At 36.0% G+C, this 144,179-nt stretch overlaps 1 pseudogene; it reads left to right on the plus strand.

The window, feature by feature from the left end:
* The first annotated feature begins 136,612 nt into the window (after positions 1 to 136,612).
* Positions 136,613 to 137,901, plus strand: LOC149235510 (putative inositol transporter 2 pseudogene; annotated as a pseudogene).
* Positions 137,902 to 144,179: the final 6,278 nt, after the last annotated feature.

Below are 144,179 nucleotides of genomic sequence, written 5' to 3' on the forward strand. Positions count from 1 at the left end.
AAAGGAGAAAGACTGAAATGTAAAGCAAACCTAGTAAACCCTAATTAACCAACTAATTCTACTTTTCCAGAAATCACTATGAAAACCATGAAAGGAATTCCATTACCTACTCAAGGAATTAAACACCATCTAAATATACTACTTTTGCAAGTAAATAGGAAAAAAATATATTTTTGGATTTTCATGTATTTTTATGTGAATTTGACATGCATGTAATTTATTGTGTGGGGGTGTTGCAGTCAATAGGTGGTGTTGAAGGGTGATTTTGGGACTTGAGAGGATAAGATGGTGTGGATGGGTCCCAAGAGGTCTCAAGTGGCCTTTTGGAGGCTTTTCCCACACTTGGCCTTCAAAAGAAAGCCTACAGGAAAGTCTACAGGAGGACATAAGAAATCTACAAGAGGAAAGTAGGGAACTACAGGAGGCCTATAGGAGGAGGCCGAGAGAGGTTTTTACTATTTTGAGGGTGTGAGAGTGGATAGAATAGGTGGATTAAGGTTGTAATAAGATGTCAGGGCAACTAAGGTCTACCATGAACCACCAAGAGAGAGAAAGATGATTGGATTTGCTCAAGGAGAGAGGAAGAAGTTCTAGGAAAAATGCATGAAACTAAGGCAGAATTGAGGTGAGGTTTGGGAGACCTATAGGCCATGGATCAGATGGAGGGTGTGGTTGTTGATAAGTTGTCCTTTGGAAGAGATTTGCTGCATAGAAACTGTCAGTCAACCAAGAAAATCAAGCAACAAGTGAAATTAATGCATTTAGGAAAAACAGAGTTTTGCATAAAAATGGTCTAAACTATGATCTATGAAAGCAAATTTTGAGAAATGATGTAGGAAAGGAAATCATGAAAGAAGACTATTTCAAATCAGGAAGTTAGCATGATGAAGAAGATCTAAAGAAAAGCAAAGCTTGAAATTAACCTACTAAAATGCTGCAAACACTAGAAGTCTTATGAAGGAGGAAAATATATCTTTTTGGGGTAGCAAGAGGATCTTTTCCTCAAATCATGGTTCCAAAGGGAGGAAGAGAGGCCAAGGCATTGTTGCTAGCCTTTTGAATCTTTGTTCATCACTATTTAACCTACTACAGAAAGCACAAATTGAAGCAAACTACTAGATCCTCGAAAGAAACTTATTCTTAACCATAAAAGAAATACATCTAACAGCAAACTAATCTACAAACTAAAACAAGGAATACAAATACAAGTAAAGAGGAGCTTGGCTACTTGGATTGGGCCCTAACCCAAGAGCTTCAGCCCTCTGAGGTAACCCAGTGCTAGCTCAAAAGGGATTCAATCTTTATTTTCAAAACAATAACAAGATTACATGAAACTATCACAAAATATAAGCTCGAAGTTTGAGGAGAGTTTACGTAAGAAAAAATCGAAAAAAAATATGACCCTAGTGAGGCCCTAGGCCCCTATACTTATAAAAATGAAGCTACCAATAGCTTCCTTAAAATCAGGGAGGCTTGGATCCCAAAACTCGAGATAATCATCAGTCATCCTCCACTTGCTCGGTTGCCTTCTAGTGCATGATTGGACTGCTTGTACTCCGAGCTGAATGAAGGGGAATTCGAAGTGAGGAATAATAAATGATGGGGATTCCCTCCTATAAGTCCTCCCTTTATCAACTTCGAGTTATTGCTGTCATTTGTCCAATGGATCCTTGAATTTGACGTCAAAATCCATCAATAATCTGCATTAAATACATGTTAGACCACATGGCACAATAACTAACTCAACTCACTTTATAAGCATAAGTATAATCATAAAATCATACAACAAGTTAAGAGAATGGTTGATTTGACTAGGCTAGGAGGTAAAATAACCCCATATAATTACCCATTTATGAGGCTTATCATCTAGAAATCTCTGCACGCTCTCACAGACATGAAAGCCAACATCAAGAGACCATTTCTCAGTTTTATGCCATCGTCCCTAGGATTTAAGCCACATTTTTAGGCCTAGAGCCCAGGTCACTGCCCAAAATTGAGTGACACCTTCAAAATGGTAAAATATCATGTAAATAATAGTATTAATGCAATTAATTGAATACAACCTTGACTGGACCCCTACTCTCCATGACAACCATTTTTTCAAACATATAACAAATATGTAATCTACAAGTGTAAATAAAATATCTGAGCATAGGGACCTCATACTTATCTAAGATTGCCATGAAGCATTGTTTCCTTATCACCTTAGATACAATTCCATCCATTGGGCCTTAGATACATTTCTCATTAATTTACCAATCAAAACCTGAGGAAATACATATATCATTACCGCCATAAGACATGCTTATAACTAGCATAATACCAATCAAAATAGCAAGGATACATTAGCCCTATAATCCACATATAAACCATAATATTACTCATGATATAACACGAATAAATAACCTCATATTAATGATGCAAAAACCAACCCCGAATGGGACTGCCACGTGGTGGGCTCCAGTATTGTAGCAATAATGCTACCACTCCTGGAGCTTCCTTCTCTAATTTTATCAACCCGGTAGTTCGTAACAAACTTGGAAGCGACGGTGCTGTATGCACAAGTACTAGCTCTTGTCACAGCTGTCACTTGGTCAGCTGGCACAAGTCCGCTAGGGCTCAAGCCAACTTCTATATGTTCGCAGAAGAAGCTTTTTAAGTGATGAACGAAAGATATCTCAAAGGGAATTAACCTACTTTGCAAGAATGAACTGAAAGCCGACAAAACATGGAAACCCTAGTAAACCCTAATTTGACCAGCTTAATCCTTACGATGCAATGGTGGGAATGCAACTTCTCAAAATGATGCCATTACTTCTAGTGAGATGAGATGCATGGGTCTAAACTACTTTCATTTGAAGAGAACATGTTTTTGTATTTATTTATTTTTTTTGCTCAAGCGGTTGGAGTTATTATGACTGTGCTTCTTACTGGGTCTTGACTGTGCAGGGGTAGTTCAAGGGGAGGAAGGCTTGGAAAAGGTCAGGAGGACTCTGAGAGGGTCCAGGGGATCCCTAACATCATTCCACAGAAGTTCACAACCTTCAGATGCCTGGCAACCGTGTTTGCAAGCTTCTACAGGATGTCTGCAGGGGATCCTACAGGAAGCTCGGGATTTCTACAAGAAGTCTGCTAACTTCTACAGGATGTTCTGCAATCAGAGTTTTGGGTGATGGATGGGTGAATGAGTTGTATGGGTGGATGGGTAGGATGAGAGGGGAGCTTGTGATGGCTTATGGACAGAGAGATGAGATGGAGAGGGGGTGTGTAAAGCTGGTTGGTCGATAGGAGGGTAGAGGCAATGGAAGGCCGAAAAGATAAAACAACGTGGATAATAGAAGAGTTGGTGGGAAAATGATCTAGCTGGGAGGTAAGGAGATGGCTTAGGCACGACTAAGAAGGATAAGGAAATGATAGAGTGGTGCTGCGTGGTGTAAATGAAACAAATCACCTCTGTCTTGCACAAAAGCAAGAATTCATCAACCTATTCTAACTGTTTTATTGAAAACCAAAGAACAACAATGTAAGTTAAGGGAGAATTGTGCATGGTGCTGGAGAAAAGAGCTACTCCACAAGATCTAAATGCATGGACACTTCTGTAACTGAAATTATTGTGTTAAAGCTTGCATGAACATATAAAACAATGTTTTTGGTAGTTGGCACGGTCTGCACTTCCGATCCCCAAACAGAGGTGAAAGTGAGTGTGCATTCAACCTTTTTTCGAACTCTGATTAACTCCAATCCTTACTCTAATCTAAACTACTGAAAGCAACTTTTGTTCATAACACTATCCTATGTAACCACAACAAGAAATCCGAATCAACAAACTGAGTTTCCAAGTGCAAGTAAAGGACAAGAAATATAATGCTGAAATAAAGACAAGTACAATACAAAGAAAGGAGGCCTATTGCTCTCACGTTGGGCCCAAACCTGAAAGCTATAGCTCCTCTAAGAACTCAGAATTGAACTCAAATCTGCCTACCTTTTATTAAAAGATCATAGTCAAAAGTCTAACAACATGCCAAAAATGGCTTATAAAGAGCAAAACAGAGTTGTAGCTCGTACTTCAGAATTTGCAACAAAGGTTCAAAAGTTCCCATTGAAGGCTACAACCTCAATATTTATACATTATGAGGGCCAAGCTGGCCTCCTCAATTAGTGGGGCTTGGCTGTCCAACTAAAAGTAAACTGTTGTTCCTTTAGAATCCGTTGGCTGCCTTCTAGCTCGGTGGTTTTAGCTGTTGGAGCTCGGAATTGGGGTGGAGATCACGAGGAAGGTCATTCAAGGCTGTGGAAAACCTTCCTACAAAACCGCAATGCCACCTTGGCTATCTCCTTGCCTTCATCTGCGTGGTTTTGCTCCATTTAATGTCAAAAAAACCTGAAATAAACATGTATTAGCCACATAGGCATAATGACTGCCCTCCTTCTTACAAATAACATGAATATACTAAGAAATGATGCATAAGTGATAAAAAATGAAGGGTTGAGCAAGGTAAGTAGGCCAAATGAGCCCAAAATGTTACCAAATTTAGGGCTCATCACCACGTTCCACCCAACTGTATAATGGTTGAGTCAAGTATCTCTTCAACTATTCACACACATGCCTTTTTCCAAGAATGAATGTGGGATCTCATAGAACACATCAGTAAAAGACCATACAAGGCTTCTCGAGGCCATCCACCTTAATCGATCAAATAGTGATTCCACCTCACGGTTGAACATCATAAAAAATCATCATCAGATTGGTGTCTACCCAAGCCTTCCAAGGCTCTAGAGCATTTGTTCCAACCAAGGCTTTCAGGACTAGTAATTCAACCCATAGTTGTCACTGGGCTTCCAGAGTGTTTGTCCAAATAGAGCTTCCAAGGTTAGTAACTCAACCCACCAAGGTATTCTAGAGATTTTTTATAACCAAGGGTTCCAAAATTAGTAACTCAACCCAAGTTGTTATAGGGATTTTAGAGTATTTGTTCAACCAGGGCTTCTAGAAACTAGTAAGTCAACCCAAGCTAAGGAAACATTAGAACCAACCAAAAAACAAAGAGAATAAACCCAAAACACCATGGATATCTAAGAAATGGAAAGGCTATGAAAATCCACACTCAATCTAGGAAGTCCTCGATGCCAGCGACATATCATGACCAAGAAACCACATGCATGTGCCATTAATGCCAAAACTAGTGAGGAAAATGTACATGCAAATCAGTACCTGCAAGAAAAAATCGTTGTAGCCACTAATCCGGATGTCCTCTGGCACTTTCCTACTCTTCCTTTGCCTTCATGCTCCAAAACTCCAAGTATGCCCCACTCTCCAAGAAAACTATATGTATCTAAGAGTACGATAGAGAGAGAATAGAAGAGAGCTCCAAAATTGAACTGACCAATCTTACACTAACCAAGCCTACCAACTGATCCTCAAAAGGATTTTTATTAGCAAGGCCTCTATTTTATTCAATTTCAATTATTTTCCTTTATTTTCCTCCTCACAAGAAACCTATGAATTTCCACCTTCCTTTTCTGCTAATTTCCATTATTTTCATAAATAAAATGCCAATTAATGCCTCATGCCTTCCAAAGCATTTTCCATTGCCTTTGTCAATTTCCTTAACCATAATAAACCAAATGAACACCCATTAAGATGTATTTCCCACCACTTAGCTTGGACTATGTGTCCCATGACCACAGTATTATATTTTTTACATGCATTTTAAACGAGGGATGTTACAACAAACAAGGAAAATAAACCCACAATCTCCATGGTTCCCAATGCTTCCAGAGCACCATAGGATTTGATACCAAATGGCACAAAAAACTTTAAAATTTGATAAATTCATACTTATTCTTATTAGAAAAGATAGAAGATGGTTACAAGTTGTGGGATGCCCCTAGCTTTAAACTGCCTTGGGTGTCTTTTGGTGAATGGGCATGATCTTTGATCATGCCCTTTTCCTAATAACTATTAAATAATTTATTTTTTATATAACATTGCCTTCCTTCCAAAAACATTCTTTTTCCTCAAAGCATGTGTAATGAAGGATGTTGTTGACTAAATGCTTCAGTCTCCCATGAAGCTTCTTCTTCTGGTAAATCCTTCCACTTGATCAAGTATTCATTGATTAAACAAGAACGAAGCTTCTCTTCTCTGGTGGATATAATACCTTTGAGTTCTAAAATTACCCTTCCTTCATCATATAAGGATGGAAGCATTGTTTGGGTTGATTGGGGGTCTCCTAGTTCCCTTTTAAGGCAGGATACATGAAAAACATTGTGAAAATGACTATTATTTGGAAGGCTTAAACTATATCCAACTTGGTTGATCTCTTTGTTGATCTTCTATGGCCCATAGAACTTTGGTTCCAATTTATTGTTTCCTTTTTGTTTCAAGGACAATTGTTTGTATGGCTAGAGATTGACAAATAGCCATTATCCAACTTCAAATTCTCTCTCAATTTTGTTTCGGTTAACCTATTGCTTCATACGGTTTCTTGCATTATTTAAATTTTCTTTTAGGGTTTGGAAGATCTTTTGGACTTCTTTTAGTTGGTTTTTAACAACAAGTATATTTTTTTGGATGGTAGCTAGATCCTTCCTTTTTCTAGTTTCGTACCCATACAAAGCTTGGAAAGGAGTCACTTTTGCTGACGTATGATAAGTAGAATTATATCACCATTTAGCAAGATGAAACCACTGAGCTGACTTATTTTGTTTTTCTGTAGTGTAACAATGTAGGTAGGCTTCCAAACATTTATTGACAACCTTGATTTGTCCATATGTTTGAGGGTGGTAAGAGGAACTTATATTTAGTTAGGTTCCTATATGGTTGAACAATTCATTCCAAAAATTACCCTTAAATTTGGCATCTCTATCACTCACAATAACTTTTCGAAAAGCGTGTAATTTATAAATATTTTTGCAAAATATTTAAGTGATTTGTTTAGGTGAGTTTGATTTAGTCACTACAATAAAGTGAGCATATTTGGTGAGTATATCAACTACTACAAAAATCTTATCCTTTCCTTCAGATACATGTAATCCCTCAATAAAGTCCATCGATATTTCTTCCCATTTCTGATTTGCAATGTTTAAGGGGTGAAGTAATCCCTGTGTCATGATATTTTCACTTTTATTTCTTTGACATTTGTATCATTCTACTATATATTTCTAAATATCATGACTCATCCCCTTCCAGAAGAATGATTTCCCTACATTGTAGTAAGTTTTAAATAATCTTACATGTTCGGCTCACAATGAATCATGTGACTCCTTGAGTACCTTGGATTTAAACTTGGAGTTTGAATTCAGATAAATGCTTCCTTTGTACCATGTAGTTCATCCAACATTTCATCGATAAAAGGAATTGGGAATTTGTTTTTAATCATCATTTTTTTTAATCCTAAATAATCAATGCATAGCTTGAATGGTCCATCCTTCTTCCTTACCAGTACAACTGGAGCAGTGGACAGGCTCTTGTGCTTCGATATAATCCCAAATTTTAAAAGGTCTTGTATTAATCTCTCAAATTTATTCTTTTGGTGATGTGGATATCTATACAGCTTGATGTTGATGGGGTCTGATGCTAATTTGACTTCTATTGTATGCTCGATTTCCCTATTAGGAGGAATTTCCATGGGCGGGTCTTGGAATAATTTTTCATGCTTTTGAATTATCTCTTGTACTTCTGGTGACTCTTCATTGATCATGTTTGTAGATAAAATTTCTAATTGGTGACATTGTATGAGATAAGCTGGTGCTCATTTTCAAATCATCTTCATCATCTAGGATGATGAAATGATTTGATTCTCTCGTGCTTGGAATCCATATAACTTGTACCTCCACCTTTCCCAATTAAAGCTATGAACTACTCTTGATGGTTGGTAGAGTAAGTGCCTAGGGTTCGTAGCCATTGGATACCTAAGACCACATCTACTCCTCCAAATGGTATAATGAAGAACAACAATTCTAAATTAAAGCCTTGAATATACAATTTGACTTTATGGCATTTCCCTAACTTTTCAATCTTCTTACCATCGGCTACCATCACCTTCATGTTGGGCAAGAGGAATGAGAAAATTTTGAGTCTCTTTTCCATGGTTGCATATAAAAAGTTGTGGGTGCTACCAGAGTCAATGAGAACCACTAGGTTGTTCTTCTTTATATGTCCTTTTAATTTCAAAGACTGGGGTTATTATATACCTATCACAACTGATAGTGACACTTGTAGAATAATTCCGTCATCTAATTCTAGAGAAAATTCTAGGGGACATTCTATTCCTTCTATGTCTGATTCATCACTCTTTGAATCATTAGTTTCCTCATAGTTATATAGGTTCTTTGACTATTTTCCTTTACCACACCTATGTTTAGGGCCCCATTTCTCACCTCAGCGTTTGCACTTGCCCTCTTTTATCCTTTTCATTTCCACATTATATTTTTCTCCTTCATGAAGATGTGGTGGAACATATATTGCATTATCCGTATGCACAGAATGGGGAATTATTTGTCTCGAATATACTTTATCCAGTTTTTACCATAGTACTTTTTCAAATTTCCTTTCAACATCTTTTTCTTTTTTTCTTGCAACTTCTATCGACGTAATGTCATGAAGCTCAAGTTATACTTGTAGATGAGTTTTAAGTCTGGAAATGTATGATTGAATTAGACAAGATTTTGATAACCCAGGTACTCGTGTTGCTAAGGTTTCCCAATCTTGAGTGTATTCATCCCCATATCCTTTGTATCACAATCTGATGAGTGTTGAAAATAACTGTTCTTCCTTGACACCTTGGAATCTTTTAAAGAACGCATCCTTAAATTTTCTCCAACTAATAGCGAGTTTCATCATCTTCCAACACATATACCAATTATATGATTCGTCTTCCATTTTCTTGGAAGTGTGCCTAATCTTTTTGTCATCATTGTTGATGAGCAACAGTATTATAGCAAGAATAATGCAACTCCTGGGGCTACCAACTTTACATTATCAACCTGGGGTTCGTACAAACTTGGATGTGATAGTGATGTATAAACATGAAGATGTGATGGGTCCACTCTTTATCACTATTAAGCTGGCGATAGACCACTATGTTTTTGAAAACTAGCCTTCCATTGATTCAAAAGAAGCTTGATTACTAATGAGGAAAGGATAACTTTGCACTACTTAGGAGTATTGAAATAGTGTCTACTGCAATAAGGAAAGACTAAATCAAATTCTTTAAACACACCACTCATCTGATTAATTTCTAAGATATTTTGCTTCAAAATAATTCTAAGTTAACATGTGTATAATGCTAATTGTCTTAGGCATGCACTCTGAAATAACCGAACATTCTATTGCTGTGCATATGAATGAACACAATAACCCTTTTTCTTTTTGTCCCTTTTTTGTGCAATTGTGAATGTTACAAATTCTTGGTGATGTGGCAGGTGCGTTAGAGATGGCAGTGCAATGTCGGATGGCTTGGGAGGCAAGTAGGGTTCTTCTCCTATCCTTTAGGATGTTTTTTCACAAATCGGCCTCAAAATAGGCCACTACAGGTCATCCTATAGGATTTCCTAACGCTTCCTAAAGGATGTCCTAATGCTCCTACAGGATCCCCTATACTCCTACAGGATCCAGACAAGAGAAAGAGGAGTGATTTGGAAGGTGGTATAGAGCTTAGGGAAGGTGAATGGTGGAATAAATAGGGTGGGGAGTGGCTAGGTATTTTTCAAAGCTCAAAAGAGAGTTTGTGAGATGGTTGGATTTTCTCAACAAACCTGGAAAGTTGTTCCTATGGAAAGATGAATTGGTTGAGGCACTTAGTGGCTTTTGTTGATCATGCATGGCTGAGGTTAGGTTGGGATTTCTGGTCACGATATCTTCATGCACTATTGAAACTCCTGCACCACATCAACCATTGGCATTTATCCATGGATCATGTCAAACAAGAAATATTTTCAATCAACTTAAGAAAACAAAATTTCACTAGCTAGTTGCCTAGTTCATGCATGGAAATACTTGCAAAATAATGTGAAACACTATGAGATCTAATACAAAGCTGAAGATATCAGAAATGACAATTGAATCTTATTCTTTAAAACTAAAAAGATGTTGGACTAAGTAACAAAAAACTCTAAATTCCATAAGAAAACGAAATTCTATCTTTTTGGGGCTGCATAGGAGTTCTTTCCTCAAACCATGGTGCCTGAAGGGGGGAGTGAGGCCAAATCCACCTACTATCAACCTTTTTGGTATTCCTTTATCTTCCTAAGCTACCATTAAAGAAATGCACAAATGGAATCAAACAAATCAAATTCACAACTACTTGCAATGAAACAATGCTAAAACGAGTTCAACCATTAATCTATGAAATTACCTAATCATAAAAGTAGAAGAAGAGGAGCCTTTACTAATAGGGTTGGGCCCTGACCCAAGAGCTTCAACCCTCTGAGTTAACTCAGTTCTGGATCAATGAAATTCTCATTCCCATTATTGTATCAAAAAAATTACATAACAATGTTTTTCCGCAAAATGTGAACTTGAAAATGCTTAGTGCTCTTATATAAAAAATATGCATCGTAATGAGGTTCTAGTTCTCCTTATTTATACAATTGATGTTTGAAATGGCTTCCCTAAATATAGGGCAGCTTGGCTCCCAAACTCAAGACGAACAATCTCTTAACTGTCACTGGCTTGGCTACCAATGATCTCCATGACTTGGCTACATGCAACTCTGAGCTAGTATGATTTTATTGAGGAATATTCGAATGAGTGAGGATTAAATGAGGAGGGTATATCTCCTATAATCTCTCCTCATTGTATCATTTAATTTTTTCCCCTTAATTAACCAAATTTTCCATGACTTTCTCTCAAAAACCTTCAATCAATGAACATTAGATCACTAGACATAACATCTTAATTTTACTCATCTCATTAAGAAAAATATAATTAAAATATGTAAGAAATTATGAGAAGAGTTGATTTTAATAGTCTTGGAAGTGTATTAACATCCATAAATTTACCCAATGATGAGGCTCATCAATTGTCAATATCGTAAATCTCGAAATATTCTTATGTCTTATTCATCCATGCAACGCTGCATTTTTTGTTACCATCGAATTTGGGTAGCTCGATTTTTTCTCTTCATTGATATGTCGATAATGGTGGAGCGCAAAGAGGGTATTGATTGGTGAATGAATTCCAAAGCTTCTTATTTGAAAAAATTGCATTACTATTTCCTTGATGGTGCGTGGATGATTTTTCTGGAGACTTATTTTTTCATGAGAATCTTCTGAATTTGTTGAATCTGATGAATTTTGATGTTGATTCCTCCATCATCTTGGAATAGTTGTTCGGGTGTAATATTCATCCTGACACTAAAAATTCTCAGCATTGATATTCTCTGATTATGATTAATTTGGGATTTGATATGGTTATGCCTGAGATGTTGTTCTATCTGATCTGTCGTATCCTGAGGCTTCTTGATATAGTCGGAATGTTCGATAACATTACTCTCGAGATCGACTAATTTTTAGTTGAAATCATCATAGTGGCTAGTAATCCTATTCTCAAGATCAATCAATTTTTTTTCTAAAATCATTCATTGTCATCTATGACATTGAACAAGTTTGCGGGGGTGTATATTTGTCTGCCAGCTTTTAATTTGAACTATTTTTTTAATAATTAAATTTAATTAATTAATTTAATTATGTAATATATATATGTATATATATATATAAATTAAATAAATAAATTTTATTATATAACTTATATTAAGTTATGTATATAATCAAATTTTATGATTATAGTGAGGTATTTAATAAAATGGTGGAAGCACCAATGGTGGCTTGGGCTGTGGGTAGGCAAGTTCGAGCCGGCGTAGTGTTTTGTGTCTTGGGCAGAAAAGATATCAAGCTTTTCTGGAATTGTGATTAGTAGATTGCAGGTTGTTTACAACATCGGTGGTTGGGAGATAGCTACGACTAGTGAATAGAGCATGCGATAGCACTAGGAAGGGGTTTGTGGCTGTCGAGTAGAACGACAAGGTTTTTGTTGTGGAATAATCCAATAGTTGCTTGGGTGGTTCTGATGGAAAACACATCAACAGGAAATGATGGAAAGGAGGTAGATGTCTAATTGTCGGGGCAATGGATGGAGGAATGAGATGGAAGGAATAGTGATGACAATGAAGGATGCCTTTCCGAAGGACCACAGGCTCTAATACTAGATGGTATAAATAACTTACAAATTCTGCAAATTTATATTTATTATTATTAGAAAAGATAGAAGTTGATTATAATTTGTGGGAGGCCCATGGATTTATACTCCTTTAGGTGCCTCTTGGTGAATGAGCATGATCTTTGATCATTCCCTTTATCTAATGACTATTAATTAATTTTTTTTATATAACAAATAATAGTACTAATGTATTTACTTGAATAAGATATTGGTTGGACCCCTACTAGCCATCACAAGCATTTCATTAAATATATCATGAATATCTAATCTGCAAGTGTAAATAGCATATCTAAGCATAAGGGTCTCATACTTATCTAATATTCAATATGAGGAATTTATGCCTCAACACATTAGTTCCAGTTTCATCGATTAGGTCATAGATACATTGTCCATCCATTTACAAGTAAAAACATCACGAGAGCCATAAATAACTACTACCATAAAACATATACATAACCAACATAATAGAAACATAAATACCAAGGAAATCATAGCCATATAATACACATATATACCAATACAATACTCACAAAATTCATGATACAAAATCCAAACCCTAGATGGGACTTCCACATTCCACCCAATTGTAGAATGGCTGAGACAAATCTCTCTTCAACCATTCACCTACATTCCATATTGCAAGAATGAATGTGGGATCTCATAGAACACATCAATCCAAAACCATCCAGTTATTCCAAAGGCTATCCACCTCAACCCATGAAATAGTGATACCACCATACAATCTGACATCACAAAGCCACCATCAAATTGGTCTCTACACAAGCCTTCTAGGACTTCTAGAGCGTTTGTTCCAACTAAGGTTTCCAAGACTATTAAATCAACCCATAGCTGTCGTTAGGATTCTAGATAATTTTTCCAACCAAGGCTTCCAGGGCTAGTAACTTGACCCACCAAGGGCTTCTAGAGCATTTCTTCAACCAAGGCTTCCAAGAATAGTAACTCAACCCAAGTTGTTACAAGGCTTCGAGAGCATTTGTCAAAACAAGTCTTCCAGGACTAGTAACTTAGCCAAAGTTGTTATAGGGCTTCCAAAGCATTTCTCCAGCCTAGGCTTCCAAGAACTAATAACTCAACCCAAGCTAAGGAAAGATGAGAATCAACCAAAACAAACAAGGAAACTAAACCCACAATCTCCATGGCTATCCATGAAATGGAAAGGCTAGGAAAATCCATTTTCAATGAAGGCAATCCTCCATCACAATGATAGATAATAACCGAAAAACCATATGCATGTGCCATGCATGCCAAAAATAGTTAGGAAAACATACATGGAACTCGGTACCTACAAGCAAAACTCATTGTAACCATGGATCTCGATGTCCTCTTGTGCTTTCGTACTCTTCCTTTGCCTTCTTGCTCCAAAACTCCAAGTATGCTACACTCTCCAAGAGTGCTCCAAGAAAAGTCTAAGTATCTAATAGTATGAGAGAGAGAGAAAATAATGAGAGATCTCCAACACTAAACTGACAAAAGGTTACACTGACCAAGCCTCCCACTAATCCTCAGAAGCATTTCTATTAATGAGGCCTCCATTTTCTTCAATTTCCATTATTTTCCTTCATTTTACTCCTCACATGAAACCTGCAACCTTTCACTTTCCTTTTCTCCTAATTTCCATTATTCTTATAAATAAAATTCCAATTAATGCCTTTTTTCCTTTTCAAAGCCTTTGCCATTTCCTTTTCTAATTTCCTTAGCTGTAATAAACCAAATGAACACCCACTAGGATGTTTTTCCCACCATTCAGCTTGGAATACATGTCCTGTAAATTGTGGTCTTATATATATATATATATATATATATATATATATATATATATATATATATATATATATATATATAGATATATATATATGTATGTATGTATGTATGTATGTATGTATGTATGTATGTATGTATGTATATATATATAACAAGGGTTTTTACAAAGCCATCCCCCTTGGGGGAACACTGTCCTCAGTGTTTAATGTCACCTATAACCAAAAGGATTGCTAAAAACAAAACATATAACCCATGCAACCTTATAACACAACTTAGTGCAGTATTTACAATGACCATCTACTAAAACATGACAAACATATTGTTATTAGAGCTTTATAACACAACTCATTACAATATTTACAATAATAAGCAGATATACACACATACTAATTTTCTTCACCCAGCTAATAATCATACTATCTATGGTGCTTTATAAGCCCATCTCAATAAAATATTTACAATAATACACACATATATGCATATGCACATTTCCTCAACCAAAAAATGAAAGGATATGATGCATGCATCCACAACAAGGGAATCTAGAGGTTGGCACCTCCACCCTCAAAGTAATACTAGGATTCACCTCCTTCCCAGGAATTCCAAAATCCACTACCAAAGTCAAACAATATCCAATGTCTACTACTACAATCCAATGCCACATGTCCTCTTAGTGAATAGTAACCAACTCATTGTTCTAGGGCACACTACCAATGTGCATTTCGTTCCATCTGCAATGCTAATGATGAAAAAAATATATCCCCGACCTTCCCTTCTGTGCTACATAGTCTCTCGAGAAATCTGGTCACCCCCTTCTCTGCAGTCACACACCTTCCAAGTTTCATTAGCATCCCCATTCTAGGTAGTCCATCCCCTGGCAAGGCTTCCTCACATCAGAAGATACAAAAACCAAGGCATATCACAACCTTAAAACTATCATACTGGTCATAGCATTCTCATAGAAATAAATGGAAACTATTGGGTACCAGTGTTTGATAACGGTCCTACTCCTGAATGCTTTACTAGCATACTACTACCTATTCTAGTTTCTTTCATTGCTAATACTAATTTTTGTAGTCGATTTCAACCACCCAACCAGGCATTTTCATGCTTCCTGTACCAAGAACATAACTTCCATTAGATTTAATATAAATTGAAATAAATTCACATGATACATCATTGGTATCCTATCAACAAGGTACACTTGAAATTTTGTTTCCTTCCTCACACAACAATTAAACCTAGCATATTTGACCAAATCATCATGTATAAATGTATCGCACCAGGTTAGCTCAAAACACAACCATCATAGATCAAAATCATAAATCACATGTAACCATTATAAACCAGAATCATAGATCACATGTAATCATCATAAACCATAATCATAAATCACATGCATGATAAAACTAAAACAAAATATGGATACTTATCCTTTAAACAATCCTTAGCTTCTACCCTTGTCCTTAGTTTGTATGCACTCTGAATCAGTTTCCACACAAGAAAAACACCCAGTACCTTCTCCTCAACCATGTGAACATGCACATAGTGTGCATAACACACATATAACCATAGACGGCATAAAAAACCATGAAATACATGCATCTATGCCTGACATACAACACATACACCTACACCTAATGTATAACACACTAAAATGTATGCACCTACACCTGGTGTACATCACCACACAATACATACACGTACACCTAGTGTACAACACAACACATATGTGCACCTACACCCAATTTCCAACATAACACATACGTACACCTACATGTGATGTACAACATAATACATCCATCTATACTTGATGTATAATGCCACACAATACATCTATACCCAATACATATACATACACAAAGTACAATATAACGAATACACATGTCACGATATTATGACTACCAAATGCACATAAAAAGTATCACACACTTGCAACCCAACATGTACGACACCCACGCAATACCACAAGTACACTAGTACCATATCTACAACACATACACAATACTACCCGTACAAAGCACCACTTGCACAATGTGTGAACAACATCACATGTACACTGCACCACCTACACAAGGTGTACACAAAGCCACATGTACATTGCACGACTTGTACAACGTGTACACAATACCGCATGTACACAGTACCACATGCATGACATGTGCATGAAACCACATGTTACAACATCATATGCACGACATGTACACAACACCACATGCACACAACACCACATGTACAACATTTACACGACATCACATGCTCATAACACCACATGTATAATCATGCACGCAACACCATATGTACAACATGCACACAACAGTAATATGTACATATAAATGCATATACAACATGTACATAGGACCCTATGTACACAAAACTTCATATCCATCATGTGTATAGTACAATATGTACACAACACTGCATACCCAACATGTACATAACACCATTTATACCCAACAATACATATGAAACATTCACACAACCCTATATTTACCACCTTGTAAATAATCATTGCATAAAAGACATATACACACACTATATATACACAACACCACATGCGCAGAACATAATAGATGCAACATATACAACATATGCATAATAATAGTACTACACATGTATAACCACACTATCTCTACCAAGAAACCTTGCTTTCAATGTCTTATCCATGATTTTCCCAGCATCTCATACAAAACACTGCCATTCATGAGGCTTACAAAATAGTTGGTTCATTGAAAGTGATGGCAATAATTAGCAAAGTTAGAAAAAGAAATTAGAACAAGAAGAAATATGTTGGTAAAGCATTGAGGAGAAAAGCCATTGTCAGACACTGGTACCCAATAGTGTCCATTGATTTCCATGAGCATACTCTGAGCAATATGATGGTTTTAAGGAAGGGATATGCCTTCATTTTTGTATATTTCAACGTGAGGAAAACTTGCCAAGGGATGGACTACACGGGATGGGGGTGCTAGCAGAGCTTAGAAGGTGGGTGCCTGCACAAAAGGGGATGATTGGATTTCTCAAGGGACTGTGTAGCAGAGAAGGGAAGGTCGAGGATGGATTTCTTCTAGTCATTAGCATCGCTAGAGGGAACCAGATGTACTTTGGGAGTGTTCCATGGAACAATGAGTTGGTAAATGTTCACTGAGATGACAAGTGGTGCAGGATTATAGTGTAGGAAATTGGATGTATATTTGACTTTGCAGTGGATTTTGAACTTCCTGGCAACGAGGTGAATCCTAATATTACTTTGAGGACGGAGGTGTTAGCCTCTAGATTCCGTTGTTTTGGATGCATGCATCATATGTTTTTTAGTTTTTGGTTGATAAAATGTGTATGTGTGTATATGTGGCTATCATTTTAAATATCATAATGAGCTATGTTATAAATCTCCAGTAAACAATATGTTTGTCATGTTTTAGCAGACAGTCATTGTAAATATTGGAAGGAGCTATGTTATAAAGTTCCATGGGTAGTATGTTTCTCTTACAATAGTCTTGTGGTTATAGGTGCCATTGAATACCAAGGATGGTGTTCCTCCAAGGGGGAGGGTTATATAACAACCTTGGTGAAAATTCCATGTAATAAAAGTAATAAAGCCAAAATATATAATACCACGGTCATGGGACACATATTCCAAGATGAATGGTGGGGAAAATTCTTAGTAGGTGTTAATTTAGTATATTATGGCTAAGGAAATTGGAAAAGGCAATGGAAAAGGAATTGGAAAGGAAAAATGACATTTTTGGCACATTTATTTATGAAAATAATGGAAATTAGGAGAAAAGGAAGGTGAAAGTTCACAGGTTGCATGTGAGGAGGAAAATGACGGAAATAATGGAAATTGATGAAAATAGAGGCCTCATTGATAAAAATTCTTCTGAGGATCAGTGGGTAAGCTTGGTCATTTTAGTTTTGGTGGAGCTCTCTTTTATTCTCTCTCTCTCATAATCTTGGATACTTAGAATTTTCTTGGAGCACTCTTGGAGAGTGTGGCATAAATGGAATTTTTCGGCAAGAATGAAAAGGAAGAGAAGAAAAGCACAATAGGACATTGGGAATAGTAGCTACAATGGATTTGGCTTGCAAGTACCGAGTTTCATTTATGTCTTCCTCACTAGTTTTGGCATGCATGACACATGCATGTGGATTATTTCTCATGATCTATCACTTACATAGAGGATTGCCTAGATTGACAGTGGATTGCCCAACCTTTCCATTTCCTATATAGTGGTGGAGATTGTTTGTTTATTTCCTTGTTTTTGTTTTGGTTCGTTCTCATGTTTCCTTTATCTTGAGTTGATTTATTAGTTCCGAGAAGCCCTAGTTGGAAAAATACTCTGGAAGCCCTATGATAGCTTGGTTTTCGTTACTAGTCCTAGAAGCATTGGTTAGAGAAATGCTCTAGAAGGCCTTGGTGGGTTGAATTACTATTCCTGGAAGCGCTAGTTGGACAAACACTCTGGAAGCCTAGCGACAATTGTGGGTTGATTTACTAGTCCTTGAAGCCTTGGTTGGAACAAATTTTATGGAGCCCTAGAAGGCTTGGGTAGAGACCAATCTAATGATGACTTTTTGATGTTCAACAATGAGCTAGAACGAGAACTTGATGGGTTGAGGTGTTTAGCGTCTAGAATCCCTGAATTGTTTGATTGATGTTTTTTAATGATATCCCACATTCATTCTTGGAATATTGCACGAGGGTGAATGGATGAAGAGAGACTTGTCTTAGACATTCTATGGTCAGGTGGAATGTGGTAGTCCCATATCAGGTTGGCTTTTTCATAATTAATATGAGGTTATTTCTTCTTGTTATCTCATGAGTAATACACTGGTTTATATTTGGGTTCAATGTCTATTATATTCTTGTTATTTTTGTTGTTCTTATGTTGGTTATCAATATGTATTATGGCAGTGACTATGTTTGCCTCCCATCATGTTTTTACTTTTATATGAATGAACAATGTATCTATGGCCTAATGGATGAAACTACAACAATAGTGACAAAGAAACAATTCTTCATAGTGAACCTAAAATAAGTATGATACCCCTATGCTCAGATATGTTATTTACACTTGTAGATTACATATTCGTGATGTGTTTGACAAAATACCTGTCATGGATAGTAAGGGTCCATTCAAGGTATTATTCAAATAATTTCATTAGTACTATCATTTCCCTATTATCATATTCTTCTAAAGATGTTATTCTATTATGGGAAGTGACCTTGTCTCTTGGCCTAAAAAAGTGGCTCAAATCTTGGGGAGATTGGTATAAAACTATCCCAAAAGGTCCCTAGACTTTTAATTGTAGGCCTATGAGAGCATCCAGAGGTCTCTAGATGCTAGCATGAGAAGCTTAGAGTGTCCAGAGGCCAAGTGGTTTAAAGCTCAGTGGGACCTAGGGGCTAGTTGTAAGAAACGTTGGATTGGCTCCTGAGGGTCCTATTGCTGATGTTGAATGCTTATATGGTGTGTTTTCATCAGTTCCACTTCCATAATGTAAATTAGGAGGTCGAATCATATCATAGTGGCATCTTGTCTCATGTTTACCGTGGTTGGCTAATTCCTTGTGTAGATGAGGGAGGAGGGTGTAACAGCCCTGGTTAAAATTCATTTAAAAAATATATAAGACCATGGTCATGGGACACGCATTTTAGGAAGAATAATGGGTAAAACATCCTAATGGGTCTTAATTTTGTTTATTATGGCTAAGTAAATTAGAAAAGGAAATGACAAGGGATTTGGAAAGACATGAGGCATTTATTGGCATTTTATTTATGAAAATAATGGAAGTTAGGAGTAAAGGAAGGTGAAAGTTCACAGGTTGCATGTGAGGAGGAAAATGAAGGAAAGTAATCGAAAATGAAGAAAATAGAGGCCTCATTAATAAAAATGCTTCTAAGGCTCTATTGGTAGGCTTGGTCAGTTTAAGGTTGGTCATTTTAGTTTTGGAGCTCTCTCTCTCTCATACTCTTGGATACTTAGAGTTTTCTTGGAGAACTCTTGCAGGGTGTGTCATACCTAGATTTTTGGAGCAAGAAGGTAAAGTAAGAGTAGGAAAGTTCAATAGGACATCAGGATCAACAACTACAATGGGATTTTCTTGTAGGTACCAAGTTGCATGTATGTTTTGCTGATTAGTATTGGCATGCATGGCACTTACATGTGGTTCATTGGTCATCATCTGTCACTGGCATGGAGGATTTCTTATATTGAAAATGGATTGCCTAGCCTTTCCATTTCCTAGATAATAATGAAAATTTTGGGTTTATTTCCTCTTATTGTTTTGGTTGGTTCTCATGTTTCCCTAGCTTGGGTTGAGTTACTAGTTCCTCGAAGACGTGGTTGGAAAAACTCTTTAGAATCCATGTAGCAACTTGGGTTGAGTTACTATTCCTAGAAGGCTTGATTATACAAATGCTCTAGGAGCCCTTGGTGGGTTGAGTTACTAGTCAAAGAAGCCTTGGTTGGAGAAACACTCTAGAAGCCCGATGATAAGTGTGGGTTGAGTTACTAGTCCTGGAAGTCTTGGTCTAAACAAATTCTCTAGAGCGCTAGAAGGCTTGGTTAGAGACCAATCTGGTGATGGTTGTGTGATGTGGAATCCGTGTTTGATGGGTTGAGGTGGTTTGGGCTCTGGAAGCCATGGATGCTTTTAATTGATGTGTTGTGTGAGATCCCACATTCTTGCTTTGAATATAGCACGGGGGTGAATGGATGAAGAGAGATTTGGCTTAGCTATTGTGCAGTCAGGTGCAACGTGGAAGTCCTATACCGGGTTTGGATTTTTTATCATCTATATACAGTTATTTCTCCTTGTTATCTCATAAGTATTATACTGGTTTATATGTGGATCATATGGTTGTTGTTTCGTTGCTATTTTTGTTGTTATTATGTTGTTTATGAATATGTATTATGACAGTGGATATGTATGGCTCCCATCATGTTCTTACTTTTATATGAATTAAAAATATATCTATGGCCTAATGGATGAAATTGCAACTAAAGTGATAAGGAAACAATGTCTCATAGTGAATGTTGGATAAGCATGAGACCCCTATCCTCACATCTACAATTTACACTTGTAGATTACATATTCATGATATGTTTGAGGAAATGTTTATCATGGCTAGTAGGGGTCTAGTCCAGGTCTTATTCAAGTAATTTATTTTGTACTGTCATTTCCCTCTTATATTATTGTTATGAATATGTCATTCTAATATGGCAAGTGACCTGGATCAAGGCGTGAAAAATTTGCTAAAATATTGGGGATGTTGGCACAACACTATTAAACAACGTCCCTGGATGCTGGATTTTAGGCCAGTGAAATCATCCTTATGTCCCTAGAGACTGGCATGCCCATAGCATGAAAGCATTTGAAGGTCAAGTTCTCCAAAATATCAGTGGGACCTAGGGTCTGGTTGGCAGAAAGGTTGGATTGGTTCCTGAGGGTCCTAATGCCGATGTTGAATGTTTGTATGTTGTGTTTCTATCTGTTCCACTTCCTTAATGTGAATTAGGAGGTCGAATCACATCATAGTGGCCTCTTGTCGCATGTTTAACCTGGATGGTTAGTTGCTTGGGTAGATGAGGGAGGAGGGTGTTACGGAGTGGTGTTAGAGTATGGTTCACCCCTCAAAATAGATGGGATCTGTGTTGGTCATGCATTCATGTTGGTTGCATATGTGGTTCTTATGCTTGTAGTTCATGTGCTTGTTGCAATTGCATGTTATTGGTTATGGTTGTAGTGATGTCGCCATGCGAAGGTTGATGGTATTGTTATGGGATGTGTCATCATGAGTGTGTGGTTGTATATAAATTTGTTTTGCATGTCGTTGTCTATACATTTTTAAGCATTAATTTTCATGGTGAAGGTTGTTGTGCATATGGTCATTGTATGCAATTAGGTCATCATGAGGATATTATTATGTTATGACGCTAATGTGTTGGATGAGATAGAGTAGGAGATAAATATGATCTAAGGGAGGGTTACCCCTGCTTACCCACAGCATGCATGTCTTACGCATATATCCTATATGTCCCAGGAATTTAACTCACAAACGAGCTAAATCTTCACATATCTAAGGTTTAAGGCCCCTTTTATATATCTCATGTTGAGTGATTTATCAGCACTCAATCATAGTCCAACACTTATAAAATATTCCATTGTTAGAAATTTAATCAACCCTTAACCTTCATATATGACTTTATCAAAGCCTTTCTTTTAAATCCTTCCTATGGGGACTTATTAACCCTTTTAAACCTTCATTAACCCTTCATTCACATATATATAGCTTTCCCCTCTTTAACATTGGTTATATATATATATGTGTGTGTGTGTGTGTGTGTGTGTGTGTGTGTGTTAACGCATAAAACATTCCATTTCCACACTATTTTCCATTAAAAACCATTTAAAAAGGAAATGTGCATAAACATACCTTTTCTGCCTTTATACAGACTTTGTACATTTATATAGTTTACCTTTATCGCTAATCTCATTCGCATCCTCCGCGGTTTCATTAACAAAGGCCTCTTTCGCATCTGATATGCGATAACACAATATTGGATCTCAAATATTATTAACTACGCCCCTATAACTTATCGGGTCTGCCTTACTTTGCATGTCGCATTCTCGTCCGATCTCGATACACCGATCACTCTGAAGCCTGATCTCCGATACTTCCGATCGGCGATCAGCGTTTTATCGCTATTGACGTATTGACCCCATCACACATTTCTATTTCTATTATCATTGTCCCTTGACCTTGCGATCTCTGATTTGCGATTAGATCGTGACCATTGATATGGTCCCGATCCAACGGTCCACGATCAATCGGCAATCACTCACCCCTCTTGTCCAAGACCTGATTCCAATAATTTCATAATCATTCCGCCAATGCGATTTAATCTTGGTCGTTGATCATAAAGATCCAACAGCTACGGTTCATCGATAACTCATTTCTTCGCTCTTCCACTTCACTTAAACTTTACACCATTTCTTCAGGTTTCTATGGTTTCCAGGTTTTCCAAAGGTTTCGCCTTTCACTCTTCTGCTGCTCAACTCATTCCTACTTGAGCTTACCTCTGTGATTTTTGTATCAAATTCATGCCATAGCATCACTTGGTCTTCCAATTAGGTTCTATGCCCTTTACAATCCTCTGTCTCTTCTCCTCCTCTGTGTATTCACCTCAACTCTGCCGGCATATATTTGTATTATGTAATCTCTTATAAACACCTAATTCAGCATTCAACACTTGATATACACATTTACACGGTTTCTAATCAATCTCTGTATATATAAAAATATAACAAATGGTTACATATTGAGACTCTATCTCTCTAGTCTGATCTTCTTCTTTCAGTGGCCTCTATTCCAACGCTGCCCATAGGCTTACAGTCACTCGAAATATCTAAACTATCTAACCTATGATTTTTCCTTCTAGGCTTACATTTATACATAGGGATTCTAAAACCAATTCCTGGTTTAGATTCATAAATCTCTTAACAAAATCCTAAAATATTTTCCTCATCCCTAAGGATCCTCTCTAATCCATATATTCATAAACTAACTCCTAATATAAGATTTACAATCAATTCTCAATCCCTCAATCTCTCAACTATCCTAAATCTCTCATGTTCTCCTAGATTCGAGAACATTTACAATTATGCGTCACAATACTCAATTAAGTCCTATTCTAGCTTCCCTCATTAAAATCACTCAAAACATTAATAATTACATTTAATTCACGCTTAGGAACCAAACTTCCTTGAAAACACAATACCCCTATGTCTACTAAAATACAATGATTTTCCTTGAGCTGAATGCTCCTAGATCAAACTCCCAAAGTAGAAAATTTTCATGACCTCCTGATCATTTGTGTTCATAAGTTGATAGAAAACATCCAAGGTCCCAAACTTTAGTTTGTAACTATCTGAAAGATTTTCACCTTTGTTGTTGTTGTATGTCTGCTATTTTCTAGTTCATCTTCCTCTCCTTGTCAATCAGGTTCGAATTTTGATTGATCATTCTTCCTATTGTTATCATTTTCCTCCCTATGGCCTGTTTCATCATCAACTGCCATAATTCTTCAATATCTGTCTCGAGTTCATCCTTGGACTAGTCCATACTCTGCCACTTACTTCTACCCTTTTCTCTTTATTTCAAGCTTTTACTGATGTCCACTAACTCTTCAAACTACTATTGGTTACTTTCACTTTGTAGTTTCTGGTTTACTTCTTCTTCTACTTTTGCTCTTGCTACCATTGTAGAAATTCCTCTTGCTCTTGCCCCAACTTTTGCTCTAAATCCTACTCTTACTACCTCCCTTTCATCCTTACCCTCTTTCATGATTATTTCTGTCTGCACTAAATCATGAATTTCCAGTATTCTCTCCAGCAATTAAGCATCTCTATTCCATAGATTAAATTCTTCCAAAGAATCTTCTTCTTCCATTTGGCTGCTTATCTGTGCCAAATTTTCTCCAGTGTCTGCCACTAAACTTGCACTCATGAAACAGTTGTTAAAATAAAAAACATAAGACTTCTGCACCTTTTCCTTCTTTGGCAACAATTCCATTTGTTGCCTTGTTTTCTCCTTCTCTATCAGCACATCAGTATGTTGATTTGAACTCTCAAAAAAGTCATGACAGTGTCAACTAATTTCTCCTCCACACCCTCTGTTCTAATGATGTCTTTCTCTCCATGTCCACTGTAGTGAACTTCTTCATTCTTGTTCAATTGTGATTTTACAACCTGAACACTTACTTTTTGGTCTTCTAGCCTTTTTTCCAGAAGACTTAACTCCTACCACAAATTTTCCATCTCGCTTGGAATTTCTCCCAAACGTTTTGTACAATCCTCACTATCTTCTTCTTTGTCACAAGCATAACTTATTGAAACTATTTCTTCATTCTTTATTAGAATAAAATTCTGATCCTATATCCCTTTGATAGTTTTAGATGTTTGTCCATCACTTTCCCTTTGATCATCTAAGAAAATCAATTCCCCGTTATCCTCTTCAATAGAAAATTTATTATCATAGGACATAACTGTCTCTTTTCTACTGAAGATATTTCCTCCATTAAGCATGGAATTTATGAACTCCTTTTGCTGTAATAACTCAACTTGATCTTCATTTGAAAGGAAGTCATCATCGTACTTTACCTGGCAATTTTCAGCTTCATTCAAGACATTTCCATAAAATGGTTTGTCTTCTGCAACACCTACATTCACACACACCTTGTCAGTTGTAAAACCACAAGACCTCATGACTTCATTTGATGATCCAATCACCTATTCCTCTAGCCGTTCCAAGTCCTTTACATGACCTAGAAATATTTTAGTGGTCTTCTCCTCAATCTCATCAAGTCCTTTACTTGGTTGCTTAATATCCTTCTCTACTTCCTTTTTTAAAACATAATTTAGATTCTGCCTATATTCTTCCCTTTTTATGTCAATATCGGCAAATTTTCATTCTTTACATGTTTCACCTGCAAACATACACGAATCATCAGATTTAAAATCATCATACCTTTCTCCCTTACTTGAAGTTTCAGTCTTCAAGTCATATCTTCAACTAGAACTTCACCCTATTCTGGTTCACTAATGGACACTTCCATTTCCAACTCAACTTCTCTGAGTTTTTCCATCAGCCACCATACTTTCCTTTCCTATAGCCTTCTCTACAACTTATACCACTTCACTAGCTTCTTCTTTAATACCCAACCTTGTCTTTGGTTTTTCTCGTATCATCATCAATACAACGAGTTGTTCTTTCAACTCTACAATTTCCTTGTCAAGTTCCTCTTGAATCATCATCTTGCCAATTTCCTTGGCATTCTCTTTCTTCGTCTTTCTTCTACTGTGGTCTTCCTCAAAACCTCTGCTATGACTATCAGTAGCCATCTTCTTCTCTATCTTCCTGAGCCCCTCACTCACTCACTAAGAGATGAACTAAAGCCTCTGCAACAACAAGTCCTCCTTGTTGCAACTTACCTCACTAAGCTTTCCTCTATACTTAGTCTTTTGGCAAGAACTTGGTTCTCTATCTCTGGAACCTCCTTTGAGCACTTTCCTCTGCTCCTTTAGGGTTCAACTCATCTGCACCTTATTAATAACACAAATGTTCTATTGTATTTCAATCACCATGAAATACGTGGTTCTGACAACTTCTTCTTTCACTAACAAAGTCTTACCACCTTCCTTCATTACCTTGGCAATTCTACCCACATCCTTTGTGGAATTACCTTTTTGATCTACAAAAATACCTCTGCGGTAACAAGTCTCCTTCTTGCTACATATGCCTCACTAAGCTTCTCTCCTTTGAGCTCAGTCTTTTAGCATCTCTTCGGTTCTTTCCTTTGCAACAAATTGAGCACTCCTTGCTCTAGGCTTGTCACAATCTTCTCACCTCCTTATGTTGTTACCTATGCATCAATACAAAACCCACACAGTCTTCGACCTTCAAATCAAATCAAACATAACATGTCATCTCACCTTCAAGATCTCTGCATGATCTCGTTCCACGATTTACCTGTACTTTGAATGGATTGTCCTCTTTTGCTTGCATTTGCAAGTTTTGTTTCACTTTATCTCTATGTGCCTACTATTTATGAAATTAAAATATGATCTCCCTTGCCTGCATACACATCTTAAAACACATAGCTCTATTCTAAGTCCTTTTCTACAGAATTCCCTTATTCTGTTCTACTGTCAATTGTTCCAATAACAATTATGCTGTGATACTAAATGATGCAGGGTTACCCCTGCTTCCCATAGTATGCATGTCTTATGCATATATCCTGTCTATCCCAGGAATTCAACTCACAAACAACCTAAATCTTCACATACATAAGGTTTAAGGTCCCTTTTATACATCTCATTTTGAATGATTTATCAACACTCAATCATAGTCCAACTCTTATACAATATTCCATTATCGAAACATTAATCAACCCTTAACCTTCATATATGACTTGATCAAAGCCTTTCCTTTAAATCCTTCCTATGGGGACTTCTTAACCCTTATAAACCTTCATTAACCCTTCATTCACATATATATAGCCTTGCCCTATTTAGCATTGGTTATATATATGTTAACGGATAAAACATTCCATATCTGCACTATTTTCCATTATAAACCATTTACAAAGGAAATACACATAAACATACCTTTTCCACCTTTATATGGCCTCTACACATTTACCGAGGTTTACCTTTATCACTAATCATAATTGCATCCTCTGTGGTTTGATTAACAAAGTCCTCTATCTCATCCAATATGCGATAATGCAATATCAGATCTCAAATATTATTAACCAAACCCCTGTAACTTATCGGGTCTACCTTACTTCGCATGTCGAATTCTCCTCTAATCCTGATACCCTGATCGCTTTGAAACCCAATCACAAATACTTCCAATTTCCGATCAACTCTTTATCGCTATCGGTGTATCGACCCCATCACACATCACTATTTCTATTGTCGCTATCCCTTGACCTTGAGATCTTCGATTTGCGATTAGATCACGACCATTGATCCGGTCCCGATCCAACGGTCCACGATCAATCGACAATCACTCAATGCTCTTGTCCATGGCCCGATTCTGATAATTTCATAAGGATTCTGCCAATGCGATTTAATCCTAGCCATTGATCATGAAGATCCAATGGCTACGGTTCACCGATACTTCATTTCTTCACTCTTCCACTTCACTTAAACTTTACGCCATTTCTTCAGGTTTCTATGGTTTCCAGGTTTTCCAAAGGTTTCACCTTTCGCTCTTCTGCTGCTCAATTCATTCCCACTTGAGCTTACCTCTGTGATTTCTATATCACAATCATTCCATAGCATCACTTGGTCTTCCAATTTGGTTCTATACCCTTTACGATCCTCTCTCACTTCTCCTCCTCTATATATTTGCCTTGACTCTACGTGATATATTTGTATTATGCAATCTCTGATAAACACCTAATTCATCATTCAACACTCGAAATACACATTTATACCGATTCTAATTAATCTCTGTATGTATAAACATATAAAAAAAGGTTACATATTGAGACTTTGTATCTCTGGCTTGATATTCTTCTTTCAGTAGCATTTAGTCCAACTCTAGCCATAAGCTTACAGTCACTCCAAATATCTAACCTATCTAACCTCTGACTTTGCCTTTTAGGCCTACATTTATATAAAGGGATTCTAAAACCAATTCCTGGTTTACATCCATAAATATCTTAAAAAAATCCTAAAATCTCTTCCTCGTCGTTAAGGATCCTCTCTAATCCATAAATTCATGAACTGACTCCTAATCTAAGATTTACAGTCAATTCTCAATCCTTGAATCTCTCAACTATCCTAAATCTCTCATGTTCTCCTATATTTGAGAACATTTACAAATATGCATCACAATACTCAATTAATTCCTATTCTAGCTTCTCTCATTAAAATCACTCAAAAAATTAATAATTAGATTTAATTCGCACTTAGGAACCCAACTTCCTTGAAAACACAATACCCCTATGTCTACTAAAATACAATGACATTCGTTGAGCTGAATTCTCCTGCATCATGATCAAAGTGAAGTTTCAACAATGGACTTTAGGGTAAGAGTATCATCATATAGGTATTGCATGTTTGGCATGGAGGTATGTCTTATGTGGAATTTTGCATCTATGGATAAACACAACTTCCCTAAGTGGGTAGCTACACTTAAAACAACAGGTTAAAAGAGTTTAACCTTTTCCTATAGAAGATAAATAAGATAAGGGACCTACTTGTTATCTTTCACTTCCCTTTGTCTCCTTTGAATAACTCTTGTCGCTCCTTCTTGAACTAAATCGGCTTGATAAGTACCTACAGTCATAAACAGAGGACAAAAACCAATCAAATCAAGAGATCTATCTACTATAAGAAAATGGAATCGAAAGAATTTACACATATAATCATCATACATAAAGACAATAATATGGGAAATGGTGTAAACAACTTTATTAGGTAGAAGGAAGAGTTACAACCAAATAAATCTGATCCCATGTCACCCATCCAGCTTCAGTTTCATCCTTCATCACACCAAAAGCATAACACTCCAGAATCATAGAAATACTTGGTTATAATCCCAAACCTCAAACCAATAGTATCTCCTTACAATTCTTCAAACTCTAGCCCCCTGACCACTATGATGAGTGCTCAATTTATATGGAAATGAAGGTGACTTTGTCATAAATTGGGCACTAAATGGCTTTCCAATTTGGGAGTTAGTTTCCATGGAGGAAGGGATGAGAGGATAGGAGGTTATTTGATTCCAATTTCGAGCTCATAGGAGAGGATAAGAAGTGGGAATCTTCTAGAATGGTCTAAAATGTAGGAATATTCCCAGAACACTATGAAGATTTCGCTCAGTCTCACCCAGTGTAGGTCAAAGTGGGCCTAGGTGCTCTGTAGAGTAGGATTGAATGGGCCTAAGTGCTCTATAGTGTAGTTACCCCTAACCAAGGCTGCATTAGTTCCTCAAGGAGTCATTTCAGGAAATCTTCAGGCCAGGAAACTCTCGGGAATGAAGGAATTCAATGTGATGACTTGTCTAGGGCATGTAGCAACTGAATTAGGGTTTGATGAGCCCTAATAGTACTAATATGAATGTTGGGAGTGATGTACCTGTTATCACTCAGGTTGTCCCCAAGTTGGAGTAAGGGATACGGCCGAGGTAACCACAAACCAACTTTTGATTGCAGGTTCTAGCCCACCTGCAATCAGAGAGGGCTCTCTCTTTCGGATTTAGCTTTGTTGAAATTGATCTTAGGCTAGCTATTGAGTTCAGGGGTTTTTTGTTCTGTTTTGGTGAGAAAATTGATGTTTCAGGTAGAGAGGCATAGCACAGTCTGAGTGTTTCAAACCATTGGGCGTGGAGTCGAGGAGGAGGACTATTGGTGCATTTCTTCGGTCACAATAAGGGAAAAATGGAGCAAGGTAGCTGCGCATGAAACATTGTTTTAGGAATTAATGATGGAAAGAATGCTAAGTAATGAGAGGCAGTTAAGAATCTCTCAATCAGCTTAACAGATGGAGGTAACAGAGCTCTACCTAGGGGCAGTAAAGAATCCCTAGATAATTGGCAAACACAGGTGAATCGGGGTAAATATGAGCCAGGAAGAATTCATATTCATAACCAATTCATTCAGAGGAAAACATACAGAAATAGCAGAAATTGAGCATAGAGTGTATTTAAACAAATTCTAAGCTATTCTTTCTTCCTGCTATTTAGACAGTGGTAAACAACAAAACAAAGGTAAGATGCACTTATTTTTTCAGGCTACAGCACAAGGATTCCATCTTCAGGTCTTCAAAACATTCATTTACAACAAACAATTTGCTCTCCAAGCTTTCAGTAATCTATGATTATAGAAAAACTCAGGTATACAATGCGAGTCTCTAGTGAAAATTCTTAATTGACCAACCCTTAAAACAATGTAGAGGATGGTATATATAGGGGAAAAACTCTCTACACCTGCTTTTATTACATCTTGACCTAAAAAAGGTCATAAAAAATGATTAATTGACCTAATTCTATCAGAAATAAATGCATGAAAATATCTCGGGCTGCGCTGAGGGCGGCCGTATCAAAACTGAGTAAATTATGTTGTCCTCGGTGGCTTGGTGCAGTGTTTTCTGCAATAAATGTGTATGGGTTTCTGCTGCTTTGCTGTCTGTCTGCATTTAAAGCTTTAACTGTGATTTGAGGGCAAGGATGGGCTTACGCCTCTTAATTTGACTTTGCTGAGGGGGTTCATCAATGCTCAGGTGCTTCGAGCCCCTAAAAAATCTTGACTGATACTCTTTGGCTCTTCTTCCTTCTCTGATACTCTTTGACAATAAATTGGGATGCTGTTCTGATGTGCTATGCGTTAAATCAGCATTTAATGGCCGCTGTTCGGCTCTGTCTTCCTTAAAACTGTCTTCGGCTCCTTCCTGAATGCTTCGCGAAGAAAAACGGGTCATTCGGCGCCTTTCGGGCTTGTTGGGGGCTGCATAATGAAAAGATTCCCTAAAGATTCCCCACTTCGGCCTATTTTATCTAGCGATGAGCGATTTGCGCCTAGCGCAAATTGCTCATCAAAAACTGCCTCAGAAACTGATTCCGGGGCTCCGGAGTGCGATTTTTTCCCTTTGCGCTAAAACTGATGATGACGTCAGCATGACATCAACATGACGGGACTTTGTACAGCGGGTGACGTCAGCGATGACGTCAGCAAGATGATGTGGCAGGATGACATCAGCATGATGACGTCATCACGTATGGAGGTGACGTGGCAGTACGGCAGGTGACACGGTGGCAGGGCACGTGGCAGGGTGACTCGGCGGTACAGTGGCAGGAGGGCCACGCAGGCGGATGACGTGTCATGGTGACTGGGCAGGGGGGTGACGCAGGCAGGTGACGTCATTGCGCAGGAGTGGTAAATGGTTTTGGGCGCACCGCCTTAGCGCCTGGGCGGTTTTGTCAGAGGGGGCTCCGCCACAGCCCAGAAGGCGACGCGTGGCGGGAGTACGGCGGCAATACCGCCCATCTCCCGGACGCTAACCTTCGGGCGCGTCGGGGGACAGGAAGGCCCGCCAGTCGTTGATCTGGGTGCAGGACGATCGGACGGCTGGCGGGAAGGATGGGGCGATGGCGGGTTAGTGGGCGGGGATATCCACGGGAATATTCCGATTTAAATGTAGCGCGGTGGGGGTTTTTAGACTTAGGGAAAGTGGGTTACATGGTTTAATGAGCGCGGGTTAATGTATTTATGCAAAAAAAACTTAGGATAAGGGTGAAGTGTGGCTTTTTTGAGGGTTTTTAGGGCTAGGGGGGGAGCTTATTAGCATGACCAGGTGTCATCTAACTCCTGCTATGACACGGATGGGCTAAAAATAGCCCCAGATGGACTATTTTTCCCCGGACTTAGAAGAAATATGGCTATATTGCCAGGGAGGGGATATTTACATAGGGGAGTTTTATATACATTTTTTTAGTAGGGGAAGGGGGAAAACTGATAGGGAGTTATATACTAGAGTTAGTAGTTAATATGGAAATGATAAGCAGGCACTAAGGTGGGGGACCTTAGGCTAATTTTCGAGGGAAAAGTGACTCATAGATGAGAAATCCTTGAGTGAAGCAGATCTTCACCAAGACAAATGACATGGAAAATGATGAAACTAAGAGGGATCAAGCAGATCTTGACCTCTTTGGGGAAATTAGTAAGTGACTTGGGGAATTAGAAGAAGGGGAAGTTAGTGATGTCCAGCTTGAGCTCCACCGGATGAAAATTGCCTGATAACTGTGATCTGGAAAGATATATACTTAGAAACACAAGAATTGATCATGAATCACTCTGCAACCTCACAGCTACCTACCCAGCCTACACACCTAACATTTTTTCTTCTTTTTGGTTTGGGTGCACTTAGACTTGCAGACCCAGATTTACAATTTTTTTCTTTTTGAATGCTTCCTATCTAGATCTACACTTATTTCTGCCAGGGCCCAGATTAAGCAGTTGGGTCCCTTTGATTCTCTACCTATCTACAGATCTGCCAAGATTAAACTATTTGGTCAGATGCATTCTCTACATTCTAAAACAGGAAATTGAAACCTAGGGAGACCAAGGTTAGACTGTTTGGACCTCCCTTAAAAAACTCTTCAAAACTGGAACAACTCATCAAAATTGGAATATAGCAGTGGCATTTGGACTAGCACACTTCATGGCTTTTTGTGGAAATATGGAAAACTGCAGCCTGCAAAGTATGACATATTTGGCATGTAAAAATGTCAATCATGAAAGATGAAACCCTGTTGCAACAGGAGGCTAACAGTACCCAAATAGATTTGTAACATTATGCTAGTTAATTTTTGTTATAAACATTAGGGTTACTAATCTACTTGTCATTTTATTGTTGCTATGGTTATATGTATTATAAATTCTAGTTTATTAGTATAGTTATATTCACATGTGTCAGATAGTCATGAATGACAGTAACCTATGGTTGTATGCATTACTATTGCTGTTTCATGTTAGATAACTTGATGATTAGGGTTATTACATTAATATCTTGATTTTATATGTATCATATTAAGTTGGATTGGTCTATGCAAATGGTTAAGGTTATGACATTTAGGTATGAGTTAATAGGTTGTGATATTATGTCATACTAATCTAGATTGATGGCATATATGTGTTTTTTATGCATGAATGAAAATTGTTTATGAGTTTATGATGTGAACATGTTAGCTAGTGACTATTATGGATATCATGATCTTATTTTTGTTTGATCTGATGTGTTGAGAGCTTAAATCATGCTAACTAGATTTATTGTGCAGACAAGATAGCCTCCCCTGAGATACATTAAGGTATGACCTTGCATATGAAGTCTACTTTGTGCTTGGATTTTTGATTATGTTGTTTATTTAGTGGTTGAGTGTTGGTGTCTATTATGTCATCTTTTTGTTGTTGAATGTTTTATTAATTGCATGATATGAGTTTGTTTCTATAAGATTATATGAAGGAATAATCTTGTTTTAAGATGGTTGTACTAATACATATGTGTTGAGATAGATGACATGTACTTGACTGTAATTGGTGATAGTTGTAGCATTATGACTAATGACTATGAGTTGACTATGGATTATGACATGATTGTTAGTCTTTGTAAAGGTCAACTTCAAATTTATAAATAGAATTGTCTTGATATTTAGAGCATGTGGTTGACATGTGTGAGTAGTTGTAGGGTAACATGCTTGGTATTAGCATGACAAGGTAATAATTGATTTTTTCATATAACTAACAATTGGATGATGTGATAGTTCATAATAAGACTCAACTGTAGCAAGGTAAACGGTAAAAGAAAGAAATTGGGTAAGAATTCATTTAGCTATGATTAGAAACTCTAATTCCAAACGATTGAGTTCTTTGAATATGGAAGCCTTTTTAACCTTGATTTCACTTGACATTATGTGGGTATGTACTTTATGCATGGACATGTATTTGACTAGTATATTAACTAGTCTCTAGTTACATGTGGATATGTCAAGGTAATTGGAGTCCCTATGAGGGATGGTGTGGATGTGTTTGGTTACAAGGTAACACGCTTGCCATAACAAGGTAAAGCAACTAGTCTATTGTTATCTTTATTTAAGCACTAACAATTATGTGTTTATGCTAGGGTGATGTAGGGAGTTGAATGGAAGGAGAGGTTGCCATGAAATCTCGAAGAAGGCTCAGGTTGAGATTTCCCTTGGAGGCTTTGGGAACCATGGCGATTGAGTCATGGTGTCTATTTTTAGTCTTGTGCTTTTCACGTTTTGGTGATTTTTTGTGCTTGATTGTGGTTTTGTTTGCGTCTTTTGCATGGCCATGCCACTTTGTTTGTGGTGTTGTATTGTTATTGGTTTTCCATGGTTTTCTTCTTGTTTGTTTCTTGTGATTTCCTTTTAAGATTTGAGTCTCACTAATTGGTTGGGAAAGACGAATGTTAGTGGAGGTCAGAGAGAGATGAATGAAATCCAGTAGGAAATGTAAGACTTAGATGAAGTCGATGCATGTATAAAGGAAGTTGAAGGCAAGAGTATGATAGGTAGTTGGACTGGTTGGGTCCATTGGTGTAAATAAATGATGATGGGATAGCCATGGGATAACTAATCGAGAAAGGTAAGGTGAATGAATTTTAGGTGTCATATTCCTTGGCTATGTTGGAAACTATTTTTTCTTGATGCTACGGATGTGTTGCAAGCATAAAGTGTGTTCTCCTAACCTTGACGTTATGATATCCAGTAATTACGTTGTGATCATGATTACGTGGATGTCTATATATGTATACATGTATGTATGTCAGTCATGTTTGATAGGTTCATCATGGATCATGATTATTTTATGCTAATGTTTATATGTACATATGTATGTATGTATGTCGTTGACTCACTAGATCATTATTATTTTATGTTGATGTTTACATGTATGGATGTGTATCTATGCATATCATTGTCTCATAGGATCATGATTGTTTATGCTAGTGTTTATGCATATGTATATATGTATCCATGCATATATGTCAGTATCTGACGGGGTCATCAGGGATCATTCTTATGGAATAATGATATCTTATGTAGGTGAATGGCATGACGAGGTTAGTATCATGTGGTTAGGAGTTGATGTTATGTGATTATATTATGTCTATGTTATGGGCATGCTATACCAAGAGATATATTAGTGAAATGAAAGCAGTGTGGTCTCCAACATGTTGGCACCAGAATGGATAAGATACTGGAGACAAGGTTGCTTGGTAGAGACATTGTGGTTTTGGATGTGTGGTACTATTGTTGTGCATATGTTGTATATGTTGTACATGTTACATATGTGGTTTTGTGCACATGCGGTATTGTGTATATAGAGTGTGCGTACATATTGTTTATATGATGTGATGCATAGGGTGGTATGAATAGTGTTGTGTAAGTATTGCATATACAGTGTTGGGTATAGATGGTGCTATGTACATGTTGGATATGTGGTGTTGTGTGCATATGGTGTTGTGCACATGTTGGATATGCAGTGCTATGTACATAGGGTACTATGTACATGTTGTATATGTGGTTCTATGTACATATGGTGCTGTGTGCATGTTGTACATATGGTGTTGTGTACATATGGTGTTGTGTGCATGATTGTACAGGTGGTGCTGTGATCATGTGGTGCCATGTACATGTAGTACATATGGTGATGTCCACATGTGTTGTTGCGTACATTTCATGCATATGGTGTTTGTTACATGTGGTGTCATGTACATGTAGTGTATGTGGTGTTGTGTATGTCTGGCATTGTGTACATGCTTTACAGGTGGTACAATGTACATGTGGTATTGTGTACACATTGTTCAGGTGGTGTCTTGTAAATGTGATTCTATGTACAAGTTATGCAAGCAGTGTTGTGTATACATGATACTATGTACATGTTGTACATGTGGTGCTGGTGTACATGTGGTATTATGTTCATGGTGTATTGTCTACATGCGGTACTAGGTATGTGCATTGTGTAGTTGGGGTAATGTGACATGTGTACTCATTGTGTTGTACTATGTGGAGTACACTTATTGTGTTGTGTTGTATGCCATGTGTAGGTACATGTATTGTGTGGCATTTTACATCAGATATAGACGGGTGTATTGTGTTGTACATCATGAGTAGGTGTATGTATGAGTTGTGTTGCACATCAGGTGTAGGTTTATGTATGTGTGGTGGTGTACACTGGGTGTAGGTGCATGTATTCCATTGCATGTTGTATGTCATATCTGGTTCTATGTGTGTGATGTACACTATCTGTATATGCACATGATAGAGGAGAAGGCATTAGGTGTTTTTTCAGGTGTGGTAACTAATCCGGTGTGCATACATAATAAGGAAAAAGGTAAAAGCTAAGGATTGATTAAAGGATAAGTATCAACATTTTATTTCAATTTTATTATGCATGTGATTTATGATTCTGATCTATGTTGATTACATGTGATCTATGATTCTGGTTTATGAAGATTGCATGTGATTCATGATTTTGACCTATGATGGTTGTATTTGAGCTAAGCTAATGTGATATTTTTATACATGGTGATTTGGTCAAAGATGTTAGTTTGACTTGTTGTGACATGAAGTAAACATGATTATAAGTGTAGCATATTGATGATCTACCAATGAGGTATGATGTGAATTTATTTCAATTTATTTTAAACCTAATGGAAATTATGTGCTTGGTATAGGAATGCATGAACATGCCTGGTTGGGTGGTTGAAATTGGCTACAAGTATTTTCAATAACAAAAGGAATCGGAACATGCAACAATATGTTGGTAAAGCATTTAGGAGTAGGGCCATTATGGGACACTGATACCCAATAGTGTTCATGGATTTCCATGAGCATGTTAGGATTGGTATGATGGTTTTAAGGTAAGGATTTGCCTTGCGTTTCGTATCTTTCGATGTGAGGAAGCCTTGCCAAGTGATGGCCTACCCAGTCATCGGGGTGCCAATGAAACATGGAAGGTGTGTGACTTCATGGAAGGGGCTGACCAGATTTCCTGAGGGACTAGGTAGAAGAGAAGGGAAGGCTAGTGATGGATCTTTTTTTGTTATTAGCATTGGCAGATGGAATCAGATGCACATTGGGAGTGTGCCCTAGAAGAATGAGTTGGTAACTATTCACTGAGAGGAAAAGTGTCACTCAATTATATCAATGGACATTTGATGTAGCTTTGAATTTACAGTGGATTCTGAACGTCCCGGGAAGGAGGTGAAACCTGGTTATACTTTGAGAATAGAGGTGTGAGAATATGGATTCCCTTGTTGCGAATGACGACATCATAACGTTTTATTTGTTAGTTGAGAAAATATGCAAATGTGTATATGTGTATATCTCCGTAAACAATGTATCCTCATATAAAATATGGTTATCTTCTCATTGAAGAAAATGTGTAGAAGTATATGTGGTTATTGTAAACATCGTAATGAGGTATGTTATAATTCTCCAATAACAGTACGATTGTAATGTTTCAATACTATTATAAAGCTCCATGGGTAGTATGTTTTTTTTTTTCAATAGTCTTGTTGGTTATAGGTGTCATCGAACACCGAGGACAGTGTGCCCCAAGGGTGAGGGTTCTGTAACAAACCTTGTCAAAAATCCATGTAAATGCTATATAATACCATGGTCATGGGACATGTATTCCAAGTTGAATGGTCGGTAAAATATCCTAGTGGGCGTTCATAAAGTCTATTATGGCTAAGGAAATTTGCAAAGGCAATGGAAAGGGCTTTAGAAAGGCAAGAGGCATTTATTGGAATTTATCTATGAAAATAATGGATTTTAGGAGAAAATGAAGGTAAAAGGTCACAGGTTTCATGTCAGGAAGAAAATGAATGAAAATAATGGAAAAATATGAAAATAGAGCCCTCATTAATAAAAAGGCTTCTGAGGATCAGTTGGTAGGCTTGGTCGGTGTAAGCTTGGTTAGTTCAATTTTGGAGCTATCGCTCTCTTCTCTCTCTATCATATTCTTGGATACTTAGAGTTTTCTCGGAGCACTCTTCGAGGATGTGGCATACTTGGATTTTTGGAGAAGGAAGGAAAAGAAAGAGAAGGAAAGCATAAGAGGACATCAACATCAACATCTACAATGGGATTTTCTTGCAGGTACCAAGTTGCATGTATGTTTTCCTCACTATTTTTGGCCTGCATCACACATGCGTGTGGTTCTTTGGTCATGATATGTCACTAGCATGGAGTATTTCCTAGATTGATAGTGTATTTATTAGCCTTTCCATTTCCTGGATAGCCATGGAGATTATGGGCTTATTTCCTTGTTTTGTTTTGGTTGGTTCTCATGTTTTCTTAGCTTGGGTTGAATTACTAGTTCCTGGAAGCCTTGGTTGGACAAATGCTCTGGAAGCGCTATAATAACAAGTGTTGAGTTACTATTCCTAGAACCCTTGGTTGGAAAAATTCTCTAGAAGCCCTTGGTGGGTTGAGTTACTAGTCCTTGAAGCCCTAGTTTGACAAACGCTCTGGAAGCCTGGCGACAACTATTGGTTGAGTTATAAGTCTTGAAACCCTTCGTTGCAACAAATGCTCTAGAGCCATGGAAGGCTTTCGTAGAGATCAATGTGATGATGGTTTTGTGATGTCTGAACATGAGGTGGAATAATTACTTGATGGGTTGACGTGGTTTGGCCACTGGAAGCCCTAGATGGTTTTGATTGATGTGTTTTATGAAATCCCACATTCATGCTTGGAATATGGTAATGGGGTGAATGGTTGATGAGAGATTTCACTCAACTATTCTACGGTTGGGTGCAACATGGAAGTACTATCCTGGGTTTGGATTTTTCATCATTAGTATCAGGTTATTTCTCCTTGTTATTTCATAAGTATTATACTGATTTATATGTGTATAATGTGGTTGTTGTTTCATTGGTATTTATGTTGTTATTATGTTGGTTATGAATATGTATTATGATAGTGGCTATGTATGGATCCCATCATGTTCTTACTTGTATATGAATGAACAATGTATTTATCGCCTAATGGATGAAACTGCAGCTAAAGTGATAAGGAAATAATTTCTCGTAACGAATCTCAAATAAGTATGAGACCCCTATGCTCATATTCTTTATTTATACCTATAGATCATATATTCGTGATATGCTTAATGAAATCCCTCGAGTCAAGGTCTTATTCAAGTAATTTCTTTTGCATTGTCATTTTCTTGTGATATTACTATTCTGAAGAGGTCATTCTATTTTGGGAAGTGACCTAGGCGCTTGGCCTAAAAAAGTGGCTCAAGTCTTGGGGACGCTAGAAAAAAAATGTAAAAAAAGGTTCTTGGACACTGGCTTGCAAGCCTGTGAGAGCATCCAAAGTTCCCTAGACCCTACCATGCCCATAGCATGAGAGCATCCATTTGTCAAGTGTCCAAAAGCTTAGTGGGATCCAGGGATTGGTTGGTAGAAAGGCTGGATTGGTCCCTAAGTGTCCTAATGTTGATGTTGAATGCCTCTAAAGTGTGTTTATGTTGCTTCCACTTCTTTAACGTGAATTAGGAGGTCAAATCATATCATAATATCCTCCTCCCTGTGATCACATGGTTGGTTCAAAACATTGGCTCCCATACCATTATATGTCGAAGCTCACAAACTACAAGTATGCGACACGCTCTAAGAGTGCTCCATGAAACTTTAAGTTTCTAAGAATGAGAGAGAGAGGGAGAGACATAATAGAGAGAGAGCTCCAAAACTGATCTAACCAAGCTTTCCCACTGATCCTGATAATCCTTTTTATTAATGAGGCCTCTATTTTCTTCATTTTCCATTATTTCCTTCAATTTCATTCTCACATGCAACCTGTAACTTTTCACCTTGCTTTTATCCTAATTTCCACTATTGTCATATATAAAATGCCATTTAATGTTGCATGCCTTTCCAAATCCTTTTCCATTTCCTTTATCAAATTCCTTAACTATAATAAACCGAATAAACACCCACTAGGATATTTTTCCCACCATTTAGATTGGAATACTTGTCCCATCAACCATGGTCTTATATATTTTTACATGGGTTTTTAAATAGGGTTGTTACACCCTCCTTCCACATCTACCTAAGCAACTGACCAACCAGGGTAAACATGCAATGATATGATTCAAACTCATAAGTCACATTAAGCAATTTAAACTGATGGAAACACACCATACATACATTCAACATCAGCATTAGGACCCTTAGGAACTAATGTAACATTTCTGCCATCTAGCCCCTAGGAGCCACTGAGCTTTTGGACCACTTAACCTCTGGACACTCTCATGCTAGGGGTGGAACAACACCCTTGGACCTATGGAATCCCTCACAAGGATCCAAGCTACCATCTAGGGAGTATTTTGCACAATGTTGTCTAGCATCCCCAAGCTTTAAGCCACTTCTTCAGGCCCCGAGCCCAGGTTAGTACCCAAAATTGAATGACATCTTCATAACAATAAATTACCAACAAAATGATAGTACAAATAAAATTACTTGAATAAGACATTTACTGGACCCCTACTAACCATTACATGAATTTCTTCAAAAGCATCATGAATATGTAATCTTCAGGTGCAAATAACAGATCTCATCATAAAAGTCTATTACTTATGTGAGGTTTGCTATGAGGCATTGTTTCCTTGTCAATTTAGCTATAGTTTCATCAATTAGGCCATAGATACATTATTCATTCATATACAAGTAAAAACATAATGGGAACTATACATAGCCACTGTCATAAGACATATTCATAACCAACATAATAACAAAAGAAATACCAACGATACAATAGCCATAGAATCCACATATAATCTAGTATATTACTCATAGAAGTACAAGGATAAATAACCTCATATTAATGATGGAAAGGCCAACCTGGTATGGGTCTACCATGTTCTAATTGATCGTAGAATGGCTAAGCCAAATCTCTCTTCACCCATTCAACACTGTGCCAGATTCCAAGAATGAATATGGGATCTCATAGAACACATCAATAAAAAACCATCTAGGCCTTCTAAAGGCCATCCACCTCAACCCATCAAACAATGATTCCACCTCATCATCAGACAACAGAAAAACCATCATCAGATTGGTCTCTACCCAAGCCTTCCAGGGCTCCAGAGTATTTGTTTCAACCAAGGCTTCAGGACTAGTAACTCAACCCACAGTCACTGCTGGGCTTCAAGAGCATTTTTCTAACCAGAGATTCTAGGACCAATTACTCAACCCGCCAAGGGGTTGTAGAGAATTTGTCCAACCAAGTCTTCTAGGAATAGTAACTCTACCCAAGTTGCTATAGGGCTTCCAGAGCATTTGTCCAACCAAGGATTCTAGGAACTAATAACTCAACCTAAGCTAAAGGAATGATGAGAAATGACAAAAAATCAAAGAAATAAACCAACCATCCACAGTGAATCTAGGAAATCCTCTATGCTAGTGAGAGGTCATGACGAATAATACACATGCATGTGCCACGCATGCCAAAACTAGTGAGGAAAACATACGTGCAACTCGGTACATGCAAGGCAAATACGTTGTGGCTATTGATCCCGATGTCCTGTTGCAATTTCCTTCTCTTTATTTCCTTTTTTTTAATCCAAAACTCCAAGTCTGCCACACTCTCCAGGAGTACTCCAAAAAAATCTAAGTATCCAAGAGTATGAGAGAGAGTGAATAGGGGAGAGGTCAAACAAAACTGAACTGACCAAGCCTATCCACTGATCCTTGAAAGCCTTTTTATTAATGAGGTCTCTATTTTCTTCATGTTCCATTATTTTCCTTCATTTTCCTCCTTGCATGCAACATATGACCTTTCACCTTCCTCTTCTCCCAATTTCCTTTATTTTCATAAATAAGTGTGCCAAAATGCAGTTTCACCTTTCCAAAGCCTTAGCCATTTCCTCAGGCAAAGGGTGTTCTATAACAACCTTCGTAAAAATTCATGTAAAAATTTATAAGGCCACACTGATGGGACATTCATTCCAAGATGAATGGTGGGAAAAATCATCCTAGTGGGTATTCATTTGGTTTATGATGGTTAAAGGAAAATGGAAAAGGAAATGGAAAATGCTTTGGAAAGACAAGAAGTCTTTTGGCACATTTATTTATGAAAATAATGGGAATTAAGAGAAAAGGAAGGTCAAAGGTCATAGGTTGCATGTGAGGAGGAAATTGAACGAAAATAATGGCAAGTAAACAAAATAGATGCCTCATTAATAAGAAGGATTTTGAAGATCAGTAGGTAGGCTTAGTCAGTTCATTTTAAAGCTCTTTCTCTATTCTCTCTCCCTCATACTCTTGGACAATTAGAGTTTTCTTGGAACACTCTAGGAGAGTGTGGCATACTTAGAGTTTTGGAGCAAGAAGACAAAGGAAGAGAAGGAAAATGCAATAAGACATCAAGAGTAGAGACTACATCAGGTTTTGCTTGCAGGTACTAGGTTTCATGTATGCTTTCCCGACTATTTTTGGGATTCATTGCACATTCATGTGGTTTCTTAATTATTATCTCTCGGTGGAATGGAGGATTTCCTAGATTGACTGTGGATTTGCCTAGCCTTGCGATTTTACTGGATAGCCATGGTGATTACAAGTTTATTTATTTCTTTTGTTTTGGTTGGTTCTCATGTTTCCTTATCTTGGTTTGAGTTATTAGTTCCTGTAAACCCTAGTTGGACAAACACTCTAGAAGCCCTGTAATAGCTTAGGTTGAGTTACTAGTCCTAGACGCCTTGGTTGGATAAATTCTCTAGAATCCCTTGGTGGGTTGAGTTACTAGTCTTTGAAGCCCTGCTTAGATAAATGCTTTGGAAGCTTGAAAAGAGTTGTAGGATGAGTTAATAGTCCTAGAATCCTTGGTTGGAACAAATGTTATGGAAGCCTTGGAAGGCTTAGATAGAGACCAATCTAATGATGGTTTTTTGGTGGGTGATAATCAAGTGGAATAACTATTTGATGGGTTGAGGTGGATGGCCTCTAGAAGCCCTGGATGGTTTTTTATTGATGTGTTTTATGAGATCCCACATTCATACTTGGAATATGGCACGTGGGTGAATGGCTAAAGATAGATTTGCATCATCCATTCTATGGTTGGGTAGAACATGGAAGTCCCATCCTAGGTTTGGATTTTCCATCATCAATATGAGGTTATTTTTCCTTGTATTTCTATGAGTATTATACTGGTTTATATGTAAATCATATGGTTGTGATTTCATTGGTATTTATGTTTCTATTATGCTAGTTATATATGTCTTTTTTGAGAATAAATATGTGTGGATCTAGTCATGTTTTTACGTGTATATGAATGGAAAATGTATCTATGACCTAATGGATGAAATGGAAGTCAATGTGTTAAGGCATTAATGTCTCTTAGTCATTCGTAGCTAAGTATGATACCCCTATGCTCAGATCTCTTATTTACATCTGTAGATTACATATTCGTGATATATTTGACAAAATATTTGTCATGGCTAGTAAGGGTTAAGATATTATTAAAGTAACTATATTAGTCCTGTTGTTTCCATGTTATCTTATTGTTCTCAAGGTGTCATTCTACTATGGGCAATGACCAGGTCACTCGGCCTGAAAAAGTGGGTCAAATCTCAGGGATGATGGCACAACACTCTGAAAAATCTCTCCCAATGCTGGCTTGCAGGCCTATGAGAACCTCCAAAGGTCCCTAGATGCTGGCATGCTCATAGCATGAGAGTGACCAGAGGTGAAGTTGTCCTAAAGTTCTGTGGGACCCAAGGGCTGGTTAGTAGAAATGTTCAATTGGTTCCTAACGATCCTAGTGTTGATGTTGAATGTATGTATTGTGTGTTTCTATTAGTTCCACTTCCTTAACATGAATTAGGAGGTCGAATCATATCATAATGATCACTCATCACATGTTTACCCTGGTTGGCTGGTTGATTGGGTAAATGTGGGAGGAGGGTGTTAGGTATGATTGACCTAATAATACATAACAAAACCACCATTAGATTGTAACACCCACCTCCCACATCTACACAAGCACCTAGCCAACCAAAGTAAACAGGCAAAAATAAGCCACTATGATACGATTCGCCTTCCTAATTCACATTAACGAAGTGGAGCTGACAGAAACACACCATACAAACATTCAACATTAACATTAGGACCCTAAGGAATCAACCCAACCTTTCTACCAACCAACCCTTGGGTGCCATTGAGATTTTGGACCACTTGACCTCTAGACGTTCTCATGCTATGGGCAAGCCAACATTTTGGGACCTATAGATGATTTCACAGGCCTACATGCCAATGTCCAAGGACTTTTTTAGATAGTTTTGTGCCATCTTCCCTGGGATTTGAGCCACTTTTTCAAGCCTAGAGCCCAAGTCACTGCTTAGAATTGAATTACATCTTCAGAACAATAAAATAACAAAGAAATGAGAGTATAAATGCAATCACTTGAATGAGACCTTCATTGGATCCCTACTAGCCATGATAAAAATTTCGTCAAACATATCACAAATAAGTAATCTATAGGTGTAAATAAGTTATTTGAGCATAGGGGTCTCATACTTATTTGAGAATGTTAAGAAGCATTGATGCCTTAATACATCAACTTCCATTTCATCCAATAGGTCATAGATACATTGCTCATTCATTTACCAGTAAAATCGTGGTGAGAGAAATACATTGCTACTATCATAGAACCTATACATAACCAGCACAATAACAAAAAAAATACCAAGGAAATCACAACAATATGATCCAACTATAAATCAGTATAATACTCATAGTGATACAAGGAGAAATAATGTCATCTTCATGATGCAAAGGGTGACCCAATATAGGACTACCATGTTCCACTTGACCATAGAATGGCTGAGTCAAATACCTCTTTATCCATTCACCCTCATTCCATATTCCAAGCATGAAGATGAAATCTCATAGAACACATCAATCCAAAACCATCCAGGGCTTCCAAAGGCCATCCACCTCAACCCATCAAACAGTGATTCCACTTCACAGTTGTACATTAAAAAACCATCATCAGATTGGTCTCTATCCAAGCCTTTCCAGCCTTCAAGAGAATTTGTGCCAACCTAGGATTCCAAGACTAGCAATTCAAACCATAGCTACCACCGAGCTTCCAAGACTAGTAACTCAACCCACCAAGAACTTCTAGATTGTTTTTCCAGCCAAGGCTTCCAGGACTAGTAACTCAACCCAAGCTGTTACAGCGCTTTTAGAGCATTTTTCCAGCTAGGGCTTCCAAGGACTAATAACTCAACCCAAGCTAAGGAAACATGAGAACCAACCAAAACAAACAAGGAAAATAAATCCACAATCTCCATGGATATCCAATAAATGGCAAGGCTAGGCAATCCATTTTCAATCCAAGCAATCCTTCGTTCCAATGACAGATCATGACAAAAGAACCACATGCATATTCCATGTATGCAAAAACTAATGAGGAAAACATACGTGCAACTCAGTACCTACAAGAAAAATTGTTGTAGCTACTGATCTTGATGGCCTCTTGCGCCTTCCTATTCTTCCTTTTCCTTATTGCTCCAAAAATCCAATTATGCCACAGCCTCCAAGAGTGCTCCAAGAAAACTCTAAGTATCCAAGAGTATGAAAGAGAGAGAATAATGAGAGAGCTCCAAAAATAAACTAACCAATCTTATCCAATGATCCTCATAAGCCATTTTATTAATGAGACCTCTATTTTCTTTAGTTTTCGTTAATTTTCTTAATTTTCCTCCTCACATGTGACCTATGTCCTTTCACCTTCCTCTTATTCTAATTTCCATTACATTAATAAATAAAATGTCAAATAATTTTGCATGCCTTTTCAAAGCTTTTTCCATATCCTTTGCGAATTTCCGTTAGCCATAATCATCAAAATGAACACCCACTAGGATTTTGTTTTCCACTATTCAGCTCAGAATATGTGTCCCATGATTCTGGTCTTATATATTTTTACATGGATTTTTAACCAGGGTTGTTACAGAACCCCACCCCTTGTGGGAACACCAACCTTGGTGTTCATTGACACCTTTAGGAAACAACACTACTGGAAACTTAACATACTTCCCATGGAGCTTTATAACATAGCTCGTAGCAATATTTACAGTAACCATCTACTGAAACATGACAAACATATCATTTAACGAATATTTATAACACAAATCATTATGGTATTTACAATAATAACCAGATATACACACATACACATTTTCTTCAACCAGCAAATAACCGTACTGTCTATGGATCTTTCCAAACCAGCTCGATAAAATATTTAGAATAATATACACATATGCATATTTACTCAACCAACAAATAAAAAGTATACAATGCCTTCATTCGCAATAACGGAATCCAAGTAGTACCAAGATTCACATCCTTCCGAGGAAGTCCATAATCCACTACCAAAGTAAAAATACATCAAATTTCCAATGCTACAATCCAATGCCACTTGTCCTCTCAGTGAATAGTTATCGGCTCATTGTTACAGGCCACCCTCCCAATGTGCATCTAATTCCATATAGAAATTCCAAACCAATATATCATTGGTCTTCCCTTCTCTGCTACATAGTCCCTCGGACAATCAGTCACCCCCTTCCATGTAGTCACATACCTTCCAACTTCTGCTGGCACCCCATCCTGGGAATTCCATCTCTTGGTAAGGCATTCTCGCACTAGAATATACAACAACCAAAGCATAGCCTTGCCTTAAAACCATCATATTGTTCGTAACATGCTCATCGAAATCAATGGATGTTATTGGGTACCAATGTCCCACAATGGACTAGCTTCTAAAGTGCTTTACCAACATACTGTTGCATGTTCCAATTCCTTTCACTAATGTTGCTAATTCTTGTAGTCATTTTCTAACACCCAACCAGCCATTTCATGCTTTCCTGTACCAAGAACATAATTTCCATTAGATTAAAAATGAATTAAACTAAATCCAAACAATACCTCATTGATGGCCCATCAACACGGTATAGTTTTAATTATGTTCACTTCCTCTCACAACAAGTCAAACTAACATCTTTGACCAAATCATCATCTATAGACATATCAGATCAGGTTAGCTAAAAATGCAACCATCATAGATCAAAATCATAGCTCACATGTGACCATCATAAACCCAAATCATAAATCACATGTAATCATCGTAAACCATAATCATAAATCATGTGCATAATAAAGTTGAACGAAAATACTAATACTTATCCTTTAATCAAGCTTTAGCTTCTATGCCTATCCTTATTCCATATGCACTCTAGATCGGTTTCCACACCCGAAAAACACTCAGTGCCTTCTCCTCAACCAACTGCACATACACATAGTGTGCATCACACACATACAACCACAGACAATATTCAAACTATGCAATACATGCACCTACACCTGAAACACAAAATATACACGTACACCTAGTGTACAACACAACAAAATACATGTGCATACACCTGGTGTACACCACGTCACAGTACATACATCTACACCCAGTGTACGACACAACTCATATATACACCTACACCCAATGTACAACACAATACATCCATCTATGCCTGACGTACAATGCCACATAATACATGTACCTACACCTGGCATACAACACAACACAATACATCTATACCCAATGTGAAAAACCACATAATATATATACATGCACATAGTACAACATAACAAATACATATGTCACGATACCATGACTACACAATGCACATACATAGTACCACATTCCCACAACACAGCATGTATGGGGCACACACAATACCACATATATACTAGTACCATATGTACAACACACATAGTACCACTTGTACAAAGCACCACCTACACAACTTGTGCACAAAATCACATGTAGACGGCACCATTTCGAAAATGCCACATGTACATCGTACCACCTATACAACGTGTACACAATGCCAAACATAAACAACACCACATGCATGATATGTACATGACACCACATGTGCACAACACCATATGCACAATGTTAGTGCGTAGATTTACCTCAGGCTGAAAAGGCAGGATCCAGGACCAACATCAAACCACACTCAACCTCGTAGCTAGCCCTACGAGGACAAGAGAGGGCTCTCTCTGAGTCAATCTCAGTAAAGAGAGATTTGCATCATCCATTCCATGGTTGGGTAGAACATGGAAGTCCCATCCTAGGTTTGGATTTTCAATGATCAATATGAGGTTATTTTGCCTTGTATTTCTATGAGTATTATACTGGTTTATATTTAAATCATATGGTTGTGATTTCATTGGTATTTATGTTGCTATTATGCTAGTTATATATGTCTTTTTTGAGAATAAAGATGTGTGGATATCATCATTTTTTTACTTGTATATGAATGGGAAATGTATCTATGACCCAATGGATGAAATGGAAGTCAATGTGTTAAGGCATTAATGTCCCTTAGTGATTATTAGCTAAGTATGATACCCCTATGCTTAGATCTGTTATTTACATCTGTAGATTACATATTCATGATATATTTGACAAAATATTTGTCATGGCTAGTAAGGGTTAAGATATTATTAAAGTAACTATATTAGTCATGTTGTTTCCATGTTATCTTATTGCTCTCAAGGTGTCATTCTACTATGGGCAATGACCTGGTCACTCGGCCTGAAAAAGTGGGTCAAATCTCAAGGATGATGGCACAACACTATGAAAAATGTCTCCCGATGCTGGCTTGCAGGCCTATGAGAACCTCCAAAGGTCCCTAGATGCTGGCATCATCATAGCATGAGAGTGACCAGAAGTGAAGTTGTCCTAAAGTTCTGTGGGACCCAAGGGATGGTTAGTAGAAATGTTCGATTGGTTCCTGACGATCCTAGTGTTGATGTTGAATGTATGTATTGTGTGTTTCTATTAGTTCCACTTCCTTAACATGAATTAGGAGGTCGAATCATATCATAATGATCACTCATCACATGTTTACCCTGGTTGGCTGGTTGATTTGGTAAATGTGGGAGGAGGGTGTTAGGTATGATTGACCTAATAATACATAACAAAACCACCATTAGATTGTAACACCCACCTCCCACATCTACACAAGCACCTAGCCAACCCAAGTAAACAGGCAAAAACAGGCCACTATGATATGATTCGCCTTCCTAATTCACATTAACGAAGTGTAACCGAAAGAAACACACCATACAAACATTCAATATCAACATTAGGACCCTAAGGAACCAACCCAACCTTTCTACCAACCAGCCCTTGGTTGCCATTGAGATTTTGGACCACTTGACCTCTATACATTCTCATGCTATGGGCAAGCCAACATCTGGGGACCTATAGATGATTTCACAGGCCTACAAGCGAATGTCCAAGGACTTTTTTAGATAGTTTTGTGTCAGCTTCCCTGGGATTTGAGCCACTTTTTCAGGCCTAGAGCCCAAGTCATTGCCTAGAATTGAATTACATCTTCAGAACAATAAAATAACAAAGAAATGAGAGTATAAATGCAATCACTTGAATGAGACCTTCACTGGATCCCTACTAGCCATGATAAACATTTCGTCAAACATATCGCAAATATGTAATCTATAGGTGTAAATAACTTATTTGAGCATAGGGGTATCATACTAATTTGAGAATGTTAAGAAGCATTGATGCCTCAACACATCAACTTCCATTTCATCCAATAGGTCATAGATACATTGTTCATTCATTTACCAGTAAAATCATGGTGAGAGAAATACATAGCTACTATCATAGAACATATACATAACTAGCACAATAACAACAAAAATACTAAGGAAATCACAACAATATGATCCAACTATAAATCAATATAATACTCATAGTGATACAAGGAGAAATAATGTCATCTTGATGACGCAAAGGGTGACCCAGTATAGGACTACCATCTTCCACTTGACCATAGAATGGCTGAGTCAAATATCTCTTTATCCATTCACCATCGTTCCATATTCCAAGCATGAAGATGAAATCTCATATAACACATCAATCCAAAACCATCCAGGGCTTTTAGAGGCCATCCACCTCATCCCATAAAACAGTGATTCCACTTCACAGTTGTACATTAAAAAACCATCATCAGATTGGTCTCTATCCAAGCCTTTCCAACCTTCAAGGGAATTTGTGCCAACCTAGGATTCCAAGACTAGCAACTCAAACCATAGCTACCACCGAGCTTCCAGGACTAGTAACTCAAACCACCAAGAACTTCTAGAGTGTTTTTCCAACCAAGGCTTCTAGGACTAGTAACTCAACCCAAGCTGTTACAGGGCTTTTAGAGCGTTTTTCCATCCAGGGCTTCCAAGGACTAATAACTCAACGCAAGCTAAGGAAACATGAGAACCAACCAAAACAAACAAGGAAAATAAATCCACAATCTCCATGGATATCCAAGAAATGGAAAGGCTAGGCAATCCATTTTCAATCCAAGCAATCCTTCATTCCAATGATAGATCATGACAAAAGAACCACATGCATATTCCATGTATGCAAAAACGAACGAGGAAAACATACGTGCAACTCGGTACCTGCAAGAAAAATTGTAGTAGCTACTGATCTTGATGGCTTCTTGCGCCTTCCTATTCTTCCTTTTCCTTATTGCTCCAAAAATCCAATTATGCCACACCCTCCAAGAGTGCTCCAAGAAAACTCTAAGTATCCAAGAGTATGAAAGAGGGAGAATAATGAGAGAGCTCCAAAAATAAACTAACCAGGCTTATCCAATGATCCTCATAAGCCCTTTTATTAATGAGACCTCTATTTTCTTTAGTTTCCATTAATTTTCTTAATTTTCCTCCTCACATGTGACCTATGTCCTTTAACATTCCTCTTATTCTAATTTCCATTACTTTAATAAATAAAATGTCAAATAATTTTGCGTGCCTTTCCAAAGCATTTTCCATATCATTTGCGAATTTCCGTTAGCCATAATCATCAAAATGAACACACACCAGGATTTTGTTTTCCACTATTCAGCTCAGAATATGTGTCCCATGATTCTGGTTTTATATATTTTTACATGGATTTTTAACCAGGGTTGTTACAGAACCCTACCCCTTGGTGGAACACCATCCTTGGTGTTCAATGACACCTTTAGGCAACAACACTACTGGAAACTTAACATGCTTCCCATGGAGCTTTATAACATAGCTCGTAGCAATATTTACAGTAACCATCTACTAAAACATGACAAACATATCGTTTACCAAATATTTATAACACAAATCATTATGGTATTTACAATAATAACCAAATATACACACATGCACATTTTCTTCAACCAACAAATAACCGTACTGTCTACGGATCTTTCCAAACCATCTCGATAAAATATTTATAATAATATACACATATGCATATTTACTCAACCAACAAATAAAAAGTATACAATGCCTTCATTCACAATAAGCGAATCCAAGTAGTACCAATATTCACCTCCTTCCGAGGAAGTCCATAATCCACTACCAAAGTAAAAATACATCAAATTTACAATGCTACAATCCAATGCCACTTGTCCTCTCACTGAATAGTTATTGTCTCATTGTTACAGGCCACCCCCCCAACGTGCATCTAATTCCATATGGAAATTATAAACCAATATATCACTGGTCTTCCCTTCTTTGCTACATAGTCCCTCAAACGATCAGTCACCCCCTTCCACGTAGTCACATACCTTCCAACTTCTGCTGGCACCCCCATCCTGGGAATTCCATCTCTTGCTAAGGCATTCTCGCACTAGAATATACAACAACCAAAGCATAGCCTTGCCTTAAAACCATCATAATGGTCATAACATTCTCATCGAAATCAATGGATGTTATTGGGTAACAATGTCCCACAATGGACTAGCTTCTGAAGTGCTTTACCAACATACTGTTGCATGTTCCAATTCCTTTCACTAACATTGCTAATTCCTGTAGTCATTTTCAAACACCCAACCAGCCATTTCATGCTTTCCTGTACCAAGCACATAATTTACATTAGATTAAAAATGAATTAAACTAAATCCAAACAATACCTCATCGATGGCCCATCAACATGGTATAGTTTTAATTATGTTCACCTCCTCTCACAACAAGTCAAACTAACATCTTTGACCAAATCATCATCTGTAGACATATCACATCAAGTTAGCTAAAAATGCAACCATCATAGATCAAAATCATAGCTCACATGTGACCATCATAAACCCAAATCATAAATCACATGTAATCATCATAAACCATAATCATAATAATGTGCATAATAAAGTTGAACGAAAATACTAATACTTATCCTTTAATCAATCTTTAGCTTCTACCTCTATCCTTATTCCATATGCACTCTAGATCGGTTTCCACACCTGAAGAACACTCAGTGCCTTCTCCTCAACCAACTGCACATACACAGAGTGTGCATCACACACATACAACCACACACAATATTCAACACTATGCAATACATGCACCTACACCTGAAACACAAAATATACATCTACACCTAGTGTACAACTCAACAAAATACATGTGTGTACACCTGGTGTACACCACGACACAATACATACATCTACACCCAGTGTACGACACAACACATATGTACACCTACACCCAATGTACAACACAATACATCCATCTATGCCCGACATACAATGCCACATAATACATGTACCTACACCTGGCATACAACACAACACAATACATCTATACCCAATGTGAAAAACCACATAATATATATACATGCACATAGTACAACATAACAAATACATATGTCACGATACCATGACTACAAAATGCACATACATAGTACCACATTCCCACAACGCAACATGTACGGCACACACACAATACCACATACATACTAGTACCATATGTACAACATACATAGTACCACTTGTACAAAGCACCACCTACACAAATTGTGCACAAAATCACATGTAGACAACACCATTTGGAAAATGCCACTTGTACATCGTACCACCTATACAATGTGTACACAATGCCAAACATAAACAACACCACATGCATGATATGTATATGACAGCACATGTGCACAACACCATATGCACAATGTTAGTGCCTAGATTTACCTCAGGCTGAAATGGCAGGATCCAAGACCAACATCAAACCCCACTCAGCCTCGTAGCTAGCCCTACGAGGACAAGAGAGGGCTCTCTTCGGGTCAATCTCAGTAAAATATAATCGATGGGGCTTGAGGTGACTGAAATACAAACTAATTTTAGGCTAGGTATGAAGTGCAAAGTTTAGATTTGATTTTTTGGGAGTTTTGTTGGAATCGAGGGAAAGGCAAATTTGGGTCCGGTGATGAGGCCAAATTTTTGCAGAGTTCCAGTTGGGGCAAGGTAGGTAGTATTTTTGATGCTTTAGATTAAATGAATGGATAGAAAAGATTGCGTCGTTTTAGTACCCTCCTTAGTCTTGCCTTCAGGATTTTGTTCCTTGTGTTGCAAACATAAATTTGTGCCCAATAATGATTTTTCATGTGCGTGAGCATGTCCTTGTCCTTGTTTGCTTTCAGCAATAGCCTCTCAAGATGAATGTTGATCCTCTTGAGCCAAATCTCTCAATCAGCCTCTATCTCCTACTGAATGGGTGTCATCTCATTTAGGCTTCTTTGGGCAGCCTGCCGGTCTTCACGGATGTTTTTCCACCTCTATGAGGCCTCCTGGGTGCATGCACCCCTATTGGTGAGTCACTGACGGTCTCCTCCTCATACTCATATGAAGAATCAGATGCCATCATTGCTAGTGAATGAATTGTTTTGGAGCTGTAGATGCTGATGTGTTGAAGTGTCTTAAGTTGTCTTTGATGATGTGTTTGACTTTGCCACCAAGGGAAAACAGTGATATAGGGGACTGTAGCAGGGGGAAGACAATGAGGGATTTGATGGATTGTTTGGGATAGGGTCTAGTTAGGGATATAGGGAATTAGGAAATGATTTAGGTGTTTTTGTATATGGACTAGGGTTTGTGTTTGGGACTTTGTAAAATAGGAATGGGGATAGGGAATTAGTGAATTTAGGGGTAAGTGAGGTTAGGGAGTAGGGAAATCAAGGGAAAATGGAGTAAGGGAGTGGTAAGATAACTTGGTAGCCAAAACAGACACTACTAACCCCAGGCAACAATTTCCTTTGAAAATTTTAAAGAGTTAGGGTTTCATTTGTTTGAAAAATTACCATACATCAACCACCATGAAACAACCATCAACCTGGGATGAAAAGCTATGAGAGAAGCTCAACCTACTTGTACCAATGGCAATTCGTGCGTTTTGGGTGATTTTGGAGAAATTTTTTTAAAAAAATGGGCTTGGTAGCTCTATGCACCACGCCTCAAGCCCAACGTGCCATGCCTTCTCTATGCATCACGCCAATGTATTTTTACACTGGAAATTTGCGCCCAATGCGCCGCGCCAGTTATGTGTGTTGCGCCACCTACCCTATGTGTAGCACTTTTTGTAGGAGACTTTTGTAGACCTTCCAAGTGTCCAAATTGGGTGCAGGATAGCTTGTTGGAAATTTCTTTGAGTCTACTTTCCAGCTCAACTAGAATTTTTTAATTTGGAGTTCATTTTCCCTGTCAAAAATCAAAGCTCCCAAGACTGGTCAAAATGTGCCAAATGAGGCTACCTAAAGGTAGAGTGCTATTGCAGTCAACTTTTGAAGATCTTCCTCAACTCCAAATTGAGCTCATGATAGCTCATTCGAAATATTCTTGTGTCTAGTTATCATTTGACTCGTCAAGTAAGTCATTTGGCCAACCAAGCTAGGATAAAACTTGATTTTCCCAAGATCACTTCATAGGTTCATCAATTCTCCCGAGGCAACTGTATTTTTGACATTTCTCTAAAACCATGACACCTGTGTAAAAAGTGAAGGTTTTTCTACCTTGGCCTATTTTGAAAAAAAACCTCTATCAGGTTTTCAAAATTCATCTTTTCTTTCTCAGAAACATCATTGGAGTAAAACCTATCCTGATGTGTGCAACAGGGGATTTGTCGAAATGAAGGGAAATGAAGGGGATACGGGGCTTCTAAATTCTTGAGGAAATTTTGAAAAGTAGGGAGGGATGTTAGGAAATAGGGAAAATTGGAATTTCAAAGATTTAGTGAGGGGAAGGGGTCCAAAAAGGAAAAACACAGGCCTAGCCTAGAAAATAGAGTTTGTAGCAAGAAACTAGGGTTTGTGCGAAAATGAGGAATTTGGGCGATCTTAGTGATGGGAAGTGTTTAGTAAGGTACATTAAGGATAGGGGAAGGTGTATGAACATCAGGATACAAATTTTACTGATGATTTGACCATCCAAGAGAAATTACCTTCAAAACCCTAGGAGAGGGAAATGAACCTTACCTAGGCACAGCTAAAGCATGAACAAGGTGTAAAATGACCCAATGGAACTTGCCATGATAATGAAAACCCTCTGAATGATGGTACACTCAGCTGAATGGTGACATGGACCAACATTTGGACAACTTTGAGAGGAGTAAAAGCAAACCTTAGACCTAATGCCTAGTGACCAAATTTTGCTTGAAGACTCACTGAAATGACAAAATTTGACCTTGACACCCTAAAATCACTTTGTAAGAGCATGTTTTATCACTGGAGGAAGGCTGCAAAGATTGAAACTAACACACGACATGTACGCAACACCACCTGCACATAGAACCACTTGTAAAACATGTACAAGCACCACATGCACAATCATGCATGCAACACCATATGTACATAGTATCACTTGTACAACATGCAGATGATAACATATGTACATAGCACTGCATATACAAGTACATAGCACCCTATGTACAAAGCACTACATATGCAACATGCGCACAACAACATATGCACACAACACCACATACCCAACATGTACATAGCACCATCTATACCCAATGCTACATATGAAATATCCACACAATACTATTTGTACCACTTTGTACATAACATTTGATAAACAACATGTATGCACACTATATTTACACAACATCACATGCACACAACATCACAGATGCAACATGTACACTATATACAACGTATTCACGGCATTAGTAGCACACATCCAAAAATACACTGTATCTATCAAGCGACCTTGATTTCAATGTCTCTCCACCATCCATTCTTATCCCAACATCCCACAAACCACACTACTTTCATTTCATTGATGTATCCCTTGGTATAGCGTGTCCATAACATAGACATAATATAATCACATAATATAAACTTATAACCACCTTATCTTGACCTCATATATTTGTCATGACTAGTGTTCCACTTGATTCCTCATAAACCAGGAACCTCTTCATGTCATTCACATGCATAAGCAACCATTCCTCGATAGAATGATTATGAATGACCTTGTTAGAAAACAACATACATACTACATATATACATATAAATTTTAGCATAAAAACAATCATGACCCATGATGACCCTGCCAAGCATGACATATATGCATATAGACATTAGCATAAAGAAATCATTATCACCGCATAATTATTATATATCAGTGTCAAGGTTAAGGGAACTCCCTTTATCCGAGAAACACATGTGCAACATTGAGAACAATAGTTCCCAATATAGTCAAGGCATATGATGCCTCAAATCCATTTACTTTTCCTTTCTTGTTACCTTTCCCATGATTGTAATTCCACTTTCCATTTACACCAATGGACCCACCCAGTCCAACTGTCTATCATACTCTTTCCTTCAATTGCCCTTATACATGCACCGAGATTCATCCATGTCTTACCTTACTTGTTGAGTACCACACAGCTCTCACCAAGCTCCATTAACTTTCCTCTTTACCAAATCAATTCCCAAAAATCAAATCATAGAATGAAAGACAAGAAACAAACTGGAAGAAAAACTAACAACAATACGACACCATAAACAAAGTGGCAAGGCCTTGCATCAGAAAAATGAAACTACAAATCAAGCTCAACAAATCACAAAATGCCAAAAGCACAAGACTAGAAACAAACACCATGAATCGATCTCCATGGTTTCCAATGAAAGCTCAACTTGAGATTTCTACAAGATTTCATGGAAACCTCTCTTTGCCATGCAATCCCATGCATCATATTGCCATAAACACATAACTGTCAATGCATAAATAACAATACATTGGCTACCTTACATTATTAATCCAAGCACATTGCTTGCAACTGAACACGTCGACGCTATCTCTCAAGGGACTTCAATCCCTTTGACATATCTACTTGTAAATAGAGGCTATCTACCTATAAATAGAGACTATCTACTATAATTGTTAGTAAATTTTCATGAATCTAGCACATATCCACATAATGTCATAGAAATTCAAGGTTAATAAGACTTCGTGTATGCAAAGCACTCATTCCTTTGGAATTAGGGTTTCCAAACATAGCCAAAGGAATTTCTTATCAATTCCTTTTCTTTTACCTTCTTACCTTGCTGGAATTAAGTCTTACTATGTACTGTCACATCACCCAATTGTTAGTTATATAAACAAATCAATTGTTAGCTTGTCATACTAACACCAAGCATGTGTTCCCTACAACTTCTCACACATTTCAACGACATGCTCCAAATATCAAGACAATCATTTCTATCAATTTAAAATCAACCTTTAGCAAGACTAAAAATCATGTCATAATCCATAATCAACTCATAGTCATTAGACCTAATGCTACAACTATCACCTATTACACTCAAGTACATGTCAACTGTCTAAACACATATGTGTTAGTACAATCATCTTAAAACAAGATCATTGAAACACATACTCATATTATGTAATTCATCAAATATTCAACCAAGTGGCAAACATACCATGTTAAATAAATCAACTAGATGACATAATAGACACCAAACACTCAAACACAAAATAGATGTCATAATCAAATAGTAAAGCACAAAGTAGACGACATAAGGAGGTTCATACCTTAATCTATCTCAGGGGAGGCAATCTTGTCTACACAATCAATCTAGATTAGCACGATATAACTTCACAACTAGAAAGGTCTGATATCCATAAATAAGGTCATGATATCAATAATAGTCACTAGCTAACATGTTCACATTGTAAAATCATAAACAATTACCATTCACATAGAATAACCACATCATATTAACTCATACTTGAATTTCATAACCCTATCCATTTGCGTATACCAATCGAACTTTGTGTGATACATATAACATCAAGATATTAATGTTATAAGCCTAATCATCAAGTTAACTAACAATAGACAATAAGTTAACATATAAGATGCTCATCAACAACAATAACCTAATCATCAATCTTACTACCATATAACAACAAGAAGTTAACCTATAACATACTCCTCAACAACATATAAAATAATCATCAAGTTATATAACAATAAACAACAATAGGAATGCATACAACCACATGTTGCTATCACTCATGACTATCTGAAACATGTGCATATGACCACACTAAACAACTAGCATCTATCATGTATGTAACCATACCATCAATAGAATGAAAGGCATACACATAACCATAATTCATATAACAATCGTTAACTTGCATATCTTCATGCCCAACATAGAAACCTGTATGATTACATGTCATTGGCTCGAGGTCCAATGCTGAAACTTCACTTTAATGATATGCATCTCCTGTTATATATCATCCAACACAATAGCATCGTAACATACCAATATCAACATGATGACCTAATTGCATAGAATAACCTCACTTTTCATGTCTGACCTACCATACATGCATAACCATAACCATGAAAATGCATGCATAACAACATAATAGACACTGACATGCATAACAAATGCATATATAACCATACACTCATGACAATACATCCCATAACAACACCATCAACCTTCACATGGCGACATCACTACAACCATAATCAACACCATGCAAATGCAACAAGCACACGGACTACAAGCATAAGGAACACATACACAACTGACATGAATGCATGACCAACACAACATATTGAGTATGAGGGGTGAACCATGCTCTGATAGCACTGTGTAACATGCTCCTCCCACATCTACCCAAGTAATTGGCCAGCCGGGGTAAACATGCGACATGAGGCCACTATGATATGATTTGACCTCCTAATTCATGTTAAGGAAGTGGAGATGATGAAAGAAGACCATGCAGACATTCAACATGAGCATTAAGACCCTCATGAAGTAGCCAAACCTTTATGGCAACCAACCCCTAAGTCCCACTAATATTTTGGAATAGTTTACCTCTAAACATTCTCATGCTATGGGCAAGCAAATGTTTATGGACCTCTGGATGCTCTGATAGGGACTTTTTTACATAGTGTGGTGCTAGCTTCTCCTAGATTTGAGCCACTTTTCTAGGCCCAGAGCATAGGTCACTGCCCAGAATTGAATGACATCTTCAGAACAATAAAATAACAAGGAAATGATAGTATAAATGCAATCACTCGAATGAGACCTTGACTAGACCCCTACTAGCAATGATAGGAATTTCATCAAACATATCACGAATATGTAATATACAAATGTAGATAATAGATATGAGCATAGTGGTTTCATACTTAGATGAGAATCGCTAAGAATAATTAATCCCTCAACACATCAACTGCCATTTCATCCATTAGGTCATAGATACATTGTTCATTCATTTAGAAGTAAAAACATGATGAGATCCATACATAGCTACTTTCATAGAACATATACATAACCATCATAATAAAAACATAAATGCCAAGGAAATCACAACCATATTATCCACATATAAACCAATATAATACTCATAGAGATACAAGGAAAAATAACCTCATATTGTTGGTAATATGACACAGGTTTGGCACTATGACACAGGTGTTGTCCTTGATGGCAACTCACTCAAATGACAGATCACAGTTCAGGTGCTCAGAATGAAGGAAAAAGAGATATACACAGTTTCCTCTTAACCAAGTCACCTATACATGCGGGATCAACGATCAAAAGTTGTGTATACGTATGCATGCGCTTTCATGCAATGAAAAGCACATACATGTGGGAAAACTTGTTTTTGGTGCATGGTGTTTAGTCCTTGGTATTTGGACCTATGGTTTTGGACCATGGTATCTCATCCGAAGTGTTGAACCCAAGTATTGGGTCCGTGGTATTGATTCTCTATGGTTTTGGACCATGGTACTGAGTAAGGCCTAAGACTACAAAAAGAGAAGGAGATCATTAGGCAAAGCCATTCACTCAAGTATTGAATATCTTATGAAGAGAAAGATCTTGAATTGGGTTATGGTACACAGTTGGATTTGAGCTAAGGAGGAACCTGAGCACTAGAAGAAGGATAAGTTATATTGATGGGTCAAGATCTTAAAGCTTGAATAATAGTATCTTTGTGTGATTTTGATCTGCTATATTTGGTGCATGACTTGATCTATAAATCTGATAATCTGGGTATAACTTATGTCTGAATAAGAGAAAAGGTTAAATTATCTTTTATAGATATGTACACAGGTTTGACAAAGCAGAGGCGCATATACACGCTGGTTCAGTAAGTTAAAGCAACATATACGCTAGTTGGCCTTAATACAAAGGCGTATGCATGTAGGTTCTACATAATGAAGTAGTGTACGTCTCATGAAATATGTTTTAGCTACTTCTGTTTATTGCTACAGTGTTCTAGTTCAGGATTGGTTTTTGGTTATTGTTAATGTATTTTGGTTAGAGCATTCATAGAAGTAATTGTTTGATTTAGTTTTGATTGAATCAAAGGAGATTGGTTCATGCAGATTTATTTGATGATTAATTATTGTTATTAATGGATCCAGTCTGAAAATTTCTGAAGCATTTTCCTTGGAAGAAAAATAAGGTTGTAGCCTTCTGTAGGTCAACACCTACGTACTAGTACATCGGCTAGTACAAGAGCTGAGGGGGTTGTAGCTCCCTTCTAGGAGAAGCTAGAGAATGAGAGAATGTTGTAGGCTTCTATAGGTAGAAGCTTGCGTACTGGTATAAGACTGCACCAATACAGAAATATTGTAAAAAGAAGTTTCTTATTAACAAAAGATAGAGACAAATTGTAGAAGATGGTTTTCACCCACATTGGGTTTCCACCTTATATCTTGTGTCCATGTGTGTGACGATCTATTCTGTTTTACTGCACCTGTTTACTGTTCTTATGGTTAATGAAGTTCTAATGCACTGATTAAAGATCAACATTTAATGAATCATAAGTTTACTGATATACGTTGGTTGCTTTAGACACAATAGCATATATATGCAGTTCCCCATAACTGAAGTAGTGTATACAAATCTAATTGTGAAATGAAAAGGAATTGATTTGATAATACTGATTCACCCCACCCTCTCAGTATTATTTCCAACAATTGGTATCAGAGCAGGTCCTTCAGAAGAAGCTTGATCGCTTGAAGGAAGTTCTATCATCATGAGCAACTATGAAAAAGAGGCATTGATCAGGCCACCAATCTTTGATGGGAGAAACTTCGTCTCTTGGAAGGTAAGAATCACAACCTATCTTCAATCTCTTGGTACATAAGTTTGGGATATCATGAAAGCAAGATACACATTTCCATCAGCAACTCCTACAGATACGGCTAGTAAGAGGCAGTACGAAACAAATGCAAAGGCTGTCAATACTCTATTAGGGAGTTTACCTAAATCAGAATTTGTCAAGGTTATGCAGCTCAAAACCACAAAAGAAATATGGGACAAGATCGTTTTGAGCTATGAATGAGATGATCAGTAAAACATGCGATACTACAAACTCTCAGAATTCAATATGAAAATCTTAGAATGCACAATGATGAAAGTGTGGCTAATTATTTCTTACGTAGAGATGAGATTTTTAATCATATGAAAAACTTGGGTGAAGAGATAAAAGAAGTTACCTTGGCTGAAAAGGTTCTAAGATCTTTGTCTTCTGAGTTTGAATCAAAAGTCTCTACCATAGAAGAAGAATAGAATCTACAAAGCATTACCATGTCACAGTTGCACAGAATCCTAGCTGCTTTTGAAATGATAAAAGGGGGACCATCAGACAGGAGAGAAGCCACATTCAAAGCTTCAAGAAAAGGAGATTACAATGATTCAAGACATATGTCAGAAGGAGAGGAAGAATCAAACTTTGTCAAGAACCTTCAACGAGGTTCTGGAAGATTCAGAGGTAAGCTACCTTTCAAATGCATTGCTTGTGTAAGAGTCAGTCACTATGCAGCCAAGTGTCCTCATAAAGATAAGCTTGATAAAGATAAGGAACTAGTTAGATGGAACAAAAAATAGAATGTAAGTAAGAAGAGCTATTATACACATGAAGATAGTGATGGATTTTAAATTATTGATGAAGATGAACAATGTAATGATTATAGAATTTTGATGGCTTTTGAAGATGATGATTTCTTGGATGTTATAGATGAAAATGATCTCTATGAAGAAATTTCTAAACTTAAAATCTGGTTAGAAGAAAAGAGTATGATCATATATACTCTGACATTACAACTTGCTAAAAGGGAAAAAAACAATGAAAAGTTAGAATGTGAAATTGTGGGACTTAGAAAAGAAATTGAGAAAACAAAAGCTCTTAATCCTAGATTTGCTAAAGGATCTAAAACTTTAGATGAGATTATCAAAGTGCAGTGTTATCCTCTAATCAATATAGGTCTTGGATATACTGAAGAAGAATCTCAAGCACAAAGGCCATCCACCTCCAAAAGTTATCTTGATGCAGCAAGGAGAAGTGAACATGTTGATAATCGACAACAAAGGCATAAAGCAGATCACCAGGTAAATCAGGGTCAATCTAATTCAAGGATGAACAAATATCACCAAGTACATCATGGGAAATCTACTTCAAGGATGAACAGAAGCTACAACCAACTACAGGTAAATCATTCTCAATTTGCCTCAAGAATAAATGACTATGGAAACTACAATCACCTGGATGGAAGGTTTGATAATCACAGGAATTTCTTCAATGGCCAATGTTTCTCTTGTCATAACTTTGGACACAAAGTAGCTCAATGTGTTGCCTATAAGACCATCATGACTAGAGAAGCATGAAATCAAAGGAGTGTGGTTGGGATCATGAAAAGGACCTATAATAACTTTTCTTCTCTTGAAAATGCAATAGAATGCTCTATTTGTAACAACTTTAGTCATGACGATTCTGAATGCAGGAGTAGGTTTTGGCAAACAACTCAGAAGGAGAAAGCTTCATTGAGTCCCAAAACATGGAGAAAGAAAGAACCACAACCAAAAATATGTGGTATAGCCTTATATGCAGAAGGATAGGAAAATCAGTTGTACATCAACAGTGGATGCTCGAAACATATGACAAGTGATAAAGAAATACTTCAGTCATGTAGTGCCTTAGAAAAGGAAAGGAAGGTCTCATTTGGAAATGACACCCCTACTCTCATAAAAGGTAAAGGTTCTATTATTTTAAAGAAAAAGTCAAAGCTGTAAATGTTATGTGTGTTGATGGCTTAAAACATAATCTATTGAGTGTTAGTCAAATGTGTGATCAAGGAAATGAGGTAATATTTTGATCAAATGGATGTATTGTTCGTCAGCTTGATACAGGAGAAACAGTGATCAAAGGCACAAGAACTCCAAATAATTTATACATACTCAAGGGAGGACAACAACAATGCTATCTAAGAAAGAATGATGAACACTGGCTATGGCATAGAATATTGGGGCATCTAAGCTTCTCTTGGATGAGGAAAGCATGCAAATATCAGGCAGTTTGTGATGTCCCTAACATCATAATTCCAGACAATACAATATGCAAATCATGTCAGTTCGGTAAGAAAACCAGAACTAATTTCCCTGAGAAGGAAGGATTAGCTAGTAAGCCACTTGAACTTGTTTATACTGATGTATGTGGTCCATCCAGGAAAAGGTCACCTCGAGGAGAAGAATACTTCATATTGTTCATTGACAACTTTTCCAGGATGTGTTGGATAGTAATTCTGAAGCATAAAGATGAAGCTTTCAAAAAGTTCAAAGCATTCAAAGCCTTGGTTTAAAACAAATCAAATCACAGAATTAAATGCCTCAGGTCTAATCGAGGAGTGAAATTTACCTCGGATGAATTTTTCAATTTTTTTGAAGAAAATGGAATAAGAAGGGAATTCTCTACTACAAGGACTCCTCAGCAAAATGGAGTAGTGGAAAGGATGAACAGAATGGTTCAACAAATGGCTCGTGCTATGCTTGATGAGTATGGAACTCCTGCAACCTTCTAGGGTGAAGTTGCATTTGTTGCCCTTACTATTCTCAACAAGAAAAACGTCAAGGTGAACAACACTCAAAATCCTCATGAACTTTGGTATGGTAAGACTCCTACGGTAAAATACTTCAAAATTTTTGGAAGAAAATGTTACATCAAAAGGACTGATGAAAACCTTAGCAAGTTTGAACCTAGAGTAGATGAAGGCATTCACCTTGGTTACTCTCCCCAAAGAAAATGATATAAGTGTTACAATAAAAGACTTGGAAAAATTGTTGAAAGTACTGATGTAGTTGTTGATGAAGAAGGAAACAATCCAAGGCAGGTAAAATCTCAAGATTTCAAAGATGATGAGGACTATCCTTCAACATCAAATCAGACTAATGATGAAGAAGAAACCTATGAGGCACTAGAAGAATAGATAAGGGTAGAAGAAAAGACTCCATCCTGGTATGTCTAGAAGAATCATCTAGAGACTCAAATTTGGGGCAAAAAGAGGCAGGTGTAAAAACAAGAAGAACTATTTCAGAAGCTTCAAGCTATCTAGAATTTCTCTCCTCCATTGAACCACAAAATGTAAGTGAATCATGCAAATATGAATGCTGGGTCAGGGCCATGAATGAAGAACTTGAGCAGATTGAAAATAATAACACTTGGGAGTTGGTTCCTAGACCAAATGATAAGAATGTCAGAGGGACAAAATGGATATTCAAAAACAAGCTGAATGAGAATGGAGATGTTATTAGAAACAAGGCCAGACTTGTTTGCAAAGGGTATGCTCAACAATAAGGTATAGACTTTGAAGAAACATTTGCACCAGTTGCTAGACTTGATGCCATAAGAATGTTCCTTTCTCTTTCTAGCTTTCAGGAGTTCAAAGTATATCAAATGGATGTGAAATCTGATTTTCTAAATGGAGACTTGGAAGAAGAAGTGTCCATTGAGCAACTAGATGGATTCATCCTTGGGAATGATCCAAAACTTGTATGCAGACTCAAAAAGGCTCTCTATGGTCTTAAACAGGCTCCAAGGGCTTGGTATTTTCAGTTGGACAAATATCTCCATCAACAACATTTTTCAAAAGGATCAACAGATAGAAACCTATATATAAAATTGATATTGATAAATTACTAATACTTGTTGTGTATGTTGGTGATATCATCTTTGGTAGCAATGAAGAAACCATGAGTCAAAACTTTGTTTTGGTGAAGCAAAAAGAATTTGAAATGTCCTTACTTGGTGAGCTCACATATTTTCTTGGTTTACAAGTACAACAAAACAAAGACACTATTTTTCTATCACAAACCAAGTATCTCAAGCAGATCTTGAAGAAATATGGGATGGAGGATTCGAAACTAGTATGTACCCCTATGGTAACAAGATGTAGCCTCAGTGCAAATGATGAATTAGCGGTAGTACACCAACTAACTTATAGATCCATGATTAGTAGTCTGCTCTATTTTGCAGGTACCCAACCAGACATCATGCATGCAGTGGGAATAATTGGAAGATTCCAGGAAAATCCAAAGGAAGCACACCTTCAGGTAGTTAAGAGGAATTTTAAATATCTTCAAGGAACACAAAATTATGGCTTATGGTATCCTAGAGATACAAATTTCACACTTCATGCATATACAAATGTAGATTGGGCAGGAAGCATGGATGACAGAAAAAGCACTAGTGGTGGTGCATTCTTTATGGGTTCCAGATTAGTATCGTGCTTCAACAAGAAGCAAAGCTCAATTTCATTATCTACAGCTGAAGCAGAATATGTGGCTACTGCATCTTGCTGCACACAACTCCTTTGGATGATGCAAACATTACAAGATATTCAAATCACTTGTACTCCACCTATCTCAATTTTTTGTGATAATACAAGTTCAATCAGTATTTCAAAGAATCCACTCATGCACTCGAAGACCAAACACATACCTATCAAATATCATTTTCTCCGGGAATAAGTGCTTCAACAAAAGGTTTGAGTATGTTCCCTCCAAGGAATAGGTTGCTGATATATTCACCAAACCACTACCCAGGGAGACATTTGAATACCTCAGATAGAAGCTGGGAGTAGTTGATGCATCATCTTGCTATTGAAATTATCTGTTTCAGAGAACATTGGTTGTACGCGAGTTTCATGAAGTGTATCCACGTACATACGCAGGTGTCTGTGGACACAATCGCGTATATTATGGTTCGAAGACAAACAATGGGGCCAGAATCAGGATGAAAAGAGTCTGATATGGTTCTGACAAAGACCATCTAGCACAGGTTTAGGGGGAGCATATAATTCTAATAACGCACTGTTTGCATTATCTTAGAAGATCTTGGTTCAATTTCACAGCTGTTTTTGGTTTCAGGTGGAACAGGTTTAGAGGGAGTGTTGGGTCCCTATAATACTCGTGATTACCCCATTAATATTCTAGTTGTACCGCTTATTAACATTGTTGTGCCCCTATTATCCCCATATTGTTGTTATTGTGCCCCATAGAATCCATCTATTGTTATTTTTGTGGCTTTATATTATTATTGTTAGGTCGGCTAGGTTATATTGTGACTCCTTAGACTCTTATATATAGAAAGGAGGTTTTTTCATTTGAATCATCGAAGAATTTTTCATTTATGTAATGTAAAGGAGGTTACCCCCTCGAAGAGGCTGAATTCTAAGGCGTTGATCTATCTTTTCTATCATTTTCTTGAGCGGGTTTCATAACATTTGGTATCATAGCTTTGGATTCTAGGGTTTCGCTGCTCTAAACAGGTCATCATGGAATTTTCGCTATAACTTTTTTTCTGTGACGTTTCAGAAGTTGCAGAAAAAACCCATTTGAGAAGAAATCACGTGGCACATCGTACAAGTTCGATCTACTGAACTAGTCTATAATCAAGTCACTGTGGGAGATTTCACATAACTCTTACTTGGAGAATCCAATTTGGGTCAAAATTGTGGCATTGGAAAGAGGACACAGATGGCGACTTCAAGTCACAAATTCATATCTAGATGATTGGAAAGTACAGAGATACATCAGAGGCAATATCGAGCTCCTACAAAGTGAAAAAAGGTGTGTAGATTTTCTTAAATTTTTGCTTAAGCCTTGTTTGAAAATTTATTTTGAAGGAATTCAAAGGGCATAGTAGAGCATTATTATTTGTAACTAATGCCCCGAGGAAATAAAATGCAAACACCTAGTAAGGAACCTGAAAGCTCTAGCATGACTCATGAAGAAGAGGAAGAAATGCAACATGATATATCAAAATTACAAGACCAAGTGCAACAACTGTCCCTTGCACAAAAAGGAACAGAATCTAAGATGGATGGTTTAAAGAAAGGCATAGAAGCTAAGATGGATTTTTTAAAGAAAGGTTTAGAAGCTAATATGAATGACGTGGAAGCAAAGATGGATGATTTGAAGATAGATTTGAAGACAGACATGGAAGAATTGAAGATAAATATGTATAAGTTGCTACAAGAAAGGGTCACTAATGGTGAAAGGGTAGTAAAGGAAACTCATGATGAGAACAAAAGAAATGTTAATCATGATTTCATAGACTCTAATGTTGGATCAAAGACCCACCATATTCCAAAAATTGATATGAGGAATTTTGATGGCAAGGATCCCACAACATGGATATTACAGATGGAGCAATTTTTCAATCTCAATAATGTGCAAAACGCACAAAATGTACGCATGGAAACTTTATATTTGGAACCAAATCCGTTTGTATGGTATCAATGGCTTTGCTCTCATAAAAAAATTATCACTTGGGAAATTTTTACGGAAGAATTGATAGCACATTATGAGGATACAAAAAGCAACACTTTTTTTAGCCAATTGATAAGTCTCAAACAAAAGGGTTCAATAATGGAGCACATTGAGGAGTTCCAAAAATTGAACATAAGGGTAAAAGATATTCCAGAGGAGCATAGGATTGATGTGTTCATAGGGTCTTTAAAGGATAATATCCAACATGATGTTCGCCTTTGGGAACCTGATTCATTAGAGAAGGCATTCAGGTTAGCAAGAAAAATGGAAAGCAAAATTATGGCAACCAGGAAGCATACCACTCACAACTATAAAGATGGAAGTGTTTTTGCCGCTAGTCTTCCACAACCTATAAGGTTGACACCACAACAATTGGAAGAAAAAAGAGCAAAAGGGCTTTGTTACAATTGTGATAGAAAATACACTAAAGGTCATAAGTGTGCTGAGAAGAAATTATTCTACATAGATTGTGAAGAGGAAGAAGAAAAGGAGCAAGAAAGGTCAAAAGAAGAGGATATACTCCAGGAACAAAGCCTAGATAAAGAAGAAATGAATCTGACCATATCTTGTAATGCATTGGCAGGAATTACCACTCCTCAAACCATCAAGATAGAAGGACAAATCAAGAAGAAAAAGGTAATAGTGTTGATTGATTCAGGAAGTACCCACAATTTTATTCATTGTAAGGTAGCAAAAGAATTGAATTGCTTCTTATATCCAACACCAGAGTGTCAAGTGATGGTTGCAAATGGAGGAACAATAAATTTCTTGGAAAGTGCCATAATATCAAGCTATCCATGGGAGAATATGTATTGACTAGCCCAATGCTTTCCATTCCAATGGGAGGTGCTGATGTTGTACTAGGAGTCCAATGGCTACAATCCTTGGGTACAATAGCTTTTAATTTTCAAGAACTTTTCATGAAATTTTCTGTGGAAGGAAAGGAAGTTGAATTAAGGGGTATTGCAGGGAAACTGGGAAAGATAATCAGCTCTAACAGTATGACAAAGCTTCTAAAAAAGGAACAAAGAGGTGTAATTGCACAATTATGTTCGCTAGATGTTTCCACATTGGAATCATCTATTTCTCCAGATCTCCAAAAAGTCTTGGACAATCATTCAAGGTATTTGAGACTCCAAAAGGTCTCCCACCTATTCGTGATCATGATCATGCTATTCATCTGATTCCAGGAAGTGTTCCTCCAAACATCAGGCCGTACAGATATCCATATGCCCAAAAGAGTGAAATTGAACGTATGGTTGCAGAAATGCTAGAGGCTGGTATAATTCAACCAAGTCAAAGTTCTTTCTCTGCTCCAGTAGTATTGGTGCACAAGAAGGATGGATCATGGCGCATGTGTCCGTATTATAGGGAGCTCAACAAGCTCACTATTAAAGATAAGTTTCCCATTCCTGTCATTGATGAATTATTGGATGAATTGCATGGATCAATTTACTTCACCAAGTTGGATCTTCGTTCAGGATATCATCAAATCAGAATGAAGATTGAAGACATTCCGAAAATAGCATTTAGAACTCATGAGGGTCATTATGAATTTTTGGTCATGCCTTTTGGCCTTACCAATGCACCTTCAACATTTCAAGGTTTGATGAATTCAATTTTCAAACCATTCCTTAGAAAATTTGTGTTAGTATTTTTTGATGATATACTAATCTACAACAAGTCTTGGAAGGATCATGTTGAACATGTTGACAGGGTGCTACAACTATTGGAGGAGAAACAATTATATGCAAAAAGATCCAAATGTTTCTTTGGAGTACAAGAGGTGGAATATCTTGGTCATATTGTATCTCATGAAGGAGTTAAGGTAGACCCTAGCAAAATTAAAGCCATTAAGGAATGGAAAATTCCCACATCCATAAAGCATCTGCGAGGATTTCTCGGGTTGACAGGGTATTATCGCAAGTTTTTTAAGAATTATGGGAGAATAGCAGCACCTCTAACAACATTATTGAAGAAAGATGCATTTTCATGGACTCCAGAAGCAACAAAGGCCTTCGAACATCTTAAAGAGGAAATGTGCCAAGCACTGGTTTTAGCTACACCGGACTTCACAAAAACCTTTATTGTGGAATGTGATGCTTCAGGAAATGGAATTGGTGCTGTTTTAATGCAAGATGAAAGAACCATTGCTTTTGAAATTCGTTCAATCAAGGGAAAGTTTTTACACAAAGCTATTTATGAGAAGGAAATGTTGGCAATACTCCATTCACTTAAGAAATGGCGACCCTACCTAATGGGAGAACACTTCAAGGTAAAAACAGATCATGATAGCCTTAAATACTTTAGAACAAAGATTATCCTCTGAAGAGCAACAAAAGTGGGTCACAAAGATGTTGGGTTATGACTTTGAAATCATCTACAAAAAAGGGAAGCAAAATGTGGTGGCAGATGCACTCTCAAGAAAGGATGAGGATGTGGAAGCATTGTTGTGCGCCATTTCTATTATCCAACCAGATTGGATAAACGAAGCAAGGGAGGAATGGAAAAATGATGAAGAAGTGTGGGCACTTATTCGAAAGTTACAACAAGATTCTAGTATGTCTGATACATTTAGCTGGAAAAATGATTCGTTATGGTACAAAGATCGCTTATACCTCTGTAAGAATTCCCAGCTAAAAAAAAATATTCTTATGGAATTGCACACTTCTCCCTTAGGAGGGCACTCAGGATTTTTAAAAACTTACCACAGGGTTAAGAAGAAATTTTTTTGGGATGGCCTTAAATTAGATATTCAAAAGTTTGTGGCAGAATGTTTGGTTTGCCAACAAAATAAAGTTGAAACAATTAAGACACCGGGTCTATTACAACCTTTATCCATTCCAAGCCAACGTTGGGAGGAGGTTTCAATGGATTTTATCACAGGTTTACCCAAGTCTGAGGGAAAGAGTGTCATCATGGTGGTAGTTGACAGACTTACCAAGTATGCACACTTTTGTGCATTATCACATCCATTTAAAGCCAGTACAGTTTCTACTGCATTTATGGAAACAATTCAAAAGCTACATGGAAACCCAAAGATTATTGTAAGTGACAGAGATCCCATTTTCACTAGAAATTTTTGGACATAATTATTTTCTTGTCTTGGTACTCAGTTAGCTCATAGCTCATCTTATCATCCTCAATCTGATGGGCAAACTGAGATAGTAAACAAATGTTTGGAAGGATATCTTCGTTGCTTTGTATCTGATAAGCATACACAATGGGTCAAATGGTTGCCTCTGGCTGAATGGTGGTATAACACTTCCTTCCATACAACAACAAAAATGACCCCATTTATGGCACTTTATGGGTATCAGCCACCATCCATCACATCATATTTAAGAGAAAATTCTAAGGTTCAAGCAGTGGAACATCACATTGAACATCAACAACAAGTCCTCCAACTCTTAAAGGATAACCTCGTGTTGGCACATAATAGAATGAAACAACAGGCAGATCAACATCGTAGCGAAAGAAGTTTTGATGTAGGTGATTGGGTATTCCTATAGCTACAACCATATAAGCAAATGTCCTTCAAGCAAGCTAAGAAGGATAATAAATTATCACCAAAGTATTATGGTCCATACAAGGTGTTGCAAAAGATTGGTACTATGGCATACAAATTGGAGCTTCCTGCAGCTTCTCGATTTCACCTAGTTTTCCATGTTTCATGTTTAAAGAAGGTTATAGGTGACAAGCTACCAGTTCAAACAATATTGCTAGAACTTGATGAAGGAGGAAAAATTATATTGGAACCAGAAGCAGTCACGAAAACAAGAACTGGACAGCTACGAAATCGATCAATTTCGGAGTATCTTATCAAGTGGAAGAACTTATCCGCTGAAGATTCCACATGGGAGGATGAGAATTTTATACAGAAGCATCCAGAACTTCTCAAGAGTTGAGGACAACACTTTTTTGTAGGAGAGGGGCATGTTGGGTCCGTATAATACTAGTGATTACCCCATTACTATTCTAGTTGTACCCCTTATTAATATTGTTGTGCCCCTATTATCCCCATATTCTTATTATTGTGCCCCATAGAATCCCTCTATTGTTATTTTTGTGGCTTTATATTATTATTGTTAGGTCGGTTGGGTTATATTGTGACTCCTTAGACTCCTATATATAGAAAGGAGGTTTTTCCATTTGAATCATCGAAGAATTGTTCATTTATGTAATGTAAAGAGGTTACCCCCTCAAAGAGGCTGAATTCTAAGGTGTTAATCTATCTTTTCTATCATTTTCTTGAGATGGTTTCATAACAGGGAGATTATGGTTTCTAGTCTAAATGATGATTGACAGATGCTACTGATGTTAGTTAGTCTTGTCTTAGCTATTTAGTCTCTATATTTCTTTTGTTATCAAGGTCATGTAACGGCCTATGTTAGTTTCCCCACTATGTCTGGGATGGATGATGTAATGTTCTTGTTTTATCATGTCTAAACTTTTGTTGTCTCCCCACTTGGTTGGGTGGATGAGTGAATCCTCGCTTGGCTGGGAGATGGATGTACATATGAGTCTTTGGTGATAGGAAGGTCATTTATGATGTATAGAGTCAAGTTCTTTCTTGTAGAACATCTTTTTGCAGACGTTGCCTATAGTAAGGGGGAGCATGGACAGCACAACAGAGCAAACATTTCATCATATACTTAGGGGAAGCATCACCCTTTGCACTTGATGACAAAGGGGGATAATGACTCTGAGTGACTTGGGGTTGCCATCAAGTCCAAAGGGGGAGATTGTTGGCATTATGACATAGGTGTTGTCCCTGATGGCAACTCACTCAAATGAAAGATAATAGTTCAGGTTCTCAGAATGAAGGAAAAAACGTAATTTCCTCTTAACCAAGTCATGTATACACGCGGGATCGATGATCAAAAGTCGTGTATACGTATGCATGAAATTTCATGCAATGAAAAGCTCGTACATGTGGGAAAACTTATTTTTGGTACATGGTATTTAATCCTTGGTATTTGGACCTATGGTTTTGGACCATGGTATCTCATCCGAAGTGTTGAACCTAGGTATTGGGTCCATGGTATTGATTCTCTATGGTTTTGGACCATGGTATTGAGTAAGGCCTAAGACTATAAAAAGGGAATGACATCATTAGGCAAAGGCATTCACTCAAATATTGAATATCTTATGAAGAGCAAGATCTTGAATTGGGTTATGGTGCATTGCTGGATCTGAACCAAGGAGGAACTTGAGCACTAGAAGAAGGATAAGTTCTATTGATGGGTCAAGATCTTAAAGCTTGAATAGTAGTATCTTTGTGTGATTTTGATCTGTTATATTTGGCGCATGACTTGATCTATAAATCTGATAATCTAGGTATAACTGATGTCTGAATAAGTGAAAAGGGTAAATTATCTTTTATACATCTTTACGGAGGTTCGGCACAGCAAAGGCACATATACACGTTGGATCAGTAAGTTAAAGCAGCGTATATGCTGGTTGGACTTAATATAGAAGCATATGTACGCAGGTTCTACATATTGAAGTAGCGTACATCTCATGAAACATATTTTAGCTACTTTTGTTTATTACTGCAGTGTTCTGGGTTCAGGATTGGTTTTTGGTTACTGTTAATGTATTCTGGTTACAACATTCAGAGAAGTAATTGTTTGATTCAGTTTTGATTGAAGCAAAGGAGTTGGTTGATGCAGATTTATTTGATGATTGATTATTGTTATTGATGGATCCAGTCTGAAAATTTATGAAACATGGTCCCTGTAAGAAAAAGAAGGTTGTAGCCTTTTATAGGTCAACACCTATGTACTAGTACATCGGCTAGTACAAGAGCTAAGGGGGTTGTATCTTCCTTCTAGTAGAAGCTGGAGAACGAGAGAAGGTTATAGCCTTCTGCACGTAGAAGCCTGCATACTAGTAGACTACACCAGTACAAAAATATTGTAAAATGAAGTCTCTTATTAACAGAAGATAGAGACGAATTGCAGCAGGTGGTTTTCACCCACATTGGGTTTCCACCTTATATCTTGTGTCCATGTGTGTGATGATATGTTATGTTTTACTGCACCTATTTATTGTTCTTATGGTTAATGAAGTTCTGATGCACTGAAAGATCAACATTTAATGAATCATAAGTTTACTGATATACGTTGGTTGCTTTAGACACAATAACATATATACGCAATTTCCCATAATGGAAGTAACGTATACAAATCTAATTGTGAAATGAAAAAGAATTTATTTGATAATACTCATCCCCCCCCGTCTCCGTCCTCAGTGTTATTTCCAACACATATTGATGATGCAAATGCCAACCCGGTATACGACTACCACATTCCACCCAACCATAGAATGGTAGAGTGAAATCTGTCTTCAGTCATTCACCCCCATGACATATTCCAAGCATGAATGTGGGATCTGAAATAACACATCAATCAAAAACCTTCTAGGGCTTCTAGAGGTGATCCACCTGAACCCATCAAATAGTGATTCCACCTCACAGTTGGACATTAAAAAACCATAATTCGATTGGTCTCTATCCAATCCTTCCAGGACTTCCAAAGTATATGTTCTAAGCAAGGATTCTAGGACTAGGAACTCAACCCACAGTTGTTGTCGGGCTTCAAGAGCATATGTCTAACCAAGGCTTCCAAGACTAATAAATCAACCCACCAAGGATCTTCAGCAGAGAACCCTTCACCCACCTTTGTGAGTGAAAGAGTCTCTCCCCCTCCTCTGCAAATTCGGGATCATCCTTCTGGATCTTGGCAGTGGAAACAATGGCACTAGGATTCGCATTGATAATATTTCTCCCTTTTTCATTACCCTTGTCGATTTCTAACTCAAATTTGGAAAATTCATCTATTTTGGAAGCCTTTATCTGGGACATCAATCACTGCTTGGCTCAACACTAACTTGTGTTGTGAGTGGGGCTCATATGGAGCTCACACGATTTCCCTATGTCCTTCTTTGTCTTCCTGATATTATTCTTCTCTTGTGGCTTCGATAAATTATCATGGGTCACCCTGACTTGGCTTTTTTCTTTGTTATATGTCTTGGGGGGACATTTCCCTTGATTCAAATTCACAAATCCAAAGTCTCACTTTTTTTGTTTAAATTTCTACTCGATCTTGACAACATATTGATCTGCGGTGCCAATCAAGGAGACGTCTAGGAACTCCATCGTGTCCTGGATGTATTTGTGTAGACATCCATGGTACTTGAGTAAAAAATTCCATTCAGAATCCTTGATATACTACCTTGTGTGAAGGGTGTGGAAAAATTTATAAACATCGGCATATCCTGGTCCCTTCCCCACTGCAGCTTGGTCCACTTTATGTATTTATCTTCATAGCTCCCGACATGGTAATATTGTTCCTGAATGGAATTTCAGAAATAATTCCAAGTGGGTGTGGCTGAAAACAATGAGGATTCCCTGTCTTCCTTTTGTTCATAGTAGGTTTCCCACAAGTCCTTTACGCGTGCAATGACTTTAAGAACTACAAAAGTAATCTTTTCCTTATTGGAAAAGTCATGAACTGAAAAATATCCTTTCAATAGATTTAACCATCTATCTAACATGTTTTCATACCTCTGGCCCTCAAATAAAGGAATATAAAAGTTAACTTGTACCTTAAAAGGAGTGTCACCTCCAAAGTGGTTGTTGGATGAAGATTCATCAGCTCTGGGTAGCCACCGAAGGATCTGGGCAAATTTATCCATCATCGTGTTACTCTATCACTTGAGTGCTTCCTTGAGCAATATTTTGAAAGGATCTCCTACCCCCTCGTATTTCTTTTCTTCCTCCATGGGAGGTTATTGGGGTTTTCAAGGTTGGTATTTCAAATCTTCAACCAATTCTAGCCCTAATTCCTTATACCCTGACCTTGTTAGGTATGTGCAAAGAAAAATAGAGGAAGAGGAGACTGCTCTGATACCACTGATCCAAATTTATTCAAGAATGAAAAAAAATACAAAAATACACATATACGAAGAGATGAAACATAAATAATACTTCATTTCATTAATATCAAAGAATTGGAATATGCTTACATACAGAAATGTAAATAAACTAGCTCAGGCGATGGTAGCTTATCTCTGAGAAGAGATGTGGCAGATACAAGCCTCTATAATGTGTTACAATATGGCTTGAAGGCCTATTAATTATTGATAAATAATGGAAAACCCTAAACATCCAAAAACCTAACCCTAGGAGATGAGACACCAAAACTATGGATCCTGTTTGGGTAAATTGGTACATCAACTTCCCAGAATCATAACTTTGGGATATGATCTATGTTTGGTGCGCCAAATACCTCGCTAGAAGTATCTATCCTAGGACTACAAATTTTTTCTGAAAACATCAACTAAAAGCTAATGTTTTCTTGTTTTCCAAAAAAACATTGTTTAGGGCCTCAAAATGGCTCTAGAACTTCAAGACACAAAAAACTACCAAAAATAGTAAATTGTGCTAGAATTAAGGAAACTGAAAAACTGAAAGAAACAGCTGTGGGGGGTCCAAGTGGAATAGGCGGGTGGCCACCAATATCCACCTCGATCATAAATTTTATAAGAAATATCAATTCTTAAACAATCATGACAATGAACTGGCAATATTCAATGAATGCAAACTATCCACTAATCAACAATTTCTTGTTCTCTGCATAAAACAAGAAGATGTGATATACCATGTTGTATCTACTACAAGAATATGATATCAAAATACTCAGAGCAATAATCTAAGTTTCAAAAGTATTTAGTAATTTCAGCTTAGACCAATTTGTTCTTATGTTATAATGTGATGATAACAACACCAATAATAGAAACTATTCCATTATACATGACAAAAGAACTAGTGGGTTTCTTATAGTAATAATAGTGCTAAATTTATATCATAGGACAAAATTTGAAATTCCAAGGAGTTGTTCCACAATAAGAGACACCAAAAGCACTTCACGTGTTTTTTCTAAGGCATAAAATTGTTAATCATATATGTCATTTATAGAGGGTTTGTACTCTCAACCAGAGAACCTACAATGGTTAAGAACTAAAAATAACAATCATGCAAGGAAATATAAAGGTGTAACTGAATTTTTCTCTTTACACACGAAAATTCATTCTTGAGAACTACAATTTGGGATTCATATGGATGTGACAACCATAGCTCTTGCCTTACAGCCTCTATGATAGCATTGTGTTCTGCTAACAACTACACAACAACTATTTCTCTAGTAGACCTAATTAGTCTTACCATTACAATACGTGAGTCTCCTAGGTTGGAAACATAAATTTTCTTCGCATAACCAAGATGGACTAAACAACAAGAACCAACTACTGCAAGTTGTGGTTTTGTGGGCCAAGTATTTGTCACAAGGGACATAAATCCCTCCTTAGTAGACATTACACACTGCTCCAATGCAAAGTCTATGAAAACACAGTGGCTCCTTAGTTGGAAAGCTTACAACAAATTTTATCTATGAGATATTGAAGTGCTTTAAAGTTCATACTTCGAATTAACAGAAACTCGTAACAAAGAATTTCATCCAATGACAGCGGCATATAATAGCAACCTTAGGAGTTACCCCCTGTAATGGTAGATGTATGAGGTTGGGCCTAGAAAAAAAGGTTAGAAAGTAAATGAGTGCCAAATTTGGGCTACCGTGTTTGTAATAATTGCATGATTTCAATTACTTTCTCTGATGTGGGAAAACAAAGAGAAAATATGGGACCCCAATAATAAAATCTCCAAGGTTGATTGAATGCCCACCTACTGCAGTTGCAGCTACCATGGGCAGGCCATGAAAACTCACATGATTTTACTTCTCATGGATGCCCTTTTTTCTGGAGCAGCTGAGGTTATTTGGATAATTTCACTACTCATGGAGGTCAATTTTATGGATTAGTCAATCTATTTCTATAGTAAGTTGCTGTGAATAGAGATACCTCCCCTACTCTAAGATAACAATGGGTAGCAGAAAAACTTCCTTCACTCACCTAGGTGGGAGTTTCAGGCCATTGTGGACTTGGGCGCATGGGCTTAATGCAGTCCAAATTCAACTGAGGCAAATGATAGAGGTTAAGGACCAACCCTTACCTGGTACAAACATGGTGTTTTTCTAACTTGGTAGTAGACTAATAATGATCTCTAGCATAATCCTCTACTCCTTTAAGACTTTAGAGGCATTACTTGCTTTATTTTGTCATCTCAACCTCGGGAATACTCGCAAAGGATTTTGGGCATAAAGCTTAATAGAATACCCTAGGGCTAGATATTTCAGCCTTTATCTCTTTTTCCCACCAATCTCATGAAAACATAGGCTTGGAATTGCAGTAAAACTTGGTTGTGGTCATGGCTGTTGAGGCCTCTATGCACTTTCTCATTATGTTGAGCTTCTACTGCCATGGGTAGAAGATTTGTGTGAGCTTGCAGTGCCATTATAGAGGCTGAGACATTGTTGAATACAACTTTTTGAAAGTATTCCTCAGTCATGCATGTAGAAATTGTCACTGTAGATCACCTAATAATGCAATGTAACTAAAGCAAAATACTAGATCTACTTCTTAAATAAAACTTTATGGAAGCTTAATAAATTTAAGCAAGATCAATCAGAACACATATAACAGAGAATGAGAGATCACTCACACATGAACACAGGAGAATACTCTGGGGAAAGCCTCAGCTAAAAATCCTGATCTCTGTATTATCATACAAGTGGAAATATGTTCATATTATGCAAAGCTTTAGCTCGCGATCTATCCAACTCTCAGTATAATCCCTCAATACAGATCACAGACTGAATAGACACAACATATGTGTTCCTCCAATCCTCCAAACGTCCTATTTCCTTGCACAGTTTCTCCTGGGTTCCAATGCTACCACTGACGTGAATTCCCACATCACACACTCATCAAAACTCAGAAATAACTGCGCAATCCTCAAGGAATGAATTCCTTCTGCATGCAAGAGATATCCTCAATGGAATATTCTTGCAACTGATAGTACACTATCCCATCATCTGATCTCAACTGGGTTTCTGACTTTACTGACATGCATGAGTTATTTATGAGAGAATATTTAGTTATCTAAAGTGCATAAGTTACATGCATGCATGCATTAACTAACTGAACTCACAATTAGTTATACAAACTGTTGGAACTAATCTAACTAGACTTAACTCAGTTAATTGAGCTAACTAATTACAACTCAAAGTACAACTCATCCTGATCTCCTTAATCAAGGGATAACTTCCTCAATCAAAGGGGAAACGATTGCGTGTCTTCACATAGATTTCATGTTTGATTTTCTAAATCTAATTAAATCAAGATGAATTAATTAATTATTTTAAAAATAACTGCTAAGATCAAATTCGAATTTTAATTCTCAATCTTAGTTTAGGGACTAACCAAAATTGGAATGTATCCCGAAATGATATTTATAGCAGTGTTATTTTTAGCACTTCTACTTTTAGCATTTCTTGTTGCTATTTTCAACACTCCCTCTCAACAAGAAAGGGATTATCAGTCACCCCAATCCTGTCTCTGTGGAACTTGAACTTGCATTTTGATAATGCCCTAGTCAAAATATCTGCATCCTGTTCCTCGGTCAAAACATACAACAACAACATGATCCTCTTCACCACACAGTCTTGAAGATGATGATACCAGATATCTATTTGCTTGGACCTGTCATAAAATACTGGATTCTCAGAGAGTTTGATACAACTCTGATTATAGAAATATATCACTGTTGGATCCATCCTCTGACCAAACAATCCCACTAGAATCTTCCACATCCAAATGGCCTTTCATTCTGCCTCACTGGTAGCCATGTATTCGCCCTCTACTGAGCTAAGTGCAATTGACCTCTGTTTCGTGTTGTACTAGGAAACTGCAACTGAACCAGGTTGAAGATTCCTCCAGAAGTGCTCCTCCGGTCTGATGGACTTCTTGCCCATTATGCATCTGTGAATCCCTAAAGCTTCACTCCCTCTATCCTTTTGTACCACAATCGATACTAAGATGTGCCTCTAAGGTATCTTGGCACATGCTTTGCTGCATTCCAAAACAACTTAGTAGGCTGAACCATAGTTTGACTCAACTGGTTCACTGCAAAGCACAAACCTGTTCGTGTGTTCACTAGATACATCAATCAACGCATAAGCTGTCAATAAACAGTAGCATCTAATACCTCACCTGAAGTAGCGTCTTCCTTCCTCCAGTTACCAGCTAGAGGAATCTGCATGGGCTTGCACTTATCCATGTGGAATCACTTGAGTTTCTCATTGGCATACATGCCTTGAGACACAAACACTTCCCCATCCTTCTGCCACACTTCCATGCCTAGAAAGTAGTGCATAAGACCCATGTCCTTCATCTCGAACTCTCTTGCAAGGTCCTCCTTGCAAGACTTGATCAACTGATCATCACCTGTCAAAATCAGATCATTCACATAATGAACATTAATTAATGGCTTACCTTCTACCATAATGTGGTAAAGGTTCACATCTGCTTCACTCTTGGTGAAGCCCAACCTAGTGAAATAGATATTGATCCCAGTGTACCAAGCACGAGGTTCTTTCTTCAGCTCGTACAAAGCCCTCTTGAGTCGACACACATACGACTGACAATCGAAGGTCTCAAAACCTTCTGGCTACTTAATGTACACCTCTTCCTCAATCTTCCCATTGAGGAACACAATCTTCACATCCATATGATGGTTCTCCTAACCCATCTAATCTTATAGTGCCAACATCGATCTCATAGATGAGTACCTTGCTAGAGGAGAAAAATTCTCATCGTAGTCGATCCCCTCGACCTGTGAGAAACCATGGGAAACAAACCTTGCCTTACATTTCTCAACACTACCATTAGCTACCTCCTTTACCTTGTAAAGCCATCGGGAATTTACCACTGACTTGTCCTGAGGTCTTGGGACAACATCCCAAACATAGTTCTGAATGATGGAGTCATACTCCTCCACCATAGCATCAACCCAGCCTAGTTGTTGCACTACTTCCTCGAATGAAGAAGGTTCGGTCTCTACACACTCCTCAACTAGGGCCATGTAACCAGTGTACCTCCCGAGTCACCTCCTCTTTCTGTGCTAAGAAGATGGTTATCCCACATTCTCTCGCACATCCAACATCAACATATTAGGTTCCCTTGAGCATTTTTTCCCATCTCTGGAAGACTCAGTATGAGTGGATGTCTGCATTCTCGGATCCTCTGCATGCGGCTGCTCCACATTAGTATGAGGCTCCTCCTCCTTAGGAACTAAAAGTTTCTCCTCTTCATGCAACTTGAGCTCCTTCTCAAGTGATACTTGCATGGCTTTCTACTCATCGAACTTCAAATCTCTACGTAGCACTATCCTCTGATTGGTAGGTAGAAACACTCGATAGTTGTGGGGTGTGTCAGTGTACCCCACAAGGATCCCCAACTTAGCTATTGGATCTAGCTTCTTTTTGGTATCTTTGGTCACATGGAAATAAAAAGATGATCCAAAGATCTTGAAGTGACTCACATCTTGTCACTTCCTGGAAAAGGCTTCCATTGGTGCCTTCATCCCCAGTATACGGTGTGGGCTTCTGTTCGGTAAGTATACTATTGTATTGCATGCCTCAGCCCACAAATGAAGTGGTAGGCTTTGGTCATGCAACATCACTCGAGTTGCTCTAATATTTGATTTGTTCTTCCTTTCGTCCACCTCGTTCTGTTATGGGTTATGCGGTGCCGTCAACTGTCATTTAATTCCTTCTGCTCCATAGAAGTCCTTAAACTGTTGGGAGACATACTCTCCACCATTGTTGCTATGCAAGGTCGTTATTTTCTTTCCATATTATTTCTCTACCAAGGCTTTAAACTCACAAAACCTTGAGAAGGTCTGATCCTTCTTCTGCATAAAGTAGATCCAACATTTACAAGAAAAATCATCAATAAAAATAACATAGTACCTCTGTTTAGTGGTGGAGGTTGTAGAGGATTTTCCACACACATCTATGTGAACTCGCTCCAGGATTTCTCCAGCTCTATTGTCTCAATCCTGAAAGGAAGGATTTACAACCTTTGCATGTACCTGTCTGCTCCAATTTTCCCTTGGGAAATCCAGTAGAAATCTGTTGCATGATCCTCAAGGCCCCATGGTGCAAGTGGCCCAATATTCTATGCCATATCTTGCCAACATCCGGGCTCTGCACCAACTCTGCTTTGGAACTCAATGTAGCACAGTCGTCTACCTCCAACTTGTACAGATTCATTACTCGAATACCAATCCTCTTGGTCTGTCCAGTGTTGATATGCCTCAGGAATACCTTTCCATTACTAAAGACTACATCATAGCCTTTGTCTTCTAGCATAGCGACAAACACAAGATTCTTCTTCAGATATGGTACATACTTTACATTAGGCAGGGTGAGAGGAGCTCCATGCTCCCTCTAAATCACAATCGTACCTTCACCTGAAACACAGTACTTTCCATCATCACCCATCTCAATCCGCATCTGGAGATTCTTCTCCTCCAAGATACTGAAAAGATTCTTGTTGTCGGTCATTTGAAATAAATCTCCACTGTCCAGGTACCAAACACATCCCACCATGGATGAAACCATGCATGTGATGAGAGAGAAATCCAATTCAAATTGTGAGGCCAGTGCCTCACCATCTGATCCCTTCGAGGATCCCTTATTGGATTTCTTCTATGGACAATTCGTAGCATAATGGCCCACCTCATGACAATGAAATCATCACACTTTCGATTTTTCAAACTTCTTCTCACCATGGGAAGAAATCGATTTGGGATGGGATGCCTTCCCTTTCCTTTTCCTCGCCTTACTTGCTAAGGCTAGATTTTCTTCACCATCTTGCTTTGATGAAGATCCATCTCTAGTGCTTCTTCTTATCTCCTCCTACATCAGATCTGACCAAAGTCATTCCCAATATGGTAGTTTCTCTCTTCCATTTACCGAGTCTTGGTAGTTATGCCAGCTCTCAGGAAGACCAAGGAGAGCAAGAATCACCATGTCATCATCAATTTTAATGATCCCTACACTTCCAAGCTCATCCCTACAGGTGGTGAGCTTGTTCAGATATGTAGATATTGTGTCACCCTTTTCACATTTGATTTTCTGAAGCTTGTCTTTCAGCGCGAGCTTCCTCTGATCGTTGTTGTTCCAATATAAATCTTTCAATTTTTTCCACATGGATGAGAGGGTAACCAGTAAGCTTAGCCTTAGGCTCAAGAACTAGGAAATTTGTAGGGTACTCCCAAGAATCAATGGAGACCATCAAATCCTCCACAATTCCCTCAAGGGTGACTGTGGAATGATTTGCATGTTGTAGTACTATAGTGGTCTTCCTTAATGACCCTTGGAGGAAGCTTGAGCATGGTGTCCTTGGTCATCGCATTAATGGTAGCCCCAAGATCAATCAGAGTGTGTGCGACAATGGTTCCATTGATGTGCACATCAACTACAAGGCTTCGGGGGTTTAAGTATTTTTAACATATTACCTGCCCCAACATTAAGTTGGATAATTACCCAATGACATTAATGGTAGGGGCATCCCTTTCTGTTCTTCCTAGATTCTTAAAGCGCTTCTCCTTAATCAATTTATTGTAAATAGGAACATATTTGATTGCTTAGAGAAGGGGGATATTTACACATAGGTTATTCAATTCTCCTAGATGTTCATTTTCTTCTGGGGTAGGTTGGAGTGGTTGGGCTAATATTTCAGGAAAGGGTGGATTTTCTTTAAGGTTTCTTTCTTCTCTTCTTTCCTCAAACTTCTTGTGTGGGGAGGGAGGTTGGTTATCTGGGATAATTCTCCCAAATATTAGGTTGATCTCCTCGATTTCTACAACATAAGCTGGGTATGATGTCTCTCCACCATATCCTTGTTGAGCTTGCCTATTTTTTGTGTTTGGATTTGGCTGGGCAGGCATCTAGGGTTGCCTAGGTGGAGAAGAGTGTAGGAGTTGTGATTAGGTAGGTGGTGGAGGAAATAGGGCTGGAACATTGTTGACTTGGAGCCTCCACCCGTGGGGTGGGGTATTCCACTGGTGTTGTGGTTGAATGTAAGATTGAAATGACTGGTTGGATGGTTGGCTATAATACCAAGGTGCATAGAACCAAGGAGGGGGTGTAGACCAAGAAAGTTGCACAGGGGGTCCCCAAGAAGGTATAGTTGTGGTTTGGTTGGGTCTGTAATATGCATGGGATGATCCTTGCATACCCTGCTGGCAAGTTCTAGGCCTAAGAGATCTGCTTTGGTTGATGTAGCAAAGTTGCTCAGTGACCCCTTCATCTCCTTGATATGAAAATTTGTGTCCAGGTAAAGAAGGGAACTTATCTGTCGAGTGGTTTTCTTCACAGATTGAGAAAATCTCAATACAGTTCAATGGGCATTCATTCCTATGATGCCTCCTGGTGCATCTAGGACAAAATATGGCCAAGGCTCTCTTTGCTTCCTCTTGCTTCTTTTGATATTCATGGAATCCAATTGAAAGGCAAGGGTTTACAGCATCTCGCTTTTGATGTCTTCCATCATATTTCCAATTTCACCCTTGATGGATGAGTTGGAAGATGATGTACTCGCCATAGGTTGACTACTCCTACCCTTTTTCCTAGTTGCCCTAGAATGGTTTTTAAAGACACTCTTGATATCCTCATATGGTAGTTGGTAGGTATCTCCTCTTGCTAACAAATGCAAGGTATCTAGGATATCCTCCCTTACTCCTATAAGAAGGACCAACTTCAACGACTCAGGGTCAAGTGTGCACCTGACTATTTTGTAACTGAGCTGGAATCTCTCTTCATAGTCTTCCAAGGGTTCATCCTGGCCTATGGTCATCCTAAAGATCTCTTCTTTAGTGTCTTTTGACCTACAGTAGTCCCTATATTTTTTGTTAAAGGCATGTTGCATCTGAGCCCAAGTTATGATGCTATCTCCAGGTAAACCCATGAACTAGCGCAATGTTGCATCCTTGAGGGTAGATGGAAACAATTTTAACTTTTTCTCATCCTCTATATAGTCATAGGTTCGGCATATAACAAAAAACTCAAACAGGAAAGTGTCAAGGTCCTCTGTGGTCAATCCATGGAAATGAGGTAGAGCAGAGGGGCCTATATTCTTCATTTTAGTGTCCCCATTAGTTTCCCTAATGGGGAAGGCACTCCCAATTCTCTCCCTGCTTCCTCTATCATTTTGGTTTTTAGCCATTACTTTAGTAGGAATGGGTTCTTCCTCTTCTTCTTTCCCTATAGGTTCTTCAAATATGTCAGGTTTCTCACCTAAAGGTTCTTCCAATTCACAGTCACCGAAGAATAGAGAAGGTTGACTATTGGATGTAGTGGGGGTATTTGGCAAGAATTTTCCTGAGTTATCCCTATTCCTATGAGACATGAAAGGAAATGTTTTTGGTTTTTTTGTAACATTTTTCTCTAAAGCTGGAAAGTACTCTGCAGAAAGGAAGTTGTTGATTGAATGAAAACCAATAACAAAAAGGAAACTAACCACTGAATTAAAATTTTTGAATGAAATACTACTGACAGAAAGAAACTATTTGCAGAATGAAATTGTTTAATTGAATGAAAAACTACAAACAAAAAGAAACTACTTACTGAATTGAAATTCTTCTTGCAGAATGGAAAGGAAAGTAGATAAATGACAAATGAAAGAAATAAACCAAAATACTTTTGCAGAAATAAACTAACGGAAGAAAATTGAAGACTAGAAGTAGAAGAAAGGAAAGTTAGAGACTAGAAATAGAAGAAAATAGTAATTCACATCCTACTCTGACACCTCCTCGGCAACGACACCAAAAAGTGATGAGCCAAGGTATTGCACCAATAATATTGCAACTCCTAGGGCTACCAGCTTTACTTATCAACCTGGGTTTACTACAAACTTGGAGGTGAATGCGCCATACACACAAGTAGAAGTGAAGGTACTACATGTTTTCACTGCTCATCTAGCAAGAGACCCTAGGGGTTTCAAGCCAAACTTCTATAGGGTCAGAAGAAGCTTGATTTTGATGGAAGGAGAGCAAACTTATTCTAGGGGAGAGCTATTCTACTACAGAAATGAAGAAAGCAATCATGTAATGCTAAAATCACACCAGACCCTAGCAAACCAGTTAAACAACTATGCTAAGTAGAATTACTAGGTCAATCACTAATCTAATGCTAATTACCCAAGTTGCAGGAGTAATAGCATCAAAACTAGACTAAGGGGTAAACAATGGAAACTAAGTTGAGTCTATGTCTAAGCAGAAGAAGCAGTCGAAGGTCAAATTGGTGAAAAGAGGACGTGAGGGAGCAACAACACCTAAGAACCATTGGATCAGGTAGGTGAAAGGCAAATGAACAGCTGAGACCGGATCGCAGGAGGGTACAAAGGTAGATGGGTGAACAGGGTGAACTAACAGGATGAACGACTGAGGTGATATCACGCAGGTGGAGTTAGGAAATGGAAAGACAGGATTAATCAGTAGATGGATGGCAAAGATTAGATGGAGGGACAAACAAACATGTGGAAATGAAATCGCGTGATGCGATGGCCATGAGATTAGGAGACAAAACGACAGTGGAGATTAGAGTCCTTAAAGAAACGTGTAAAAATGAGGGAGTGAGTTTAGAGAGCGGTAAGCAGTATATCGAGTGCCCTCAAAGCTGTAAGTCGTTTCCTAAAATTTTACGTGATTAACCTCCACAACCATAATGTAGCATGGGGAAACCTCGCATTTTGTGTTCCCTTGGGTGGATAACAATCATACAGAAATCCACACGATATCACGTGATGGCCGTCAGATCTGGCGAGGTAGATCAATAGTGAAGGTTTGACTGAGCTTGTTGGTGAGCGGGTGTGTGATAACCGTCCGATCTGACAAGGTAGATCAATGGTTCACATTTAAAGTGCACAAAGTGAAATGATAAAAGTGAATTCAGGCAATTATTGGTCAATTTTGATATGTGAGGTGATCTACGGTTAAAAACCATTTGGACGTGGATTAACAACTTCTGCTCAGCATTTCATGCTGAAGGAGAATGAAAGGGATGTGAGGGAGATCAAATTATGGGAAGAGAGCGAAGGAGCAGATGACCATTAAAGGAACAAAGTGATATTAAACGAGCTCAGTGACTATGTTAAACAACATAATCCCTGTGAAAACCAAAGCCCTATGTTTTTGGGGTTCGTGCAAGCTTTCTTCCTCACGTCATGGTCCTAGAGGGTGGAGGTGAGGTCGAGACACCTGTGGGAAACCGTGTGGATATTTCCTTTGCTACCATGCTAATTGAACGAAAGAATATATAAAGAAAACTGAAACACAACTAATCTGTTCGACCCTGTTGTAATGGAAATGCAGCTACTTAAACAAATAAACAGAAAAGTGGGAAAATACTTAAGTAAATGAATAGAACCAGAAATATATGTTATTATGTTGTAATGGGAATGAACTTACTGAAGAAAATAAAAAATCAAACCATTCATCTATGCTACTGCTGTAATGGAAATGAACTACTTCAACAAATGAACAGAAAGCTATGCTACTTAACAATACAATAAAGAGGAGCTTTGGCTGCTAGGGTAGGGCACTAACCCAAGAGCTTCGGCCCTATGAGTTAACTCAATGTTGGCTTAGAACAAAACTCATCTTCATTATAAAAACATTGTATTACATCAAGAAGTATTACAGGTCTAGTTCTGCAGTCAAAAGTTCAAATTCTTGCTAACTCTTGGTAACTGACTATTGGTGACTAACTAAAAAGACAAACATCCTAAGCCTCTCTACTTAGATAGCTGAAGTATCCAACAACTTCCCTCAAAATTACGGAGGTACAACTCCCAGCTTAATGATAAAATTGTGCTTTCACTTTCACTAGCTCGACTGCCTTCTAGTAGGGAGGCTTGGCTCCCAAGTCACGATTTGGTTGTGTGTAAATGAGGGGCAGTAAATGAGGAGGATTCACCTCCTGTAACTCCTCTCCCTTGTCCCATACGAGTTTTTACCAAGGTCTTTTACCATAGTTCCTTGCTTTTACCTTTTATCCCTGCATTACATCCACATTAGACCACAAAGAAAACTATCCAACTCTAACTCATCTAATACATGAAATATAATCAAAAGTATGCAATAAGTTGTGAGAATAATTGGTTTGACTAAGGTAGGAGGCTCATCAATAGCAAGTCCAAAACTTATGATATCCAAATCTTAAGCCAAGCTTTCGAGAAAACAAGAAGCGAAGTCTTTATGATATAGAAGTCTTAAGCTAGGCCTTCAGGAGCCTTTGATAAGGAAGCCAAGTCTTAAGCCAAGCCTTTGAACTAGTAGTCTTGGTTGAGTCTCCTCTACCAGCCCAATTCAAATAAATAATCTTATAGTACGGTGACTAGTATGTTTACAAGTTGTCAAGTATAGTGACGCATATGTCAACAAGTCTTCGGTTAGGGTGACTAGTTCATGTAGGAATGATTTCGATCCATGCTCCAATATCTCAATGGACCCAGTTATCAGTTAATTCAATGTATCAATGTCTATAGGCGATAACATCTAGGGTGCTACTTGAAGGGCGGCTCCATCTTGGGGGCTCCAAACCATGTTAAAAAGGGCCATCCATCTCTGGGGTTCATCAACTGGATCTGGAACACTGCAACTATTAATGTGTAAGAATCTTCATGATGCAAGAATGAGTTTAAGTCAAACACGTGAGAAACGGTCGGGTCATAGAGAAATAATGAAACTCCCTCCTTGATTCGAAATATTTTTTGGCTGGTTGGAAGCAGCTACAGTATATTTACTAGTTTTTATTCTGGGCAATCCTTTTCAAGGGTTACTATTAGCCCCTTTTCAAGAATATTGAAGTGTGTTTCTGCTCTCTGGAAGGCTTCTGGTTTAGGGATGTTATGTGCCCATTTTCTGCCTAACTATTTAAATTTTGGTGCTCACCACTAGGGATTTTTGTGTTGGCTATTGATGTTGGCCTTCTTTTTAAAATCTCTTTTTCCAGCCTCTATTTTGGGGCTGATATGAAGTCCTTGGCAGGTATTATTTCCCTAAGTGTTTTTATATACCTTAGATCTGAAAATGAAATCGCACAAGACATACAATAATATGATAGAAAATATCCTTCACTTAATATTGAATAAATTATTTTTCATTTTATATATATTGTTTTTTATTCAATTTAAGGGTTTAAGGATCATAATAGGTGTCCCCTTTCCATTATGGTTCTAACTTTAGAGAGCTACAAAGTTACCTATGGGTTCAATTCTGGCCACATATAACCAATCCATAGTGAATTTTGTCAAAATGTTGGCGCATTACCATGTACCACCATTGGAACTCTAAAGAATCGATCTTGAAGCAACTATGACAAAGGAGTCAATGACATGAGTCAATAAATATCTACAACAATGTGCACAAAATAATGGACTCTTTCTTATCTCTCAACCATTGATAACCAACATATTGAAGAGAAAGCAAATGGATAGTTTAAAATTTAGAATTGTATTGAGATTGTGAATATGTAACAAATATTCCTTGTAACATCTACTTTTATCATATTATTTCTCCTCTTTGTACCACATCAATTGTAACATCTCCATTTACCCTTTTAACCTTTGCAATAATGGATACACATCCATCAAATTGTTGCTATTAAAAAGTTTTAAGTATATGAATATGGACTTTGTCTGCATTGAAGCACTACGTGGGTACATGTTTCCTCAAATTATTGTTTTTCCCTCATAAATAGTTTTTCCCTTAGATCCAATATGAAGTGTGGAACTATCTAGGAAAATTGTTAATGGGTTGCATTGCATTAGAGAACTATGCAAGCATTCTAATTATTGCATTTAGTTATACAATTGTTTTTCCCTCAGATTCAATGTGAATTGTGGAACTATTAGGGAAATTTTTTAATGGGTTGCATTGCATCATAGAACTATGCAGGCATTCTAATTATTCTTTTTATTCATAGAATTATTTTTCTCTCAGATTCAATAAGAATTGTGGAACTATCTCGGAAAATTTTTAATGGGATACATTTCATTATAGAAATAAGCATGCATTCTATTTATACAATGTAGATTGCCAGAACACATTATTCTGAAGATGAAATTAATTTTTGGCTATGACTATCCTCGCATCTTTCTCGAATTTCATATGCATACATGTGAGATTTGTGCTAGGCCATCCAACATATTTTCCTGGATTTCATGTGTGTTTTGAACTACCTAACAAAGTATTGTTATACTTGGTATGTTAACTAGGATATGCAGAAACTCAAGAAACCAATAACATAAGGAAGATGGTGTGTAAATGGAATGTTACAACAAAGGGCACACTCAAATGAAGCTACAAAGTGCCAATGAAATCATAGGGTCATAGACTTCTAAATTACATTTCTTATCTTCTATTAGATGATGATAGCTTTAGGGATGTGACATCTCATAAGGATGCCTAGTAAACATTTTTCTTACTTAAATTGCCCAATCATGATTCATTTGTGCTTGTAAAAATTGGGTTTGATTCCCTTTATTCATGCATTTCCCATGTGCAGGGCTGCCAAATTCGAACAGAGAGTGCCCATGGAGAGAGTGTGTGTTGTAACAATGTTAGGTCACTCTTTGATGAACTTCCTACCCCACATTTGGTAGTAGAGATAACTGCCTTCCCTATTGGACATGTGACTGAGTCAGACTATGTGAAAGCTGAGAATATTGAGAGGGTTCTATGAACCAAAGCTTCCATATGAAATAAATTTCCCCTGAAATAGATTTTTAACCAAGGCTTCTAATACCTTCTTCCAAATCGAGTTATGTATATAGCACATTATGTTGTTTGTCCATTTACTCATGTATATCAGTATTTAGCATATACTAGCGGTGCATAACACAAGCATTTTTGCTTCCTTGAATGTGACCCATCACTCAATGACACAATCAATGCTTCGTGAAGGCATGGTATGGCTTTCATCCCACCCATTTCTTGAGCGTACCGTGAAAGATGCAACATAATTCATTTTTTTCTATCAATTTTGGGTTGAAAGATTGATCGAAAAATGTTGTGTCACATGGATCAATTGATCAATGATAGATACCTAGAAAACAAAATATTAATTGTCAGATAGATACTTTCCAAACCAGATAGAGACTCATAAAAGATGGATGTTATAATTGTCTCAAAAAATCTTGATTTATTGATGGACTCACTTCATAGAGTCTAAATCACCTCATAGACTTTGATTGATCATGCAAACACATATTGACATCAATCCTCTCTTTTTCAAGTGATTGTTTACACCTATGATCCTAATCTTCCATCCTTATTTCAAATTGACATCCTGAATTGGTATTTCAAATTTTGCGGCTTGTTATAAAGGTTAAAACATCAAAGTGATATTAGTTTCCTAACTAGTTGTCCTCTAATGAGGTCCCATAAATTGTGATCCCTATTATTATTTTGCCTGCTTGATTTATCATTTTAGTTTTTACTAGTTGTTGTAAAGAGGTCCTATTTCTGGAGGTTAATTTTAATAATAAGATAATTGTTTTATTACCAACAGGGTCTTTTTTAAGATTTGGTTCAATTGTAATACTTTTTCAAACTGGTTTATGTACTATTACTGTGACTAGATCCAAAAGATCAACCGGTCTATAACTGCATCTGAAACTACTAAATAAACCAGTCAATCTCAGAAATCTGTAATTGGTGGTCTACCTTAGTTTCCTATGATTTTTCTTTTGGGTTATGGGTAACTGGGTTATGTTTTTTGTTGACTATACAGGCATGCGACCATGAGCACCCATTTGAGGGTTAACCTTCGTTTACTGAAATCAAGGCCCATGAAGGTGCTCAAGCCATACTTCTCGTTCGAGGTAGGGAATAGCTTCCATGCAACCTCCCTTGTTTTGTTTATTTATCGAATGCCATTTAGAATTACAACTTGAATTTTAATTTGGGTCATGGTTAATTTTTCTCCCAAAATAGAGAAATAAGTTTCTTATCATTTTTGTTAAGTCATTCAATGTGAAAAATTTTTACCCAACTATAGGATAATTTTGTCTATATGTTGAATGTCATTCATAATTATAGATGGAATTTATATTACAATTATTATTTCTTCAAAGATAGATTTGTAACTCTTTTTTGACCTTTCAGTGGAAAAATTTACTTTACTCCTAGACAAATATTTCATTATAATTATTGAATGACATTTAGATTTGTACCTATAATTCGAGTTACAATTTACTATTTTTTTAAGGATGAAGGTGGATATCATTATAGTCTTTTTTTTCTTTTTTATTTAGTCTGTTCGATTCAGTTTTATGTGTAATTTAGAAGATACAAAGGAACAAAAAGCAAATGATAGTAAATGATTGGATCAATAAATAAAAAATAGGTATCCCATTCATATCTATCCAAAAGCAACTTTACCCATTCATCTTTTCTCATATACAACTTCAAGATATACAAAAAGCAATGTTTTCTAATCATATTAATAGTTATTGAAAATCCAGATAATATTATGGAATCAATACATTTATAATATTAATAATTTGGGTAGTCAATATTAATCCCTTAGTTTTTTAATATTAAGCCCTTTGGTTTACTAATCAAAGCTTAGTATTATAATAATAATCCATTGGGCTTATTAATCTTACGGTTTATATTCCCATGGTTTAATGTCAATGCTAGGGTTCGATGCTTTTCGCTTGGGTTTTAATATTAATCCCTTAGGTTTATAATATTAAGTTTGTGGTTTATAATATTAATGTAAGGGTTTAATATTTATTTTAGGATTTATAATATTTATGCTAGGGTTTATATGCCTTAGGGTTAATTCTGAGGGTTTATAATATTTATCTTCAGCTCAAACATGGTCAGCCATGGTCAATTATGTTCATCCATGGTCCACTATGGAATTGTGACAAATATTGTCTCACTATGAAGATCAACCATGGTCAACAATGGTCAACCATGGTCTAACATGACATTGTTAGAAAGATTGTCTCAATATAAAAATCAAACATGGCTAACCATGGTCAATCAGAGTCAGCCATGGTCACATTGTGACGAAAATTGTCTCGTGGTCCAACGTCACATTGTGACAACCATGGGCAACAATGGTCAACCATGGTTGAACATCACATTGTGAAAAAAAATTTCTCAATATGAAAATCAACTATGGTCAACCATGGTCCAACGTATCATCATCACAAATATTGTCTTCTTATGAAAATAAGTCATGGTCAACCATGGTCCAACGTCGCATCATAAAAAATATTGTCCCAACATGAACATCAACCATGGTCAACCTTGTTTCTTTTAGGGTTTATAATATTTATCTTGGGATTGATATGCTTTAGGTTTATAGTATTGATTTTGTGGGTCTAGTATTATTCCCTTGGTTTTTTAGTATTAATGTCTTACGTTTATTATTCCCTTAGCCTTATAGTATCAATCCCTTAGGTTAATTAGTCTAAGGACTCATATTTCTAGGGTGTAAAATTATTCATAGGGTTTAGAATGTTAATACTAAGGTTTAATATAAATCCATTAGGTTTATAATAATGGTCAACCATGATCCAACATCACATTGTCGCAAATATTGTCTCAATAAGAAAATCAGTCATGGTCAACCATCGTTAACGATAGTCAACCATGGTCAACAACGTCCAATCACGGTCATTCATGGTCAACCATGGTCAACCATGGTGGTAACCATGATCCAACATCACATTCAGAGAAAGATGATCTCAACATGAAAATCAATTATTCATCAATTATTGTTTAGTAATCTTCGGCAAAATCACATAATCAATCTTTTGTCAATTTTTAATTAAATTATTAATTAATTGATACTATTAGTAACAATATTATTGTTACTTTTATTCTTTATTATTTGATAATAGTAGAAATATTAATTAATAACAATAATCTTAAGAATAATAGTTATTATTTTAAAATGACAATAATAATTTTGTTCTAATATTATTTTTATTTTTATATTTTAATATTATGAATAAATTAATTAACTCATTAATATCAATAATAAAATAATTTATGTTACATATCTTAAAATTAAATAATAATAAATTAATTAATAATAATATGAAATACTGATTAATATAAATTAATAAATTTTATGAATTATTGATATTAATAATATTTTTATTGTTATTATTATTATTATTCAATTTTATGAATTATTGATATTAATAATATTTTTATTGTTATTACTATTATTATTCTTGTTTCTATTGTTATATATTTATTAATGACAGATACAAATGAAGTCTTTGGCTATAGCACCTACGTTAATATTTTTAATGCACTTGTCCACATATAATTTTACTCATTCATCTTTGCTCATATACAACTTCAAGCCATAAAGAAAACAATATTTTCTAGTGGAATCAATAGTTATTGAAAATTCACAAGGATTTAAAATATAATCAATATTGAAATTGTATATTTATAGGGTTTTCCAATGGATCCTAGATTCATAACAAAGTACTAAGTTTACATATCTTGTCAAAATTGTAACGCATGTTGCTATGGCACCTTGTATTGCTTGGCTAGTTAGATCCGAGGTTATAGAGGAAGTAACGCATGTTGCTATGGCACCTTGTATTGCTTGGCTAGTTAGATCCGAGGTTATAGAGGAAATCCTTATAGTAATAGTATGATGATAATTTTTTAATTTTTAATGTATAGAAATATGTGAGTAGGTGATTGGCCTCGTTTGGATATTAATAGCTAATAGTATTAAATTAATTAAATTATGCTGATTGTCATCATTTATAAGTCTATTGGCTTATAAATGATAGAAATTAATTCCTTTCGTGTATATCAATCTCATTTCTTTATATAGCTATGCTAGTTATTTAATAAATTGGTGGTGCACCTTTTCTCAAAACATTCTATTAATAAATTAGGTGATGTCATGTAATCCAAAAAAATATAGGAATATTAGTTGACGTGTCTTTAGGAAAAAGCATTGATTCACTATTTATATTGGAAAGAGTTTTTATGGCATGTTTTATTGAAAGCATCAATATTGTATATATGATAGGAAGTACCATTGCTTTGAGAGTAAGCATTAACAACCATTTTTCTTCACTATAATTTAATGAAAATTATGATTGTAAATTTTTTATAACCTTAATTAGCTTGTAAATTTTTTATACAATATAATAGATTGACTAAAATTATTAAAAAAAATATTATTAATACTATTTTGATATTAATAATGTAATAATAAACTATATTTAAAAAGCTTTTTTGGTTGTATTTAAAAATGGTGTGTTTTTCTTAATTGATTTTCCTCTCACGTTTTTAAGAAGTGAAACATGTATTTAATAAAAAATAAGAAACATATTTTTTTAATTAAATATTGATACAAAGTATAATTTTAAATTTTTTTAAAAATAAAAGCAATTTTCACATGCTTTAGATAAAGTGCAGTATATATATTATATAAAAACTTATGAGATTAAATGAAATTATTTAATGATATTGTGTTATGTTTTCTTATTTTGCAGTGTAAATAGGTAAGGGTTTATTGGAGAATTTTATAAACTAAAAATGGATAGAAAATAAGTTTCAAATAAAAGATAAAAATGACTTAAAAACCCATTATGGCAACCTATTTATATGAAAAATGTAATTTCAAATTGATTTAAATATTGGAAAAGTATAGTTTTATTTAGAATAGTTTATTAGTTAAATTACAATTTATTAGAAATATATATTTTATATGAGCGTAGCATGTTTACGGTATATATAAGTAAGAAGATAAAATTGTAATTAATAATTATTTTTATAATGGTTAATGATGTATTGAAAATTATATAAATAAATTTATTAAATATGATTTTCACTGTCAAAATTTAATATAACTATAAAATAGATTATTGACACATAATATAATTATTAAAGTAATAATTAATTTTAAATATAATAAATAAAAAAGTGATATTCAACCATTATATTAAAAATAGAATTTATAATATCATAGAAATTTATAACATTAAAACTTTAATTTATTATTTTTAAGTTTTAATATAAATATCATATATTTTTAATAAACTAAAAAAATTATAACAATAAATAAAGTTTGAAGGTGGAAAGGAAAAATATTATTTTCGCAATCACATCAAGTTAACTTATTTTCTTAATCCAATATCACAACAACGGTGACAAAATTGTTATTAGACATTATATATTAGTCTCTAAGTTAATATTTTAATTTTTTAAAATATAGAGTTAGTCATAAGAAGTTGCAGGGTGATATAATTGTTAAGGATGTTATATATTAGTTTTGAAGATATGTATTGTTTTTTAATAGAGTTGTTACTAAGCTAACGTGAAGTTATATGGATTTTAAATACATTATTATAATATATTTTTAAATATAGAATTTGTTATAACAAGTTTGAAGGTGATATAATTATGTCAAGATATTATGTATTAGTTTTTAAATTACTAAGTTTATTTATATTTTAAATAGAGTTATAATTAAATAAAATGAATATATATTGGTTTTAATAAATTATTACTATATTTATTATATTATTAAAAAATAATTATTTTTAAGTGTATTATGGAATAGAAAAATTAAGTGTTTTTAGAAAATAATTTTATAGAGTGATTTTGTTTTGAAAAATGCGTTTATGAGTATTTCATAAATTTTATACTATTAATATAATTTCCATGACTAGTGATACTTATCTTTTATGTAAAAAATAATTATTCACGATATTGTTAATTTTATATATATATATATATATATAGTGTTTTTTTTAAATATAGAATTTGCGATAATAAGTTTTAAGGTGATATAGTTGTTTCAAAATATTATGTATTAGTTTTCAAGTTATTAGGTTTATGTGAATTATAAATAGAGTTGATAAATAAGTAAGATAAATACATGTTTATTTTGAATACATTATTATAATATTTGTTATATTATTAAAAAAATATTTGGTTGGTTGTCTTGTTGAATGGAAAAGTTGACTAGTTTTTAGAAAGTCATTTTATGGAATGATTTTATTTTAAAAAATGTGTTAGGATCATTTTATAAATTTTAATATTATTATTCTAATTCCCATCACAAATAATATTTATCTTTTATGTTTAAAAGTAATTCAAAATATTAACTTTTTATGTTAAAAAAATAATCATTAACAATAATGTGACATAATAAAAATATATATTTATGCCAAAATGATGGCGGGGATGCAGGCGTTAGGGACAGTTTCTTTAATCTGTCACTGAGGTCTTCTATGCCTCAGTCAATTTCCTTTTCACTTGAACTGGAAGCATCGGTCATCAAACTGGCAATTCATTCCCTTTCAAAATCATAATATTAGCTCTATTCACAATCAGAGCTCTTCAAGAAATTCTTCAAAGAATTTTCAATGGGCGGTCTTAAGCAACATAACAACAAACATATACATATATACTACCCTATATATATGGCCACGCCTCTTTTCTCTTGGCGATAGTGACAGGTTAGATTTTACCTTGAGTAACGCTCTGCCAGAAACCATGATGAATATATATAGCATTCTGCCCGCTTATACAGTTCAACGGGGCATACATAACTCGTGATTGATTCAACAGGCGCATATATAGTTTACCACAGGTTATAGATATCTACTGTCACGGTTGTAGTGGAGCGCCGACATAACATGTGTTTCTCCTCAGTAATTAAACACACAACAGGCCTACAAGAATGAACCTTCGGTTGGATTGGTTAAACCTGCGCATATATCGCTATATCTACAGCTCACTTACGTACCAGGAAACTTAGATGTGACCGCATGCTTTGTAAATCGAGCACATAAAGAGCACATAATTTGTAAATCGATGCACCCAAGGCACATAACGGACAGCTTAAACACACAGAGACAGGGACGCAATTCCCGTGTGGAGAGGTTCGGTTTTCAAAAGAGACCACAGCATAGACAACGATGCGGCCACAGCAAGTTATATCATAGATAATCAAGCACCGACAGTTAAAACATATATCATTGCGCGCGTTAATTAGATAAGGGACCGCATATGAACCAGCTGCAAATAACAGAATGGGAACGCACAACCCCAAGGATTAATATACAGCTATGCATACGCCGTTTCATAATGCTTTGCATGGGCTTCAACCATCAAATTGAACAGCCAACGATTCATCATTATTACACAGCCAATCGCATGAGAAAACCAACTCAACTATCAATGCACCGTGAAGACGCATAAGGGACCAAAACAAATCATTTCAACACACACCATTTTATTCCATAGTATTATGAGTGTATACATTACAACGAACTGAACTGAATGCCTCAGTGCGCATAGGTTTCTCCTTTAAAATTATGCTCAAGGCGCTTTTTCCTAATTTTCTGCCTTTTGTTTTATGATCAAAATAGGCATTTTGATCTTTATCTTTTCCAAAAGCAGGCTTTTCCTCTTTTTACATAATGATTTAAAGCATAAAGCTTTATTCTCCCTCTATCCTAATTTTAACTGAAAGCATAAAATTCTATCCTATTTCCCTCATATTTTTTTAGAAAAAGAATATTTACATAATCTGCTTTATTAGAATAACAAAATACTAAATTATCACACCCCCCTTTTGATGGTCTTATGCTCCCGCATCAGACACCCAACCTTCAAATTAATCATGATCTCCTGATCATGTGTTTGGATTTGTGGATGCCTGGATCCCATATCTTGTGCTGCAAGTCATCAGGTGCTATTGCTTGCTGTCTTTCTCCAGGTTCCCAAATCTTATGCTGCCCTGCTCCGCTAGCTGCACTCTCACAATCTTCTGCTGTCTTGTTCTTGCTGCTTCTCTTTTGTTTTGCTAGTGTTGGCCTCTTCCAGGATACTGTCATCATCAGCTTTCTGATGCTTTCAATCTCTTGGTCCAATAAATCTCCGAGTTGTTGATTCCTTACTCCTATGCTGGTCTCTGTTCTGACTGCCACCCGATCATCCACCCCCTCTTGTCTTCTGGAACAGAGAACTTCTTTTCTTTTCATTTGACTGTTCAACTGGTTCAATTGTTTCTCAGTACCGATGCCAATACCTGCATTCACAAAACACATGTTAAAATTAAAAACATAAGGCTCCTGGGCCTTATCTCCTTTTGGCAATGATTCAAGTGGTTGCTCTGTTTTGTCCTTCTCTTCTGCCAGCATATCAGCATGCTGATCCGAACTCTTAGCAAAATTCATGCCACTATCCATGATGTCTTCTTGCTCTTGTCCCTTGTACTGAACTTTTTCACTTGCAATCTCTCTGTCATATCTTGGATTTTCCCACCAGTGCTCTATCAATGCAATTTCTCTATAGCATTGTTGCAGCATTTCATCATCATTTATAGTCCCTGCATTCACACACACACTGTCAGTTTGAAAATCATTGAGTTCAACAGTCTCAACTGTTGTTTCACTTGTCCGTGCTACAGACTGGTCCACTTCTTCTGCGTCCATAAGAACTTCTTCTTGTGCTGTAGCAGCTTCACGAGATTGCATGTCCTTCTCAGGTTCTGTAGGCACCTCAAAAGTATCAGTTACATTATCCAGCTGGTCTGTCTTTACCTAATAACTCAAAAACTCATCAATGATCTCCTCTTCACTTATCATCTGCTCCAGGTACTCTTTTTTTCCAAGTAACAGAGTTCTTGAATTAGTCTTCTGTCCCTGCTCATCTTCTTCTTGCAAAGGCAACAATGTATGATTGATGCCATCCTTCCCAAACTTGTAGGTGTTTCTCTTCCCATCATGCATGGCTCCTCTGTCATATTACCAAGGTCTTCCAAGCAATATGTGACACACGTCCATAGGCATCACATCACAAACAATTTTGTCTTTGTACTTGCCCACTTGAAATTCCACCTCACACTGTTCACTTACCAACAGTTGATGTCCCTTTTGTAACCATGACACCTTATACGGTGTTGGATGCTTCGTTGTCTTCAGCTTCAATTTCTCCACTACATCTGTAGAGACCAAATTATCAGTGCTGCCACTATCAACAACCATCTGGCAACATTTCCCTTGGACTTTGCACACTGTCCTGAATAAAGCTTTCCTCTGTGGCGGTTCAGCAGCCACCTCCTTCATTGGCTTAAGTAAAACTTTATTGACCACCAGAGATTCTCCTCTTTCTGGTGCATCTTCTTCTTCTGTTACCACTGTCGCTGGTGCTTCTTCTTCAGCTGGAGCAACAACTGCATTCCTCTGCTTTATGTCTGCATTCTCTGGGCACTCAAAAGCTCTGTGTCCCAGCTTGTTACATCTGTAACATCTTATCTCTCTGCCTGCTCCTCTGCCTCCTCTTCCTCTGGAAAAACTCCCTCTGCCTCCTGCATCACCTTCTCTGGGTGCATGCTGGGTTGAGCTACTGCTAGCTCCTTCTTTAGGTGATGTAGATCCTCCTCTACCACCTTGACTTCCTTTTCCTCTGAAAGTCTCTTTCCCTCTGGCAGACTGCTTCCTCATGAGTTTTTCCTCAGCTTTCAGTGCCAGCTGATAGGCTTCCTCTACTGTTTTAGGAGACAACAAACTGATCTCATCCTGAATGTCCATCCTGAGGTCATTCATGTACCTAGCCACCTTCTCATCTGTGTCTTGGGCTTCACCAGCTCTTATGCTTATTTTGTAAAACTCCTTTGTATACTCTTTCACTGTTAAAGCTCTCTGTCTAAGATTTTGCATTTGCCTAAACAACGTTTGTTGATAATTACTGGGCAAGAACTTACCTCTTAACTTTGCTACCATCCGGTTTGTTGATAATTACTGGGCAAGAACTTACCTCTTAACTTTGCTACCATTCGGCTCCAGTTCTTGATTGGCTGCTTACCAAGTCTCTTCCTTTCCGCCTGCACACCATCCCACCAAAGTGCTGCATGTCCCTTTAACTTGGTGACGGCAAACTTGACTTTCTTCTCATCTTCTGTTTCTTCGTAATCAAAGAATTTCTCCATGCTGTTAATCCAGTCGATCAGCTCTTCTGGATTCAATCCTCCTTGGTATATCGGTACTAACTGGTTCCATGGCCTGGCTGTGGACTTCAACACTGACTGAAAGAACTTCATCTCAGGAGTAAGCTCTACAGTTTCCTCTTCTTCAGCAGCGTCAACTTCAGGCTCACTGACATCTCCATCATCTATATTTCGACCTGTAGTTAAAGCATCCACTCTAGCTCGCAGCTCCTCCATTGATTCAAATAATTCAATATTTGTAGCAGGTCGTCGTCTTCCACCACGTCCTCGTCCTCGTCCTCTTCCAACTCTGAAAGCCATCCTTCTTCTTTTCCTGAGATTCAGTTCAACGCCAGTTGATGGCTCTGATACCACTAATGATGGCGGGGATGCAGGCGTTAGGGACAGTTTCTTTAATCTGTCACTGAAGTCTTCTATGCCTCCGTCAATTTCCTTTTCACTTGAACTGGAAGCATCAGTCATCAAACTGTCAATTCATTCCCTTTCAAAATCATAATATTAGCTCTATTCACAATCAGAGCTCTTCAAGAAATTCTTCAAAGAATTTTCAATGGGCGGTCTTAAGCAACATAACAACAAACATATACATATATACTACCCTATATATATGGCCACGCCTCTTTTCTCTTGGCGATAGTGACAGGTTAGATTTTACCGTGAGTAACACTCTGCCAGAAACCATGATGAATATATATAGCATTCTGCCCACTTATACAGTTCAACTGGGCATACATAACTCGTGATTGATTCAACAGGCGCATATATAGTTTACCACAGGTTATAGATATCTACTGTCACGGTTGTAGTGGAGCGCCGACATAACATGTGTTTCTCCTCAGTAATTAAACACACAACAGGCCTACAAGAATGAACCTTCGGTTGGATTGGTTAAACCTGCGCATATATCGCTATATCTACAGCTCACTTACGCACCAGGAAACTTAGATGTGACCGCATGCTTTGTAAATCGAGCACATAAAGAGCACATAATTTGTAAATTGATGCACCCAAGGCACATAACGGACAGCTTAAACACACAGAGACAGGGACGCAATTCCCGTGCGGAGAGGTTCGGTTTTCAAAAGAGACCACAGCATAGACACCGATGCGGCCACAGCAAGTTATATCATAGATAATCAAGCACCGACAGTTAAAACATATATCATTGCGCGCGTTAATTAGATAAGGGACCGCATATGAACCAGCTCCAAATAACAGAATGGGAACGCACAACCCCAAGGATTAATATACAGCTATGCATACGCCGTTTCATAATGCTTTGCATGGGCTTCAACCATCAAATTGAACAGCCAACGATTCATCATTATTACACAGCCAATCGCATGAGAAAACCAACTCAATTATCAATGCACCATGAAGACGCATAAGGGACCAAAACAAATCATTTCAACACACACCATTTTATTCCATAGTATTATGAGTGTATACATTACAACGAACTGAACTGAATGCCTCAGAGCGTATAGGTTTCTCCTTTAAAATTATGCTCAAGGCGCTTTTTCCTAATTTTCTGCCTTTTGTTTTATGATCAAAATAGGCATTTTGATCTTTATCTTTTCCAAAAGCAGGCTTTTCCTCTTTTTACATAATGATTTAAAGCATAAAACTTTATTTTCCCTCTATCCTAATTTTAACTGAAAGCATAAAATTCTATCCTATTTCCCTCATATCTTTTTAGAAAAAGAATATTTACATAATCTGCTTTATTAGAATAACAAAATACTAAATTACCACGCCCCCTTTTCATGGTCTTGATGCTCCCACATCACAAAAAAATATTAATAATGATATATAATAATAAAAGTATTTGAAAATGATTTCTGAGCTAACCAATTTTAGAACTTTGATACTTATTCACTTTCATGGCTACCATTGTTTTTCTTTCATTGAATATCTATCGAATTTATGTATAATTCTATCAAAATAGGGAAAGGAAACTTAATAATGCATTAATGGATAATAAGCTTCACTCAAGTGGTTCTATCATCGTGTAACGAGGAGGTTGATGTTCTGATTTCATTAGTGGCAAGAGCTTTAGCTTCCCAAAAGTAGTCGTGAAACATTCATTTAAACAAAGTTTTGATGGGAGAAAAGAAAAATTACTCAAGTGGTTCTATCATGGTGTAAAGAAAGTTGATGTTTTGATTTCACTAGTGCATGGTGTAAAGAGAAAGGTGATGTTTTGATTTCATTAGTGCTAAGAACTTTAGCTTCCCGACGGTAGTGATCAAACATTCATTTAAACATGTTTTTTTATTGGAGTTTAAAATTTATTTATAAAAGGAAAATTATTATAATTATGGAGGAAAATTATTATAATTATGGTATAGTATTATAAGAGAAGAATAATTACAAATTTATATAAGAAGAATGAATTTGGCTATTCATGCTTGCTTGTGTTATTTCCTAAATAAATATTTATTCATTCATCATTCTTAAAAAGAAATATTCCATCAAAACCAAAGAGAATGTCATAACATATTTGCATATGATTGCTTTTATTATGAGATATCATACTTTTATTTTTTTCTACTAGTAAAGATGGTCATGAACATTAGTGTCCACTAAGTCTATATATTCTATCAAAGTTTTATAAGGTTAGATATTAATTAAATTTGTTAAAATTTTATTTATATGCTAAGCTATAAGTAAGAGAAGGATTTTTGGGTCCATTAAAGTTTTGTTGAGCCAAAAAGTCCAAAACATTGGTAGTGTAAGAAATTTTGAAGATTAAATCAAATGTGAGTATAAGATGGAAAATTTAAGAGAAATTCTTTTTCACCTTCAACATTTTTAGGATCCCACATGTCACAAAACTCTTTCATCCCATGACGTTTGACCAATTGATTTTCACTATGAATCTCATGAGAATTAATTATAATCTTTGAATATTCATTTTCTTCTTAAAACTAGTGAAAAAAAGAAATAATTATTGTTTTTAAATTTCACTATGAATCTAATGAGAATTAATTATAATCTTTGAATATTCAATTTCTTCTTAAAACTAGTGAAAAAAAAGAAAAAGTTTTTTTTAGCCTACCATTGGTCAACTCCTTATAATATCATAGTTTTCTTTCCCCTCTACTCTTCATTTCACAACAATTTCTCCTAAATTTTAGAAGTAATTCTTATAATTCATAGCTCTCTTTCCTTCTCTCTTCATTTCACCATAATTTCTCTTAAACTTTAAAAGTAATATTATTTTGAATATTATAAAATTTTTCCTAAATAATCTATTTTATTCTCCAATAATCGAATTAAAATTAAACATTTATATATTAATAATATATACTAATTATTATTTCATCCATTTTTTAAATAATATTTCTATAACAAAATATATAATCTAAATTTGTTATCGAATATTTTATTTAGTATTTTGATAAATCTATATATTTGTTAGAATTAAGTGGTTTTTTTTTACCAAATAAATCAATATATCTTCACCTATTTAAAAATATTTTCTTTTCAGATAAATTAATTATTAAATTCACGATCATGTATCAGCATCAGCAAGCAATAGTCGAGCAAATATGTTGTATAACATTTTTTTTTTCCTCAATTATTTTTATTGATGCTTATCACGTATTTATTTCTCGTGAGTGAGCATACCAATTCATTTGAGTCTGAAAGATAGTTAACACGTACTAAATAATTTAATATTATATATATATATATATATATATATATATATATAATTTGCTAGGTTGAGGAGTGTTATATAATTTGCTAGGTTGAGGAGTGTTGTATAATTAGTAGATTTATAATATTTATAAATAATTGTAAATATTTAAATGTTATGTTTATCAGATTAAAAAATTATAAAATATGTCAAAAAAATGACAAATATATATATAATGGAAAATATATATATATTTTTTAATTTTTAATAAAGGAAAAAAATAGATTTTGTAGATGTTAACAATGTTTAGTATGAGAAGTTTCTCAACTCATGAGCAAAAAATAAGAAAAATAATAAAATACATAGGAGAAGTTAGGTGTTATGAAAATTACACTTTTGCTTCATTCTTTTCTTCCTCTGAACCTTCTGCCATCATGTTGAAGGGGGTAAACATGTACCTTTTCCAACTCATCCAAAACTACTATTCGTAGATTGGGTAGTAGACCTTTTCTTAGATATACTTCAATACATAGATTTGAGCAAATATGAATAACCCTTTTCCATTCTTTCAACATCTATTGTTTTAGATGATCCAAAAAATTCCTAATATCCTTAAGTACCTTATGCTTCCATAAGGGAATAGGAAGGTATGATAGCCTCACACATATTGGCATTTGCAACATCCACTAATAACCTGTAATGGCTCCATAATTACCACATTACACATATGATAATAAAGAAATATTTAATACTTGGAAATCGCATCAATATACAACAATTGTGTTTAAGGTCATAATCTCTGTTGACTCTTATCAACAAGGCAGGTACATCCGTATCCTTGAAAATGTTGTCTGATTAAAGTTTTCTGAATATCATTCCACATATTTTGGTTTAATCGCCATGGTTATGTATGTTTTTCGTTAAAGGATTCTGAGTCCTATAACTCTAAACCATACTATCTGCTGTAATTCATGCATATGCTAACTCAGCTATTTTGTTTGCGTGCTATGAACTTATGTTGGTATTGATTGTGGTGTTGTTTGATATTAAATGCCCTACCCCATCCTGGTACATGGCACGGGTAGGCCATCTTGCTGTAGCTATTCCTCTCGGGCCTCCCATTTCATCGACGGTGGAGGACCTGGGATGTCTATCCAACGGCTAAGCTACATCAAGGTTCCTCCACCTCTTCGCTTGCGACAACAATGTCTCATTTTACCTCTATCCTTCTTCAACACCTGCTCTAGTTCTGCATCTTCGTTTTGTAGGTCTGCTTGGTCTGCCAGTCTAGAGTTGCTATGGGAGGATTTTCTCAGTACAAGGTCATGATTTTCTTAGAGGCGAGTATTACTCAGGAAAGCAAGAGTTCGAGAAGGTCACTCTGTTGTATTTTCGTTACAGATGATTGATTAAAACTTTTGTTCTGTTGCTGGGTTTCTAATCGACATGTTTGGCATGTTTGTTCTGCACGGGCCTCGGCTACAAGCTTGGGGATTTATCACTATGCCGAAAAAGGATTTCTCCCTAAGGTTTTGTTCCCTAAGAAATTCGAGTAAAGTGTGTAAAAGCACGTTAATGTGTCTCATTATATGGCAAAAGAAAAAAAGTATTGAAATGAAAAAAGATTAAAATAAAAATGAATATAAAAATATCAATTAAATGAGTTGAGCTTCATACTTGTTAATTATAAAAAATAAATGCTAAATTTATAATAAAGTTAACATACAATTTTGGTAAGAATTATAGTGAACCTATTTAATGGGTTTAGAAAATATAAATAATGTTTTAAAAAGTAAATACTAAATTTGTAAATAAGTCAACTGATAGTAAATATTGGTAAAAACTATGGTTAATCACTCACAAAATATAAATAACTTTTTTAAATATGCAGGTTTAAATATGTAAAGTTAAATAAAATGTTAAAACTCTTTTTATATATATATATATATATATATATATATATATATATATATATATATATAAATAATTTCTAAACAAACAATTTTATATATTATATTTAGAATAATATAAAATATCTTATTATAATCATATTTAAAAATTTTATTATAAAAAATTTAAAATATATTTTAAAAAAATTCAAAAAATAATTTTAGCATTTTGTTACATGTTATTTTCAAATTTCTATTAAAAAAAATTGATTTTACAATCTTGAAAGGATAGTTTCAAAAGAAATATTTATTCATTCATCATTCTTGAAAAAAATATTAAAAAAAAGATATTCCATCAAAACCAAAGAGAATGTTATAACATACTTGCATATGATTGCTTTTATTATGAAATATCACACCTTTATATTTTTCTATTAGTAAAGATAGTCATGAACATTAGTGTCCACTAAGTCTATATATTCTATCAAAGTTTTATAAGGTTAGATATTATTTAGAATTTGTTAAAATTTTATTTATATGCTAAGCTATAAGTAAGAGAAGGGTTTTTCGGTCCATTAAAGTTTTGTTGAGTAATATGTCCAAAATGTTGGTAGTGTAAGAAATTTTGAAGATTAAATCAAATGTGAATATAAGATGGAAAATTAAAGATAAATTCTGTTTCACCTTGAGCTGTTTTAGGATCCCACATGTCACAAAACTCTTTCATCTCATAAGGTTTCACCGATTGATTTTCATTATAAATCTGATGAGAATTAATTATAATGTTTGAATATTCATTTTCTTCTTAAAACTAGTGAAAAAACAGAAATAGTTTTTTTTAGCCTACCATTGGTCAACTCCTTATAATATCATAGTTTGCTTTCCACTCTACCTCTTCATTTCACAACCTAAATTTTAAAAGTAATTCTTATAATTCATAGCTTCCCTTCCTCCTATCTCTTCATTTCACCACAATTTCTCTTAAACTTTAAAAGTAGTAGTATTTTAAATATTATAGAAATTTTCCTAAATAATCTATTTTTATTCTCCAATAATCTAATTAAAATTAAACATTTATATATTAATAATTTATACTAATTATTATTTCCAATTTTTTTAAATAATATTTTTATAATAAAATATATAATCTAAATATGTTATCGAATATTTTATTTAGTATTTTGATAAATCTATATATTTGTTAGAATTAACCGGTGTTTTTCTTACCAAACAAATCAATATATCTTCACCTCTCTAAAAATATTTTTTTTTCAGATAAATTAATTATTAAATTCACGACCATGTATCAGCATCAGCAAGCAATAGTGCAGCAAATATGTTGGATAACATTACTTTTTTCCTCAATTATTTTTATTCAGGTTTATCACGTATTTATTTCTCGTGAGTGAGCATACCAATTCATTTGAGTCTATCTTACGTACTAAATAATTTAATATTATATATATATATATATATATATATATATATATATATATAATTTGTTAGGTTGAGGAGTGTTGTATAATTAGTAGATTTATAATATTTATAAATAATTGTAAATATTTAAATGTTAGGTTTATCGGATTAAAAAATGATAAAATATGTAAAAAAAAAATACAAACATATATATAATGGAAAAAATATATACTTTTTTCAATTTTAACGAAGGGAAAAAATAGATTTTGTAGATGCTAAGAACATTTAGTATGAGCAGTTTCTCAAATCATGAGCACAAAAAGTAGAAAAATAATAAACTACATAGGAGAAGTTAGGTGTTATGAAAATTGCACTTTTGTTTCATTCTTTTTTTCCTCTGGACCTTCTTCCATCCTGTTGAAGGGGGTAAACATGTACCTTTTCTAACTCGCCCAGAGCCACTATTGGTGGATTGGGTAGACCTTTGCTTAGATATACTTCTACATAGATTTGGGCAAATATGAATAACCCTTTCTCCATTCTTTCAACCTCTATTGTTTTAGATGATCCAAAAAATTCCTAATATTCTCAAGTACCTTATGCTTCCATAGGGGAAGAGGAAGGTATGATAACCTCACACATATTGGCATTTGTAACATTCACTAATAACCTATAATGGCTCCATAATTACTACATTATACATATAATAGTATAAAAAAAATTAAATACTTGGAAATTGCATCAATATACAATTTCATTTAAAGTCATAATCTCTATTGACTATTATCAACAAGGCAGGTAATTCTGTATCCTTGAAAAGGCTGTCTCATTAAAGTTTTCTGAATATCATTCCATATATTTTGGTTTAAGCACCATGGTTATGTATGTTTTTCATTAAAGGATTCTGAGTTCTGATAACTCTAAACCATACTATCTACTGAAATTCATGCATATGCTAACTCAGCTATCTGGTTTGCACGCTATGAACTTATGTTGGCATTGATTTTGGTGTTGTTTGATATTAATGCCCTGCACCGTCCTGGTACGTGGCACAGGCAGGCCATCTTGCTATAGTTGTTCCTCTCGGGCCTCCCATCTCATCGACGGTGGAGGACCTAGGATCTCCATCCAACGACTAAGCTGCATCAAGGTTTCTTCACCTCTTCGCTTGCGACGACAGTGTCTCATTTTACCTCTATCCTTCTTTGGCGCCTACTCTAGTTCTATATCTTTGCTTTGCAGGCCTGCTTGGGCTTCCAGTCCAGAGTTGCTATGCGAGGCTTTTCTCAGTACAAGGTCATGATTTTCTTAGAGGCGAGTATTACTCAGGTAAGCAAGAGTTCGAGAAGGTGACTCTCTTTGTATTTTCCTTACAGATGATTGATTAAAACTTTTGTTCCGTTGCTGGGTTGCTAATCGACATGTTTGGCATGTTTGTTCTGCAGGGACCTCGGCTATGAGCTTGGGGATTTATGACTGTGCCGAAAAAGGATTTCTCCCTAAGATTTTGAAGAAATTCTGAGTAAGGTTTGTAAAAGCATGTTCATGTGTTTCATTATATGGCAAAAGTAAAAAAGTACTGAAATGAAAAAAGATAAAAAAAAAAATGAATATAAAAATATCTATTAAATGAGTTGAGTTTCATATTTGTTAATTATAAAAAATAAATTCTAAATTTGTAACAAAGCTAACTTACAATAAATTTTGGTAAAAGCTATAGTGAACCTATTTAATGGGTTTAGAAAATATAAATTATGTTATAAAAAGTAAATACTCAATTTGTAAATAAGTCAACTGATAGTAAATATTGGTGAGAACTATGGTGAATCACTCACAAAATATAAATAACTTTTTTAAATATGCAGGTTTAAATATGTAAAGTTAAATGAAATGATAAAACTCTTTAAAAATATGTATAAAAATAGAATTAGAATTTCTAAACAAATAACTTTATATATTATATTTTGAATAATATAAAATATGTTATTATAATCATATTTAAAGATTTTATTATAAAAAATTTAAAACATATTTTAAAAAATTTCAAAAAATAATTTTAACATTTTTTCATATGTCATTTTCAAATTTCTATTAAAAAAATTGATTTTATAAACTTGAAAGGATAGTTTCTTGGGTAGCGGTTTTATATATACAAAAATATTATCATTTTTACTAGTATTTTAATAATAATTAAAAAATATGCTTACTTTTTATTTTTAAATTTGTTTAGGAATCTTTAGAATGTTTACAACACCTCTCTTGAAGAAATTGGAATTAAAAAACATAAATCAATAGAGAAATGCGGGGTTGCAATTTTGTCACTACATAAAAATTTATGTTAAAAATTTATGAATATCTTTCGAAGAAAATGAATAAATTAGCTAAAAATAAATATTAAATTTTAGAAAAAAAAAATATGACATGAAATAGAATTTAAATTGACATGTTTTGTCTTCTTTTACCACCACCTAATTCTTGATGATTTTGTAAATTTAAGAGTAAAAATTCCAACTCAATTTATTTTTATAAAACTTCTTTTCTACAAAAAGGGAAAAAGTGATACACATTATCATGCTTTTACTACCGGTGGCCTGTGCTAAATTGCCATGATGAAACTCTGCTAGACTGCTAGAGGCTCGAGCTTCAAATCTCTAATATATTACGCTTTCATTCCCATTGATTTGCTATGGTCCTTGTAAGAGTTAATAGTTTTGAATTGTCCCATGGACACCATCACTGTTCTGAGGTGTATGCTGGGAAATTTTCCCTTTAGAAGTAAGGGTTTTGTTAATCTGGCTATGGACCTGTGTTTAGGGCAGCGCCGTTGTTGTATATAGTTATCTCTACATTTATTATAATAATTTTGCACCTTTCAGTATATAGAACTGTTGCCCCAGCCTTAACCGGCTCTCCAAGCTTGCAGTCGTGTTGTTCCTTATATCAATATGGTTGTGGTATCCTCTGGTTGTAGGCCCAGAACAATTTCAATGTGTAAGACTTATTTTCTAAATGGAAATATGATTTAGTTTGGTTGTTACATAAGGGGTTATACTTTCGTTTTCTGGCATGCCTATGATAATGTCGTTCACAGATTTTAGTTTCTTGTTTTGCCTATTCAGAACTGGTTGTGGAAAGTTTCGATTTTAGGGTTTCTTTAACTTGTTCAATTTAAGAAATTCAGTGTCGAAAATGATTCTCTTTTGGATACTGTCGTTGCATGTTCAGTTTGTAAATAAATCTTTGCTCTTCGAATTTAAATAGAATTTTAGTTATTTGGTTCATTGTTGGGTTCTGTCGTAGTTAAAGCCTTGGGGTTTAATTTTTCTAGGAAGGGTTTAGAATCCCTTAACAATCCACTCCAGCGAAGTTCTGTACAGGTTGGCTAGGGTTTTATAATGGTATGCCCCTACCACAACAAACACCTCAATGTCTTTCATTCCTCCGGAATCGACATTTCCAGCCTATTTAATCAAATCCTAGTATTCTATCTTCCATTTAATTCAACAGAGGTGAAAAGTTCCAGTTCTTTCCTACATTTTCGTAAGTTCACTTTCTTCTCTTTTACGTGTAAAAAGATTTCCATGGAATTGTAATTCACAGCAACAATGTAATAGACATTTTTTCCTGCATTAATTCACCTATACAGTTTTCATTTTATAGTATTCCATATAAACCAGGTTTCCTACATTATGTTACTTGTACAAATCATTTCCTACAGTACTCCCATTTTAACTAATTTATCCGGCATTAATAGATCTGATTAGAGAGTACTTTTACAAATAAAAATGTTTCAAATTTACAAGGAAAACTCCCTTGCTCTGACAATTAATCCTTTCTTCGATACAAGATTTCTATACTTAAGTTTTTTCTTGATATGGGTAGATAAAATGTAAAACAAGACCCTACATTCTTCCTTTCCATTATCACACTAGCCTTGGGCACAACTCTACTTTATTTCATTTATAGTAATAGATACAACATTTCATTTGTGCAGTGGTCTAATTTCTCCAGATGGTATCTCTTACCTGAGCTACTTCAAAATAAAGTTCCCTGGTAATAGAGATCACCTCTGGTTATCGTTGCCAGTCAATCCTCCCGTCCATGAGATTGTCTTTTGGGACCAAGTCTCCCCCCTAGCTTGCTCACGAGACTTCCTATCTCCTACAAGTTGCTCACACACAGTGCGCTTGCTATCTGGTCATCACCAGACTTAGCAATTTTCCCTCTACTGCCTATCATTACAACACAGTTTTTCCCTCCCCCCACTTCCTTTTCTTTGGAAGCATTTTTCTAGTTAGGGGAGGCAGTTAGGATTTTTTCCAGGAACTTTTTTTTCAAATTATTTTCTTGCAGATGTTACAATATCTGCTGATACTTAAATCATTACTCATTCTCAATAAATAAAGATATTATTCAATTCAAATAGGTAATAACAATAATTATTCAATTTGTTCTTACTGCCGTAAATAAAATATTTACAACTTTCTCAGGACATCACATCTCCCCCCTTGAAATCAAACATCGTCCTGATGTTTTCTGGCCTCAAACAGTCTTGGATAAGATTCTCTTATGAGTTATTGGTGCTCCAAGGTGGCCTCATCAAGCCCAAAGTGTTGCAATTGCACTTTAACCTAAGTGATGCCATGTTTCCACAACATTAATTCTCTCCAATCTAGTATATTCAGCGGCTCGACCAAAATTTCGCCTTCTGGCTCGACCTGAAATACACAATACTTTAAATTAGTTTTTCTTTTAACAACAAAACTAATTGGTCTACCTATGATACTTTCTTACTTGTATATCCTGCCAACTGATTAAGTTCATAGGATCATAAACATATTTTTTTAATACAAACACATGGAAGACGTTGTGGACCCAGATATGACATGGCAGAGCGGGCTGGTATGCCATCGGACCAACTCTCACTAAGATCTGAAAGGGTCCACAAAATCGGGGTGCCATCTTGGCACACCCACTCCACTATAGTGTGCTCTTTTTAGCTCGAATTCTCACATAAACATGATCTCCCACTTGGTATTCCTTAAAATTTCTCTTTCAGTTGGTTAAGTATTTTTGCCTATCTTGGGCTGCCTATAAATTGGATTGTACCTTCTTGACCATCTCTTCCATTTCTTTAAGCATTTCGGGGCCCAACATTAGTCTGTCCTCTGGCCCTCCCCAGCTTGTGGGTGTGTGGCATTTCTGTCCATACAACACTTCAAACGGGCTCATCTACAGGGATGTATGATAGCCATTGTTGTACTCAAACTCAACCAAGTGCAGATAATCTTCCCACTTGGATGGTTGCTACATAACATATGCCCTTAGCATGTTTTCTACAATCTGATTCACCCATTCTATTTGTCTATCAATCTGTGGATGATAAGTGCTACTGAAATTTAGTTGAGTCCCCAGTTCCCCAAACAGAGTTCTCCAAAAGACTGATGTAAATTTTATGTCCCAATCAGAGATTATAGTATTTGGTAACCTGTGCAACCTAAAAATGTTTTGCATAATGATATGGGCAATCTGCATAGCTCTGTAAGTGGATTGTACTGGTATAAAATGAGTTGATTTTTTTAATTTGTCCACCACCACCATGATGGAATCGTTATTTATTTTTGACTTGGGTAACTCTCTTATGAAGTCCATAAAGTTGGTTTCCCATTTCCACTCTGGGATTGGCAGCGGATGCAATAACCCGATAGGGTGCTGGTGTTCTGCTTTAACTTGTTGGCATTCCAGACAACACCTCAAATATTTTTTTACATCCTCTTTCATCCTCGACCAATAATACTCCTTCCAGAGTGTGGTAATCAGCTTCTCATACCCCGGGTGTCCAACATAATGACTTTTATGAAATTCATCGAAAATCAGGCTTTTAATGTTTTTTTGTATAGGGACATACAATATTTTTTTGTAATTTAGCATGCCAACAGAATGCAAAGCATATCCTTGTTGATTTTATTTGCTGGTTGGATTCTCAACTTACTGTCCTATTTGCTGATATTTTGAATCTTGTTCTGCTGCCTTTTTAATCATTTCTTCGAAGGTACTCTGCCCTTCGCTACAAGAAATTTCATAGAGACATTGTACCTTTCGACTTAAAGCATCTACCACCCAGTTCTCTTTCCCTTTCAGATGCTTAATATCAAAGTCAAAATCACTTAGGAAATCTACCCACCGTGCCTACCTAGCATTTAAGGTAGGCTAATTAAAATAACTAGTAAAGCTCTGATGGTCCGTCATTAAGAGAAACTTTTTTCCCATTAGGTAATGGTGCCACATCTTTAAGGTGTGAATAACAACTGTCAATTCCAGATCATAAGCAAAATATTTCTAGTCATATTCCTTTAATTTCCTAGAATCATAGGTGATTATCTTTCCTTCTTGCATCAGTAACCCCTACCCCTTCCTTACTCGCTTCTGTGTACACCACGTAGTCCTTACATGGATCTGCTATGCTTAATATAGCTGTTGTGGTGAGTAGATGCTTGAGTTTCTCAAAAAGAATTTGGCATTCTGCAGTCCATTTAAAAGTTTTCCCCTTTTCTGCAAGGAAGTGATGGGGTAGGCCACTCTCGAAAATCCTTCCACAAACTGCCTATAATAACCCGCTAATCCCATGCAGGATCTTATGTCTGCCATGTCCTTTGGCATTGGCCATTCCATTATGGTCCTTATCTTTTCAGGATCCACAACGATTCCATGTTTCGAGATTATATGTCCCAAGTACTGAATTTGTTCGTTAAAGAAGTCACATTTGCTGTATTTGGCATATAATTTGTGTTCTTGAAGAGTTTGCAATACCAACTTGAGGTGCTCCTTGTGCTTCTCCATATTCCGCGAATATATTAGTATATCATCAATAAATATTAACACAAACTTATCTAAATACTAATGAAATATGTTGTTCATTAAGCACATAAACGTCGCGAGGTCATTGGTTAACCCAAAGAGTAATACCACAAAGTCATAGTGTCAATATCTAGTTCTAAAAGCAGTTTTGGCTATGTATTCCTCTTTAATTATGATTTGATGGTAACCTGATCGTAAATCGATTTTTGAGAATACAGTCGCCCCATTTACCTGATCAAAAGGTTCATCAATATGGAGTAAAGGGTACTTATTCTTAATTGTTAATTTATTCAACTGACGATAGTCCATGCACATACGAAGAGTCCCATCCTTCTTTCTAACAAACAACATAAGGGCTCCCTAGGGTGACACACTGGGGTGGATGTAATTTTTGTCGAACAGCTCCTGCAACTGCATTTTCAATTCTGTCAATTCTAGTGTGCTCATTTGATATGGAGCTCAAGATACCAGGGCTACCCCTGGCACCAATTCAATAGTGAAGTCAATGTCTCTCTTGGGTGGCAGTCCTGGTATCTCCTCTGGGAACACATCTACAAGTTTTCTTATTACTAGAATACTTTCTAATGTGGCATTCTTGTCTTTTGAGCTGGTATAACCCACTTGAATGGCATAAATCTGACATCTTTTCCTGATACATGTTGCCAGCTAAGAGGTGGATATTGGCCGAATCTGCACTGGCCTCATAATACCTTGCATCTCCTACTTTTCCCCAAGTTCATCTTTGTAACAGATAGTTTTTGTTCTATAGTTTATAATGGACCAGCGTTTTTCCAACCAATCCATGCCTATCAATACATCATAAGATTCAAGGGGAGGTACGTTTATATCTGCCGTCACCGGCTGTCCTGCTATCTTCAAGGGGCAGTTATTGACCTTAGCTAACAAACATCTCTTTGTCCCTATTCCAGCTGTACTAGCCAAGGGTTTTTAAACTTAACAATTTGTAACTTACGCTGTTCCATAATCTTAGGACTAATATAGCTTAATGTAGCTCTGGGATCAATTAATACAATTACAGTATGATCAAAGATCTTACCTTAAAACTCCACCATTGTCGGTTGGTATTCTGCCTAACGATCTTCTAGAGCTGCATTAATTCTTGGTAAACTTTGGGCCACGTCACCAACCATAGATGCTTCATGGATCTACGAAACCTGTTCAGTACCCTTTCGATGAGGACAATTTTTAACGTAATAAGGCCCTCCACAACCCCAACATTGCACCGGAGGTCTTACTGTCCCTTCATTGTCAATTTTACCAGATTATTCTTTGATTCTGGATTCAATGGGTGGCTTCAATCTGAGCAGGTTCTTATGTTGATTTCTGTTGTTTTTTCCTTTGGGAAATCCTTTTCTAATATTACCACGATTACCTTTAGTGCCCACAATAGTCTTATTACCTCTCTTGTCAACCCACCTCTTTCCTAGAACTTCTCCCTTCATCTTACTTTGTTGATAACATATCATAGCCTTTTGTATCACCCCATCCATTATTTTTGGTTTATCAAAATCAATTCGTTCCCTATCGCCAAGGGTAGACTATTGAAAAACTGTTATAACTTAGCCTTCTCTTCCCATATGTAAGCACATAACGGAGTAATGTGGTAAATCGGGTGATAAACTCATCCATTGTTTGCTTCCCAAGTCGTAGGTCATCGAATTCCCTTGCTTTTTGGTTGTAAAGTTGTTCAGTCAAATATCTTTCCTTGAGGTATTTTTGAAACTTTTCCCAAGTTATATTTTGTTCGCTTACCCCTCATACGATCTTGACTTCTTCCCGCCACAGGGTATCCTTCCCTTGCAATTGGAAAATGGCTAGCCACGCTTTGAGATTACGATCATATTCATATAATTGAAAATATTTATTCATGTTAATCAACCAAGCTTCGGCTGCCTCTTCTAGCTCCCCATTGAAGTGTGGCGGTTTTATTTTCTGGAATTCCCCTTGTAGTTCTATCAGCTGCCTTTTCGATGTTGGGTGTTCAGAGGCGTTATCCAACTTTTCCTCTCAATTCTCCTCCCCTCCTTCAGTTTCTTCCTGATCTGTGTGGTAGCCTTGTTCCTCTGACACTTGTATCCATTTAGGGTTGGGGTTCTACTGGTGCTGGTTCTGCTTATCTAATAGGCTTTTCATGATTTTTTTCTTGTTCCATAGTTAATATTGCATTGTCTTCCTGCAGGCGCGCCATCTCATTTTTTAAATCATGTACTGTCTCTAATATCCTGAGATTATTGTTGCAAGCCTTCTCTCCTAACTACACCCATATCTCAAGATTAGTCTCAGGGCCTGTTGTAGGTCCCGAACCAGTCACAATCCTATGTGAAACACTGTTCGTTCTCCTCATTCTACTGTCGACTATTTTCTTGTTCTTAACACAGGTAGAAACAAAAGATTAACACAATAACAATTTATTCTTATTAAATATATTTTCCAAAGGCCACAATTTTGTAACATGGGCTCTGATACCACTTGTAATGGCTCCATAATTACCACATTATACATATAATAATAATAATAAAAATTAAATACTTGGAAATCGCATCAATATACAATTGTGTTTAAAGTCATAACTCTATTGATTATTATCAACAAGGCAGGTACATCTGTATCCTTGAAAAGGTTGTCCAATTAAAGTTTTCTAAATATCATTCCGCATATTTTGGTTTAATCGCCATGGTTATGTATGTTTTTCATTAAAGGATTCTGAGTTCTGATAACTCTAGACCATACTATCTGCTATAATTCATGCATATGCTGACTTAGCTATCTGGTTTTCACGTTGTGAACTTATGTTGGTATTGATTTTGGTGTTGTTTGATATTAAATGCCCTGCACTATCCTGGTAAGTGGCATGGGTAGGACATCTTTCCGTAGTTGTTCCTCTCAGGCCTCCTGTCTCATCGACGCAGGAGGACCCGAGATCTCCATCCAATAGCTAAGCTACATCAAGGTTTCCTCACCACTTCACTTGCGATGACAGTATCACATTTTACCTCTACCCTTCTTCAGCACCTACTCTGGTTCCGCATCTCCGCTTGCAGCCCTACTTGGTCTATCGGTCCAGAGTTGATATGCGAGGCTTTTCTCAGTGCAAGGTCATGATTTTCCTATAGGCGAGTGTTACTTAGGTAGGCAAGAGTTTGAGAAGGTGACTAAGTTGTATTTTCCTTACAGATGTTTAATTAAAGCTTTTGTTCTATTGCTGGGTTGCTAATCGACATGTTTGGCATGGTTGTTCTGCAGGGGCCTCGGCTACGAGCTTGGGGATTTATGACTGTGCCGAAAAAGGATTTCTCCCTAAGCTTTTGTTCCCTGAGAAATTCCAGGTAAGGTTTAACCCTAGCCTGTGCTAAATTGCCGAGATGAAACTCTGCTAGACTGCTAGAGGCTCGAGCTTCGGCTCTCTGTTATATTACGCTTTCTTTCCCATTGATTTGCTGTGGTCCTTGTAAGAGTTAATAGTTTTAAATTATCCCATGGACACCATCACTGTTCTGAGGTGTATGCTAGGACATTTCTGCTTTAGGAGAAAGGGTTTTGTTAATTCGGCTACAGATCTGTGTTTAAGGCAGTGATGTTGTTGTATATAGTTATCTTTGCATTTATTATAATAATTTTGCACCTTTCAGTATATAGAACTGTTGCCCCAGCCTTAACTGACTCTCTGGGCTTGCAGTCGTGTTGTTCCTTATATCAATATGGCTCTGGTATCCTCTGGTTGTAGGTCCAGAACCGTTTCGATGTATAAGACTTATTTGCTAAATGGAAATACGATTGAGTTTGGTTGTTACATAAAGGGTTATACTTTCGTTTTCTGGCATGCCTATGATAATGTCGTTCATAGATTTCAGTTTCTTGTTTTGTCCGTTCAAAACCGGTTGTGGAAAGTTTCGATTTCAGGGTTTCTTTAACTCCTTCTATTTAAGCAATTCAGTGTCGAAAATGATTTTCTTTTGGATACTGTCCTTGCATGTTCAGTTTGTAAATAAATCTCTGCTCTTCGAATTTAACTAGAATTTTGGTTATTTGGTTCATTGTTGGGTTCTGCCGTAGTTAAAGACTTGGGGTTTCATTTTTCTGGAAGGGTTTAGAATCCCTTAACAGTCCACTCTAGGGAAGTTCTGGACAGGTCGGCTAGGGTTTTATACTCATATGCCCCTGCCACATCAAACCCCTCAATGTCTTTCATTCCTCCGAAATCGACATTTCCAGCCTATTTAATCAGATCCTAGTATTCTATCTTCCATTTAATTCAATAGAGGTGAAAAGTTCCAGTTCCTTCCTACATTTTCGTATGTTAACTTCTTCTCTTTTATGTGTAAAAAGATTTGTGCGGAATTGTAATTCATAGTAATGCTGTAATAGACAATTTTTCCTACATTAATTCACCTGTACAGTTCTCATTTTACAGTATTCCATATAAACTAGGTTTCCTGCATTATGTTACCTGTACAAATCATTTTCTACAGTAATTCTATATTAACTAATTTATCCGGCATTAATAGATCTGATTAGAGAGTATTTTTGCAAATAAAAATGTTTCAAATTTACAAGGAAAACTCCCTTGCTCTGACAATTAATCCTTTCTTTTGTACAAGATTTCTATACTTAAGTTTTTTCCTGATATTGGTAGATAAAATGTAAAGCAAGACCCTACTTCTTTTCCTTTCCACTATCACACCAGCCTTGGGCACAACTCTACTTCATTTCATTTACAGTAATAGATACAACATTTCGTTTGTGCAGTGGTCTAATTTCTCTAGATGGTATCTCTTACCTGAGCTGCTTCAAAGTAAAGTTCCCTAGTAATAGAGATCACCTCTGGTTATCATTGCCAGTCAATCCTCCCATCCATGAGATTGTCTTTCAGGACCAAATCTCCCCCTAGCTTGCTCATGAGACTTCTTGTCTCCTGCAAGTTGCTCGTACACAATGTGCTTGCTACCTGGTCAACACTAGACTTAATAATTTTTCCCTCTACCGCCTGTCATTACAGCGCAGTTTATCCCTCCCCCCACTTCCCTTTATTTGGAAGCATTTCTCTAGTTAGGGGAGGTAGTTAGTGTTTTTTCCAGCAATTGCTTTTTCAACTTCTTTTGTTCCAGAAGTTACAAGATCTGCTGATACTTAAATCATTACTAATTTTCAATACATAAAATATTATTCAATTCAAACATGTAATAACACTAATTATTCAATTTTTTCTTATTGTGGTAAACAAAATATTTACAACTTTCTGGGGACATCACATAACCCCTTAAAAAAATCATATTTTATTACTTTACTCATTGGCTAAAGTTATATTTCTATACCTCATAACAATAACTTCATTTAACCTACTCGAATCAAATTTATAATCTGTTTATTTCATAAATGTGAAGGTTGATTTTTACTATAGGCATTATTAATCATTTGTTACCTCATATCCTTAGTTTAAGGTTCTCCTGGTCTAATATATCTATATGATTTCTTGTTGGATGTATCTTTATAAGTTTATATATTGACACCTTACGAACTTCAACTTTTGTAACTTATTATGATATGAAACACAGTTAGGGCTGCTTCAATTACCTCCTCATCTTTGTTGGTCGTCAAATGGTCTGTTAAAAGGCGGTGAGCGAACCCTCATGAGATTAAAACTCTCTTGAGTGGTCTAGCTGTCTCGTACTGCTTATTCCCAAGCCCACTAGCATGTACAGTTGCTAAATTATCCATTGTGGATCAGTAGGGTTATGATCTCATGGTCGTGATGCTAGTAGGGTGGTTAAGGGGTAACTACACCATTTTGTACCCTTGCCACCACTCACCCTCATTCTCACCACAACAGGTGGAGCTCTTGAACAAACACTAAGACATATCGAGGTTAATGGCTTCTGAAAATCCTCAACACAGGCCAGAATGTTTCATATGCTTGTTTCCTTTTTATTTATCTTATCGTTTACGAAAATAACTAGTTAACTATATTTTTTCACTTTCATTAGCATCGATGGCCAGACTTGGATAGAGAAAAGTTTAATCAATTGTTGAGTTTCGACACTTTTTCCATCAAGGTAATTATATGATTTTTTTTTTATCCCCCTCCTAAGTCTATTAATATCCATGCCAAGGTTTGAATCATATTTCTCTTTGTTTCTAGGCGACCTATACAATATTAACAATGAATTAAATTCTAGCGAAAAAATCCTTCCTCTATTGTTAATTTACTTTATTTTATAATCCCTAGGTCCTTATATTAATATGGAATATATTTGGTTGATGCAAGTTAGGATTTCTCTCCTTTATTCAACAATTTGGGTATATTCATTTTGGGTTTTTCTTTACTAAAGTTGGTGTTTACAAACCCTTATCTGATATAGGGTTCACATTTTGCTAGGTTCTATCGACACCATTTTGATTGGTTGAGGCTCTCTTTTAATACTTGAAAAATAAATTTGTAATTTTATAGCTACAAGATCTCATAGGGTTTAGGAAACTAAATATGGGCGACTCAAAAATCACGGCCTGTATATAATTTGTTTTTATTTGTACAGTTTATTCTGAGATCTATTTTTTGAAATATATTTTCTCGTTTCAGATTTCAACTTTTGATAAAGGTTACACGTTAATTATATATGTTTTTTGGAATTCCGATATATATATATATATATATATATATATGTTAACCCACATATATGTTTTTCTTAGTACCAGTTCTAGACCCTATTATTAAGAAGTCAATTTTTCATGGCTACAAGACATTTTTTTTAATTCTAGTTATGAACTCATTTAGTTAAGTTATAAAAAATAAATGTTCTTTGTTTCCTTATTTTTATGTTTTATGTTAATGATTATTTGTCGGATATTTATTTTCAGTCTCTATTTAATAATTAGGTTCTGACATAAATATTACTACTGGACCTTGAGTCATTAGGCGGGACTTGGTTTCCTATCGAGACTTGCCATTTTTCCCTCTGTTGTGCTTAGGTATACTTATTTACAAAGACAAGAACTGGTGCCAATTTAGCCTTCCATCTATTTGTGGATACTAGCTTGTTTCTACAGTGTGTGTACTAATAATGATATCATACATACATATTTGAATTGTATCATAAAAATAAATCTTTCTTCACATTCCCTTTCCCATTCTAATAACTTTACAAAGAACTTCAGAAATCCTTTACATTAGGTCACTACCTGTAGTTAAAGATTTCATTTACTATTATCATATTCAATAACTATTCCATTCTGAGAGAAACATAGTGAACATAAAATAATTATATGTTAGGGTTAGGTTGTCACGAAATTCAAAAAGTAGAAATACCACTCATCCAAACCAGTGAGACTGACAACCATCAGTTCTCTTCTCGAGACATAATAGTTTCTCCACTCCCAAAATAGTTTTTTGATAGTGACCTAGCAAGGTTTCTCTGAAGGCATTCGAAATGTACAAGTCCATCCCAAGAACTCACAGACTCAACAAGTATGACTTATGGATTTCATTGGCCCCAACTATCTCAAGAAGACCCTAACTAGTAGTGGCCTACCTTCCCTTAACAAAATCATCTTCAAGGTAATAGTTTCTTTCTCTCTCCCCTCTTACTTGCCTCAGGCTTCCTCTAATACCCCCTCGACTTGTTTCCTCAACATATATGAGCTATATCTAAGGAAAGGGAGTAACTATCCTCTATCTATCTAATAAGGAAAATGTTTTCATATCATGTGTTTTCCCCATGAATTCCATGGTTTTCCATAGCCTCTTTTATATAAAATAAAAAAAACTTTAAACATCAAATTTTTCCATTAGGCTTTGCACATAGCCCATGGTTTACCAAGTCTTTGTAGTAATAGTAAATGAAACATAATATTTACAATAACTAAGGGGCAATACAACTCCCCTCTCATGTGAAACACCGTCCTTATTGTTTACTCTTTCCCATGGAATATGTTGGTATATGCTTCTCACTTAAAACTTCCATCTTCCCAAGTGGACTCTTCCGGGCTAAAGTACATCCACTTAACTTCAGCCTCGGTGGTAGCTCACCTCCATAACATTATTTCTCTCTGATCGAGAATACATAGAGGCTCTACCAATAAGTCTCTAGACATCTCGACCTATTCCGTAGTGATACAAGCTATCATTAGATTATATCAATAATCAAATATAAGACATATACATATCAAAACATTTAATCTTCAATTTTACCTACACATCCTGCCAGTTAGTGATATGTCTAGGATCTTATATATACTTCTTTATGGAGAAATATGGAACAAATAATGTAGTCATATGTGGCTAGGTAGTGCCAACTGATATCCTACAGGTCTGATTCTTTCCAATATTTGGAAAGAGCCACAGAATCAGGGATCTAGCTTTTCATAGCCACCCCACCTCAGGGTACTCTTTTTGGGTTAAACCCTAACATATACATGATATCCAACTCAAAATTATTGATAAGTCCTCTTCCTATCTGCATAAACCTTATGCCTATCATAGGAAGCCTTTAAATTCTATTAAATGTTTCTGATAGTCTATTCTATTTTTGCTAGCACATAAGGCCCTGATATCAACTTATCTTCAAGAATTCTCTAATTGATAGGTATCACACATTTCATTCCATATAATACTTCAAAATGACACCTTTTAATGGGGCATGGTAACTATCGTTATATGCAAATTCTATGAGGTGGCTATAGTATTCCCACTTGCTTGGTTGTTGCATGACATACATCCTTAACGTATATTCAACTACCTAATTTACTCATTTGTTTTTCCCATTTCCTCTGAATGGTATGTAGTACTAAATTGAAATTAGGTACCTAATCAAGTAAGAGTCTTCCAAAATGTAGACATGAACTTCACATGTTTATAAAAAATCACCACTTTAGGTATACCATGCAACCAAAAAAGAATTTTCATATATATATCAACAATTTGAAAAATCTTGTATGTGGATTGTACATGAATAAAATCTATTGATTTAACCAGTTTTTCCACCACAACCATAATCGAGTCATTATGTCTCTTTGATCTACGTAAACTTGCAATGAAATTTAATGTAATAGTTTCCCATTTCCACTCAGGAAAGGCTAATGGGTGGAGTAGACCAACCGAGTGTTGATGTTTAGCTTTAGTTTGCTGACACTCTAGACATTTGGCTAAATATTTTGCAATGTCTTTTCTCATAGCATGGGAAATGTAATTTTTCTTTATTATAAAAAATAATTGATGATATCTAGGATGGGAAACATAGGGACTTTTGTGAAATTCATCCAAAATTAGTTGTCTAACAACTTGTTGATTAGGAACATATATTATTTTCCTATATTTCAACAAATTATCTTCATCAATGCCATATTCAAGCTGATTTCTAGAGTTGTTTTCTTCTTTAGTATTCTTCCATATAAATTCATATTCTCGATCTCTTAGATAAACCTATTTAATCTTATTTGAAAAGGTGAATTTTATTTGACTATAGGATATTTTACACAATATAGCTTCCTACTTAATGCGTCAACCACCATATTTTATTTCCTTTTCGGATGTTTAATGTCAAAATCAAATTCACTTAGAAAAGTAGTTTGGTTGTTTAAGGTTTGGTTGTTTGAAGAACTAGTTAAGTTGTTATGTTCTGTCATTAAAATAAAAATTCCCATAATACGTAATGACTCCATACATTCAAAGCATGAACTACAACTATCAACTCTAAGTTATATGAAGAATATCTCTGCTAGTGATATTTTAACTTCTGAATTCATAAGCTATTACTCTGCCCTCCCCTATCAGCACCCCACCTATTCCTTCCTGATGCATTTGTGCAAGCCACAAACTATTTTTTTAGGTTTTCAATTCTTAGTACTGGGGTTGTAGTCAATAAATGTTTTAGCTATTCTAAGCTACACTCACATTCACTTTCCACTTAAATGTTTTTCCTTTCTTTTTGAAAGAAGTTTTAGGATAAGCGATTCTAAAAAACCCCTCTACAAAGCGAAAATAATAACTAGCTAGACCCATAAAAGATCAAATATCTACAACATTTTTAGGGACAAACCACTCCATAATAGTTTTGACTTTCTGAGGATCCATAGTTATCCCTTCTGATGATATTTATTTTCACAAACATTGTATTTGGTCCTTATAAAATAACACTTACTATAATTACCACATAGTTGATGTTCTTATAGGGCATGTAATACTATTTGCAAATGTTTCTTGTACTCCTCTAGGCTCCTTGAATAAATGAGTATGTCATCATTGAAAATTAACACAAATTTATCTAGATATGGACGGAAATTTCCATTCATAAGACTCATAAACATTGTCGGGGCATTAGTAATCCCAAATGGTAGCACAAAAAATTCATAATGGCCATAATGAGTTGTAAACATTGTTTTACATATGTCATCCCCCTTAATTTGTGTCTGGTGATAACCTAACCAAAAATCAATCTTACAAAATATTGTAGCACCCTTCACTTGATCAAACAGTTCATCAATTATAGCCAACATATACTCGTTTTTAATAGTTAACTTATTCAATTGTCGATAGTCAATACAAAATCTTAGAGTGCCATCCTTATTTTTAACAAACAACACAGGAGCCCCCCAAGGTGACATACTTTGGCCAATATATCCCTTATCAAGCAAATCCTGGAGATACATCTTTAATTATGTTAGTTTAGGAGTGTTCATGTTGTAGGGAGACTTTGACACTCAGGTAGCTCCTAGGAACAATTCTATCATGAAATGAATATCCCACTTAGGAGGAAACCCTATAATTTCCTTCAGAAACACATCAACAAAAATCTTGAAGAACTATTAAATTTTCTAAGGTAGTTGACTGATATTTGGAGTTGTTGTACCCACTTGGACAACATAGATTTGACAACCTCTCCTAATGAATTCACCTAACTATGAGGCTATAATTAGTCATAATTTTATAGGTCTCATCACTCCCTAAATCTCCTACCTAACATACTCTTTAGTAAGGAAATTAATAGTTTTTTCTTTACATTTCACTAAGGACCAATGTCCTTCCAATCAGTCGATACCAATATGGCTATCGTACAACCCTAAAGGTAGCATATTCAAATTTACCTTAATTTGTTGACATGTTATTTCAACATGGCACTTTTCTACATTAACAATCACTCTTCTCTTTGCCACAGTGGCCAATTGTACCAGTGAGGGGTTTTTAATTTTACTTGATTGTAAATGACATGAATCTACTATTTTGGGGATGATATAACTCGTACTTTCTCCCAAGTCTATTAAAATATATATAGTGTGGTTAAATATTTTACCTTAAAAATCTATCATCGTAGGTTGATAATCATCGTGATAATCCTCCAAAGAAGTATTAATTTTTGGTATAATTATAGTCACATCTCAAACCATAGATGTTTCCTAATACTGGCATCTTGTTCTGTTTTTACACAACGGGGACAATGTTTATAAAAATGAGATTCCACACAACCCCAACACTGCAACGGGGAACTCTAGGTCTCACTGAATTCTAGTTTTTCGATATTTACGCTAGTTTACGGTAATTTTGTGGTTGCGGTGTCTACTAATTTTTCCAAGAGAACTTATTTTTCTTATTTTTATGTGAATTTTTATTGTTGATAATTTTAATGTTTATGTTACTTGGGAAATTCATTTGTCGTCTCTTGTTGGACTAGCTCTTACCACCTTCCACTTTTGCTTCATTTTCTAATAGAATATTCGAGCTTTCCGAATATCTTCGTCCATAGTCTTAGGATTGTCAAATTTCAACTGCTCCTTCATAAATATAGGCAGGCTACTAATAAAGTGTTTCACTTTGGAATTTTCTTCACGTATGCAGGGAATACACCTTAATAAATATATAAACTTTGTTACAAATTCATCCATCGAACTTTGCCCCAATTTCAGGTCGTGAGACTCTTTTTCTTTCTCATCATAAAGTCATTCTGTTAAATATTTATCTTTGAAATGTTTTTGAATATTTTTACATGTCACTTCTTTTTCATCAATTCCTCGCACAATCATAATATTCTCCCACCATAGAGTGGTTTTTCCATTAAGAAGGTAAATCTCCAACGAATGCTTTAGATTATTTTCATACTCATAAACTTCGAAACAATTGTACATATTAATCAACAAAAACTCAATGGTTTCTTTTGATTCACCATCGAAGGTTATAGGTTTACTTTCTTTAAATTCTCATTGCAATTAAATCTTTTTTTTTTTCACCACTTTTAGGCCAGAAACATTACCAAATTATTCTTCATTTCATCTGTACCTCCTCCAAATTACTGGTTATGAATTTTCTTTTGCATGTCATTATCTCTTCAAATATACACTACAACTTTATTCCTATTATTAGGGATTCAAATAGAATTTATGTGATTTTTCCTATCTATAAAACTTTTCATAATCCTCTCTTGTTCTCGCATAATCCTTTCACAGTCATCCCTGATATTAGCCATTTTTGTTTTCAATTATTGAACTGTCTGTAGCAACATAGCAGTTGGGTTTTGAGACAGCTCATCCAATTGAACCCACATTTTAGGATTGGATTCTACGAATGGTATGAAACTATACCTTATGGATGGTCTTACTAGTGGTTTATTTATAACTTCTCTCCTCATCATGATTTATCTATGGATATTACTACTTTTTTATTATTTCCTTAATTTTGTAAACATGACGCATAGTAGACACTTTGGCTCTAATACCACTTGTGACATCCACTAATAACCTCATTATTTTTTTTTAATTTATTACTTTTCCCATTTGCTAAAGTTATATTTACTATACCTCATAACAATAATTTCATTTAACCAGGTGGAATAAACATTATAATCCATTTATTTGATAGATGTGAAGGTTTATTATTATGTTAGGAATGATTAAATTTTTGCTACGTCAGATCTTAGTTTAATGTGCTCATGGTATAATGTATGTATATGATTTCTTGTTGGCCGTGTCTTTATATGTTTATATATTGATACCTTTAGAACTTCAACCTTTGTAACTTATTATGATATGAAAAACATATAGGGTTGCTTCATTTACCCTTTCGACTACGTTGATGGCCATAGAGTTTGTTAAAAGGTGGTGAGTGAACCTTGGTGAGAGTGGAACTTTCTTGAAGCGTCTAGTTGTCTCATATTGCTTATTCCCAAACCCACTAGTGTGCACGCTTGTTAGGTTCTACATTGTTTGAAAAGTAGGGTTTTGAATTGATGGTCGTCATGAAAGCGGGGTAGTTAAGGGATAACTACCACCTACCCTTCCCTCACCACCACTCACTCTCATTCTCATTGCAACTAGTGGAGCTTTGTAACAAACCATAAGACTTCTCCAACTTAAAGGCTTATGTTAGCCCTGAACAATTATGATGGAAATCTTAGGTTTTAGGGTTTACAAAGATAATTGGATAACTCTCTTGTTGTATTTTCCTTAGCATTAATGGAAAGGATGGCGTGGAACAAAGTTTAATCGACTATTGAGTTTTAGAGCTTTGCCTATCCAGGTAATGGTAAGAGAATTTTTTTTCATCTTTTAATTCTATCAGTAAGCATGTGATGTTTTGAATCATAATTCCCTTTGTTACAAGCAGACGTCTAGAGGATTATCAAGGAATTAAATTCTAGGTAACAAATCCTTCCTCCACCATTACCTTACTCTATTTTTTGAACCCTAGGTCCTTATATTAATCTGGAATGTATTTGGTTGATGCAAGTTAGTGTTTGTCTCCTTTATTCAATAATTTGGTCATCTTCATTTTGGTTTTTTTCTGAAGCTCCTGTTATTTTCAAACCATTATCCGTCATGAGTTTCACATTTTGCCAGGTTTTATTGGCATCATTTTTTTTGGTTGATGCTTTCTTTTAATACTTGAAAATTAAATTTGTAGTTTTAGAGCTAGAAGCTCTCATAGTGTTTAGGGAACTGGATATGGATGAGTTAGAAATAATTAATTCCTACTTGTCTATGGTTGTAATTCTCCATTTTAGGAGTTTGTTCCTACATAATAGGAATTTAGTTTCTCCTAGTTTAGTGTGTGGTTGAAAGAATCTCTCAACCACACTACTATATGTCTAGGATAGAATTCCTATCTTGAGACTTCTATTTGTATAAATATGTGTGTAATTTCCTTGATGCACAATAATAGAATATATTTGAGTGTGTGCTATTTTATCTTGGTATCAAAGCTTTGAGGGTTGGCCCCTCGTGGGCTTGGCCCATCCTGGACTGAGGAAATAAAAGAGTATTTTTTTTTAATTTTTGAGTTTGTCCATCATCGATTATACAACGTGGAGGTGGAGACTGTGAGACTGTAGCGAATCAATGGCGTGCTGGCCTGTTGGCGGACCTGTGGAGGTAGTTTGTTTATGCTGCGTGCTGGTGAGGTCGATCAACGCTGAGGGCGACCGGTGGAAGATCTATGAGTCTGCAGATCTGTGAGTCTGTTGATAAAGGTCATGGATCTCATCGTGGTGAAAGCCCTGTGGACCTGCTGTGGTGTGGACCGATTGTGCGCGTTCGTGGTGGCCGTCGAGCAGTTGTTGGATCGGGCATCTGGGCACTGTTAATTTTTTTGTGACGTGGTTGCTTCTCAAAAGGGTTTGGCGACTAGTGAGGTTCTGGATTTGAGGGAGCAGGCTACCGAGACCTCCTTTGACCGGAAGTTGTCCCATGGTGTTGGGAGTCGGGACTAACATTGTTGAATTGACCCGACTCTAAGATCATCGCTTGGTTTCTTGCCTTCACAGCGTCGGCTTTTATTCCTGGTGTCGAGCATTTTTGTTAGATAGTTGGGATGCATTTTCATTTCACGTTATCTTATTGAATTCATGAAAATATTTGTCGATCGCCCACTGAAATTCAGAGAAAGAGAGCGTTCGAAAGAGTCGATTCAGAATTGAGATAAGATCCTTAGGCAGTAGCCCAATGGAAGCCAAGCCTGTTAAATGAATCGTAACCTGGCAGGTTCAATTACGTTTTTAGAGAATGCTGGTAAAGATGGCATGTTATCTGATCCTGAATTAGACGGGCACGGGGTATCTGAGAGCAATCAAAAATTCGGGGGTTGTTTGATATTTAAGAAAAGAAATTCCCAATTGAAGATTATGAATTGTGTTATGACAGATATGGGCCCTCTGAGTTGTTCAAGGTTTCTAAAGATATTGTGTATGTTTATGCTAACCATTACCCCAATTCTTGCATCCGGGCGCCAGATTATTTTGTTTTTAGAAGACGAGCAAGTGAAAGAAGGTGCTGTTAAGCTCTCCATTAATTTAACACAAAAGCTACCTTGATTTATGGAGTTGCAGCTTTTCTTAACTTATGGAAACCAACTGCAGTAGTTTCCTTAAGTTAAGAAAATCAACTGCAATTACTAAATTAATAATTGGGAGCTACTAAAGTGGTCCATTACTTTGATCTCATCTCTACCTTGATTTGTGGTTTTTCTAACACATAGCATTTAGAAGCTTGATGGAAGCTTAGCTATATGTTCATCTGTTTGGTCCCCAAGCTCCTATCTCAACCCCCTTAAGTTCTACACCATCTAGCTGAGATAGCAGAGCTCGGAAGTGCCTTCAGAATTTTGTGTTCTTTTGCTTGGACAGAAGCTGGAGTGCTGAAGGAGAAGCTTGTGGACTGTGGCCTGCATCAATACATCACCAATCGCTGGAGGTAACTCGTATCCCTGGGCAATAAGGTTTAATGATTCTTTGAGTTTATTCCGCATACAGAATCATTGCTGAATTTGTAGAAATTCTAACATTTGGTATCAGAGCTGTTTATTTATCTCTGCCTTGGTGCGATTCGAATACTTTGAAATGGAGTCTAGGTTTTTATCTTCTCTAGAGCTTTCCCCTCTGCTGCTGCTACGAACCGGGTCTCTGTCACTCTCCCTCAGTGCATGCATCTTGGCATGGTGCTTTTCCTCTATCTCTCTCTCTGCGCGGGTTCAATAGCATCCCACAGATCTTCCTTCCAGAGATTCGAACAAACATGTGCTCTGAAGCCCTTTTGAAAACCAAAGGGCAACAATCTGCCTGCATTCGAATCGCAGTATCCTTTCCTTATACTTATCCAGATTGCTTATCCTTTCCTCTGGTAGCTTTATCGTCTCTAGGCGAGGGGAGTATGATGCCCCTCTTGATTTATGCGATGGCCATGGAGTGTTTTGACTCGACAGGGCCAATCTGAATCTGTTATTTGAAAGCGGAGGGACTAAGGGTTTCATTGTCATTGGGTGTTTCCGGCTAGAGGGAGTTTTTTCTAAACATGCACACTCAAATATGAACAAAGGCGAAGCTCTATCGCCCTTATCAAAGGACTTTTCCTTCTGGTGTGGGTGAAAATAGAAACCTCTTCAGGCTCCAAGATAAATAAATATTTATAAATATTTTCTTGAGTGGCGTGAAACAGGTGAAGCACTGCATTTCAGCAGTTAAGTGCCCCGCGGTCCACCGACCTTATTCCTTGCTCTTAAATTCCGTTGATTTTACTGCATCAATTTACCAAAAATCTAGATGAAAAATTAATGTGAGAGCCTTTCACGAGGAATTTTTTATTTTTGGATTATTTGGTGCGAAACTAACGTGAAGGCACGCGCACAGGAATAATGCTGCCTTTGACTGCTTGTATTTACGTTATTGTTTGGAAAAAATAATGGGATGCCATGTCCATAGGACCTCCATTAATATTTATGTCAAAATTTTATCCAAAAGACTAAAGTCTTCGCATTATAATAATTAACATTAATATCATTGGATAATGCAAAGTTTTCATTAGTGGTCGCTTTCGTATAGTTGTAACGCAGTGATGGGACTTTAATTAAATATAGTATAAGCAGTTTCTGTGACTGTGAGGAAATTTCTTAGAATCAATGACTACTCTGGAATCTGAAGCATGAAAATGAACTGATTAATGTTGTCCATAACTATTAAACTCCACGGCTTGAAAACGGTTCAATGGTCTCGTTTGATGTAATAAATTATTTCATTTCGAAATTCCATGATACATCTCGACTCCAATAAAACGCACTCAAACTGAGTATAATTGGTATAATTTGTAATATGGTTATATTATATACCATAACGGTTTATATGTATGTTAAATTTTGTTATATGATATAACCATATTATATGGTTTGTTACCTCCAACGTTAAAAGGGTAATACCATGTGTTATAAAACAAAATCCATGGCATGGTATATATTTTTGATTATGTTTTGGTTATATATATTTTTTATTTATATAGTTAATTTGGATAACTATATAAAATCAACGATGCAAAATAAATTTTATAATTTTTATTACATATTTAATGTAAAATTTACATTTTTGCATCGTAGATATTGGAAGTATCTAAATTCAGTGGATTTCAATTTAAAACTTTGATGTTTTTACTAATCCAGAGATTGAGAGCATTAAATGTTAAAGTGGGAAATTGCGTAATTTTACATTGCTTATTTAACGCTCAACTTTATCTTCTGCATCTCAGTTTTCTACTCTTTGGAACTGTATTGCAAGAGTACATTTATAATAATGAACATTTGTAATTAAGGAAGAAATAAGAAATGGTTTATTTCTCATTTGGGCATTCAGTTTTTATGTTTATTTCGCATGAAGTTCAAAGATCTGTGAAATAAATAGCTTGTTTGCTGGTCTATTTTGTTTATAAATTGAACAATTTGCAGTCATTTACGGTAATGTTGACTGCTTTAACCTTAATTTTCATTTTGCTGGAAAATTATTACAGTTTTATGGAGTTTATTAAAATGTCTTTTTGACTTACTCCTTTCAGTAAACATTATTTTTCTCTCTGGTTAAGGTTTGTTTATGCAAGAAAATAATGTCTAGTGATCCATATGATTTTAATTAATTAGAGAGTAGCCACAACATCTTTAATTAAATAAAATTATATATTGATTGGCAAGATCACATAAAGATTATTTAGACATTAAATTGTAATTAATTACACTGAATATAATAAATTTTATCCCACAGGAATTTTTATTATATTTATGTGATTAATTAGGATAAAATTTCATAACCTACCCACAGGAGTTATGAATTAATAAGTTTTATCATAAAGTTGTATTGAATCTGTTTGAATTGAAAATTTAGCCCACAGGCAATTTTCATGTCATTTGATTCAATTCTTTTTAGCATCATCATAAAGTTTTATTGAATCTGTTTGAATTGAAAATTTAGCCCACAGGAAATTTTCATGTCATTTGATTCAATTCTTTTTTAGCATGTTTTACATTGGTAAAACATAAAAGTTCATAAAAGTTTTATTGAGTCTGTTTGAATTGAAAATTTAACCCACAGGCAATTTTCATGTCATTTGATTCAATTCTTTTTTTAGCATGTTTTACATTGGTAAAACATAAAAGTTCATAAAAGTTTTATTGAGTCTGTTTGAATTGAAAATTTAGCCCACAGGCAATTTTCATGTCATTTGATTCAATTCTTTTTTGCATGATTTACATTGGTAAAACATGAAAGTTATTAAGCCTCAATTTAACATAAGCATGTGATCCTTTTAATGCAGCAGTACAACCTGCAAATTTCTCTGAAATTCGTTGTGACATTCCTGAACTTAAGGGAGATAACTACAAGATTTGGAAGGAGAGGATTCTCCTTCATTTAGGGTGGATGGACATAGATTATGCTATCAGGAAGGATGAACCATCGGCACTCACTAATACCAGCACTGCAGTGGATGTCGCGCTTTATGAACGATGGGAGCGATCCAATCGTCTAAGCATGATGTTCATTAAGACCAAAATTTCAGCTGGTATTCGAGGTTCCGTTGATCAGCATGATAAGATCCGAGACTTGTTGAAGGCCATTGATGAACAATTCGTCTCTTCAGACAAGGCACTGGCAAGCACCCTAATCATGAAATTCTCATCCCTAAGGCTCACCAGTGTGAAAGGTGTGCGCGAGCACATCATGCAGATAAGGGACACTGTGGCTCAATTGAAGAAACTCGAGGTTGAAATATCGGAGTCCTTCCTAGTGCACTACATCCTGAACACCCTTCCGCACCAATATGGACCTTTCAAAATCTCATACAACACACATAAGGATAAATGGTCAATTAATGAACTCATGACCATGTGTGCTCAAGAGGAAGAGAGACTGGTGATGGAACTGGGAGAGAGTGCAATGCTGGCAACGCGTGGAAAGGGCAAATCTCAAGCCAATCGGAAAGGGAAAGGTAAAGCACTTCCCCAAGCTGATATCAAGAAGGTTTCCAAGTGTTTTTTCTGTAAGAAGAAAGGACACATAAAGAAGGAATGCGCCAAATATCAGAAATGGCTTGCAGACAAAGGTAATTTAATCTCGTTTGTTTGTTATGAATCTAATATGATTAACGTTAATATTAACACATGGTGGATTGATTCTGGATCAACAATTCACATTTCGAATTCCTTGCAGGGTTTGCAGAACCTAAGGAAGCCAGTGGGAAGTGAGCAAAGCATCTTATCAGGAAACAAGATGGGCTCGCATGTGGAAGCTATAGGAACATGTTATTTAGCTTTAAGTAGTGGTTTTGTTTTGGAGTTAGAAAAGACCTTTTATGTTCCAAGTTTTCTAGAAACTTGATCTCAGTTTCAAGGTTTGTACTTTTTGGATATTCCTTAAACTTTTCAGAAAAATCTTTCAGTCTATTCTATAAATCTGATTATGTTGGGAATGGTATTTGTCTAATGGTCTTTACTACATTAATTTACAAAACAATGTCACATATGATTCAATGCATGTTCACACTGGTACTAAAAGATGATGATTAATAACACTTCTTCATGAATAACACATCTTCATTGATTCCCTTCTAGTCATGGTGAGCAATTGGTTTGCAAGCTCAAGAAGTCATTGTATGGTTTAAAACAAGCATCCCGCCAATGGTATTTGAAATTCCATAGTGTAATTTCTTCTTTTGGTTTTGTAGAAAACATTATGGATCAATGTATATACCTGAAGGTTAGTGGGAGTAAAATTTGTTTTCTTGTTTTATATGTGGATGACCTTTTGCTAGCAACCAATGATAAGGGTTTGCTACATGAGGTGAGACAATTCCTCTCTAAAAGTTTTGATATGAATGATATCGGTGAGGCATCTTATGTCATTGGCATTAAGATCCATAGAGACAGATTTCGAGGCAACTTGGGTCTGTCACAGGGAACCTATATTAATAAAATTTTAGAGAGATTCAGGATGAAGGATTGTTCACCAAGTGTAGCTCCCATTGGGAATGTTGGGACAATGTCAGAGTGATCCAGGTTTAGACCACTGGAGAGCTGCAAAGAAAGTAATGAGGTACCTTTAAGGAACCAAAGACTACATGCTTATGTATATCCTGGTTGAGGCTGCTTTACATGGTGTATGGCTTAAGAATTTCATTTATGGGCTTAGAATTATGGATTCTATATCTAAGCCATTGAGAATATATTGTGATAATTCAGCTGCTAGTTTTATGGCTAAAAAAGTGGGAGTCAAACACATTGACATTAAGTTTTTAGCTATAAGGGAACGTGTTAAAGAAAATAAAGTGGTCATTGATCATATCAGCACTGAGTTAATGATCAATGATCCTTTGACTAAGGGCATGCCACAGTTAATTTCAAGGATCATGTATTGAATATGGGACTTGGTTCCATTATGCAGTTTTTTCATTGTATGGACAATGTTAATGAAATTCTTAATTATTGTGATGTTTTTTTCTCATATTATGTGCACCTTAAGTTGATTTGAGAAAATTCATTTAAGAAGGACCAAGAATAAACATAGGGTTTATTCATTAAGAAATTGTTGCCACATAAATTATAATAAGAATAAATGCATAGTAATACATGGAAGGTAATACTCGTCATTAGAGGACTTATCGCCATGATTCATGTATCTATTACTTAATACAGATTATCAATGGTTTTTAAGTTGAGACATTAAGTTTGGAAGTATGGACCAAGTGGGAGAATGTTAAGCTCTCCATTAATTTAACACAAAAGCTACCTTGATTTATGGAGTTGCAGCTTTTCTTAACTTATGGAAACCAACTGCAGTAGTTTCCTTAAGTTAAGAAAATCAACTGCAATTACTAAATTAATAATTGGGAGCTACTAAAGTGGTCCATTACTTTGATCTCATCTCTACCTTGATTTGTGGTTTTTCTAACACATAGCATTTAGAAGCTTGATGGAAGCTTAGCTATATGTTCATCTGTTTGGTCCCCAAGCTCCTATCTCAACCCCCTTCAGTTCTACACCATCTAGCTGAGATAGCAGAGCTCGGAAGTGCCTTCAGAATTTTGTGTTCTTTTGCTTGGACAAAAGCTGGAGTGCTGAAGGAGAAGCTTGTGGACTATGGCGTGCATCAATACATCACCAATGGCTGGAGGTAACTCGTATCCCTGGGCAATAAGGTTTAATGATTCTTTGAGTTTATTCCGCATACAGAATCATTGCTGCATTTGTAGAAATTCTAACAGGTGCCTAGGGAGAATTAGGGGCCGAAGGTGACAGCTCGTTGGAATCAGGTGTTATAAAGGAGGACTCAGAGGAATGGGATGAGTTCGGGGATATGGAAGACAGATCAGTGGATGATCTTGATCCCGGGTCATGGAGAAAGATTTTGGAGGAAACTCTAAGCCAGGAGACTAGTCTGAGAGGCAGAGGTTGGAAGTGCGCAGATGAGAAAAATAAGTTGCTCTGTAATACAGTTGAACTATTGCTGTTCTTGTTACTGTTCTTGTTCCTGTTGCTGTTGCTACCGGGGAAGGCTAAGATGGAGGGTGGTCCGACAAAGGCCGATAAAGAGGAATTCACAAACTGTCTGTCACTGATCAGACAAAACTCGTTCGTTTTGAGGCTTGCATTGTCAGCCGGCCTTGGAGGCTTGCTCTTTGGCTATGACACAGGAGTCATATCCGGAGCTCTCTTGTACATTCGAGATGATTTTAAACAAGTGGATCACAGCACCACGCTACAGGAAATTATAGTTAGCATGGCCGTTGCTGGCGCGATAGTCGGGGCGGCTTTTGGGGGTTGGGTTAACGATAGGTTCGGGCGGGGATTCGCGCTGTTGCTGGCGGATGCTCTGTTTTTCCTCGGAGCTATTCTCATGGCGGCCGCGCCGAACCTGAGCGTGTTGGTATCTGGGCGAGTGTTTGTGGGATTGGGCGTGGGGATGGCCTCCATGACTGCTCCGCTGTATATCTAAGAGTCATCGCCTGCTAGAGTGAGAGGAGCGTTAGTTAGTACTAATGGGTTCCTGATCACTGGCGGCCAGTTCTTATCTTATCTAATTAATCTCGGTTTCACCAAGGCACCAGGAACCTGGCGCTGGATGCTGGGCGTTGCAGGGATGCCAACACTTTTGCAATTCATTCTGATGCTCACCCTGGCAGAATCTCCCTGTTGGTTGTACAGAAAGAAAGGAGAAGCCGAGGCTGTGGCAATTCTGAAACGGATATACTCGCCCGATGAGGTTGAAGAAGAGATCCAATCCCTCAAGGAATCTTTGGAGATGGAAAAACAACAGCTTGGAGCCTCGGGCAACGTTTGGTATTGGGAGCTTTGGTCTACCAAAGAAATACGATATGCGTTGTTCATGGGTGTGGGCCTTCAGGTATTTCAACAATTTGTGGGAATCAACACCGTTATGTATTACAGCCTGACCATTGTGCAATTGGCTGGATTCGCTTCCAACCAGACCGCTCTCCTGCTTTCTCTCATCACATCGGGCCTCAACGCTTCCGGTTCCATTGCGAGCATTTATCTGATCGACAAAGCGGGAAGGAAAAAACTCATGATATTCAGTCTGTGCGGATGTATTTTAGCTCTGGGAATGTTGGCCGGTGTTTTCTATCAGACCGCGCACCACTCGCCTCTGGTGAGCAGGGCCGCAACCCAACATTACGCCAACTATACTTGCCCAGATTATGCAAAAGCCCCAGGGATCTGGGACTGTACGAGATGCCTGAAGGCCAATCCGGACTGTGGCTTCTGTGCTGCCTCAGGAAATCAGCTTCTACCTGGAGCATGCTTGATTGCAAATTGACAAAGTCCTTAGAGCTGGAATGGTGTTCAATGTTGCACTTGGGCTTCAGAATTTATCAGACTATAGAGATAGAGAAATTAAACCTGAAGAATTTATCCTTTATTTAGTTTCTTGGAATCATGTTTAAAGTTATTGAGCCTTATTGAGCCTAGCTAACTCAATGTAGGTAAAGTTATTTTGTTAGAATTCGCGACTCTAACGAATGACAGGTTAAGCATGGAGTTCCAAGAATTTATTTGACAAAGATGCCCAAGATGTGAACTATGAAAAGATGGGATAATGGAGCAGCAACAACGTTTATGGTGGACAACAAAATAGATGTTTGTTTGAGTTAGTGTGGTTTGTGGAATAAACTTCCTAGCATGTTATAAACAAGTCCAGTTGTTGTAATTGTCATTGTATGTACCCAAAAACTCCAAAATGTTGAATGAAATGTAAGTTTTAAGGCATTTGAAAGTTCGTGGTGGTCTTAAAACAACTTTGTAATGGTTTATGGTCAACCTGAAACCATCTTTTGTCATTGTAAAGTGAGGGTTGGTGGTGAGCCAAAAACCATCTATAGAGTCTTTGTGGCTGAAGTACTTGCATTTGTGGCAGAATCGCCTCTATGGCTTGAGGTGCCTTTGTGGCTGTGTGTACACGAGAGCTCTGCAAAACCCCTGGCTCAGACTCAGATGATTTTTTAATTTTCTGAGTAGAAGGGGATTGGCTTCGTTTGACGATTTGTGAGAGGAGGCAAATCAGATAAGTTGTGGCAGATTGTGTTTTGGAGGTCCTATACATGCAATTCGCCTGATGGTGGTGGATTTGACTATAATGACAAGTAGTCATTTGGGGGGGCAGTTAGAAATAATTAATTCCTACTTGTCTATGGTTGTAATTCTCCATTTGAGGAGTTTGTTCCTACATAATAGGAATTTAGTTTCTCCTAGTTTAGTGTGTGGTTGAGAGAATCTCTCAACCACACTACTGTACAGCTAAGATAGAATTCCTATCTTGAGACTTCTGCTTGTATAAATATGTGTGTAATTTCCTTATGCACAATAATAAAATATATTTGAGTGTGTTTTATCTAGATGACTCAAAAATCACAACTTGTTTATAATTTGTTTAGATTCATACAATTTAATCTCATTTATATTTTATGAAAGATATTTTCCCATATTGGGTTTCAATTATCGTTAAAGATTACAATTTCAATATATATATTTCCTGAAGTTCGTCTATATATATATAACTAACTTGCACATGACAATTTGTTAACCCTAAAGTGGTGCTCTTCTTACTACCAGATTTGAATCGTGTTATTAAGAAGTGAATCTTGCATGGCTACCAATCGGTTTTTTTTTTAAATTACAATTATGAACTATTTTCGTTAAGCTATACAGAATCAATATTGTTCGTTTCCTTATTCTGTATGTTTTATATTAGTTTCTATTCATCAACAACTGTATATTTATTTCCGGTCTCTATCTAATAATCACGTTGTTACAAAGATATTACTATCAACACTTCAATGGGTAAGCAGGATGTGCTCTCCTGTCAGGACCTATCATTCACGCTTCTAGCATGCTTAGGTAATATTCATAATTTAGACTTTTTTCTACTAGTGGGAACTAATCTGTTTCTATTGTGTGTACTAATAATAATATCATACATAGAAACTTGAATTGTAGCAAAAAAAAAAATAAATCTTTCTTCACATTCCATTTCACACAAATCTTTGAATAGATATTTTAACATAACAATATTAGAGAATTTGAACATATTCCCATTTTGTTAATTTACAGAGAAGTTAAGAAATCCTTTATATTAAGTCGCTACTTGTAGTTAAATATTTCATATTATATTTTCATTTACAGTAATAGTTTTGTTCTGAGAGAAACATAAATAACATAAAATACTTATCTATTAGGCTTACGCTACCAACGAATTCAGGAAGGTGAAGTACCACTCCTCCCAACCAATGAGAATGACAACCACCAGTTATCTACTCGAGCCAGTTTTCCACTCCCACAATAGTTGTTTAATAGTGGCCTAGAAAGGTCTATCCACTCCCACAATAGTTGTTTAATAGTGGCCTAGCAAGGTCTATCGAAAGGCATCAAGGTTGTACAAGTCTAACCCAGAAACTTAGAGACTCAACAAATCTAACATAGGAATTCCACTGGCCCCAACCAACTCAAGGATACCATAATTCGCAACATATTGTCTTTCTTAACAATGTCCTATTCAAGGTACTAGTTTATTTATCCCTCATTTCTTAGTTGCCTCAGGCCTCCTTTCATTCCCCTTTGGCTTGTTTTCCCAATTGAAATGGTCTATCTATACAAAAAGGATATAATTATCCTCTAACTATATAGTAAGTGAAAAATTTTTAATTTAGTGTCTTTTAACCTTGAATTCCATGACTTGTCATAACCTCTTTTATATAAAATAAAAATAAATATTAAGCATTAATGTTTTCCACTAGACTTTCTACATAGCCTGTGGTTTACCAAGTCTTTGCAGTAAAAGTAAGTAAAACACAATATTTACAATAATTGATGGGCATTACAACCTCTTTGACACCACATTATTGGTGATTCAAAATCTGGTAATCAATGGGCGATTAAAGTGTCATTCTCTGCCCTAGAACAAAGGTCGTCCTTTCATTAATTTCTCCCAATCTTCCTATATATATTCAAAGTTTTAATAAAATAAAATATAAGAATATTTCTATATATAGTGATGTGAAATATATGTAAATATAAATAATATTATTAAGTAACAATATAAATCTATTTTAATCCTAGATATGTAGGTGTCTAAAAAAACCAAATTTCTAAAAATTTAAATTTCTCTTTAAATTTTACAAAGAAAAAGAAAAGTGTATTTTGAGAAATTTAATCTTTTAACAATTTTAATAAATTCAAATAAATCTATATTAGTTAATATTATTTGTCTTTTAATATATATTTAATTAAATTATGATTTTGTCATCTATATTACTTTTAGCATTAAAAAAAAAATATTAAATAAAAAATAATTGGTTTTTTTAACTTAATATTAAAAATCAAAAATCATAATCAAATAAAATTTATTATTTAATTTGGAAAGAGATTTAAAGAAAAGAATATTGACAACGGGAGGAAAAGTTAGAAACATAACTAAAGAAAGGAATGTTGCGAACGTGAAAAAAAACAAGAGGAGTCAACACTGTATCTTAAAAATTTTATGTCTAATAAGAATTAGAAAATTTTGATTATTTGAAAAAAAAAATATTTGAGAAATATACATTTTACTAATAATTTTTTTTAAATTATAAAATATTTTCCTACATTTTTATATTTATTAATAATTTATAAATTGAAATAATTAACAATATTGCCAGTATATTTAATATTATATAATTTTATTTCGAATGATAAATTTTAGTATAATTTTTAAAAATTAAAAATAAAAATATTATATAATAACAAAAATAATTTAAATAGTTTTTATCAAGTTGAAGGTTGTACATTCTACTCAATCCAAAATAGACATCAAGAGAGAAACACACAGAAATCTTAATTCATGGTTTTCGACTTTGTTAAAGGTGGGGAAGAGCATTAGAGTGTACTAAAATTACTTGCCAAATTTGAAATAGAATACTACTGTATAAAGTTCAATAGAGAGAAATGTGTATTAAGTTCAATATGGAAAATTAGATATTACAAATATTTATAACAAACATGCTTACCAATTTTGGAAAAACATATTGCCATATAAAATTGAATATAAAAAGATTACAAATTATATATTTTACAAATATTTATAAATAAAAATTTATTATTTTTTGTTATAAGAATTTATTATATTTAGCAACTACAAACTTACTATTTTCTACTATATTTTAATATGGAATTTATTATTTTTCACAATTCCAATATTTTTAATATGTAATTTACTATTTACTATATTTTTTAATATAGAAATTTCTATTTTTTATTTTTTAAATATTATAATTTTTATTAAAAACTATTATTTCCAAATTAAATCATAATAGTATTTTTTTAATATAAAATTTTGTTTTTTAATTTTTTAAATATTAAACTTTTTATTAACAAAATACCTTTTCCAAATTGTAATTTTTTTAATATAAAAATTTCTGTGTTTTAACTTTTTAAATATCAAATTCTATATGAACTGAATATTTTACCAAATTACATCACAATTGTTTTTAATATACAATCAATGATTCTTAATATACCATTTATAATTTATTATAGCATTTTTTTATAAAAAAAAAATACATTTTTTATTTTTTAAATATTAAATTTACCAAATTGCATCACAGTTTTTTTAATATACAATCAATGATTTTTAATATACCATTTATAACTTATTATAACAGTTTTTAATATATATATATATATATATATATATATATATTTTAACTTTTAAATATTAAATTTTATTTAAAAGAAGGCGTTTTTTCTGCCGGGCCGAATCGAACGGACGTATTTTCCAATTTTTATGGCAATTACGGCCGAACTTGTAACTAAGTTAAAGAGTTAGTACCGTGATTAAAGAATCCAAGGACAGGGAGGTTTTGTAAATAAGAATTTACAGCAAAACAATAACTAAAGAGCAATGTTATAGTAGAATTAATAATCTTTTTAGTAGAATTATAGATTATTTAGAAGAGCGTTGGTATTTTTCTTTTCCTCTAAAAAGGATAGTGTTTTTGATCGAGTCAATTTTAGCGTTGAAACTGATCCGTGAGTTATTGTAACTAAAATTATAGCAAATTCAATAACCTAAGAAATCAATACGAAAATAAATTTATTTTCCCAAAACTAACCCCTACCTAAACGCCGATAAAAACACATAATTAAACAAAATATTATAATTAAGGAAAAGACAGTACAATGAATTAAAATACCGGTAAAAAGAGGCAATTCGCTGCCCATTGTATGATTTTTGTCCGGATTAAATTAGCAAAAGTATGGTTTAAATGGTGAATAAAAGACGATAAGATCTTTTGGAATAATGAATTGGCGCTTTTAGACGAATGAGATTGAGATTGTCACCACCAAAATCAATGGCAGGTAGGAAACGATATTCGGCCCACTCGACCTCCCTAAGGTTAATGACGAGGTGCGGTACGAAAAATGGTTTGTTTGAAATCACCATCGACCATGTGGTTCCAGTTTTGTTGAGTTTGTTGTTGAAGAGAATTTTTCAAAGAAGAGCTGTAATAGAAAAGGTTAAGAGTTAGGAGTAGAGGAATTAAAAAAAAAAAAAGACATAGAACTACCAAGAGCAAAAATTGGAGATGTTGGTGTACAATTTACATATAGATTGACAAGCGTGGAGTACATAGACATTGCAAAATGAAAAGTGGTTACAAGATGAAGAGAGGGAAGAAGATAATTCTCAAGCACACTTTGGGCTTGCACTTATGTTCAAAGGAAGAGTAAAGAGATAGATGTCTGTATGTGTTGTTATATTTTTTTTTATTTTTTATGGGTATTTTGGAGTTTTTTTGTAAATTTCTTCTAAATATCAAAACTTCACGGACCAGAATTGGTGATAGAACTTACTTTCATATTGGTTATATCCTATTACACTATGATACACTATGATACACTATGGACTTATGAGTGATGCCTCCGGAAAACATATGGGTGATGCCTCCAAAAATTTAAAAGGAAGTGACTTTTTGAAATTAAAAATTCAAAAACACTTAAAAATATTTCATGTAATCAACTTGAATGCTTCGCCGCAAGGAAAAGACGACAAAATCTTTCATTGGTGATTTTTGCTGTTTCCTCACCTATAAACAAAAGTTGGCACCAACACACTGGTTAAATAAGTTGAACTCCTATCTCATGCAGGGGCATTCATTTATTCATACTTTTATTATTATTATTTACCAGGTTGAGTGTTGGCAGACTTGTTTATTGGATGTAAAACAAACCAAACTATGTACAATATAATAGGATATTATTAATCATGATTATGGAATACTCCTCGAACCTAGAAATCACTTCAATCCTCCACCACACCATAGTAAAATCATATTATTACCTTTAAAATATGATCATGCTGCGAAGACCGTTGCACCGCCGCAATGTCAATATCGGCGCGTGTATATTTCATCTTTAAATTCAGACCATTTACGTCAGGTTCTGTATCTTCTGCCAAGTGCGTCCGTGAATACGGTTATACCTTGAAAGAAAGATATACAGAGTAATGTGCCTAACTTTGAAAACAATAATTATTGTGGTCAAGTCTCAAGATTTTATGAGTAT

This window comes from Pinus tabuliformis, chromosome 8, assembly GCF_031772625.1.
Source record: "Pinus tabuliformis cultivar Carrire ecotype Pingquan chromosome 8, CPIR1, whole genome shotgun sequence".
Classification (NCBI taxonomy): domain Eukaryota; kingdom Viridiplantae; phylum Streptophyta; class Pinopsida; order Pinales; family Pinaceae; genus Pinus; species Pinus tabuliformis.